At 43.5% G+C, this 144,179-nt stretch overlaps 2 protein-coding genes and 1 long non-coding RNA gene across 4 annotated transcripts in view; 2 read left to right on the top strand and 1 right to left on the bottom strand.

The window, feature by feature from the left end:
• Nucleotides 1-2,112, bottom strand: part of LOC118394577 (cytochrome P450 7A1-like) — a 4,062-nt gene extending 1,950 nt beyond the window's left edge. Inside the window, exons 1-3 of the mRNA XM_035787883.2 lie at nucleotides 1,860-2,112; nucleotides 913-1,153; nucleotides 181-785 (exon numbers count right to left, since the gene is read on the bottom strand). Of these exons, the coding sequence (XP_035643776.1) occupies nucleotides 181-785; nucleotides 913-1,153; nucleotides 1,860-1,942 (929 nt within the window). The 5' untranslated portion in view covers nucleotides 1,943-2,112. The remainder of the gene's footprint in view (nucleotides 1-180; nucleotides 786-912; nucleotides 1,154-1,859) is intronic.
• A 44,084-nt stretch (nucleotides 2,113-46,196) lies between these two features.
• On the top strand, nucleotides 46,197-106,055 carry LOC118394576 (protein FAM110B-like). Its single transcript, XM_035787882.2, has 2 exons — nucleotides 46,197-46,531; nucleotides 101,905-106,055. Exon 2 carries the CDS (start codon nucleotides 102,248-102,250, stop codon nucleotides 103,490-103,492), a length of 1,245 nt encoding a protein of 414 aa, XP_035643775.1. The 5' UTR covers nucleotides 46,197-46,531; nucleotides 101,905-102,247; the 3' UTR covers nucleotides 103,493-106,055.
• Nucleotides 106,056-107,862: 1,807 nt separating this feature from the next.
• On the top strand, nucleotides 107,863-123,507 carry LOC118395103 (uncharacterized). Of its 2 annotated transcripts, XR_004827889.2 has the most exons (4): nucleotides 107,863-108,604; nucleotides 108,755-108,876; nucleotides 121,012-121,170; nucleotides 121,433-123,507. It is a non-coding gene; the product is annotated as an uncharacterized LOC118395103 (long non-coding RNA). The 2 variants fall into 2 exon arrangements; XR_004827888.2 differs by having other exon boundaries at nucleotides 107,863-108,876.
• Nucleotides 123,508-144,179: the final 20,672 nt, after the last annotated feature.

Raw genomic sequence — 144,179 nt, 5'->3', positions numbered from 1 at the left:
GTGCACTGTTCTGTGTGTTCTCTTCGGGACTAAATGTTCTGTTCAGTTAAACTCTTTCCAATCTCCGGAAGGCTGAATGTGCGTGTAGACTAGTCTCACATGGAGTGAGCTTGGCCAAACGTACGACACAAGTCTGTAGAAGAGACCTTAAGGATGGGAATGAGACTAAGCCCTACATACCTGATCATGTAAAGCAGGCTCCAGAAAGTAGCAGGCAGTGTGTTGGCCTGTGAGGCCCACAGCAGTGCCACATGGGTGCGGGCCTTGCTCAGGTCATTGAAGGTGGACAGCGTGTCATTTAGAAGCATGCGCAATGAGATCAGGTCTGATATGTTCTGGCGTTTGCTTAAGTTCTCGGCCAGCATGGTCTTAGCCAGGTTCTCCCTGGCAGAGTGGGCGCTCTTGAACACGTGGATGGGCAAGCCAGCCACCAGAGCCGGGAAGATCTTGTCAAACTCCTTGAAGTTCTCTAGAGCGTTAAGCACCAACGCCTTCTGGGCCTCCTGGCGCGCAGCATTCTTGTTGTTTCCCAGATCCTTGCCAAAGAGCGTCAGGTAGCCTGACTCGAACATGACCTTGTAGCAGAAGGCAAAGATGCCGTCCACGTCCCAGCGGTCCTTGCTGGGGCTGAGGGTGTCGGATTGCAGCATGACCGACTGTAGGTTCTCCATCATGGTCTCGATGAGCGAGGGGAGAGCTTCGCCCTGCAGGGTCTTCAAAAATGTCTGGTGGAGGTTCTCTGTGGTGTAACCGTGTCTGGGGTCCATGCTGTCATGGCCGAACGCCTGGGGGGAGACAGAGAGAGGTTTAAAATGATACTCTTGAAAGTCTGCATTGACAGACATAGATATATGAACTCATTCTCACCAAATATTTAGTTGAACAACAATTCATAGGTAGGTTTGTCCTTACCTTGACCGAGGTAGAGAAGTGGAACTTCTTCCAGTCCAGATGCCTGCCTTGGCGGATGACGGCGTGGTAGGAGAAAGGGTCGCACAGAAAGTGAAAGTATTTTCCAGCAATCTTGCAAGTGAAGATGTGGCCATATTTTTTCTGTCGGCTCCGGAGAAACTCCAGGGGGTTGGCTCCAAACTGGAGGGCACAGCCGAGGTACGGGATCAAACCATTCTCCACCGGAGGCTCACCTGGTTGTCTGGAAGAGCAACAACACTCATGTAACATAATAACAACTAGAAAGCAATGCCCAAGCAAGCCAACAGAGAAAGCTGTACATATGAAACACAAAGGTAATGTTTAGACATACAGTAAGAGATGTTAAAACAGTTGACTTAAACAGCAACAAAGTAACCCAAACAACAACATAGTAATGCATAAATAAGTGTGTGCTAAAACATGATGCACTCAAACTACTAGGTCAATTCAAACAACATTGAAAGTAATGAATCATATCCAGCAGAGTGAAACCCAATGACACTGCAGCAATCTAAGAATAACAATACTACTTATACATAACCATCTGGTTTTAAAGCACAACATGTCAAATACGTTGAATTAGTTCCGACTGTTTTGAAATGTGAACAACACTAAAGTCTCAACAAAAATGAAGAACTTGCCAAAGTGAACAAAACTTTAAAACAATCTGAGTTTTAAGAGCAACGACAGATGACACAAATAACACCTCCAAGAAAGAAAACAATTCAGTCAGCTGCTCTTTAGTTTTATTAAAAGAAATAGAACTACATAACCCATATTCCACATCTCCCAAATCCTTCCATTACTATTATTACAATGAGTTCCATTACATGCTGTTATTGTCTACATTCCACATCTGATTTCTTATCTTTTAACATTTGACATGTAAAGGCATTTTACTATACAATGCACGTGTCTCTGCTTACCTCTTGCGGATCCCCAGAGCAAGCCACAGACAGCAGCAAAAACCAATCACCACTGCCCAAATCAAAGATATGGTGATAATCATGGTTGCTAAAGATGCTCCAGAAGGCTAGTGGTGGATGCCAGATCACAAGCTGCCTTAGAGAGGTCCAATGGTTAGGTTCAGTGTAGACTCCCTAGCAGAGACAACACAGCTAGCTGACAGTAGAGGTTCTGGAGACTGTGTTCGTGGCATCCTTAGGTCTGAGGGAGCTATTTATATGGTGCTCCACACACGCCACGGGATGACAGATGAAGCAATAAAGCAGTGGCGATGAATGATTAGCAGGTGCAGCCAAGACACCGCCTTCCTGTTTCTGTTACATGTATAACCTGTTACACTAGATGTCGCTAGGAAATCTATGGAAGTGTGTGTGTACAATGGCCTTGACTGTAGTCCATGGACAACACTACCTGAAGGACTGTACCTGATAGCACCACTGGGTTGGCAAATAGCTTTCAAGGTCTTTGACGCTTCTGTGTGTGTGTCTCTCTCTCTCTCTCTCTCTCTCTCTTTCTCTCTCTCTATGTGTGAATGCGTGTGGGCGCGCACAAGTGTTTGTGTGTCTTTGTGTGCATTTGTATGTGTGTACAGTGCATTCAGAATGTAATCAGACCCCTTGACATTTTCCACATTTTGTTACGTTACAGCCTTAATCTAAAATGTATTAAATCGTTTATTACCTCTCATCAATCTACACACAATACTCCTTAATTACAAAGCAAAAACAGGTTTTTAGAAATCTTTGCAAATATATACAAAATGAAATCACATTCACATAAGTATTCAGACCCTTTACTCAGTACTTTGACGAAGCACCTTTGGCATCGAAAACAGCCTCAAGTCTTCTTGGGTATTGTCACGTCCTGACCTGAGTTCCTTTTTTATGTCTCTATTTTAGTTTGGTCAGGGCGTGAGTTGGGGTGGGCATTCTATGTTTTGTTCTGTGTGTTATATGTCTAGGTGTTTGGCCTGATATGGTTCCCAATCCGAGGCAGCTGTCTATCGTTGTCTCTGATTGAGAACCATATTTAGGCAGCCTGTTCTCCCACTATGGATGTGGGTAGTTGTTTTCTGTTTTGTGTTGCTGCACCTTACAGGACTGTTTCATTTTCTTTTCACTCTCTTTGTTATTTTGTTTAGTGTTTCTGTTCCAATAAGTAACATGAACACTTACCACGCTGCACATTGGTCCGATCCTTCATACTCCTCGTCAGAAGAGGAACAAAATCGTTACAGGTATGACGCTACAAGCTTGGCACACTTGTATTTGCGGAGTTTCTCCCATTCTTCTCTGCAGATCCTCTCTAGCTCTGTTAGGTTGGATGGGGAGCGTCACTGCACAGCTATTATCAGGTCTCTCCAAAGATGTTTGATTGGGTTCAAGTCTGGGATCTGGCTGGGCCACTCAAGGACATTCAGAGACTTGTCCCGAAGCCACTCCTGCATTGTCTCGGCTGTGTGCTTAGGGTCATTGTCCTGCTGGAAGGTGGACCTTCACCCCAGTATGAGTTCCTGAGCGGTCTGGAGCAGGTTTTCATCAAGGATGTCTTTGTACGTTGCTCCGTTCATCTTTCCCTCAATCCTGACTAGTCTCCCATCCCTGACTCTGAAAAACATCCCACAGCATGATCCTGCCACCACCATGCTTCACCACCGGGATGGTGCCAGGTTTCCTCCAGACATGACGCTTGGCATTCAGGCCAAAGAGTTCAATTTTGGTTTCATCTGACCACAGAATCTTGTTTCTCATGGTCTGAGGGTCCTTTAGGTGCCTTTTGGCAAACTTAAAGTGGGCTGTCAAGTGCCTTTTATTGAGGAGTGGCTTCATTCTGGCCACTCATCCAAAAAGGCCTGATTGGTGGAGTGCTGCAGAGGAACTCTGGAGCTCTGTCAGAGTGACCATATGGGTTCTTGGTCACCTCCCTGAACAAGGCCCTTCTCCACCGATTGTTCAGTTTGGCCAGGCGGCCAGCTCTCGGAAGATTCTTGGTGGTTCCAAATTTCTTCCATTTAAGAAGGATGGAGGCCACTGTGTTCTTGGGGACCTTCAATGCTGCAGACATTTTTTGGTACCCTTCCCAAAATCATAATCCTGAACTACGGACAATTCCTTCGACCTCATGGCTTGGTTTTTGCTCTGACATGCACTGTCAACTGTGGAACTTTATATAGACAGGTGTGTGGGCCTTTCCAAATGATGTCCAATCAATTGAATTTACCACAGGTGGACTCTAATCAAGTTATAGAAACATCTCAAGTATGATCAGTGAAAACAGGATGCACCTGAGCTCAATTTCGAGTCTCATAGCAAAGGGTCTGAATACTTATGCAAATAAGCTATTTCTGTTTTACATTTTTTATACATTTTTAAAACCTGTTTTTGCTTTGTCATTATGGGGTATTATGTGTAGATTGATGAGGAAAATGTTTTATTTAGTCAATTTTAGAACAAGGCTGTAACATAACAAAAAGTGGAAAAAGTCAAGGGATCTGAATACTTTCCAAATGCACTGTATGTGAGTCTGTCTCGGTCTCTCTCGCCCTCGCTCTCGTGTTTGTGAGTGAGTGTGTGTGTATGCTTGTTGTGACCTGTTCTGACAAATTGTTGAGACTAGTAACTAGGTGGAGAATGTGAGGTTCTGCATTTCAGTTGCTCTTACAACATAAATATCAAAACAATACATTTGTTCAAGAGATAATTATCTTGAACAATTAATTTCAACAACAACAATTAACTCATCCATGATCTCATCCATGAACTCATCCATGAACTCTTCCATGAACCCTCAGGACAGAACATTAAAATGTATTATGGATGATGGAAGATTTTTGGAGAGAGCCTCTTCACAGGATTGTTTTGCTATAAATCAAATCAAATCAAATTGTATTAGTCACATGCGCCAAATACAACAGGACAGTGAACCTTACAGTGAAATGCTTACTTACGAGCCCCTAGCCAACAATGCAGTTAAAAAAGTAATTAATTAATGAATTAATATTAATAAGAATAAGAAATAAAAGTAACAAGTAATTAAAGAACAGCAGTAAAATAATAATAGCGAGACTATATACAGGGGGGTACCGGTACAGAGTCAATGTGCGGGGGCAACAGTTAATCGAGGTAATTTAGGTAATATGTACACGTAGGTAGAGTTATTAAAGTGACTATACATGGATGATAACAACAGAGAGTAGCAGTGGTGTAAAAGTGTGGGGGGGCCATAGTCTGGGAGTCTTATGGCTTGTGGGTAGAAGCTGTTTAGAAGCCTCTTGGACTTAGACTTGGCGCTCCGGTACCGCTTGCCGTGTGGTAGCAGAGAGAAAAGTCTATGACTAGGGTGGCTGGAGTCTTTGACAAATTTTAGCGCCTTTCTCTGACACCGCCTAGTATAAGGGTCCTAGGTGGCAGGAAGCTGTGCCCCAGTGATGTACTGGGCCGTACGCACAACCCTATGTAGTGCCTTGTGGTTGGAGGCCGAGCAGTTGCCATACCAGGCGGTGATGCAACCAATTCTTGCGATGGTGCAGCTGTAGAACTTTGGACAAGTGACATTAGTGTGAGTCAGACACACATACTTGAACAATGGGTGTCATGTTATGTGAACCTTTTTGTAGATGAACAATACGTGATATTTCATCAGCAAAGGTTATGTTGGGGTCACACTGAGAGACTCCTGCCCTAAAAAAAAAATCCAAAAGGGTTCTTCGGCTGTCCCCAAAGGAGAACCCTTTTTTGGTTCCAGAGACTGTAGATGATGACGCTGACAGACTTGGCAGCTCTGCTTCTAGCTCCTAAGCAACATAGCAGTGTTTAGATTTTTTGTTTGTTATTTCTTACACAAGCATTTTGCTAGACCCCAATATATAAGTGTATATGACCAATAACATTTGATTTGATTTGATCCTTTTTAGTTCAATGTAGAAAGAACTCTTTTGAGTTCCATTTGGTTTGCTTTCTCAATATGAATTCATATTTACTTTCAACAGAGAATGGCTATAATTGTTAATGGGAATATGGTGTGTGCATTTTCAGGACCTAAATAAACAATGTTGAACTTGTAAGCAGGATTGTTGCATCTTTACACATACATTTTTACTCAGATACATTTGCCCTATATTCTCCTAACCACACGATGAAGCTCTGATAAAAATAAGCAACTAAGATTTTCATCTATTTTCCTACATGTTTGCCTGACTACCTACCCATTTTCTTCTCATCTCACCAAATGTAGCACATAGGCATTCATCACATGCACAGCAGACAGCTAGCTGACAGTTGGACATTAAATAATGAGAATCATTCATTAAAGAGGAACAGTTTAAATTAACCCTGCGAAGAGGTGAAGATGTGGACAGGATGGAACATTGCAACACCTGTGATGGCATGTGTATGTTTATGATTTAACTTGAAGATATTAATTTATACATTTTTCAAAGAAAAACCCCCACAACTGACTGAAAAACAATTAATTGAAGAGACTTACTGGTTTTGTCTTTATTTGACCTTTATTTAACCAGGCAAGTCAGTTAAGAACACATCCTTATTTTCAATGACAGCCTAGGAACAGTGGGCAGAACGACAGGGGCAGAATGACAGATTTGTACCTTGTCAGCTCAGGGGTTTGAACTCACAACCTTCAGGTTACTAGTCCAACACTAGGCTACCCTGCCGCTCCTGGTGTCATGTCAACTCATAGTTTCAAGGTTAAGGTCTCGTTTATTCTTTGCATTTTATAACTTGTCGTCTTTCGGGTGAGAGGATTCTTTCAAAATTGTAGCGGTAAACTTTATATGTGAAACTTTGAAAACGTTCCTTATTAAATGCACAAAAAAATGATATTCAAATCAGTAAATCAGATAAATCCATGACAAATTCTGCCCTGGTGTTTAAACAAAATCATATCAAACCCTTTGTTTAGTTTTCAGCTTCTTTCTTTCTTCCTTTTTGTAACTAACTTCTTTATTTAAATAACTTCAGAGGTACAACAAAAGAGTTGTTAACCAAAAGCCCCTTGTGACCAGTGATGTGGTGACACTGCAACACCACTCTCCTTCCAGCCTGCCCTTTGAGTTTAGACTGTAGTAACCTTAATCCATCCACCTTCACACAGGTCACTCCTGGATAGAAGGTTACTCCTGTATCATGTGTGTGGTTGACAGTTGCTGGCTGTGCGGCTGATAGCTCTTATATCATTTACAGTCAAGACGTACAGCATTTCTTTATTTGAGCTATCCCCTAATGTATCATGAAAACAAAATGGATAATGCAGCTGGGGGAATGCAAGAGCAACGAATGTTGTTCAGAGAACCATGCTGCTGATGTGGGAGTCCTTTTACAGAATCACTGATGTGTCATGTTTGGCTTATGGTTGTGAATCCTGTTAATGTTCCTATGAGGTTTGGGAGTATGTTGTTTACCGTCTGCTGAAAAAGAGTTTTTGGCTAAAGCAGGCCCTTTTGACGGGATGTCTAGACCAGATGATCAGTGTGGCTCAGTTGGTATTGCATAGTCACAAAGTGTTGTGTGGTTTCGATTCCTACAGGGGACTAACTACTGTATGTTGCTCTGCTAAGGGTGTCTTCTAGTGATTAGCATGTCAGATGATGACATCAGTAATGGAAATGTGGAAGTGCCACAATTTATGTGGCAATAAAGCATTTATATACACTACTCTGTTGCATAACTGTGCAATTTTTACATTGATATGGTATTGTGTACAGTCAAAATAGTTTTCAATTGTTTGGCTTTAAAGATTGGGGCATGTTGAAGATGTCATAAAATATCACAAGATGTATGTCTTTGAGACTTTACAATAACTTCCACAAATAAGCATTAATAAACGATCAATAAACTATAACCAATGTGATTTATACAAATATACAATCATTTGAAAGCATTTAAAGCATACTCCATTTTCAAACTTTCACATACTATCAAACTTTCTATTTCTGCATTCCCAAAATACCAAATATTTTTTTAATATCAAATTGGGATAAAACTTTCATGTCCAGTTTAAACCAGTATCCCATTGACAGAATATCTTATCTGTGAATGGCACTTAAATCTGACTGTGTATGACGTTGCTTATGGTGAAATGAGCGAACTGCTGTGGTGATAAGAGAAGGGAACTGAAGGACAACTTCACTCGTTTGAATTATTAACACTTCCTTGGCAGGGCGTTAGCTTGACCTTTAATGCTAATTATGCAAACAAGTCTGAAGCAGAAGTCAATTAAAAATGACATCTTGTTTATAGAAAATGTATTATACTTAAGAAATCTACAAAGAATATCTTGTCTGGTAACTGAGCTAACCAGAAATATGTCTGGAACAGTGAGCATCACAGACATAACAATAAAAAAAAAATTAATCACAACACTAAATGTTAATTTAAATGTATAATTAATTTAGTGTATACATCAAATATGTTTTATGTATGATTGATAAAGTAGCAGAGCATGTCATGAAAATAATAATCTGCTGGCAGTTTCTTTGAATCAGTTTCAATGATTTATGTGTACAATTCTAAGATATTGTGCTGTATGTTATTAACCTTTTACTGTCGTGGGCTAAATCATGATCACACAGAGTGTTTCTTGGTAGTCTTAAACAAATTTACTTTGAAACAAAAGTCTACACCTCACATACATGTTATGGGCTTAAAAAAGAAGACACCTGTACCATGTCAGATATAGAGTTGAAATGTATTACATTTTGAGTTTGCATCACAACAGTACACTTTATATACATCACAGAAGACTGAAATAGAACAGAACCGGTTGATTTTCGCCGGCTTTTTAAAAATAAAGTTTATTAATTATGAAATTGTGAAAAATATGAATACCACGCTACCCATGAGGTCACTAGGTCATTTGACTGGAGGAAAGGGCTACGTCTCCTTCCTTTCAATTATTTACATTATAGGAAGAATTCTACCATCTTGACATTGAACATTCTATCAGCTGCTTTGCCCCTCTTTTCTTACCCATAATGCTCTACTCTGTCCACCATATCTGTGTAGACCTGTAAGCAATAGCACTGTCATGGTAGCAAGGTAATGTCTCGTCCTTGGCCTCACCTGTTTGACAACACGATAACCCTGAATGGGATATAGATTTTTCTCTTCTGAGGCTGATAAGAACCCAAATGAAACCTATGTTCAAGGCCAAGTACTATTGATATTTCTGGTACCAATAAATGTTACTTGGGAATTAAAATATGGCTAGATCTGAGGTCCATTTCTATTTACAAGGTTGCAGAGATTAGAGGACTGGCCACCCTTCGGAGCCTGGTTCCTCTCTAGGTTTCTTCCTAGGTTCCTGCCTTGTGAGTTTTTGCGTCTGCCTTTTCATTGCTTGCTCTTTGGGGGTTTAGACTGGGTATCTGTAAAGCACTCTGTGACAACTGCTGACATAAAAAGGACTTTATAAAATACATTTGATTGATAGATTTAGGGGGAACCAGTGTCAATCCAAAATCTATGTACTGTAACTGTCTCAACTGGTAGACATATTACCCAGGTCCCAACATGAGTCTGATCCAACAACGGTTTCCAAGAAGAGTGACTAAGCACACATTCAACAACCTCCACCCCGATCAATGGAACAAAAACTCTCAAGGCAGAACATGTATTATGTCTGTTAATCAAGATCCTCAGACAACTAGGTACAATTTCCAAATGGCTAGAAGCTTATTAGCTTTCTGATTACTGATTCGGCAGTTCGATATGATGTGTCCCTTGTCGGGCTGCTGGGAACTTTGGTTCTGGCTGCTGGTTGGATGGAGCGAGATAACCCTCTGCACTCTACGCCCCGATCAACAGTCACAGAGATAAGCAAGCAGCCAAGGGGGCTGTTATGGAACAATACACACCACTATGGGCCTAGTAACTGAGAAGAGCGACTGGAGATTACTCCTTCATTACCCTTGAGGGGAATATTTCAGTGGTATTATACTGTATTTTGTTTTACTAGAGAAGGATGATTTGAGACAGTATTGATGTGGATACTTCATATTGAAGTTATAGTTTACAGTAAATCATTACTACCTGTAGCTGGTATGTACAGTACTTAATATTTGTTAGGAAATTATTTGATAACGACATGATAGACTACTTATTTGAACTTCCCGTTAGTAAGTTAATAAGTACTGTAAGTACAGTCATAACTGAAATTATTGATGCCCTTGATAAAGATGAGCAAAAAATAGAATTTCTCAGAGAAAGAGATTTTCTTTAACAAGTAATAATATTTTTTTCTCAAAAAGAGAGGGGTGAAAATGATTGGCACCCTTGTTTTCAGTACACCTGCACCCTCCCCTTGTGTGGATAACGGCACTGAACCTTTTTCTCAAATATTTGATGAGATTGGAGAACACATTGGGACCGCACTTAGTCAGCTGAATAAGGAAATAAGCAAACAGGAAACCACTCACCCAGAGGCGGCACTCCTAGTGGCCGGAGACTTTAATGCAGGGAAACTGAAATCAGTTCTACCAAATCTCTATCAACATGTTAACTGTGCAACCAGAGGAAAAACAATTCTAGATCACCTGTACTCCACACACAGAGGCGCGTACAAAGCTCTCCCTCGCCCTCTATTTGGTAAATCCAACTCTATCCTCCTAATTCCTGTTTACAAGCAAAAATTAAAGCAGGAAGCACCAGTGACTCGGTCTATAAAAAATGGTCAGACAAAGAAGATGCTAAACTACAGGACTGCTTTGCTTTCACAGACTGGAACATGTTCCAGGATTCTTCCGATGACATTGAGGAATACACCACATCAGTCACTGGCTTTATGTAACGGCGTTCTTTGTTTGTCAAAAGAGAGTCGGACCGAAATGCAGCGTGGTGGTTACTCATGTCTTTTATGAAGGAAGAGCGATACATGAAAATAACTATACAAATGCAAAACAACAAAACGGAACGTGAAACCTAATTACAGCCTATCTGGTGAAACTACACAGAGACAGGAACAATCACCCACGAAATACACAGTGAAACCCCGGCAACCTAAATACGGTTCCCAATCAGAGACAACGAGAATCACCTGACTCTGATTGAGAACCGCCTCAGGCAGCCAAGCCTATACAACACCCCTACTCAGCCGCATTCCCAAATACTACAAACCCCAATACGAAAGTACAATATATAAACCCATGTCACACCCTGGCCTGACCAAATATATAACGAAAACACAAAATACAATGACCAAGGCAACATCCGCACTGAGCTAAAGGGTAGAGCTGCCGCTTTCAAGGTGCAGGACTCTAACCCGGAAGCTTAGAAGAAATCCCGCTATACCCTGCGACGAACCATCAAACAGGCAAAGCGTCAATACAGGGCTAAGATCGAATAATGCTACACCGGCTCCGACGCTCGTTGGATGTGGCAGGGTTGGAAACTATTACAGACTACAAAGGGAAGCACAGCCGCGAGCTGCCCAGTGACACGAGCCCACCAGACGAGCTAAATCACTTCTATGCTCGCTTCGAGGCAAGCAACACTGAGGCATGCATGAAAGCATCAGCTGTTCAGGACGACTGTGTGATCACGCTCTCCGTAGCCGACGTGAGTAAGACCTTTAAACAGGTCAACATACCCAAGGCTGCAGGGCTAGATGGATTACCAGGACGTGTGCTCCGGGCATGTGCTGACCAACTGGCAGGTGTCTTCACTGACATTTTCAACATGTCCCTGATTGAGTCTGTAATAACAACATGCTTCAAGTAGACCACCATAGTCCCTGTGCCCAAGAACACAAAGGCAACCTGCCTAAATGACTACTGACCCGGAGTGCTCACGTCCGTAGCCATGAAGTGCTTTGAAAGGCTGGTAATGGCTCACATCAACACCATTATCCCAAAAACCCTAGACCCACTCCAATTTGCATACCGCCCAAACAGATACACAGATGATGCAATCTCTATTGCACTCCACACTGCCCTTTCCCACCTGGACAAAAGGAACACCTATGTGAGAATGCTGTTTATTGACTACAGCTCAGCGTTCAACACCATAGTACCCTCAAAGCTCATCACCTAGCTAAGGATCCTGGGACTAAACACCTCCCTCTGCAACTGGATCCTGGACTTCCTGACAGGCCGCCCCTAGGTGGTGAGGGTAGGTAGCAACACATCTGCCACGCTGATCTTCAACACAGGAGCTCCCCAGGGGTGCGTGCTCAGTCCCCTCCTGTACTCCCTGTTCACCCACGACTGCATGGCCAGGCACGACTCCAACACCATCATTAAGTTTGCTGACGACACAACAGTGGTAGGCCTGATCACCGACAACGATGAGACAGCTATAGGGAGGAGGTCAGAGACCTGGCCGGGTGGTGCCAGAATAACAACCTATCCCTCAATGTAACCAAGACTAAGGAGATGGTTGTGGACTACAGGAAAAGGAGCACCGAGCACATCCCCATTCTCATCGACAGGGCTGTAGTGGAGCAGGTTGAGAGCTTCAAATTCCTTGGTGTCCACATCACCAACAAACTAGATTGGTCCAAACACACCAAGACAGTCGTGAAGAGGGCACAACAAAGCCTATTCCCCCTCGGGAAACTAAAAAGATTTGGCATGGGTCCTGAGATCCTCAAAAGATTCTACAGCTGCAACATCGAGAGCATCCTGACCGGTTGCATCACTGCCTGGTACGGCAATTGCTCGGCCTCCGACCGCAAGGCACTTCAGAGGGTAGTGCGTACGGCCTGCCATCCAGGACCTCTACACCAGGCGGTGTCAGGAAGGCCCTAAAAATTGTCAAAGATCCCAGCCACCCCAGTCATAGACTGTTCTCTCTACTACCGCATGGCAAGCGGTACCAGAGTGCCAAGTCTAGGACAAAAAGGCTTCTCAACAGTTTTTACCCCAAGCCATAAGACTCCTGAACAGGAGTCTATTTTGCATTGTGTGGCCCTCCCAACCCCTCTTTTACGCTGCTGCTACTCTCTATTTATCTTATATGCTTAGTCACTTTAACTATTCATTCATGTACATACTACCTAAATTGGCCCGACCAACCAGTGCTCCTGCATATTGGCTAACCGGGCAATCTGCATTGTGTCCCACCGCCCGCCAACCCCTCTTTTTACACTTCTGCTACTCTCTGTTCATCATATATGCATAGTCACTTTAACGATACCTACATGTACATACTACCTCAATAAGCCTGACTAACAGGTGTCTGTATATAGCCTTGCTACTCTTTTTTCAAATGTCTTTCTACTATTTGTTTTATTTCTTTACTTACCTACACACACACACACATATTTTTTTTTTTTTGGCACCATTGGTTAGAGCCTGTAAGTAAGTATTCGGCGCACGTGACAAATAAACTTTGATTTGATTTGAAGTTAGACTATTCCTCCTTACATTCCTCCATACATTCCTCCATACATAATCTTTCCAGATCTTTGATATATTTTGTCTGTGCTTATGGACTGCCCTCTTCAATTCAAACCACAGCTTTCCATTAGAGCTCAAGTCCGGAGACTGAGATGGCCATTGCAAAATGTTGATTTTATGGTCAGGCTACTTTATGGTAATTCTCTGAGATCAATTAACACCATTTGTAACTGTCTTGGGTAATAATCATGCAATTACTGTGTTGTTACCATTTTGATCTTGCTACGTGATAATTTATGATTACATAAGATAAGCATATTCATATTTTCAGGAAGTTTGATTGAAGGGAAGACCTATGAGTTGTTCTCTGTTCCATTGAACAACATCTATTTTGACCCGCCGACCCATGCAAAACCACCCCCCACCCACCAACGAAGACACACACCCACCCACCCGCCCACACACAAGGACACACATGCACACACATACACAAACACCTGTACCTTGACACATAGACCAGATTATAGCTGTTGCCGTGGAGGATAATTGACCTTGACGGTAATGCTGATTGATAGATTTGAAGCTGTTGAGTTCTGTCAACTACACCTTTAGATATAGTCCCTCTGGAATACAGTAGAACTGTTCCGCAGGCAAAGGTCTGGAGAAGAAGAAGACATTTCTTCATTGCCTCTTTCAGATATATTTTTGTGTTTCGCTATGACAAGGGAGTAGAAGTCAAAGTCAATTCCCGGAGGGCTCCAGTGTCTTAGGATTTTCATTCTTTTAGAGCAGGAAATCCAGGTGTGTAGACTTCCTAGCTAATCAATCACCTTGATCAGTTATGTGAAAACAAAGGAACAAATCAAATCAAATATTGCGCAGAATACAACCTTATAGTGAAAGGCTTTACTTACAGTGCCTTGCAAAGGTATTCGGCACCCTTGAACTTTGCGACCTTTTGCCACATTTCAGGCTTCAAACATAAAGATATAAAACTGTATTTTTTTGTGAAGAATCAAAAACAAGTGGGACACAATCATGAAGTGGAACTACATTTATTGGATATTTCAAACTTTTTTAACAAATCAAAAACTGAAAAATTGGGCGTGCAAAATTATTCAGCCCCTTTACTTTCAGTGCAGCAAACTCTCTCCAGAAGTTCAGTGAGGATCTCTGAATGATCCAATGTTGACCTAAATGACTAATGATGATAAATACAATCCACCTGTGTGTAATCAAGTCTCCGTATAAATGCACCTGCACTGTGATAGTCTCAGAGGTCCGTTAAAAGCGCAGAGAGCATCATGAAGAACAAGGAACACACCAGGCAGGTCCGAGATACTGTTGTGAAGAAGTTTAAAGCCGGATTTGGATACAAAAAGATTTCCCAAGCTTTAAACATCCCAAGGAGCACTGTGCAAGCGATAATATTGAAATGGAAGGAGTATCAAACCACTGCAAATCTAGCAAGACCTGGCCGTCCCTCTAAACTTTCAGCTCATACGAGGAGAAGACTGATCAGAGCCAAGAGGCCCATGATCACTCTGGATGAACTGCAGAGATCTACAGCTGAGGTGGGAGACTCTGTCCATAGGACAACAATCAGTCGTATATTGCACAAATCTGGCCTTTATGGAAGAGTGGCAAGAAGAAAGCCATTTCTTAAAGATATCCATAAAAAGTGTTGTTTAATGTTTGCCACAAGCCACCTGGGAGACACACCAAACATGTGGAAGAAGGTACTCTGGTCAGATGAAACCAAAATTGAACTTTTTGGCAACAATGCAAAACGTTATGTTTGGCGTAAAAGCAACACAGCTCATCACCCTGAACACACCATCCCCACTGTCAAACATGGTGATGGCAGCATCATGGTTTGGGACTGCTTTTCTTCAGCAGGGACAGGGAAGATGGTTAAAATTGATGGGAAGATGGATGGAGCCAAATACAGGACCATTCTGGAAGAAAACCTGATGGAGTCTGCAAAAGACCTGAGACTGGGACGGAGATTTGTCTTCCAACAAGACAATGATCCAAAACATAAAGCAAAATCTACAATGGAATGGTTCAAAAATAAACATATCCAGGTGTTAGAATGGCCAAGTCAAAGTCCAGACCTGAATCCAATCGAGAATCTGTGGAAAGAACTGAAAACTGCTGTTCACAAATGCTCTCCATCCAACCTCACTGAGCTCGAGCTGTTTTGCAGGGAGGAATGGGAAAAAATGTCAGTCTCTCGATGTGAAAAACTGATAGAGACATACGCCAAGCGACTTACAGCTGTAATCGCAGCAAAAGGTGGCGCTACAAAGTATTAACTTAAGGGGGCTGAATAATTTTGCACGCCCAATTTTTCAGTTTTTGATTTGTTAAAAAAGTTTGAAATATCCAATAAATGTCGTTCCACTTCATGATTGTGTCCCACTTGTTGTTGATTCTTCACAAAAAAAATACAGTTTTATATCTTTATGTTTGAAGCCTGAAATGTGGCAAAAGGTCGCAAAGTTCAAGGGGGCCGAATACTTTCGCAAGGCACTGTATAAGCCCTTAACCAACAAGGCAGTTCAAGAAATAGAGCTAAGAAAATATTTACTAAATAAAATATAGTACATTTTTAAAATAAAAAAATAAAATAACACAATAAAATAACTCATAACAAGGCTATTTACAGGGGGTACCGATACCGAGTCAATGTGCGGGGGCACAGGTTAGTCGAGGTAATTTGCACATGTAGGTAGGGGTAAAGTGACTGCATAGGTAATAAGTAGCAGCAGTGTAAAAATAAAAAGGGGGAGGTCAATGTAAATTGTTTGAGGTAGAAGCTGTAAAGGAGCCTTTTGGTCCTAGACTTGGCGCTCCGGTACCGCTTGCCGTTCAGTAACAGAGAGAACCGTCTATGACTTGGGTGACTGGAGTCTTTGACAATTGTTTGGGCCTTACTCTAACACCGCCTAGTATGTAGGTCCTGGATGGCAGGAAGCTTGGCCCCAATGATGTACTGGGCTGTACACACTACCCTCTGAAGCGCCTTACGGTCAGATACAGAGCAGTTGGCATACCAGGCGGTGATGCAACCGGTCAGAATGCTCTCGATGGTGCAGCTGTAGAACTTTTTGAGGATCTGGGGACCCATGCCAAATCTATTCATTCTCCTGAGGGGGCAAAGGTGTTGTCATGCCCTCTTCACAACTGTCTTGGTGTGTTTGGACCATGATAGTTCGTTGGTGATGTGGACACCAAGGAACTTGAAACTCTCGACCCGCTCCACTACAGACCCGTCGATGTTAATGGGGACTGTTCGGCCTGCTTTTTCCTGTAGTCCACGATCAGCTCCTTTGTCTTGCTCATATTGAGGGAGAGGTTGTTGTCCTGGCAAAACACCTCCCTATAGGCTATCTGATTATTGTCGGTGATCATGCCTACCACTATTGTGTCGTCAACAAACATAATGATGGTGTTGGAGTCGTGTTTGGCCACGCAGTCGTGGGTGAACAGGGAGTATAGGAGGGGACTAAGCACCCACAACTGAGGGGTCCAGTGTTGAGGATCAACGTGGCAGATGTGTTGTTGCCTACCCTTACCACCTGTGGCGGACTGTCAGGAAGTACAGGATCCAGTTGCAGATGGAGGTGTTGAACGCTGTTGAACTCTGAGGTGTTGAAGGCTGAGCTGAAGTCAATGAACAGCATTCTCACATAGGTGTTCCATTTGTCCAGGTGGGAAAGGGCCGTGTGAAGTGCGATTGAGATTGCGTCATATGTGGATATTTTTCGGCGGTATGCGAATTGGAGTGGGTCTGGGGTTTCCGGGATGATGGTGTTGATGTGAGCCATGACCAGCCTTTCAAAGCACTTCATGGCTACCATCGTGAGTGCTACAGGGTGTTAATCATTTAGGCAGGTTACCTTCGCTTCCTTGGGCATAGGGACTATGGTGGTCTGCTTGAAACATGTAGGTATTACAGACTCGGTCAGGGGGAGAGGGTCAAAACAGCAGGTCCGGTACAAGGTAGCACATCTGGTGAACAGGATCCATAGCCGCAGGCTGAACAGCAGAAACTATCAGCAGCACTACCAGGTGGACTGGTGATGTGAACAGCCAGAAGTCGTCAGGCCAGGTAGTCTTGAGGCATGGTCCTAGGGCTCAGGCCTCCCTCTGGGAGGAGAGAGAGAGATGGGAGAATTAGAGGGAGCATACCTGAGATCACACAGGACACCATATAAGACAGGATAATTACACCAGATAGGAGACAGACTGACACTAGCCCCCCGGCACATAGACTATTGCAGCATAGGTACTGGAGATTGCGATGGGGGGGTATCGGGGGACACCATAGTTTCTCTATTGTCAGCCAGGTAGCGGAAAAGTCTTGTCTAAATCAGTTTAGAATTGGGCGAAATGCTAGTGCTTGGTTATACAATTTAAAGTTTGGAACGAATAGCTCTCCAAATCAAATCAAATCAAATCAAATTTATTTATATAGCCCTTCGTACATCAGCTGATATCTCAAAGTGCTGTACAGAAACCCAGCCTAAAACCCCAAACAGCAAACAATGCAGGTGTAAAAGCGTCTTTCCCTTTCTGTAAATGCCTTAATTTAATCCGGGAACTATTACCTTTCCAAATACATTTTTAAAACGCACTGTGGATTTTATTCTAATAGCCGGAAGGGACCAATTCAATTCAATTCTACTGAGGTCTGATAGAATTGACTTGAGCCTTCTGTGGAAGTTTTTGGCAATGGTTTTATCTCAAGAAGGAAATATATCTATTCCTAAATATTTCAAATAGGAAACGATTGAGATTCCATAAGTAGAGATGGGGTCCTCTGTCAGGTTTTTCAGGGGAGTAAGGCAGATTTGGTTTGATTTATTTTATAACGAGATGTAGCTGAATTTGTCTATGATCTTCAAAGTGTTTGGGGGAGATTGAGATGCATTGTCTAGATAAAGTAATCTATCGTCGGCATCTAATGAAATGTATAATGATAATGAGCCGTAGAATTGAGAGGTATTGGTGTAATTTCTTTGATTTTTGAATTGCCTGGTATAGGGACTCCATAGACAATAACAATAACAACAAGAGATGAGATGGGATCACCTTGCCTGCTACTTCTAATTATTCTGAAACGATCAGAGCAGGTATTGGCTGTTATTACTATTGCTGAGGGATTGGCATATAGTATTTGAATCATATTGATGAGTCCCATATGTTCCAAAACCGACCAAAGATATGATCATTGTAGTCTATCAAGTTTTCTCTGAGTTGAGAGATAGAACTGCCCAAGGAGCTTGGGTTTCTGATGAATCTTGTAAGATAGTATATTTAGACGACAGAGGTTATCTGAGGATAATAGTTTTTTAACAACCCCGCTTTGGTCTGAGTATACCAACTTGGGCAATTAAGATTCAAGATGGGACGAGAGAATTTTGGAAAATATATTTATATCTGTCTTTATCAAAGATAGGGGGCGACAGTGAGATCCCTGTATGGCATCCTTACCTTTTTTAATGTATTTATATCCCTTCCAAATAGAGTACCACAGTATGAGTCATAATACCCATAAATCTTAGTGGTCAAATAGGGAAATGTTTCCAATAGTTTTTCCACCATTCATTTCTCCCATCATTTTTTCCCCCGAAACACTTCAAATAAGGGCTGTGTTCTGTGTAGGCGTACCCTGGCACGAAGTTTTGATAACCGTGTATATCTCTCAAGGACAAGAGGACTTTTCTTAATATATTCGCCTGTATGTACCCCCCCCAAAAATGAAATGTTAATTGGCTGCTAATGTGGCTATCATAAAGAACTACAAATGCCATGACGATCTGGACGAGACTGTCAATTCGAGGTAAAGGTAAGAATCACAGAATAAACTATCTAATGTTATCTAAATGAAGTAATGAATAAATTGACAACATTTATTTAGATGGACAATTCTGTGAACATTCCTGTGCAAGTTTTAAATTGACACAATACCTGTTAGCAAAGGTGTCAGCTATAGATAACGTGCAGGAGCTTGCAGGGATTTGTAGTTTTGCATGGTCTATTTTTGATGCTAATTAGCGTTTCAAATCTGAGAGTAAATACGTAGAGGCGAATTTATTGATAAAAGTCACCTTGTCTGAGAGAGATTTACATGGTAATCAAAACGTCACGCCAGGGTGATCCTACATGAAATACAGCCCTTATTTTAAGTGTTTCTAAAGTCCCCGATTGGAACCATTTCCCTATTTGACCACTAGGTTTTATAGGTATTATGAAACCTTCACTGTGGGGCTCTATGAACCTTTGTGAAGGGCTGTGTTAATCATTTAGAGTAATAGTTTACCTAATTGGTTCCGGAATGTTAAATAGACCTCAGGAGGAATACTGTCCCTTTTACGTTATTGGAGAAAAACTTGGGCTCCTAGCAAACCGGCTTCCTCAGTTGATAGAAGAGGAGTTCTTAAATCTTTTTAAAAGGACTCAATCTTTCTTGGTGTGGATTTACAATCAGAGGTGTACAATTCTTTATAGAAACAGGAATCTTTGGTTGATAAATTTGGTTTCTGATAGTAATTCACCGGATTCATATTCAAGGGTTTCCATATGCGCTAATTGATCATTACTGCAAAGCTTGTTAGCCAGTAGATGATAGGCAGCTCAATTCTGATCTTTTTTTCACAAATTGGTGTTTTGACCAATCAGATCATCTTTGAAAATTAGGTTTTGTGAAAAGATATTGTGTGATTGGTCAAAAGACCAATTAATGTAAAAAAAAGTTAAGAATTGAGCTGCCTATATAAATGCAGCCCTCAAGGACATACAGTGCATTCAGAAACGATTCAGACCCCTTGACTTTTTTCACATTTTGTTACGTTACAGCCTTATTCTAAAATGGATTAAATTGTTGTTTTTTACAATCAATCTACACACAATACCCCATAATGACCAACAAAAAGTATCACATTTACATAAGTATTCATACCCTTTACTCAGTACTTTGTTGAAAAACCTTTGACAGTGATTACGGCTTCGAGTCTTCTTGGGTATGACACTACAAGCCTGAAACATATGTATTTGGGGAGTTTCTCCCATTCTTCTTTGCAGATCTTCTCAAGGTCTGTCAGGTTGGATGGGGAGCGTCACTGCGCAGCTATTTTCAGGTCTGTCCAGAGATGTTCGATCGGACTCTGTCTGGGTCCAGGCTCTGGCTGGGCCACTAAAGGACATTCAGAGACTTGTCCCAAAGCCACTTCTGCATTGTCTTTGCTGTGTGCGTAGGGTTGTTGTCCTGTTCACTCCCAGTCTGAGGTGTCCTGGAGAAGGTTTTCATCAAGGATCTCTCTGTACTTTTCTCCGTTCATCTTTCCCTCATCCTGACTAAACTCCTAGTTTCTGCTGCTGAAAAACATCCCCACAGCATGATGCTCCCACCACCATGAGTCACCGTAGGGATGGTACCAGGTTTCCACAAGTGATGCTTGGCATTCAAGCCAAAGAGTTCAATCTTGGTTTCATCAGACCAGAGAATCTTGATCCTCATTGTCTGAGAGTCCTTTAGGTTCCGTTTGTAAAACTCCAAGTGGGATGTCATGGGCCTTTTACTGTGGAGTGGCTTCCTGGCCTGATTCGTGGAGTGCTGCAGAGATGGTTGACGAAGAACCCCACCGGGTTCTTGGTCACCTACCTGACTAAGGCTTTTCTCCCTTGGTTGCTCAGTTTGGCCGGGCGGCTAGCTCTAGGAAGAGTCTTGGTGGTTCCAAACTGATTGCATTTAAGAATGATGGAAGCCACTGTGTTCTTGGGCACCTTCAATGCTGCAGACATTTTTTGGTACCCTTCCCCAGATCTGTGCCTCGACACAATCCTGTCTCGGAGCTCTATGGACAATTCCTTCGACCTCATGGCTTGGTTTTTGCCCTGACATGCACTGTCAACTGTGGGACCTTATATAGACATTTGTGTGCCTTTCCAAATCATGTCCAATCAATTGAATTTACCACAGGTGGACTCCAATCAATGTGTAGAAACAGCACAAGAATTATCAATGGAAACAGGATGCACCTGAGCTCAATTTCGAGTCTCATAGCAAAGGGTCTGAATACTTATGCAAATAAGCTATTTCTGTTTTACATTTTTAATACACTTGTAAAAATGTCTAAACCCGTTTTCACTTTGTCATTATGGGGTAGATTGATGAGGGAAACAATTAATTCAATACATTTTAGAACAAGGCTGTAACAAAATGTGGAAAGAGTCAAGGGTATAGTTTTCGAATGCACTGTATGTAAGCTATGAGATGCCAAATGAAGGTGATAAACCATTGTTCTTCAACCCTTCAACCCCACACCCATAAGGTGTGCAGGCTTTTGTTCTAGACACATTCTAACAGACCAACCATTAAGCCCTTCATTATTTGAATCAGGTATTTTACTACAATGTAATGTTTTGTTTTGTAATAACAGGCTTTGCACATACAGTTTCCTTATTATGTAATCAAATTAGATTATGGTTGTCCCTAGGACTAGTCTGGAGGAAAATAACAGTAAATATATGCATCCTTTCTTCATGAAACACAATTTTCCGCCACCATGCTAGAGTGGCTAAATGCTAATCCCGGATGTTGTGTATCGTATTAAACCAATCATATTGAAACTATCAGACCTGGGGTTCCGTTTCATCAACAATGCATTTGGACGGTAAGATAACACGACTCAATATTGCCAGCTGCCGGCTCTTGGGCTAAGAAGCATCAGAGGAGTCATTCACTGTAAAGATTTTACAAAAGTGAATAGTGTGCAGTATGAAAAGTGCAATAACCAAAGTCACTAAATATGAGTCTACAGTGTGAGTCTACAGTGTTTTATTATATCTCCTAGATATAGGACAGAAGCTTCAATTCCTTAAAATTCATGTTTTGACAGTCTGTTTTTCCATTTATGAATGTGTTATTCAGTGAGTTTCTATGGGCTACAGCAGTTGGGCTATAGCAGTAAAGGCCAACTTCTATATTTGATCAAATCATTTTTCAATATATTTTTTTTATACCATTGGGCAAAAAAAAGAGAGTTAACTAAAATATCTTATATACGGTATAACCGTCTTAAAACAATTCCATGTGTTAGCTTAGTAAATATCGCAAACCAAGGGCTTAGTTAGAACAGTTACAGTAACACAACGTGACCCTTTTCAAAATAAGCATACTCTCAAAATCTAAAATATGCACTTTTCTGATATTTGGGATTTGGGATTCGTACCAATGGTATTATCAAAAGCCTGGATTAGCACATTCATTCAATGTAATGGACCACCTGTTACAGAGGCAGCAGGATGACATTCCTTGTGGCTGTTGATCTGAAGTCAGTATCTCATTTCCTTCCCTAACGGTTATGGCTAGGATTTGGGGAAGGTTAGCTGACAGTGCTAAAAGCATCTTTAGCCGAGAGAGTGTCATTCAGGGCCTCTGGGTTGGATTGTCATGTTAGACTTGTTTTATCTTTGTGTGTGTGCTGCCCTCTTCTGGTGAAACAGTCCTGAACTTCACAAAGATACAGCACACAGAGAGCCGATCCATCCAGGTATCCCAGCAAGGACAGAGAAGAGCAGTGAAACCCCCTGAATTACGTTTCATTCTGTGTGCTGAAAGTCAACATCGCTGTACTCAATGTTGTTTATTTGTCCATCAGTGTAATGTCATACAGTCATCATGACCTTCGAGTTTAAAGAACATGTCCTTAAAGTCAGAATCAAAGTACTGTTGTCTGTATTTAAAAAATACTTACCAAATAAACAGTAGCTACAATGACTAAATTGCTTGTAGACGATTAATCTCTGATTAATTAATTAGTCTCAAATTAATTAATTTATTGCACTGATCCATTGCTCATAGCTATGATGCCCAAATTGGCAGTTAGTCAACACAATATGTTATCAAACTGAGGATGTCAAATTAATACACCATTTAGGTGCTTTTTGATACAGTCCAATGATATCTTGTTGCTATAAGCTTTGCAGAATATAGAGTTGGACTCTGGACAGAGATCAATGTAGATTTAGGCTTCTATTCTTGCCAACCAGTACACACCTGATTCAACTAATCAACAAATCATAGACTTCAATCAAGACATTATTAGTTGAATCAGGTGTATTATTGCTAGGTTAATAAAAATAAAAACCTGCACCCACATGGGCCCTCTGTGGATAAGAAGCCATGCACAAAGACCACAACACACACAACTTTCAATGAAAGCTGATAGACATTTGCCATACTGTTATTCTTTGCTAATTTGTTCAACTTGTCTTCCTAAAGCCTGTCTGACGACTTTCAAATCTCCCTCTACGGTTGCATTACAAATATACAGGTGGTGGACCAAAAAACACAATCACCTGGATGAATGATGGACAACAACAGGACAATTCCCCCACCTAAAAGTGCACGGGTAGTTGCCCAATAGTCATCTTCTTGTCCCTCATTTGTTTGCATTTTTGTCCACCACTTGCAGTACTTCTATCCCTGATATCTTATTCTTCTCTCTCTACATCAACGACTACTTGTCCACTCCAAACATCTTGGAGAGATTACCGAGGATTCTAATTGTTCCTAATTGTTTCTAATCTTGGTAAAGGCACCATGGCTAGAGACGTACTATGCTGTAGTTTTGTGTGTTATATAATCAACATAAATCTGAACAAAAAAACAATTTACACTCATGTTCATTGAATACTAGAGATATCAACACACTATCCCATGTGTCAATGCAAACCGGGCTTAAAAGGTGCATACTGGGCTTAATTGGAACAGTGATTTATGGTGAAAAAGACAGAATAACAAACTTTACTTATAAATTATTTGGAAAGCAATGGTTTAGGGCATGGTTTCCCAAACTCATTTCTCGCGCTTTCCAGCAGTAACCTCTGTGGGGACCAGTCCAGACAATATATGGGCGTGATTGCACTCTTTTTAGGCGCACATCATTTTAAAACAAGACAATGATTATTTAGTCTCTCGGTCAAGGTTTAGTTACAACTCTGGACTAATGCAAGACGAAAAGCAATGGATTGACATTGACTATTGATTTATATATTGAATTTAAAATGTTGATTAGCTGGGCATGCTGGGCAATATGGATGCACATCTATCAATAAATAATAACCAAGTATTCAGCCAAGCTATAGTATAAATAGTATTTTATATTTCAAAATGTATAAAAGGATATCTGGGGGAGCCAGTTTGATTGGGTCTGATGCAGCTGATAAAATGTATAATATTGTTATCTATCATTTACAGGTGCTAAGTCAGTAGAGTAGATGCTGGATCATCAGCCAGTACAAGCACAGACTCAGCTGATCCACATCCAACCTCAGCCAGTACTAACACAGACCCAGTAATGGCAGCTTCAGCAAGTACTAACACAGACCCAGTACAGGCAGCCTCAGCCAGTACTAACACAGACCCAGTACAGGCAGCCTCAGCCAGTACTAACACAGACCCAGTACAGGCAGCCTCAGCCAGTACTAACAAAGACCCAGTACAGGCAGCCTCAGCCAGTACTAACAAAGACCCAGTACAAGCAGCCTCAGCCAGTACTAACACAGACCCAGGTGAAGTACAGGCAGCCTCAGCCAGTACTAACACAAGACCCAGCCAGTACTAACACAGGCAGCCTCAGCCAGTACTAACACAGACCCAGTACAGGCAGCCTCAGCCAGTACTAACACAGACCCAGTACAGGCAGCCTCAGCCAGTACTAACACAGACCCAGTACAGGCAGCCTCAGCCAGTACTAACACAGACCCAGGTGAAGTACAGGCAGCCTCAGCCAGTACTAACACAGACCCAGTACAGGCAGCCTCAGCCAGTATTAACACAGACCCAGTAAAGGCAGCCTCAGCCAGTACTAACAAAGACCCAGTACAGGCAGCCTCAGCCAGTACTAACAAAGACCCAGTACAGGCATCATCAAATCAAATTAAATTTATTTATATAGCCCTTCGTACATCAGCTGATATCTCAATGTGTTGTACAGAAACCCAGCCTAAAACCCCAAACAGCAAGCAATGCAGGTGTAGAAGCACGGTGGCTAGGAAAAACTCCCTAGAAAGGCCAAAACCTAGGAAGAAACCGAGAGAGGAACCAGGCTATGTGGGGTGGCCAGTCCTCTTCTGGCTGTGCCGGGTGGAGATTATAACAGAACATGGCCAAGATGTTCAAATGTTCATAAATGACCAGCATGGTCGAATAATAATAAGGCAGAACAGTTGAAACTGGAGCAGCAGCACAGTCAGGTGGACTGGGGACAGCAAGGAGTCATCATGTCAGGTAGTCCTGGGGCACGGTCCTAGGGCTCAGGTCCTCCGAGAGAGAGAAAGAAAGAGAGAATTAGAGAGTGTAACGGCGTTCTTCGTTTGTAGAAAGAGAGTCGGACCGAAATGCTGCGTGGTGGTTACTCATGACTTTAATGAAAAAAGTGACACATGAAATAACTATACAAATACAAAAACAACAAACGGAACGTGAAACCTAATTACAGCCTATCTGGTGAAACTACACAGAGACAGGAACAATCACCCACGAAATACACAGTGAAACCCAGGCTACCTAAATACGGTTCCCCATCAGAGACAACAAGAATCACCTGACTCTGATTGAGAACCGCCTCAGGCAGCCAAGCCTATACTTGACACACCCCTAATCAACCACAATCCCAATGCCTACAAAAACCCCAATAAGACAATACAATAACCCCATGTCACACCCTGGCCTGAACAAATAATTAAAGAAAACACAAAATACTAAGACCAAGGCGTGACAGAACCCCCCCTAAGGTGCGGACTCCCGGACGCACCTCAAAACCATAGGGAGGGTCCGGGTGGGTGTCTGTCCATGGTGGCGGTTCCGGATCGGGACGTGGACCCCACTCCATTAAAGTCATAGTTCCTCCCCTTCGCGTCCTGGGATAATCCACCCCGCTGACCATGGCCTAATAGTCCTCACCCAGAACCCCACTGAACTGAGGAGCAGCTCGTGACTGAGGGGCAGCTCGTGACTGAGGGCAGCTCGGGACTGAGGGGCAGCTCGGGACTGGGGGCAGCTGAGGGGGCAGCCGGGACTGAGGGGCAGCCCGGGACTGAGGGGAAGCCCAGTACTGAGAGAAAGCCCAGTACTGAGAGGAAGCCCAGTACTGAGAGGAAGCCCAGTACTGAGATGAAGCTCAGGCAGGTAGTAGGCTCTGGTAGATCCTGGCTGGCTGGCGGATCTGGAAGATTCTGGTTGACTAGCAGATCTGGAAGAGACTGGTTGACTGGCAGATCTGGAAGAGACTGGTTGACTGGCAGATCTGGAAGAGACTGGTTGACTGGCAGATCTGGAAGAGACTGGTTGACTGGCAGATCTGGAAGAGACTGGTTGACTGGCAGATCTGGAAGAGACTGGTGACTGGCAGATCTGTAAGAATCTGGTTGACTGGCAGATCTAGAGATCATGGCTGACTGGCGGATCTAGCTGCTCTATGCAGGCTGACAGCTCCTTGCAGACTGACAGCTCTGAGACTGCTCCATGCAGACTGACAGCTCTGGCTGCTTCATACAGACTGACAGCTCTGACTGCTCCATGCAGGCTGACAGCACCCTGCAGACTGGCAGCTCCTTGCAGACTGACAGCTCCTTGCAGACTGACAGCTCCTTACAGACTGACAGCTCTGGCTGCTTCATGCAGACTGACAGCTCTGACTGCTCCATGCAGGCTGACAGCACCCTGCAGACTGGCAGCTCTGGTTGCTTCATGCAGACTGACAGCACCTTGCAGACTGACAGCTCCCTGCAGACTGGCAGCTCAGGCTGCTCCGAACAGGCAGGAGGCTCCGGCAGCGCTGTAGAGGAGGAAGGCTCTGATAGCGCTAAACAGGCGGGAGACTCCGACAGCGCAGGAGAGGAGAAAGGCTCTGATAGCGCTGAACAGGCGGGAGACTCCGACAGCGCAGGAGGGAAGGAAGGACAGGAGACTCCGGTAGCGCAGGAGAGGAGAAAGGCTCCGACAGCGCTGGAGAGGCGGGAGACTCCGACAGCACAGGAGAGGTGAGGCGCACTGTAGGCCTGATGCGTGGTGCTGGCACTGGTGATACTGGAGCGAGGACACGCACAGGAAGCCTGGTGCGGGGAGCTGCTACCGGAGGACTGGTGTGTGGAGGTGGCTGTGGATAGACCGGACCGTGCAGGCGCACTGGAGCTCTTGAGCACCGAGCCTGCCCAACCTTACCTGGCTCGATGCCCACTCTAGCCTGGCCAATAGGAAGGGCTGGTATGAACCGCACCGGGCTATGCACCCGCACTGGAAACACTGTGCGCTCCATAGCATAACACGGTGTCTGCCCGGTCTCTCTAGCCCACCGGTAAGCACAGGGAGTTTGCGCAGGTCTCCTACCTGGCATAGCCATACTCCCTTTAAGCCCCCCCCCCCCAATAATTTTTTGGGGCTGCTTTTCGGGCTTCCAACCGCGTCGCCATGCTGCCTCCTCATACCAGCGCCTCTCCGCTTTAGCCGCCTCTAGTTCTTCCTTGGGACGGCGATATTCTCCAGGCTGAGCCCAGGGTCCTCTTCCGTCTAATATCATCTCCCAAGACCAGAAGTCCTTATATCGCTGCTCCTCACGATTAACAGGGAGAGTAGGCTCAGGTCTGACTCCTGACTCTGCTACTCTCTCCCTGAGCTCTCCCCCAATAAATATTTGGGGGTGACTTTCGGGTTTTGCTCTGCGCCGCCGTGTCTTTCTTTTCGACTCCATTCTCCTATAGCCCTCTTCGCATTGCTCCAGCGAATCCCAGGCGGGCTCCGGCATTCTCTCTGGGTCGGCCGCCCACCTGTCTATTTCTTCCCACGTCGTATACTCCAAGCCTCTGCTGTCCATATAACGTCCTCCCTTCGCTGCTGCCTGTTAACACGCTGCTCGGTCCGAGTGTGGTGGGTGATTCTGTAACGGCGTTCTTCGTTTGTAGAAAGAGAGTCGGACCGAAATGCTGCGTGGTGGTTACTCATGACTTTAATGAAAAAAGTGACACATGAAATAACTATACAAATACAAAAACAACAAACGGAACGTGAAACCTAATTACAGCCTATCTGGTGAAACTACACAGAGACAGGAACAATCACCCACAAAATACACAGTGAAACCCAGGCTACCTAAATACGGTTCCCCATCAGAGTCAACAAGAATCACCTGACTCTGATTGAGAACCGCCTCAGGCAGCCAAGCCTATACTAGACACACCCCTAATCAACCACAATCCCAATGCCTACAAAACCCCCAATAACACAATACAATAACCCCATGTCACACCCTGGCCTGAACAAATAATTAAAGAAAACACAAAATACTAAGACCAAGGCGTGACAGAGAGAGCATATGTGGGGTGGCCAGTCCTCTTCTGGCTGTGCCGGGTGGAGATTATAACAGAACATGGCCAAGATGTTCAAATGTTCATAAATGACCAGCATGGTCGAATAATAGTAAGGCAGAACAGTTGAATCATCAGCCAGTACTAACACAGACCCAGTACAGGCAGCCTCAGCCAGTACTAACACAGACCCAGTACAGCCGTCTTCAGCCAGTACTAACACAGACCCAGTACAGGCAGCCTCAGCCAGTACTAACACAGTCCCAGGTGAAGTACAGGCAGTTTCAAACAGTACTAGCACAAATAGAGGTGTCCAGCCAGCATCAGATACAAGCAGCTCAGACCCTAATAGAACAGTTGCTGCTCCACCAAATGACCCAGATTGGCCCCCAGTCTTAACAGACTGTATGAGGACTGAGTTAGTGCGCAGAGATCCATTCAAACCAGGACTGGGTTTTTCTTACCCTAAAGACAATTCTAGAAACGGTTTCCATTCAGGCTAATTACAAAGACAGCTGTCAAACGGGGAAAAGATTACCAGGACCTGGCTTTCATATTCAATCAAAAACAACGCTGTGTATTGTTTTCGCTGTAAGCTCTTTTCTACTAAAGACTACAAAATAATAAAGGAAGGTATGAATGACTGGTCAAATATCAACAGCATTCTGAAACACCACGAGGATAGTCTTGAACACACAAACAATATGATTAAGTGGAGAGAACTTGATCTGTGCGTAAGTCGGGGACATACTCTTGACCAGATACAAATTACAATTTTGGAGGCTGAAAGAAAGAGATGGTGGGATGTCCTTACACGTTTAATAAGTATCACCCAGTCTCTGGCTGACAGAAACATAACATTAAGGGATTCATCAGATAAACTCTTCCAACCAGGTAATGGAAACCTCCTAAAAGAGGTTGAATTACTGGCAAAATTTTACTCCATTATGAAAAATAATCTCAGCAAAATTAAAGATGGAGAGATACATGCTCATTGCCTTGGGAAACGTACACAGAATGAGCTGATACAGATTGTGAGTGACAAGATTCTGGGAGCAATGGTGACTCAAGTAAGAGAGTCAAAGTATTTCTCCATTATCTTGGACTGTACACCTGACTTGAGTCACCAGGAGCAAATGTCCATTATTCTGAGAAGCGTGGCTTGAAAGGGAAAGTCAGAGATCAAGAAGCCCTTCCTCTGCTTTGTGAATGTTGAGGTTACAACAGGCTTGAATCTGTCATCTTAGATAAGCTGAACGAGCTGAAGATTCCATTTGAAGATTGCAGAGGGCAAGTTTATGATAATGGGGCCAACATGAAGGGCACGCACCAAGGAGTGAAGCCAGACTGCTCAAAAACAATCCCAGAGTCATGTTTGTCCCATGTGGAGCAGATACTCTAAATCTTGTCATTGCAGATGCTGCCAAATCTTCAAAAGATGCAGTTGGGTTTTTTGGGGATGTGCAAAAGCTCTTCACCTTCTTTTCAGTTGGCACACAAAGATGGAGTGTTTTGACGAAACACGTGAACATAACTATGAAGTCATGGAGTGACACTGGGAGAGTAGGCTCCGGAGTGACACTGGGAGAGTAGGCTCCAAAGTGTTCATGCAATCAGGTATCAGATTTCTGAGGTTCGGGAGGCATTACTGGAAGCCAGACAGACGATCAACGATCCTGTGGCCAAAGTGGAGGCACAAGCACTTGCAGAGGAAGTTGGGTCCTACCGCTTCTTGATTTGTTGTATGGTGTGAGATACTGACAATGACAAACAAGGTGAACAAGCTCCTCCAATCCGCCTCAATGCAGTTTGATATTGTAGTGAATTTAATCTCAAATGCAAAGGCCTCCCTCACTACATACTGGGAAACTGGATGCTCTGAGGCCCAAACAACAACCAAAGCATTTGTGAATCAATTAATGTGGAGGCTGTTCTGAAAGAGAAGAGATTGAGAAACAGCAATAAGCATTTCAGCTATGAGGCTCCTGATGAGCCAATGACTGATGCACTGAAAAACCTTGAAGTCAACTACTTCAACATTGTGGTTGACTCTGCTGTGACATTCATGGATGAGAGATTTGAAACAGTCAACCAGGTGAAAATCAAATATGGAGCACTGCCTCTCAAATGTCCAGTGAATCTTTAAAGGCTCACTGTATGGAAGTTGAAAACTCTCTAACCTTCAGAGACGACTGTGACATTAGTGGAATGGATCTGGCACATGAGATTCAGAATTTACCTGATCTGCCATCAGACAAGATAACTGACTGCCGTTGAGCTGCTTCCCTTTCTCTGTGAGAACAACCTGGAGGAACTCTATCCTAACCTTTGGACGACCCTAAGAACTGCAGTCCCCCTACCAGTAACAGTAGTATCGGCAGAGAGGAGCTTTTCAAAATGAAAGCTCATCAAAAGCTACCTGAGGTCTTCCATGTCACAGGAACGTTTGAGTGGTCTGGCCATCATGAGCATAAATCATGAGCATTTGAGTGGTCTGGCCATCATGAGCATAAATCATGAGCGTTTGAGTGGTCTGGCCATCATGAGCATAAATCATGAGCATTTGATTGGTCTGGCCATCATGAGCATAAATCATGAGCGTTTGAGTTCTGGCCATCATGAGCATAAATCATGAGCATTTGATTGGTCTGGCCATCATGAGCATAAATCATGAGCGTTTGAGTGGTCTGGCCATCATGAGCATAAATCATGAGCATTTGAGTGGTCTGGCCATCATGAGCATAAATCATGAGCATTTGAGTGGTCTGGCCATCATGAGCATAAATCATGAGCATTTGAGTGGTCTGGCCATCATGAGCATAAATCATGAGCATTTGAGTGGTCTGGCCATCATGAGCATAAATCATGAGCGTTTGAGTGGTCTGGCCATCATGAGCATAAATCATGAGCATTTGAGTGGTCTGGCCATCATGAGCATAAATCATGACGTGGGGAAACACATGTCCTATGATGACATCATTGATGATTTTGCCTCAAGAAAGTGCAGAAGAGGAATAATTTGATGGTAAGATTTTAATTTAAACATTCAAATGTTTACACATTTAGTAACATTTACAATTGTAAGGCAGAAGTACATTTGTGTAAATGACTGCTTAACTAACTATGTGACATACTTTCTCAATTTCTTCCAGACAGTCCAGATAGACTGGTGCCCATGCCGATGCTGAAAATGCCCAGGCTGTAGAGGGAACCAAAGTTAATCACACAGCTGTATAGGCTTTATTTGACTATTTTGAGACATATAGCTGCAGCCATAGACTATGGGTTTATGTTTACATTGTATAGACAAAGCTAATTGTATAATATTGTGAGGACTGGACTAATTACCAGGCAGAGCCAAAGTTCAGTGTTACATTTGATTATTTTCTATATTTGATATTTTCTACAATTTCTTATTTATGTTCATGTTAATATTCACTTATCTAAAGATCCTATAGAAAATATTCCATTCAATAAATATTGTTTGTATAAACCTCATTCTGTTCTGTATATGTCTACAAATTCTTAGACCGACAGATGGAGCAAACTGTTTTAAAGGAGGGAGGATTGTAGTGGGAGCACTGGGGTGTGACTGTGTGGCAATGGTAAATGGTTTACATGGCTCACGGGTCAGGTAGGAGGGCCCCTTAGCAGAATTTTGCTTAGGGCCCCAGGGAGGTCAGCACTGGCTCTGGGGGAAGGTTCTCCTTCCAACAGGACAACGACCCTAAGTACACAGCCAAGACAATGCAGGAGTGGCTTCGGGACAAGTTTCTGAATGTCCTTGAGTGGCTCAGCCAGAGCCTGGACTTGAACCCGATCTAACATCTCTGGAGAGACCTTAAAATTGCTGTGCAGCGACGCTCCCCATCCAGCCTGATAAAGCCTGAGAGGAGATGAATCTCTGCAGGGAAGAATGGGAGAAACTCCCAAAGTACAGTTGTGCCAAGCTTGTAGAGTCATACCCAAGAAGACTTGAGGCTGTAATCGCTGCCAAAGGTGCTTCAACAAAGTACTTATTTTTATATTTGTATTTTTTTATGAGTAAAGGTTCTGAATACATATGTAAATGTGATATTTCTGTTTTTTATTACTGGTCAAAAGTTTTAGAACACCTTCTCATTCAAGGGTTTTTCTACATTTTTACTATTTTCTACATTCTACATCAAAACTGGGAAATAACCAAGGGTGTACAAAGCGGTCATCAAGGCAAAGGGTGGCTATTTGAAGAATCTCAAATCTAAAATAATTTTTTTAACACTTTTTTGTTATTACATGATTCCATATGTGCTATTTTATAGTTGTGATGTCTTCACTATTATTCTGCAATGTAGAAAATAGTAAAAATAAAGAAAAACCCTTGAATGAGTAGGTGTTGTAAAACTTTTGACCGGTAGTGTACATTTGCAAAAATGTCTAGAAAACATTTTTTGCTTTGTCATTATGGGGTATTGAGAAAAAATACTATTTAATCCATTTTAGAATAAGGCTGTAACGTTTCAAAATGTGGAAAAAAGTCAAGGGTGTCTGACTACTTTCTGAATGCATTGTATAACAATGCAAAGTTCATTTAACAGTAAAAATAAGACAAAATGTATTAAAAAAAATATATGCATTGAATGCCTGAAATGTATTATCTTGTTGTAGTTCACCAGGTTATGTTACACCTGTGTGACTATGACATGTAGGCACAACTGTCAGCATGAAAAAACATATTTTCATTTACAAGAAATAGTCATTAATACCCATGAAATATGCCATCGTGCATATATCAGTTAATGAATATCTTAATTTTACATAAAGTATGATCACTTATCTGAGAAGCAACAAAACATTTCTGGAATATGTGTTTATCTGAGTGTCGCCTGAACACAAAGTTTTTTTGCAGCTTTGAAATTGGGCACTATTGGGAATTTACACATAATTTTTCAATAGCTTAATCTGATTGGTTTAGAATATAAACTGTTATGAATATAACAACCAGATGAATTGGTTGAGATATTAAACAACAGAAAATGTTTCTTTTTTTCTTTGAATCCAAAGATGGAAGTGGGCTTAGCTACGCTTACCCAATTTATTTATCTTGTTATTCCTCTTTTTTTCTCTCAGCATTGTTGGGAAGGGCCCATAAGGAAGCATTTCACTGTTAGTCTACACCTGTTGTTCACAAGCTTGTGTCAAATACATTTGATTTGATTTGGACTGTGGACTAGTAGGAAAACGTTTTAGGTCAATTATAGGTTGCATGACTGCCCCTCCAGGATTCAGCGACCGTGGACACACAACCGCATCAAATCCCAGTCTGTTTACATACTGTAAAATATGAATAAGACATGCATGTGTTAAAAATGTGTTAAACATCTAATGGATCTGACTTTTTGAGGTTCCTTTGAATTATACATTTCAGTTTGAATGTGAGGTATTGTTGAAAACAATCATGTAAACAATTAATTTTCACAAACTAATTCTGCATTGTTGGTGGTCCTGATCAAACATACCATGTTTGTATCCCAACCCAGATACACCAATTCCACTAGGGAATTACCAATCAAGCCATATCCTATCACCCACTGACATTCAAACAAGGCTGTCACATTCTCCTAACAGCCACTAAATAACAGCCACCTTATCTTTCAGTGGGTTTACAGATGGCATCTCCGACAGTGGCAATTGATTGTGTATCATCTAGTCATTTCAGAATGATCAGGCTATTTCCTAACAAACTGCATCTAACGACCTGTAATTCTGATGCACCTTCCTGTAGGATTCCAGAACATTATGGAAATTCTTTGGAATCCTTGGAAATTTGCGGGAATCCTGTTTCTGAGAAAGTATTTAGTCTCGGTAGTCTAGTCTGAAACCACATTGTATTGTTTCTTTATTTAACCTGATTGTGATATAGTCTGATAAAAACAGCGGGACATGAGCTTACATTCACCCACCAGTCATTAGATTTAAAGCCATTTATGATTTTACATAAAACATAATCATATCCCACTGGGCACACACTGGTTGAATCAACATTGTTTCCACATCGTTTAAATTAAATGACATTGAACCAACGTGGTATAGATGTTTAATTGACGTCTGCGCCCAGTGGGATACCAGCAGGCATAATGGAATTGCAACATCTGCATCCATCCTAAGTCTAGAAACAAACAACTTTCATATTATATAATAAGTATTCAAATGTATATCTAATCTATATACTGTATTTAATCATATATATATATATATATATATATATATATATATATATATATTTAAATCACATGGATTATCTCAACCATATAATGAGACCATCTAATATCATGGTAGCCTTAGCCATGCAGTTGTTATTGAGTGCTTCTCTCTCCATGTATTCCTTGCTGGGTAAAAGTGTGTCACGGTAACCATGGTTTTGTGAAATGCCCAAACGCAGCGACATCACATTAATCTTGTTTTTTTCCCTCTGGCGACAGAAACACTTACAATGGGAAACGACATGATACATGCGGCTGCCATCTCCACAGCTTCACCCTGCAACAGCATTGGAGCCAAATGGCTTTTGATGAATTCGATAGTTAATTCCCCTCCCAGCCATGTTTACAGTAACAGTTCAATACTTCACTCCATCAGGAAAGTTTCACACCATATTGGATCTGATAAACTGATTTAAATACCCACTGAGTGACATGGCATTGGTAGTGCTGAAGCCCACAAACCTGTCTGTCTGCCTGCCAGTCTGTCTGTCTGTACGCCCATTATTATTCCTTCCGTCTGTTTGCCTGTCTGTCTGCATTGTTTTTGATGTGTCTTCATGACTTCTCCTCAGACTATTTTTCGTAACAACACAGACATGACGTGGTGTTGAGTGAAATATCTGCTTAGGCTTTTGCATAGTAATAGAAGATCTATAGCACTCATCTGTTGAAGTAATTTTGCATTTTTGAGGTTAACCTTTTTGCTTCAGAATGGAGTTGTTGACGAGCAGCCGTTCACGAAACGAGCAGAAGTACAATATGTAATGCCTTTTTACTGAAAGTGAATGATACCATCAATTGATAAGATGACCAGATATGATTATCATACAAATCGGAACAAAAAACCTTCATTTTACAATGCAGAGGCAACGGCCTACATGTCAATTATTTTGCAAAATGGCTATGACTACTAAACAGCAAACACACATCTAAAAGGTTATGATACTTATGCAGACACACTGACAAAATACACAACCAGGACATACAAGAAGAAACCGTTGAATGATCATAACGATAACACTCAGATAAGGTATTGACCTCATACCAGATAGTAGCCCTAACTTCCTGCAGAATAAGGTCCTCCCCACTCTTCATAGCATTCCTGTGTTATCAGACTGGTGGTGCTTGGGCCTCTGTGGATCTGCCTGTCCCTGGACAAGCCCTGATCCTGGTGATACTGGCCAGGGAACAAGCTCGACTGTGAAGGGGAGAAGATTATAAAAGACTATAAGTTTGGGGAAGATTACATTAACAACTCATAGGAATCCAAGGCAGGCTGACTACACCCACACTGGCCCCCCCAAGCCAGTAGTGCATGACTCAGGGAAGAGTTGATCTAGATTAAAATAATGTTGTTTGACAGTACTCTTCTTTTTGGAATATATTTCTTTATGAAATACTCTCTGGTATTATTGTCTGACTTCTGGGAAAATTCAATTCCAGAAATTCTGCTTGGAGGATTCTGTATTTCCTTCTTATTCTCTCCTGATTCCAGGAATCGTTCAAATGGGATTTCAGGAAAACAAAGGAATTTATAGAAAACCCTTGTCTGACAATATTTTGTTATGTAAAGTAAAGTTATCTGGCAGTAATATATGCCATTTAGCAGACGGTTTTATCCAAAGCAACTTACAGTCATGTGTGCATACATTCTACGTATGGGTGGTCCTGGGAATCGAACCCACTACCCTGGCGTTACAAGCGCCATGCTCTACCAACTGAGCTACAGAAGGACCATGTACTCCTCATTCTGGAATTGTCTGACTAAACCATTACCTCTTGAAAGGGGTTTTATCTGTTAATCTCCCCAGAAGACAAGCTATCGACCTACAACTCCTACAACAGTTTTGTCATCCATTCTCTTCAACTGGCACTGATTGTCTGTACTGTACCATGCTCTTCTCCTTGGTGGAAAGTGCTGTGGAAGTCTTGGGTAAGGCAGAAATCTTGCCTTGCTCAGAGTCAGGGTCTCACCACTCATCATCCCTAATGATCTCCATATGGGCTGACTGCAGCTCAATGCCAGTGTACTCACTTCCTGTTCTGACTAACTATAGGGAGTCACACCAGTGGAAAATCCTGAACTCCTGGTATAGAAGAAACTAATACAGGGAGTTATTTCTGACCCTGTGACTTGACAAAGAGGAACTCCATGCCTTAAAGTCTATCACTAGCTTGGATTCAGTTTGAAGAACAGGTCCCAGTATACTGTAAGGCCAGGGTAAAGAATGATAATCCATGGACACTGTGACTTCAGATAAGACTCATGGTATAATTAGAGCAACACAACTTCAGCGACAAATAAAATACAATGAGAAATCATATGAGCAGAGAGCTGGCATCTGGCTTGGCACCAAACTCTAAACTGAACAACTATCCCAGAAACCTCTGCTCTTTATACCCAGAGCAACAGCATCCAGTATTAAAATAAAGATCATCCAATTACCGCCCCACATCACCCTCTGTCTCTCATAGAAGCATATTTCTACTTACCTTTTACCACAGTGCAAACATAAAAAACATACATTATGGAAGGGCAAGATAAATATCATGCGCTGAATAAAGGAGTGAAAAGGCCTGGAGTGTCACTGAAGCAAACCTTTACTGAGGTGGCTCATGCAATTTTCAGCCACAATACTGTTTTGATGTCAATCTTTCACAATTCAATACACTCTGTCTAGTCTCTCTCTGCCCAGAACGTCGTCTGGATGTCCTCTCTGACCCCTCTTTATAAACCCATCATCTCTGCTGAGCTGAGGGAGAAGGCACAGTTCCTTAGCTCGCTTGTAGTATTAAATAACTGCAGAGGGAAGCAGTGTGTCTATTGATGTTGGCCACGCAGCTTAGCACACCCCAACCATCCTTTTCCTTTGTTACTGTGATTCTAACCTTTAATCCAATATATGACCTTTCTCCTTGTTGTTTAAGTGATTTTAAACAGACTGAAAGACATACTTACCTTGTTAAAAGAACAAAAACCCTGTAAGAGGTTAATATAATGGTATTCAGACCTAAACAAACAGATTTTGACTATAATTTTTTCATTCCAAATGAGATTAACATGGTAGAATTTAGATTACATAGATAAGTCTTGTATATCGCTGTAAGTCTCTCTCTCTCTCTCTCTCTCTCTCTCTCTCTCTCTCTCTCTCTCTCTCTCTCTCTCTCTCTCTCTCTCTCTCTCTCTCTCTCTCTCTCTCTCTCTCTCTCTCTCTCTCTCTCTCTCTCTCTCTCTCTCTCTCTCCCTCTCTGTGCTGGTTCAGCAGACGCTTCTTTCCTGAATGAGCACTTCCTCGTCTGGGCTCTGTGATCAGTGGGGCGGCTGTTAAGAGGAATGTGGAATGGAGGAGAGCATCAGCACAATGATCCCCCTCTCCCTCTCTTTACCTTTCACTCTTTCTCGTTCGTGCTCCCTTTCACTCTCCCTCCTCTCGCTCCTTCCCGTCTCCTTTTCACCTCTATCGCTCTATATAATATCCTTGGCCCTCCTTTTCCTTCTTGTTCCCTCTCCTCTCTTGCATGGTCAGGACACTGGGAATATGAACATGGATTTGAACTACTTTAACTACCTGGTATTCCTGTATGCTGCGCTTACCATACGATACCACTATTCACCAACATCATACATGTATCTCTGTGTTGTGTATTTGTACTCTCTTACAATGAAGTAAGTGTTGGCAGCTTCCTCTAAAAACAACATCCATGCAGGAATATGAGGAAACACCTCAGATATTCTCCTCCAGTTTCAAGCATTAACCAAGGTTATGAAAAAGTGCTCCAGACTTACAAATCATTAGTTACCTTAGAGAACATCTCTACTATATGAATACCAGACAGAGCTCAGCCCCGGCCCTGATTGGCAGATCTGGGAGTCTCTGTGAGTGGGGTCCATTTGGGTCATGGCTACAGTTTTTGTCAAATGAACATTGAAAGTTAAAAAAAAAAAAAAAAATCCTAACCTTAACCTAATTCTCCTAACCTGCTACGTTAATTCTCATAACCTGCTGTGTAAGTTCTCCTAACCTGCTACGAAAAGTCAAATCTGACTGATGTTAATTTGACAAAAGCTGGATCCCTTCTAGCCATGACCGTCTGTACCATTGTCTTGCCAGTTCTCTGGGAGCAGAGAGTGTGGGAACATGACCTACATTATACTGGAGATTGGTTGCAGATGCAGCCTCGGTGCTGTTGTAGCAGGGAGCTGCTATTGAATCAGCAAAAACCCAGGCTTCCTCTGAGGTTTGCCCCCAAGCATGAGATTTCTCTCTCGGAGGAGGTCTGGAAGTTTCCTTACATGTCCTCTATCTTACTATGAGGAGAGAGACACACAGAGAGAGAGAAGGAGAGAGGGAGACAGAGAGATGAAAAGGAGAGACACGGAGAGAGAGGGAGACAGAGAGATGAAAAGGAGAGACACAGAGAGAGAGGGAGGAAGACGGAGAGATGAAAAAGAGAGAGACACACAAAGAGAGAGAGAGAGAGAGAGAGAGAGAGAGAGAGAGAGAGAGAGAGAGAGAGAGAGAGAGAGAGAGAGAGAGAGAGAGAGAGAGAGAGAGAGAGAGAGAGAGAGAGAGAGAGAGAGAGAGAGAGAGAGAGAGAGAGATGAAAAGGAGACAGAGAGAGAGAGAGAGAGAGAGAGAAAGAGAGAGAAAGAGATATTGAGCTTCCGTCATAAGATACATTTCACTGCGGTGCATAAAGTAGAAAGTGCTTTCTTGCATGAAATGCCATCACACTGATATCTGTGTAAGACACAAGACACTTGTAATTTCATCCATGTGATATGAGTTCATTCATTAAAACATAATCAGCCATTCTCAGGTTATGGGAATTTGTGGACATCTCTCATCAGGTAGCTTATTTTGATCAGTTGGTTTTTGTTAAGGCTACCACTTCTTCCAACCAACATAACATGTGGTCATAACACTTGTGTAAAAGTCTGCACAGTTTTTACAACAACATGAACAGTTTATTGTAGAGGTGACCGTGGTGACGGTGACATAATTTGTCATGTGCTACTTTCCAAGTTTTCTCGAGTATAACTACCCTCTGTTTGCAAAATGCATGACTCATATAACCAGTATCACCTTCTTTCCCAAGCACTCCCTTTTCCACAAGGTTTGCCGTTGAGTTCAATTCTCCGCTGGCAAAATGAACCACGGGCCGTTTTCCATGGAAAAGGATTTACCAGATTGGGAATGGGGCCCAGAATGTACCCCACACTGTCGTTACTGTACTGTATCACGGCTATTGACAGCTAATGATGATGCTGCTGTGACGGCTGTCTAATAGCTCCTTTAACCACACTCGTTTCAGGGATTTTAAACACATTCAGACTGCATTGATTAACTGCTTTGCCAGGGAAAACATGCCACAATGATGCTCACCAACGAGCAAGGATTCCTATGCTGCTCTACGACTTGTATAGCCAACCACAGCCCCTAAGGTCCTCTGCCAATGGCCATATCTGAAATTGGTCAATGACCCTGATAATAGCCTGTGTGATTAATCTATACATAATGTCACTGCCAAGTGAATTACATGATTATATGGTTATTAACATGGTTTATAGAATAACATGGTTGAGTGAGGTTTACCTGAACACTAAAGGATTACATTTCTTCCCAACATCTCACGTAAGGAGGAGACCATTCAAAACATACAGTAAACCCCACACACCTGGATGAAGTAATGTCACCTAATAACATTTCCAGATGTTTGTCAAATTGGATAGACTTTCCTAACTAACTAAGATTAATGGGCCTTTAAAGGGTTTCTGGGTTTCTGGTTTCTGGTGTTAAAAATGTGATATATATATCACTGCATTCCAGAACAATTTGGTCTCCATATCAGCATTCAATGAACCAACAACGTGCTTTGGGCCAATCGACATGGGAAAACACACTCAACCATGTTAAACCCATTGTAAACCCAATCCCTCCAGAACTTTCATTACACACACTTGGCCACTATTCCCAGTGATTAGTAATTGTATAAGTGTTTGGTTTACCATTGTTCTGTCAATTATTGTTCCCATGTGCGTTGGTGCAGCTGTTATGCTGCGTGTCTTATATATTGGGTATTATTGGGTATCGTCCCGTGTCGTTCAACAAGGTTTACCCTCGCTCTTTTGTTTGGGTACAGCCCAGTGTTTTTGTATATGTGTTTGTTTTGAGTGTATTAAAAACCCCTATTGTGTATTCCTGCGCCTGTCTCCAAATCCTTTATACCAGCGTGACACCCACTCAACCGTGCTAAACGCATTCAGCTGTGTTAGTCTACTTTCAACCCCTGATCTGTTTCACCTGTCTTTGTGATTGTCTCCACCCACCTCCAGGTGTCTCCTGTTTTCCCCATTAGTCCCTGGTGTATTTATCCCTGTGTTTCCTGTCTCTGTGCCAGTTCATCTTGTTTTGCCAAGTCAAAACAAGACGCCATATTTGCCTGCCTGACCGCTGCCTGTCCTGACCTCGAGCCTGCCTATCGCCTGGTACTGTTTGGACTCTGACCTGGTCTATGAACTCTCGCCAGTCCCCGACCTGCCTTTTGCCTACCCCTTTTGGTATAATAAATATAAATCAACCATCTGCTTCCTGTGTCTGCATTTGGGTCTCGCCTTGTGCCCTTTTACACCCCTCGGCTCTGACGTTTAGAATAGATTCATTATGATATCAATAGGGTCATTGACCAACTTCAATTATTTCAAATAATTATTTGTTGTATAATCCTCATTGGAGTATCATTGGAAGCGGATCATCTTCATTTGAACAGGTCAATTATCCTCAAGTGTAATTTGTCTCCCCATAACATCATGTTACAGCTTTCTAAATCATGTGACAAATGTTTTTGTTTTCTTGATCGACAAATAGTTTGGCCATTTTTGTGTGTATGTCTGTCATTACAAGAAGTCAGGTGTTCCGGCCTGGTTTTGTCATGGCTAAGTAACAGCATATAGGGTTTGCCCGAAACGGAGCCCTCAGAAGCAGGCGAGCTCAGTGGGAAACAGCCCTCCCTTTCAGCCCAGCGCGTGTACTTAATGAATTTCGACACGTTCCCCATTCCTTTCTATCTCCCCTACCAAAATGAATAGAAGCAGGGCTCTACACTGAAAGGCTACGAGGCGAAATCTAAATGAAAGGAGATATTGTGTTGACACTATGGGACTTCCAAAAAAAAACGTTTTAAAAAACTATGGGACTTCCTGTCTGTATATTGTCTGCTTTCACAATATCCAATAACAGTGGGTCATGTTACAAGATAAGGGATCTAGAGAGCTGCTACACTATGTCTGTTGTTTGAATAACAGGAATTTTATCAACTGTGATCTCTCTTTAGGCTCTGGGAGGAACATGATTTCTAAGCCCATGTGAGAGCCATACTATGTGATCATGACACCAAAACCACAAGCACGACGAGATCACACGATCAGAGTCCAAGACCACAACACCAATTCCTGCCACAACTAGTTTATAGCTTCAATTAGGCATTTCACTACATCTAATTCCTCTCAGTTTATGCAACATTTTCACAGAAGACCCTCTGTGATTTGTCTAAAAGAGATGAAAGCACTGGCCTTTTTCGAAATAACCTGCTGTCTAATTATGGCTGTAGACAGACAATAAGATGCCTCACTTGGCCAATTAGAGATAACAAACATTAAATCAAATATGTTGGGCTGTAACAGCATTAATCTCTCTCTCTCCATCCCTTTCTCTCTCTCTCTTCCATATATCCCTTTTTCCAACTCTCCCTCTTAATCTTTCATCCTTCCCTTTCTCTCCATCTCACTGTCCATCCCTCCCTTTCACGATCTATCTCTTTCTCATCTCTCTCTCTCTAATCACTGCACAGTCGTGGGCCAGGCATGGCAGCGTGCCATCAGGATTGATTTGAAGACCCTCCTCCTGAAAAGAGGACAATGAGGCCGAGGAGGTGGGTGCGCAGGGGCTCGCTTCTGATTAAATTCCACACAATCTTTTCCTCAGAGGGTTCCAACCCCTCAACACATACCCCTCCGCCCCCTCTGTATCCCACACAGCAGCTGGTCACAATGATTATAATAACACCCTGTACCTAGGTCAGAACTGGTAATGCCAGCAGCCACATGTGAGGGAGGTGATATAGTAGTGTTAGCATAGCAGGGGGTGATCTGATCTCACTGTCTGGTCTCTGAGGTGTTGTTTTATCTAATGGATGTGATGATATCAGACACACTGTCGATGCTTGACTGAAGGCCCTTTGACAGACGATTTATGATCTCTTCATTATTTATTTATGATTTATTTGAGTAGGGACCCTTGACATTACTGTGCTGTATGTCTGAGAGAAGCAGTTATTGTCCATTTTTTATTTAACCTTTATTTTGGCAAGTCAGTTAAGAACAACTTCTTATTTTACAATGACGGCCTCGCCCGGCCAAACCCTCCCCTAATAACCAGGATGACGCTGGACCAATTGTGTGTAACCCTATCGGACTCCCAATCACAGCCGGTTGTGATACAGCCCGGGATCGAACCAGGGTCTATAGTGACACCTCTAGCACTGAGATGCAGTGCCTTAGACCGCTGCGCCACTCGGGTCAATGCCCTGCTCTCTTGCTGTGTTCCATGGGAGAATCAGAGTTTTGTGCTGCCACCTTAAATTTTCTGACTTCTGTTCCATGCGCCACTAAATCATCAGAAGTGGTTGTCCTACTTCCTGTTGTTCTATTGTTCCCATTTCTCCAGATAGACATCAAATCTCCAATAACACCCTGTTGCCCATAGTGTATTGCAGAGCTCTAATGTGGCTCCGGTCAAAAGTAGTGCATTATAAGATACAGGATAGGTTGGGAAATGAGATGCATAATGAGCGAATGGTATCTGAAACCCTTCCCCATTATATTAGATATTCAATACCAAATGCCTCAATGTCTGTCCTGAGATGTCTTTTGCCTGAGAAGCATCTAAGGATATCCTCGAGACTCAGTGAGTCTGAATATCTAGTAAGATGCTTCATGGATTGCAGTACAAGCATTGTTTTATTGATTTAATTTTTCTTCATTCTGACAATCTCCCAACAGATTGTCTCTCATGCAGTCATGGAAACCCCTGGAGTGTCTGTGCCAATGGTGCCAATATCCATCCCCGTCAGCTCAGAGGGAGCTGATGGCATTGTAGGACAAGCCTGGCAATGGTAGGGTTCCAGCAGGCCTGGCATGGGACACACAAGGGAGGGCATCCTAAATTGTTATTTGTGTGACAGTGGAACAGAGTTTAGCGCCATGTGTTTCTGAAGGTCCTTTTGGTGAGAGGGGGAATGAAGGAGCTGTAATCCTGTGGTGAGAGGGGGAATGAAGGAGCTGTAATCCTTTGGTGAGAGGGGAATGAAGGAGCCGTAATCCTGTGGTGAGAGGGGGAATGAAGGAGCCGTAATCCTGTGGTGAGAGGGGGAATGAAGGAGCCGTAATCCTGTGGTGAGAGGGGGAATGAAGGAGCTGTAATCCTTTGGTGAGAAGGGGAATGAAGGAGCCGTAATCCTGTGGTGAGAGGGGGAATGAAGGAGCTGTAATCCTTTGGTGAGAGGGGGAATGAAGGAGCCGTAATCCTGTGGTGAGAGGGGGAATGAAGGAGCTGTAATCCTGTGGTGAGAGGGGGAATGAAGGAGCCGTAATCCTGTGGTGAGAGGGGGAATGAAGGAGCTGTAATCCTGTGGTGAGAGGGGGAATGAAGGAGCTGTAATCCTGTGGTGAGAGGGGGAATGAAGGAGCTGTAATCCTGTGGTGAGAGGGGGAATGAAGGAGCTGTAATCCTTTGGTGAGAGGGGAATGAAGGAGCCGTAATCCTGTGGTGAGAGGGGGAATGAAGGAGCCGTAATCCTGTGGTGAGAGGGGGAATGAAGGAGCTGTAATCCTGTGGTGAGAGGGGGAATGAAGGAGCTGTAATCCTTTGGTGAGAGGGGGAATGAAGGAGCCGTAATCCTGTGGTGAGAGGGGGAATGAAGGAGCTGTAATCCTTTGGTGAGAGGGGGAATGAAGGAGCTGTAATCCTGTGGTGAGAGGGGGAATGAAGGAGCTGTAATCCTGTGGTGAGAGGGGGAATGAAGGAGCCATAATCCTGTGGTGAGAGGGGAATGAAGGAGCTGTAATCCTGTGGTGAGAGGGGAATGAAGGAGCTGTAATCCTGTGGTGAGAGGGGAATGAAGGAGCTGTAATCCTGTGGTGAGAGGGGGAATGAAGGAGCTGTAATCCTGTGGTGAGAGGGGGAATGAAGGAGCTGTAATCCTGTGGTGAGAGGGGGAATGAAGGAGCTGTAATCCTGTGGTGAGAGGGGGAATGAAGGAGCTGTAATCCTGTGGTGAGATGGGGAATGAAGGAGCTGTAATCCTGTGGTGAGAGGGGGAATGAAGGAACCATAATCCTGTTGCATCTCCATAAATCCTGCAGCAATTAACATTAATGAGGCTGGTGAAAAGGCAGATGGGATGTTTACTGAGGGCTCTGAGACAAAAGAGGGTCATTTGTACCAATCTGTGACTGTTCTGTCTAAACTACGAGGAAACCAGAATCTTAAGAGTTCGCAAGTGTCTGCTTGTATTCACAGTGACATAATTTGAGGATTTTACTTTTCAAGGATAGTGTTGGTTTATTTCTGACTGTGTAAGCAAGCATGGGTTGATGGTGAGTATGGATGTGGTAGAGACTGGGAACAGCACAGCTGTGTGTGTGTGTATTCAAGTGTCTGTGTGTTTGTGTGGGTGTGCATTCAAGTGTGTGTGTGTGTGTGTGTGTGTGTGTGTGTGTGTGTGTGTGTGTGTGTGTGTGAGAGAGAGAGAGAGAGAGAGAGAGAGAGAGAGAGAGAGAGAGAGAGAGAGAGAGAGAGAGAGAGAGAGAGAGAGAGAGAGAGAGAGTCTGTGTGTGTTTTGGAGGTATTCCCTGTCTGTGTAGCCTACTTATAAGTGACCACTTCCATTCTTGCATAAAGAACAAAAAGAACTTTGAGGCACATGATCATATGTGCTTTTGTTAAAAAGTCACAAGGCGCATCTTTCATTTCAAGGCACAGATTGGATCATGCTCCCTAATTATTTAATTAGGCTGATTAAAGTGATATGAGATGGACAAAATGAATATTAATATATAAACGAATGTCTATGCCAATGCCTGAAGATCACCGGGTTATGGTTAGGGAAATGGTTATCATTAAATGATGTCACAGAAATATATCAAAACTGGAACATTTGCTCTGTTATTGCTTTGATGAAAGTGTATACCAGCCAGCATGATCCGTCTTCATAAAAAGGACGCATCTCCTTTAAGAGAAAATGGGGCGCAACATCTACAATGGTAGGGGTGCACAATCGACTGAGAATGAAAAATAGCATCATATCTCTAGCACCAATTATTTATCGTTAACAATTCATCAACAGTTATGTTATAATAATCAATCAATGTGAACTTAAATCATTATACGAAGATTCATATGCAAGAACATTTGGAATATGTCCCTTGTCACCCCTTTCCCTGGCGCCGTCATTGTATGGATACGGACTGTACAGTGCGCTGCAGATTGCGTTGAATTAGCTGTTTGGTGTTGCCCTACAGTTTGGAGGCCATCCCCACACGTTCCGTATAACGGAACGATATTGCAGTATCCTTTGTTTTCCTTCGCTGGGTATCAAGGTAAGGAATTGACCTACTGTTTACCATATGCTTGTCTAGTAGCCGATATATCATGCACAGACTGGCGTTGCCATGCATTCTTGACTTTTTTCGTCCGTTTCCCTCAATTCTTCATCACCGTAGGCTGAATGGATTGTTTGAATGATGTCAACTAGCTAGCTAGTTATTAAACACAAAATATGGAATAAAGTCAAGTCTGAGTAAAGTAAATTTCAGAATAAATTCGTGAACATGTGCGACGTCGTGTTTCAACCGGCATGCAAGCACCAGGCAACGTTCGTGCGTACTCACTCCACTGTTGTTTTTTTGGGCTCACAATGCTCCATACAGGTTGTTGGTGGCTGTAATTTAGTAGCTACACTAGTTCTACAACGTTGCGTCATTACACCAGCCTGAAGCAGCAGGTCACAACGAAACGATGCAACTAAACCTCAATGCTGCTCTCTTTTTTTTGCGGTTTTAACATTCTGTCATTATGATGTTTTGGGTGGCTCGAGCGCTGGGGGATTGCGTAGTCAGCATGGTTATTGTATGATTGTATGGGGTTATGAGATGTGACATAATTCGAGTAATTGCCCGCTAACAAGCAGGGAAACTTGGACTCGCCAGTCCACCGAGAACATGGCATACAGGACAATGTTATGGTTCTTCTGAGATATTGTGGTGTTTTTCTGTTTTGACTGACATTTTTAGGCTGAGACACTGTCTTTATTACATTAGTGGACATTAAGTGCAAGTGTATTGCATTGATTATATATTAGCATTAGGTCTGTTAGCATCGAGTGCCAATAGTTTAAAGCGGCAATCAGAAGTTGAAACATTAACTAAGTGGATTCACCCCCCCCTGTTTCTGGTAAAAAGCTGAAGGATGGTGCTGGAGAATTGTAACAACTCTCAAATTCATAGACAGAGCTATGGCTGCAAGTACTGACCGTCCATGATATCAACATTATAATTTTAACCATGTTTTGAGGCTCCTATATAGTGTTTGTTAACATTTACTTTGTTTACAAACATTGGATTGAAACAAGCTTATATTTTGGGTCTGATGGGGTACAACAGTTAAACTAAGTTGAACTAACTGGCTGAATCATTTGATCTACAGTGCCTGGTACACAGCTGCACACAACAGGTTTAGTGTCAAAAGCTAAATATTGGGATTAGAGTGTGTGTGTTCGTTGGTAGGCTGGCGTGGAAAATGCATTTGGGTATTTTATATCAGTGTGAACAGATTCTCAGGAGAATACGAGGGAAAAGCATTAGGCTTGGATGAATTTAGCAGAAACACTTTATTTGAATGTTCCGTCATACTGCCTGCATAAGTCATAAACATGACTTAGTTTAACATAATGTTTCCTATTGACAGTATGTTAAGCATGATATGCTTATATCAGGTTTATGACAGAGACCAACAGTGGGGTCATAAAGTAATGTCATGCCCCAAGTCCCTTTTATTACACATCAAATGTGTGCATTAAAAGTTAAGCTACCATTTAAAAAAAATATGCATTTGGCCCTGGCCTAAATCATTTTAAAGGGATACTGCGAGATTCTGTAAATGATCTCTACAGGTATGCTAGCGTAATGCTACTGTACTTGTAGACTTCCAGTCACTGCGCTACTGCTAGTTAGCTTTGGCTCGCAAAACTAACTTCCGTCGCACTGCCCGCAGAGACATTAAAATGGTATCCACGAGTTCTTCTGACTGTAGAAAAACAGCTTACTTGCCAGAATCTCACAGTATCCCATTAAAGCTTGACACTGTTGTGATGCATATTGCATAACAGCAGTAGCCAAACATTTTAGGCAAAAAACCTGACTGTGTGCGTCATAGGTTGCCGACTTGAAACAACACATAATGACACCGTTGACACATTCTGTCCCTGCTGTGTAATTGGACAATTTGAATTCCCCTCTTGATCACATGAATATTAAACACTAAACCGGCCCATTTGCTCACCAATAAACTCATCCCTTATCTGGCGTGGCCATGCACACCTGGGCTGGTACAGCCAAGACAACAGCAGCTGTTGATTCTAGTGTTCATCACTAAAACGTTTTATTTGTGAGGAATGCTGAACCTTCATGAATTCGAGAGACTGACATGTCTAACAAATGGGTCTCACAGTCAATGCCAGGTCAGTGTGATACATTTTATTAATTTCACTATTCCCAGTTATCTGGAGTATTAGGCTGTGCTATTATACACTACATGTTTGTTGCCCCTTGCAAAGGGATATCATTTTGGCTAGCCTACACTCTGCTATGGCAAGCAGCAAGGGATAATGTCAAGAGGAACACAGAAAGGCAGTAAATGCTAACTCTAAATTGTATTACCTTCACTAGGGAGTCATTAGCTTCACTCCTGAAAGTGTTGTGACTGCTGCTTGTACTGAATGTCCATAGTGCTGCTGCCTCTCTATGCCATAAACATGAACCAAAAGTACCCCCTTAACATCTGTTGGGTTTAGATTAAAACAAAACATGAAGATGATAAGCTAGCCTACACATTTTCTTGCACAGGGAAAACCAGTAAGTCACTTGAAAATATCACTTGTATGAAAATGTAGGCATGTTCCTAAAAACATTGAGGACATACAGGGCCTTCAGAAACTATTCATACCCCGTGGACTTATTCTACATTTTGTTGTTACCGCCTGAATTCAGAATGGATGAAATATATTTTTTTCTCTCACATGTCTACTCACAATACCCCTAATGATAGTGAAAACATGTTTTTAGAAATGTTAGCACATTTATTGAAAACGAAATATAGATATCGAATTTACATAAGTATTCACACCCATGAGTCAGTACCTTGTAGAAGCACCTTTGGCAGCGATTACAGAGTCTTTCTGGGTAAGTTTCTAAGAGCTTTCCACACCTGGGTTGTGGAACATTTGCCTATTATTATTTTCAAAGTTTTTCAAGCTCTGTCAAATTGGTTGTTGATCATTGCTGGACAACCATTTTCAGGTCAGGCCATAGGTTTTCAAGTAGATTTAATTCAAAACTGTAACTCAGCCAGTCAGGAACATTCACTGTGTTCTTGGTAAGCAACTAAAGTGTAGATTTGGCCTTGTGTTTGAGGTTATTTTAAGGTGAATTAAGGACGAGTCATGCGTCTTCCGAAACATGACCCGCCAAGCTGCACTTCTTAACACCCACCTGCTTAAGCTGGAAGCCAGCCGCACCAATGTGTTGGAGGAAACCATAAAGGAAAACATAAAGCCCCCCCCCCCCGGGTTTGGACCAATTGTGCGCCACCCTATGGGGCGATTAAACCCCAGGCTGTTGCGATGCAGTGCCTTAGACCTGCTTTTTCTATCCTAAAAAAACTCCCCAGTCCTTAGTGATTACAAACATATCCATAACATGATGCAGCCACCACTATGCTTTCAAATATGGAGTGGTACTCAGTAATGTGTTGTATTGAATTTGCCTCAAATATAACATTTTGTATTTAGGACAAAAAGTGAATTGCTTTGCCACGTTTTCCAGTATTACTTTAGTGCCTTGTTGCAAACAGGATGCATGTTTTGGAATATTTTATTCTGTACAGGCTTCCTGTAGTGACTGGGTGTATTGATAAACCATCCAAAGTGTAATTAATGACTTCACCACGCTCAAAGGGATATTCAATGTCTGCTGTTATTTTTACCCATTTACCAATAAGTGCCTTTTGCAAGGCATTGGAAAACAGCGTTGGTCTTTTTGGTTGGATATGTGTTTTGAAATTCACTGCTTGACTAAGGAACATTACAGATAATTAATTGTGTGTGGGGTACAGAGATGAGGTAGTCATTCAAATATCATGGTAAACACTTATTACAAAGTTATTACACACAGTGACTCCGTGCAACTTATTGTGACTTTTCTTGCAATTTTTTTTACTACTCCTGAACTTATTTAGGCTTAAAGGGGTTAAATACTTATCTTTAGAAGTGAAGCTCTAAGCTGCTGCAAATGCCTGACCTGGAACAATCTGCGAACACATGAGCATCCATATGAGCATCCATACATCATACACTGAGAATCATCAGACTACTAAAGCAGAGAGTATTAGCTGACGTAAAAGACCATCTTACACCTGTGTTTTTCAACCTTTTCTGTGCCAGGGACTAGCAAGCTGTGGTTCTCCGCCTTATAGCTGAGTTTAAAGCTATTAGTTGAGAACTGATGAAATGGTGAGTTGACACTATCTGACAGAGCAGACAAGTTAGCAACATCACATGGACCGGAGCTGGTCAACGGAACAGAGGGTTGAGAAACCTTATCCTACTCCTCCTCTGGTCCTCTGCTGATGTAGAGGTTAACCCAAGCCCTGCAGCCCCCAACATCACTCCCATTCCTCTCATTTGACTTTTGTAACCGTAAAAGCCTTGGTTTCATGCATGTTAACATCAGAAGCCTCCTCCCTAAGTTTTTTTTTTCACGGCTTTAGCACACTCCACCAACCCGGATGTCATAGCCGTGTCTGAATCCTGGCTTAGGAAGGGCACCAAAAATGCTGAAATTTTCATCCCTAACTATAACATTTTCCACCAAGATAGAACTGCCAAAGTGGGCGGAGTTGCAATCTACCGCAGAGATAGCCTGCATTGTTCTGTCATACTATCCAGGTCTGTGCCCAAACAATTTGAGCTTCCACCTTTCCAGAAACAAGTCTCTCACCATTGCCGCTTGTTATAGACCCCCTTCAGCCCCCAGCTGTGCCTTGGACACCATATGTAAATTGATTGCCCCTTATCTATCTTCAGAGTTCATATTGCCAGGTGACCTAAACTGGGACATGCTTAACACCCCGGCCGTCCTGCAATCTAAGCTAGATGCCCTCATTCTCACACAAATTATCAAGGAACCTACCAGGTACAACCCTAAATCCGTAACCATGGGCACGCTCTTAGATACAGTGGGGGAAAAAGTATTTAGTCAGCCACCAATTGTGCAAGTTCTCCCACTTAAAAATATGAGAGGCCTGTAATTTTCATCATAGGTACACTTCAACTATGACAGATAAAATGAGGGGGAAAAATCCAGAAAATCACATTGTAGGATTTTTTAATTAATTTATTTGCAAATTATTGTGGAAAATAAGTATTTGGTCAATAACAAAAGTTTATCTCAATACTTTGTCATATACCCTTTGTTGGCAATGACAGAGGTCAAACGTTTTCTGTAAGTCTTCACAAGGTTTTCACACACTGTTGCTGGTATTTTGGCCCATTCCTCCATGCAGATCTCCTCTAGAGCAGTGATGTTTTGGGGCTGTTGCTGGGCAACACGGACTTTCAACTCCCTCCAAAGATTTTCTATGGGGTTGAGATCTGGAGACTGGCTAGGCCATTCCAGGACCTTGAAATGCTTCTTACGAAACCACTCCTTCGTTGCCTGGGCGGTGTGTTTGGGATCATTGTCATACTGAAAGACCCAGCCACGTTTCATATTCCCTTGCTGATGGAAGGAGGTTTTCACTCAAAATCTCACGATACATGGCCCTATTCATTCTTTCCTTTACATGGATCAGTTGTCCTGGTTCCTTTACAGAAAATCTACAATATTATCTTCTGGGGATGAGTAGCAGGCAGTTGAATTTGGGCATGCTTTTCATCCAAAATTCCAAATACTGCCCCCTTTCCTAGAGAAGTTAAATAAAGGTGAAATAAATAAATAACCATTAGCCAAGGCACGACCCGTTACTTTCCCACTTTCATGGTTAGTGTTCCTCCTTGGAAGAGAGAGGCAGGTATTTTGGGATGCTGATGTTTTACGTCCAACATTCTGTTTTATTGCTTGGCGTCTTGTTGAACAGAAAGATCTTCTACAGCTGTGAGAGAGTGAGTTTCTGCTGTTTTCCAAAAGGCACGACCAGACAGTCAGGTCTTCTATCCCCCTCGTTCTTCTTGTCGGGCGCAGCATGGGGTGCATCGTAATAGTCTAGAAAGGGCTTCCTTTCCCTCTCACTCTCCTCTTCATCTGCACTGATCTGAAAAGAAAGGGTAGATGAATCGTGAAAGGAAGTCCCTGGATACCTGCTGGGAATGCATAGTAGCCATCTAATCCATCTAATAGACTTGCAATGTGGTGGTTTTAGTCATTATAATTTTTTTTATTGCAACACAATCACTTGCCAATCAATAAGGGGTATGCTTTGGCTTTATGAAATAGCAGAGGTAAATCTGCCATGTACATGGTGGTCAATTTAATCTACTTCTGATCTCAGAGGACACAAAGCAACTTATTGTGACTCTTACAAAGGTTAGTTAGGTCATTGAATTACACATCAAACAGCTAGTGATGTGCTATGTTCAGCAGGACCTGTACCACATGTCCTCTCTTCTATAATCTAGGCCGTTCATTTCTCAGCCCCAGGGCATGATGTGGTGGTCAGCGAGACGTCACACATTTTGATTAGGACATTTTAAGGCTGGCTATGTTTGTCTCGAACATTTGAAGTCAAAGAATTGTTGGCACTGGCAGTGACATTAAATATCCATGGTTCCTGAGATAACTATGACTGCATAGCTACTCTACCTGGGGTCCAGCAAACACTGCTAACCAGCAAACACTGCTAACCAACAACCTCAGTTTCTGTACTCAAACAATAGTGCACTCTTGTACATGAGTACGCTACAGTGTCTGAGGCATGTTAGCATGCCGTCTGAGGAGCAATAGAGAGAGACTGGGTCAGTCAGACAGCGTTCACTAGGACAGCTCCACTGATATGATCCTGGAGGGAGCAGAAAAATGGGGAGAGAGGGAGAAAGAGGGCAGAGGAAAGAGGGAGGAAGGGAAAGAGGGGTGTGAGGGGGGGGTTTAAAGTGGAGCAGTGGAGTTTTACTGAGACTGGTTATAAAGCTGGCACTCGGGAGGGAGGAGGAGAGGTAGAGGAGGGGTAGGAGGGAGAGTGAGTAGAGTACAAAGACTTTTGGGAGTGGGCATTTACTGTAGACTGTGGGAGTCTTGAAGGTTGACCATGGACATCTCTAACTGTAGTGTAGAAAATCATTGTACCATCTAAACCGCTGTGAAATATATTTTCCATTACCAAAAATATTGTATTTTCAGCTGTTTGAAGCTGGGGTACAAAACCGAAAATAAGACGCAAAAACTAAACTTTAAAACGGGAAGCATAGAAATAGCGTACATAACTGATCTATTGCTTCTTAAACTTGCTTTCAATGAGAATGACAATCTATAACTCACATATCTATTTTGAATTTTGTCTGGTCACCCAAAAAAGTTACATATTGCAGCTGTAATGCGCTTGAGTTAATTTACTGTTTACATTGTATGATAGTAGCATTTACTGGCTAGGTTGTATTGTGTCACTGTTATAGGCGTTTTTAAAGTGTGGCTGTAGTCTCAGCCAGGCTAGCTATTTTTATGTCTGGGCTGTTTGAGTTGGCTGGGCTAATTCAGAGATTGCTGTGGTGATAACATTGTGGCTCATTAGAATTCTCTGGAAGGTTAGGCTATGTGAAAATGTGGCTGTGCAGTGTCAATTTAGGATTGTGATAATGCGACTTGGTTGTGGTAATGTAGTTTGTCTGCATTTTGCTACAGATATTGTCTCTGTTGTGTCATATCGGAGATTAAAGTGTGGCCATTTTATTTATGGTTATGTGGCTGTCTCATGTTTCAGTTATGTTAGTGTGTACTACTTAGTCACTTTTGTGATTGTCTGGCCATCTAGGCTAGGTTGTGTTATTGTGTTGATGGTTGTGATAGTGTGGCCATCTAGGCTAGGTTGTGTTATTGTGTTGATGGTTGTGATTGATGGTTGTGTTATCTGTTGATGGTTGTGATAGTGTGGCCATCTAGGCTAGGTTGTGTTATTGTGTTGATGGTTTGATAGTGTGGCATCTTTTGTGTTGTGTGTTGATGGTTGTGATTGTCTGGCCATCTAGGCTAGGTTGTGTTATTGTGTTGATGGTTGTGATAGTGTGGCCATCTAGGCTAGGTTGTGTTATTGTGTTGATGGTTGTGATAGTGTGGCCATCTAGGCTAGGTTGTGTTATTGTGTTGATGGTTGTGATAGTGTGGCCATCTAGGCTAGGTTGTGTTATTGTGTTGATGGTTGTGATAGTGTGGCCATCTAGGCTAGGTTGTATTATTGTGTTGATGGTTGTGATAGTGTGGCCATCTAGGCTAGGTTGTGTTATTGTGTTGATGGTTGTGATAGTGTGGCCATCTAGGCTAGATTGTGTTATTGTGTTGATGGTTGTGATAGTGTGGCCCTGGTCTCATATTTCTCAGCTCATGTGAATCCTCTGGAGGCAATTTAGACCCATCTGTCTGATTCCTGACACATCAATGGAGACGCAGCTGTAAAAAAAACAGGGCCCCTTCAGGCCTTTTCCTGACAGAGTGAACACATCTCTGTGTGTGTGTGTGTTTTGCCTCCAGTCAACGGTTGCCCTACCTGCTGCTTGTTTTTTTAATGTCGATTGCATCTGCCTCTGGAGAGACAAGAGAATTAGCTGATCTGATCATGTGGCCTAACACTCACCAGTGTGAGGCCTCCCAGATGGTCTTTTGACTCCCAAAACCCTGATACCTCAACCATTCAACACATAACAGACCAATCAAACACTCCTGAGCCCTGGAAAATAGGCCTACCAATAATTTGCATACTGTACACATTTAGTGTAGAGCCCTGTGCAAGAACTCCTTGGCAGACACTGTGTATTTGCGCTTGATTGCGAGGAGAGCTACTTTCAGCGGCATTCAGGATAGAGGAACCTTTTTTTTCTGGGATGTGGGCCTAGGCCCAATGTGTGTACATCTAAGCTACTTGACTTCCTGCCGTGCTGTTATGTGAGGAGGGTGCACATCACGCCCCTTTGTGCACACTGACTGATTCTCAAAGGGCCGAAGCCTTGACAGTGAATCATCTCGTTTTAGGATTAGATCCAGAGTGACATTTCTGTCCTGCTGGGGTTGTGCTTATGCCTCACCTTTGGTCTGCTTGGCGTTAAGCCTTCCTGGGTCTCAGGCTGTTATGTTGTGGCTTCTAAAGGCCTCTCAGGCAGACCTGTTCATATGCATGTTCAAATGCAAATTTATTGTTTTCACCCTCCAAGAAACAACAAACATTGATAGGCCTGGCCTACATAGGGCTGGGTGATTTTGTTTGACATTCATGGCTATGTATTCATGGCTATGATTTTCAATGCATTCCTTGTCGATCACCAAACATTTCTGTAGAAAATCCAACGATAAAGGCCTGCACTCCATTTTGTTCCATTTTTATTCGTGTTGTGAATTTGGCGGTAGGTGCACTTGATTCATAAGCCCTGCGCAGCAGGTACTCAGTGTTCACATGCTTTATTATTTAATTTGTTACAGAAGATAAACTCTGCCTACCTGGCGGACCGGTGACTAAATCGAGTGCTGCGACTACTGCGCTGGCCAATTGCTGGCCAATCGGATAGCTCAAATCACCACGCCCACAGAACTCTCACGACCCACAGCAAAGTTTGATAGGCTACTAGCCTATGTAAGAGTTAATAACTTTTAAAACCATGACCACATAGAGACCGTCCAAATTATACAGCAAAGAGCTGCTGTTTTTATGAGTGAGTTCATGTTACATTTTTTATTCAGTTGTTCAGTTGTTCATTTTTTATTCAGTTTATTCAGACTGTCAACACTGTTTTTATTCAACACTATTACAAAACATAAAACGCACTTCTCCTTACTTCCACTAGCGCTGCAATGAGTAGCCAAGTGTAGGCCTATCAACGGCCCCGCATTTTAGTATTAGTAGCTTGTCGTGTCTATTGTAATATCGTGGAATATTTAACTTTCTCATATGAACAACATGAATTTGTGCATGAGGCAGATGCAATCCGACTCGAGTTTAGTCATCAGGTGGAAGACTGTTCCCCCTCTCTCTAGTCATCAGGTGGGAGACTGTTTGTCCTCTCTCTAGTCATCAGGTGGGAGACTGTTTGTCCTCTCTCTAGTCATCAGGTGGGAGACCTTTTCCCCCTCTCTCTAGTCATCAGGTGGGAGACCCCCTGTCATCAGGTGGAAGACCTTTTCCCCCTCTCTCTAGTCATCAGGTGGGAGACCTGTTCCCCCTCTCTCTAGTCATCAGGTGGGAGACCTGTTCCCCCTCTCTCTAGTCATCAGGTGGGAGACCTGTTCCCCCTCTCTCTAGTCATCAGGTGGGAGACTGTTTGTCCTCTCTCTAGTCATCAGGTGGAAGACCTGTTCCCCCTCTCTCTAGTCATCAGGTGGAAGACCTTTTCCCCCTCTCTCTAGTCATCAGGTGGGAGACTGTTTCCCCTCTCTCTAGTCATCAGGTGGAAGACCTTTCCCCCTCTCTCTAGTCATCAGGTGGAAGACCTTTTCCCCCCCCTCTCTCTAGTCATCAGGTGGGACCTTTTCCCCTCTCTCTACATCAGGTGTTTGTCCTCTCTCTAGTCATCAGGTGGGGTGGAGACCTTTTCCCCCTCTCTCTAGTCATCAGGTGGAAGACCTTTTCCCCATCAGGTCTCTCTAGTCATCAGGTGGGAGACATCAGGTGGAAGACCTTTGTCCTCTCTCTAGTCAGTCATCAGGTGGGAGACTGTTCCCCCTCTCTCTAGTCATCAGGTGGAAGACCTTTTCCCCCCCTCTCTCTAGTCATCAGGTGGGAGACTGTTCCCCCTCTCTAGTCATCAGGTGGAAGACCTGTTCCCCCTCTCTCTAGTCATCAGGTGGGAGACCTGTTTCCCCAGGTGGGAGACTGTTCTCTCTAGTCATCAGGTGGGAGACTGTTTGTCCTCTCTCTAGTCATCAGGTGGAAGACCTGTTCCCCCTCTCTCTAGTCATCAGGTGGGAGACCTGTTCCCCCTCTCTCATCAGGTAGTCATCAGGTGGGAGACTGTTTGTCCTCTCTCTAGTCATCAGGTGGGAGACTGTTCCCCCTCTCTCTAGTCATCAGGTGGAAGACCTGTTCCCCCTCTCTCTAGTCATCAGGTGGGAGACTGTTCCCCCTCTCTCTAGTCATCAGGTGGGAGACTGTTCCCCCTCTCTCTAGTCATCAGGTGGAAGACCTTTTCCCCCTCTCTCTAGTCATCAGGTGGGAGACTGTTCCCCCTCTCTCTAGTCATCAGGTGGAAGACCTTTTCCCCCTCTCTCTAGTCATCAGGTGGGAGACCTGTTTGTCCTCTCTCTAGTCATCAGGTGGAAGACCTTTTCCCCCTCTCTCTAGTCATCAGGTGGGAGACTGTTCCCCTCTCTCTAGTCATCAGGTGGGAGACCTGTTTGTCCTCTCTCTAGTCATCAGGTGGAAGACCTTTTCCCCCTCTCTCTAGTCATCAGGTGGGAGACCTTTTCCCCCTCTCTCTAGTCATCAGGTGGGAGACCTTTTCCCCCTCTCTCTAGTCATCAGGTGGAAGACCTGTTCCCCCTCTCTCTAGTCATCAGGTGGAAGACCTTTTCCCCCTCTCTCTAGTCATCAGGTGGAAGACCTTTTCCCCCTCTCTCTAGTCATCAGGTGGGAGACTGTTCCCCCTCTCTCTAGTCATCAGGTGGAAGACTGTTCCCCCTCTCTCTAGTCATCAGGTGGAAGACCTTTTCCCCCTCTCATCTGGGAGACTGTTCCCCCTCTCTCTAGTCATCAGGTGGGAGACCTGTTTTCCCCTCTCAGTCAGGTGGACCTGTTCCCCCTCTCTCTAGTCATCAGACCTTTCCCCCTCTCTCTAGTCATCAGGTGGAAGACCTTTTCCCCCTCTCTCTAGTCATCAGGTGGAAGACTTTTCCCCCTCTCTCTAGTCATCAGGTGGGAGACTGTTCCCCCTCTCTCTAGTCATCAGGTGGGAGACTGTTCGTCCTCTCTCTAGTCATCAGGTGGGAGACTGTTCGTCCTCTCTCTAGTCATCAGGTGGGAGACTGTTCGTCCTCTCTCTAGTCATCAGGTGGGAGACTGTTCCCCCTCTCTCTAGTCATCAGGTGGACCTGACCCCCTTCTAGTCATCCCCCCCTCTCTCTAGTCATCAGGTGGAAGACCTTTCTCTAGTCATCAGGTGGGAGACCCCCTCTCTAGTCATCAGGTGGGAGACTGTTCCCCCTCTCTCTAGTCATCAGGTGGGAGACCTTTTCCCCTCTCTCTAGTCATCAGGTGGAAGACCTGTTCCCCCTCTCTCTAGTCATCAGGTGGAAGACCTTTTCCCCCTCTCTCTAGTCATCAGGTGGAAGACCTTTTCCCCCTCTCTCTAGTCATCAGGTGGGAGACTGTTCCCCTCTCTAGTCATCAGGTGGGGAGACTCATCCTCTCTCTAGTCATCAGGTGGGAGACTGTTCCCCTCTCTCTAGTCATCAGGTGGTTCCCCCAGTCATCAGGTGGAGACTGTTCCCCCTCTCTCTAGTCATCAGGTGGGAGACTGTTCGTCTCCTCTCTAGTCATCAGGTTTTCCCCCTCTCTCTAGTCATCAGGTGGAGACCTGTTCCCCTCTCTCTAGTCATCAGGTGGGAGACTGTTCGTCCTCTCTCTAGTCATCAGGTGGGAGACTGTTTCCCCTCTCTCTAGTCATCAGGTGGGAGACTGTTCGTCCTCTCTCTAGTCATCAGGTGGGAGACTGTTCCCCCTCTCTCTAGTCATCAGGTGGGAGACTGTTCGTCCTCTCTCTAGTCATCAGGTAGGAGACCTGTTCCCCCTCTCTCTAGTCATCAGGTAGGAGACCTGTTCCCCCTCTCTCTAGTCATCAGGTGGGAGACCTGTTCCCCCTCTCTCTAGTCATCAGGTGGGAGACTGTTCGTCCTCTCTCTAGTCATCAGGTGGGAGACTGTTCCCTCTCTCTAGTCATCAGGTGGGAGACTGTTCGTCCTCTCTCTAGTCATCAGGTGGGAGACTGTTCGTCCTCTCTCTAGTCATCAGGTGGGAGACTGTTCGTCCTCTCTCTAGTCATCAGGTGGGAGACTGTTCGTCCTCTCTCTAGTCATCAGGTGGGAGACTGTTCGTCCTCTCTCTAGTCATCAGGTGGGAGACTGTTCGTCCTCTCTCTAGTCATCAGGTGGGAGACTGTTCGTCCCCTCTCTCTAGTCATCAGGTGGGAGACTGTTCGTCCTCTCTCTAGTCATCAGGTGGGAGAGACCTGTCATCAGGTGGGAGACCTGTTCTCTCTAGTCATCAGGTGGGAGACCTGTTCGTCCTCTCTCTAGTCATCAGGTGGAAGACCTGTTCTCTCTAGTCATCAGGTGGGAGACTGTTCTCTAGTCATCAGGTGGGAGACCTGTTCGTCCTCTCTCTAGTCATCAGGTGGGAGACCTGTTCCCCTCTCTCTAGTCCCTGTTTGTCCTCTCTCTAGTCATCAGGTGGGAGACCTGTTTCCCTCTCTCATCAGGTGGGAGACTCAGTCAGGTGGGAGACTGTTCGTCCTCTCTCTAGTCATCAGGTGGGAGACTGTTCGTCTCTAGTCATCAGGTCTGTTTAGTCATCAGGTGGGAGACTGTTCCCCCCTCTCTCTCAGGTGGGAGACTCATCAGGTGGTGGGAGACCTGTTCGTCCTCTCTCTAGTCATCAGGTGGGAGACTGTTCGTCCTCTCTCATCAGGTGGGAGACTCAGTCAGGTGGGAGACTGTTCTCCCTCTGTCATCAGGTGGGAGACGTCCTCTCTCTAGTCATCAGGTGGGAGACCTGTTCGTCCTCTCTCTAGTCATCAGGTGGGAGACTGTTTGTCCTCTCTCTAGTCATCAGGTGGGAGACTGTTCGTCCTCTCTCACCTCAGACTGACCATCAGCTGGAAGACTTTCTCCTTTTCTCAGTGGAGGAAGGGAGAGCGGAGGGACGGTGAGTCTGGTGAGAGGCAGCCTCACTGCTGCTCCCTCCCTCACCTCAGACTGACCATCAGCTGGAAGACTTTCTCCTTTTCTCAGTGGCGGAAGGGAGAGAGGAGGGACGGTGAGTCTGGTGAGAGGCAGCCTCATCACTGCTCCCTCCCTCACCTCAGACTGACCATCAGATGCAGGTCATCAGTCCAGTAAAAAAAGGAAATGATTATGCTCACTCAGCTGTGCCTCACAAGTAATACAACAAATGACCTATTACCAGTGTGATCATATACCTACAATTTTGAAATATCGTTTGAAAATGGTCTGAAAAGAACCACATTGGTAGGGAATTTCAAGCATAGCCAATATGCAGTGATAATGTATTGGGCATATAGCCTTCTGCACAAACAGAACTGTTTTTAAATGGTCAATGTTGCATAGGTTTACGTTTTTTATGTCACGTTTAAATCAAATCTGAGCGGTAGATCTCGGCCTGCATTTTGAATAAGAACGTGATCTTGACTCAGGAATTCTTGGTGACCACTGGTGTAGAGACTTATTTACAGATGGCTGGGCATGCTACCAGAGTCGTGAGATTATTCCAACATCAGTTCGAATGAAGGGGGATTATACGGCAGCACTGCTGTGAGTGTGAACGACCCACCAGAAGGTACTGATGAGACAGACCATATAGTACCCTGCCCGAGCAGATGGTCTCAACCAAAGGTCTCCACAGGAACAGTTGAAGGGTGCCAGGTAACGAGCAGTTCCATATTTCCCAAACACAAACAAGCGGTGCAGAGAGCCAGAGAAGAGCTGTGTCTGCAGTAGCACTGTGGACGATTGGGACATTGACAGTATTCGGATAAAGTCACTAACTCCTTTCTGCTTGTAAAGGCCAATTGATTTGGGTTTCAAATTACAGTACCAGTCAAAAGTTTGGACACACCTACTCATTCCAGTTTTTTTTTTTTTTTGTCAAATATTTTCTACATTGTAGAATAATAGTGAAGACATCAACACTATGAAATAACACATATGGAATCATGTAGTAACCAAAAAGTGTTAACCTGTTACTCCTACCCCCTACTTTTTCGAACATTCTGTTAAAAATCGCGCAACATTTCAGCGCCCTGCTACTCATGCCAGGAATATAGTATATGCATATGATTAGTATGTGTGGATAGAAAACACTCAGACGTTTATAAAACTGGTTAAATCACGGCTGTGACTATAACAGAACGTGCGTTTCATCGAAAAGTGCAGGAAAATCTGATCACTGAAAATGGGAAAATATATCCATGCGCCACTTCAACCAATTGTTAAACGTGAACCACATTAAATGGGGCCGAGGTTGCAATACCTACAGCTTCCACACGTTGATAACAGTCTTGTCATTTGCCTACGATTTGTTTCTTGGTCAAACAGACACAAGGCAGCGCAGTTCTTCCGGTCTCCGACCGGATATTTTGGTTGAGATTTACCCGGACATTATTTCCAGACGTACAGCTATAGAATATACATCGCCTCGTGATCAATTTGATCGCTTATTAACGTTTACTAATACCTAAAGTTGCATTACAAAAGTATTTCGAAGTGTTTTGTGAAAGTTTATCGTCAACTTTTTTAATTGAAAAAAATGACGTTACGTTATAAAACGCTATTTTTTTCGTTGATCACAGTCTTCATAGATCGATATCTAGGCTATATATGGACCGATTTAATTGAAAAAAAGACCCAATAGTGATGTTTATGGGACATCTAGGAGTGCCAACAAAGAAGATGGTCAAAGGTAATGAATGTTTTATATTTTATTTGTGCGTTTTGTGTAGCGCCGACTATGCTAATTATTTTGTTTACGTCCCCTGCGGGTCTTTTGGGGTGTTACATGCTATCAGATAATAGCTTCTCATGCTTTCGCCGAAAAGCATTTTAAAAATCTGACTTGTTGCCTTGATTCACAACGAGTGTAGCTTTAATTCAGTACCCTGCATGTGTATTTTAATGAACGTTTGAGTTTTTTAACGAGTGCTATTAGCATTTAGCGTAGTGCATTTGCATTTCCAGATGTCTAGATGGGACGCCTGCGTGTCAGGTAGGAGCAAGAGGTTAAACAAATCAAAATATATGAGATTCTTCAAAGTAGCCACCCTTTGCCTTGATGACAGCTTTGCACACTCTTGGCATTCTCTCAACCAGCTTCATGAGGTAGTCACCTGGAATGCATTTCAATTGACAGGTGTGCCTTGTTAAAAGTTATTTAGTGGAGTTTGAGCCAATCAGTTGTGTTGTGACAAGGTAGGGGTGGTATCAGTGGTGTAAAGTACTTAACTTCTCTAGGGTAGGGGGCAGCATTCGGAATTTTGCAATGAAAGCATGCCCAAATTACACGGCCTGCTACTCGGGGCCCAGAAGATATGATATGCGTATAACTAGATTTGGATAGGAAACACTCTAAAGTTTTCAAAACTGTTAACCTGTTAGGCCGCCCCATCCCGGATCCGGGATTGTGACTACAGCCTCAAGCTCATTACCATAACGCAACATTAGCGATTTCTGAAAATTGCAAAATAAATGAAATAAATATGCCTGTCCTCAAGCTTATCCTTTTCTTAACAATCCTGTCGTCTCAGATTTTCAAAATATGCTTTAGAACCAGAGAAAATCAATAATTTGTGTAAGAGTGGTGATAGCTAGCGTAGCATTTAGCGTTAGCATTTAGCACGCAACATTCACAAAAACCAGCAAAGGGATCAAATAAAATAATTTACCTTTGAAGAACTTCAGATGTTTCAATGAGGAGACTCTCAGTTACATAGCAGATGTCCAGTTTTTCCTGAAAGATGCTTGTGTAGGACACAACGTTCCGTTTTGTTACTATGCATTTGGCTACCGAAACTAACCGAAAATTCAGTCACCTAAACGTCGAACTTTTTTCCGAATTAACTCCATAATATCGACTGAAACATGGAAAACGTTGTTTGAATCAATCCTCAAGGTGTTTGGTCATATATCTCTTCATTGAAATGCCAGTCCTAGACACGTGCATTCTTCTCTGATTCGGATGGAAAAATACTGGGACCTGACTTTTGCGCACCAATTTCCACGCAGACACCATGCGGGACACTTGGTAATTGTAGGCTCTTATGGCCAATCTTCCAATGATATGCCTACAAATACGTCACAATGCTGCAGACACCTGGGGAAACGATAGGAAGTGTCCGTTGATTCCTGTGCCATTCACAGCCATATAAGGAGATCATGGAAAACGTGCCTTCAAAAATCCTGTTGATTTCCTGGTCACTCAAACATCTTGGTTTTGCCTGTAGATATTGTTCTATGGCACTCACAGTGAAAATCTTTGCAGTTCTGGAAACGTCAGAGTGTCTTCTTTCCAAAACTATCAATTCCAAGCATAGTCGAGCATCTTTTCGTGACAAAATATCGCGCTAAAAACGGGCACGTCTTTTTATCCAAAAATGAAATACTGCCCCTAGAGTTCTAACAGGTTAAAATAGTGTATGTGAGTATAACCGAACTGATTTGGCAGGCGAAAACCTGAGAGAAATCCATTCAGGAAGTAGTTTCTTTTTTGGTTTTGTAGTTTTCTATTCAATGCTATTACAGTATCCATCGACTTAGGACTCAAATTGCAGTTCCTATGCCTTCCACTAGATGTCAACAGTCCCATTGAAATATTATAGAACATTTAGGCTAAAAACAACCTGAGGATTGAATATAAACATCGTTTGACATGTTTCTATGAACTTTACGGATACAATTTGGATTTTTTTGTCTGCCTGTTTTGACTGCGTTTGAGCCTGTGGATTACAGAAGAAAACGCGCGAACAAAACAGAGGTTTTTGGATATAAAGAGACTTTATCGAACAAAAGGAACATTTATTGAGTAAATGAATGTCTTCCGAGTGCAACCATATGAAGATCATCAAAGGTAAGGGATTAATTTTCTCTATTACTGACTTGTGTAACTCTTCTACTTGGCTGGCTACTGTTTAATGATTTGTCTGCTGGGCTATTTTCTCAAATAATTGTAAGGTATGCTTTCGCCGTAAAGCATTTTAAAAATCTGACACCGTGGTTGGATTCACAAGAAGTTAATCTTTAAACCTATGTAAAATATGTTTTTGTTTTCTGAATTTTTACAATGACTATTTCTGTATTTGAATTTGGCGCTCTGCAATGTCACTGGATGTTGGCAAGATAGGACGCTAGTATCCCACATACCCTAGAGCGGTTAAAATATCTTAAGGCTCATTTTATCTCAATTTCCGAATGACGTGCCGAAAGTAAACTGCCTGTTGCTCAGGCCCTGAAGCCAGGGTATGCAGATAATTGGTACCATTGGATAGAAAACACAGAAGTTTGAAAATATTGTAGGACAATCAAACACAATAGATATGGTAGGAGAAAATCCAAAGAAAAACCAACTGTAATGTTGTTTCTTTTGAGAGACCATCCTCTTAGAATGGCCAGTATAAGGGCATACTGAGAATTAGCTACCTGGATGTGATTCCTATGGCTTCCACAGGGTGTTAGCAGTGTATGTTAAAGGTTTCAGGCTTGTAAGTTCAAAAACGAATAACAAATATCAGTTTTAGTACAGGGACACAGTCTTGGAAATTCGTGTTTGCGCGCTATGAAGACAGGACACACCTGCTAAAATCTGTTTCCTATTGAACATACTACTTTCCGTAAGAAATAATAGTTTTGATTACATTTTAGGGTATCTGAGGAGTAAATAGAAACGTATTTTGACTTGTTGAAACAAAGTTTAGGGGTAGATTTTCAGATTCCTTTCTCTCCATGTTGAACGAGTGGATTACGCAAATCGATGGCGCCAACTAAACAGACTTTTTGGGATATAAAGAAGGATTTCATCTAACATAACTACACTACATTGTATAGCTGGAACCCTTTGGATGACAAATCAGAGGAAGATTTTCAAAAAGTAAGTGAGTATTTAATCGCCATTTGTGAATTTATGAAACCTGTGCCGGTGGAAAAATATTTTGATGTGGGGCGCCGTCCTCAAACAATGACATGGCATGTTTTCACTGTAATAGCTACTGTAAATCAGACAGTGCAGTTAGATTAACAGGAATTTAAGCTTTCAACCAATATAAGACACATGTACCTAAATCCATAATATTTATGATTATTTATTTGAATTGCGAGTCCTCCAGTTTCACCGGAAGTTGTCCCGCTAGCGGGATGCCTAGGCTTAAGAATTAACTGACTTTGTCACGTTCTGTCAGAATCGAACCCAGAAGCAGACCAGGACAAGGAGAGTAGGAAGAAGGTGAGTATTTATTTACAAGTGAATGTGAATGGGTAGATATATCCAGGTGGCGTAGCAGGCAGCGGTGGTGAGTTGATGGGAGTAAATAGGTGGATCCAATGGGGTAGCGGAATCCTCCGACGACCAGGCGGGAATGAGGTAAATGATCCGGGTGAGTAATGTTCATGGCTAACGATCCGGCAGGGAATGGATGTCAGGTCCGGGCTTATGAAGAGGAGAGATGATGATCAGGACCAGGTGTGCAGATAGCTGATGGGATACAGGTGCGGGTAATCAGAACTCCCAACTAGCTACGTTGCCCGGCAACCAGACAGGGTGCGTTCCAGGGCGCCGGAAAAAAACACTCCAGGACAGAACACAGGCAAAAAACAGACTCAGGAAACGGGATTCGTGACAGTACCCCCCTCCGAACGCCACCGGGCGGACTACCCGGAGCGCCAGGGTGGAGGCGGTAAAAGTCACGAAGCAGGTCATCGTCAAGGATCTGACGCCGAGGAATCCAACTCCTCTCCTCAGGTCCATATCCTTCCCAATCCACTAAATACTGGAACCCTCGACCCAGCCGTCTGGAGTCCATGATGCGGCGCACCGTGTAGACAGGACCACCTCCGATCATCCGAGGAGGAGGGGGCAACAGAGGACTGAGGAGAACCGGCTTGAGGCAGGAGACATGAAAGGTGGGATGTACTCTTAGTGTAGCAGGCAACTTGAGTCGGACCACAACAGGATTAATGATCTTCTCCACTACAAAGGGACCAATGAACTTCGGTGACAGTTTCCTCGACTCAGTCCGTAGAGGAAGATCCTGTGTAGCCAACCAAACCCTATCTCTGACGGTATAAGCGGGGGCAGGAATACTGCGACGATTCGCCTGGATCTGATACCGGTCAGAAACCTTAAGGTGGGCCTCCCTGGCCCGATACCAGGTGCGGTGGCAACGACGAATGTGGGTCTGGACAGAAGGAACCGAGAGATCCCGCTCCTGAGAAGGAAACAAGGGAGGTTGGTAACCGTACAGGCACTGGAAGGGAGACATCCTAGTGGCAGATGAAGGGAGAGTATTATGAGCATACTCGACCCAGGGTAATTGAGAGGACCAAGAGGTGGGATCAGAGGAAACAAGACAGCGCAGCGTGGACTCCATCTTCTGGTTGGCTCTCTCCGCCTGACCATTAGATTGGGGTGAAATCCAGATGCGAGACTGACTGTCGCTCAATGGCCAAACAGAAGGATTTCCAGACAGCAGAGGTAAACTGAGGACCACGGTCAGAAACAATGTCACAGGGCAACCCGTGGACCCTGAACACCTCGCCAACCCGGATCTCGGACATCTCAGTGGCAGAAGGCAGCTTGGAGAGGGGAAGAAAGTGGGCAAACTTGCTGAATCTATCCACAATGGTCAGAATAACCGTGTTACCAACAGAAGAGGGCAACCCCGTGACAAAATCCAGGGCCAGATGCGACCAAGGTCGCCGGGGAATAGGTAGGGGGTGAAGAAGCCCAGAGCTGGCCCGATTGGTACTCTTATTCTGCACACAAACAGGACAAGCGGCAACAAACCTCCGGGTATCTTCTCCCATGGCAGGCCACCAAAATCGTCTGCGCAGTAGCGCCATAGTCCGAGCAACACCAGGGTGACAAGCTATCTTGCTGGCGTGGGACCACTGAAGGACAGCAGAACGAACCGACTCAGGCACGAACAACCGACCGGGTGGACCGTTACCGGGCCCGGGCTGTGTCCGAAGAGCCGCCATCACCTCCTCCTCAATCCTCCATGTAACGGCTCCCACGACAACGTTCTGGGGAAGAATCGTCTCAGTCTTGGCCCCACTCTCCTCCGTCCTGGAGAACATCCGGGACAGGGCGTCCGCCTTCCCGTTCTTGGACCCAGGTCGGAACATCAGGGAAAAATTGAAGCGTCCAAAAAACAAAGCCCACCGGGCCTGACGGGAGTTGAGACGTTTAGCCGATTGCACGTAAGCCAGGTTCTTTTGGTCAGTCCAGACCACAAACGGTTGCTCCGTTCCCTCCAACCAGTGACGCCACTCCTCCCAAGGCAAGCTTCACAGCGAGAAGCTCCCGGTTACCCACATCGTAGTTTCTTTCAGCTGGAGAAAGACGACGAGTAGAAGGCGCAGGGATGGAGTTTACCGTCAGTGGAGCTACGCTGGGACAGGATGGCGCCCACCCCCACATCAGACGCATCCACCTCCACAACGAACTGACGGGAAGTGTCAGGTTGAGAGAGAATCGGGGCGTTGGTGAATCGGCTCTTCAAATCTAGAAATGCTCGGTCTGCCTCAGGAGACCAACAGAACTTTCTGGTGCAAGACGTCAGTACAGTTAAAGGGGCGGCCACCCGGCTGTAATCACGGATAAACCTCCGATAAAAATGTGCAAACCCCAGGAATCTCTGGAGCTGCAATCTCGTACCGGGCTGGACCCAATCCCGAACCGCCCGAACCTTCTCTTGGTCCATCTTGATCTCTCCCCAGGAGATGATGTACCCGATGAAGGACATCATGTGGGTGTGAAAATCGCACTTCTCAGCCTTCACGAACAGACGGTTCTCCAATAACCGCTGCAGGACCTGCTTGACATGCTGAACGTGGCTAGAAAGCTCCTTCGAGAAGATGAGGATATCATCCAGGTAAACGAACACAAAAATACCAATCATATCTCTCTGAACGTCATTCACCATACTTTGGAACACAGCAGGAGCGTTGGTCAGTCCAAACGGCATCACCTGGTACTCGAAATGTCCCATCGGAGTATTGAACCCAGTCAACCACTCGTCCCCCTCTTTGATCCGAACCAAATGATAAGCATTACGTAAATCAAGCTTCGTAAAAACCGTAGCACCCTGTAAAGAATCGAAAGCCGAGCTCATCAAGGGCAGGGGATACTTGTTCTTGACCGTAATATCATTCACACGGTCGAAGAGAGCCATCCTTCTTGCTCACAAAAAAAAATCCTGCTCCCAGAGGTGATGACAAGGGCCGAATGAGACCTGCAGCTAGAGACTCCTTGATGTAGGTCTCCAAGGCCTCACGTTCAGGTCGAGAGGTACTGTATAACCGTCCCTTGGGAAAGGCAGCTCCAGGAAACAGATTAATCGCACAGTCATAAGGTCGGTGGGGAGGAAGGGACAGAGCCTTTTGTTTACTGAATACTTCACCCAACTCGTGATATGTTTCTGGAACCAGGGACAAATCAGGAGGAGCAGAGTCACTGACCTGACTGGAAACGGCAGGAGAACAGGCAGTCCTAAGGCAGTTAGCATAACAATCAATGCTCCAACTAGTTACCTTACCCGTCACCCAATCAAACGAGGGATTGTGTTCCTTCAGCCAGGGGAAACCAAGAACCAGAGGAACATGGGGCGAGGACAGAATGTATAAGGAGAAACTGAATGATTCCCCGACAACAACATCTTAACCGGTTCAGTCCTCATAGTGATCCGTGCCAGACTACTGCCGTTCAGAGTGGTTGCTTCAATGGCTTCCGGAAATTGCTCCTTGGAAAGCCCCAGCTGTTCCACCAAGTCGGCATCAATAAAGCTGCCATCGGCACCTGAATCGATAAAAGCGTTAATCTCTAAGCTCTGATCCTTATTCATAAGGGTCGCAGGAAAACGGGGTCTGACAGGATCTTTGATAGGTTGAAACTGGCTCGCTAAAATTCCTCCCAAAACTAGCGAGCCGGGCAGTTTAACGGGCGCTGTGGACAAGCGGAGATGTAATGTCCCGAGCTACCACAGTAGAGACAGCTGTTGGTCTCACGTCTACGTTGGCGCTCCTCCTTAGTTAGCCCGTGTCGCCCTACTTGCATTGGCTCAGGATCTGGTGGCAAGACCCCTCCACTAATCCCGTGTGGGGAATAACGATCAATACGTTCTGGTTCACTTCCTGAACCGAATGGTAACAGAGTTGCTGATTGATTGGATGGGCCCCACTGCTTCTCCCTCCTTCTCTCTCGGACTCTATTATCTACCCAAATAGATAAAGTGACCAAGCTGTCTAGGTCACTAGGCTCTGGATAGGATATCAGCTCGTCCTTGAGGTGCTCTGACAACCCCTGGTAAAAAGCCGCTTGTTGTGACTCCTCATTCCAACCACTCTCCACAGACAATGTCCTGAACTCGATCATAAAGTCTGCCACACTGCGAGCTCCTTGGCGAAGAGTGAACAAACGTTTAGCTGCGTCCTTACCTCGGACTGGATGGTCAAAAAGCTTTCTCATCTCTCCCGTGAACTCCTGGTATGAAGCCATGCAGGTCTCCTGTCGTTCCCAAACGGCTGAAGCCCATTCCAGAGCTCTTCCACGCAGCAGTTCAATAACAAAGGCTATCTTAGCCTTGTCAGTGGCGTAAGAATGGGGCTGCAGATCAAACACTAACCCACACTGCATAAGAAACGAACGGCATCTTCCCAAATCCCCTTCATATTTATCAGGCGTCGGTACCTTGGGTTCACGGAAGGAAATCGCACCAGACACGGCAGGTGAGATGGGTGAAACAGGTGGTGAATGAATCGCCGGCAAGCTGAGCTGATCCTGGATTTGTGTCAAGCTAGCAGATAAGTTCTGGATTGAACCCGCTATCTCCTGTAGCGCCGTCTTGTGTTGTCCCAATGTCTTCCCCTGCTGGGTAATGGCATGGCAAACGGAGTCCAGGTCCGCTGGGTTCATCCTTGGCCGGATCGTTCTGTCACGTTCTTTCAAAATCAAACCCAGAAGCAGACCAGGACAAGGAGAGTAGGAAGAAGGTGAGTATTTATTTACAAGTGAATGTGAATGGGTAGATATATCCAGGTGGCGTAGCGGGCAGCGGTGGTGAGTTGATGGGAGTAAATAGGTGGATCCAATGGGGTAGCGGAATCCTCCGACGACCAGGCGGGAATGGGGTAAATGATCCGGGTGAGTAATGTTCATGGCTAACGATCCGGCAGGGAATGGATGTCAGGTCCGGGCTTATGAAGAGGAGAGATGATGATCAGGACCAGGTGTGCAGATAGCTGATGGGATACAGGTGCGGGTAATCAGAACTCCCAACTGGCTACATTGCCCGGCAACCAGACGGGGTGCGTTCCAGGACGCCGGAAAAAACACTCCAGGACAGAACACAGGCAAAAAACAGACTCAGGAAACGGGATTCGTGACAGACTTGCCTAGTTAAATAAAGGTTAAATAAAAACATCTGTGAGATTGACTAACACAATCAATGGGGGGGCCCATTGATAATGTACTTTTTTACATTTTCCCTGACACCCAAAAGTACTTGTTACATTTTGACAGGAAAATGGTCCAATTCACACACTTATCAAGAGAACATCCCTTGTCATCCCTACTGCCTCTGATCTGAAGAACTCACAAAACACAAATGCTTAATTTGTAAATTGTCGTGAGTGTGCCCCTGGCTATCCGTCAATAAAAAAAACAAAATTTTGCCGTCTGGTTTGCTTAATATAAGGAATTTTAAATGGTTTAGATTTTTACCTTTACTTTAGGCACACTGCTTCAGTGTGTGCAAACCTGGTCAAGAACTACAGGAAACGTATGATCTCTGTAATTGCAAACAAAGGTTTCTGTATCAAATATTAGGTTCTGCTTTTCTGATGTATCAAATACTTATGTCATGCAATAAAATGCAAATTAATTACTTAAAAATCATACAATGTGATTTTCTGGATTTTTGTTTTAGATTCCGTCTCTCACAGTTGAAGTGTACCTATGATAACAATTACAGACTTCTACATGCTTTGTAAGTAGGAAAACCTGCAAAATCGGCAGTGTATCAAATACTTGTTCTCCCCACTGTAAGTACATTTTAGAAATTCAATTTACTTTTGATACTTAAGTATATTTAAAACCAAATACTTTTAGACTTTTGCTCAAGCAGTATTTTACTGGGTGACTTTTACTTGAGTCATTTTCTATTAAGGTATCTTTACTTGTACTCAAGTATGACAATTTAGTACTTTTTCCCACACAAGGTGGTATACAGAAGATAGCCCTATTTGGTAAAAGACCAAGTCTATATTATGGCAAGAACAGCTCAAATAAGCAAAGAGAAATGACAGTCCATTACTTTAAGACAAAGTCAGTCAATCTGGAACATTTCTGTTGGGTCTCAACTTACTGTTATAGAATAATACACAAGGTGCCATTTCGAAATTTGGTTGTGCATCAGCAGTTTTTCTCTTATGTCAAGTCACTAAATTATCCCAAGCCTGCTAACTTTAGATTGGTAAGTTATTCTAGCCAGCTATTTTATTTTTATTTAACCTTTTATTTATATTACAGGTCGAAGAAACATTTCAAACTGAGTATAGAATCAATCATTGGGATGTTTTTATCATAAATCTCCAATAAAGTTCCAACCGGAGAATTCCTTTGTCTAGAGGAGCAATGGAACGCAGGTTTTTATTTTATTTATTTCACCTTTATTTAACCAGGTAGGCTAGTTGAGAACAAGTTCTCATTTGCAACTGCGACCTGGCCAAGATAAAGCATAGCAGTGTGAACAGACAACACAGAGTTACACATGGAGTAAACAATTAACAAGTCAATAACACAGTAGAAAAAAAGGGGAGTCTATATACAATGTGTGCAAAAGGCATGAGGAGGTAGGGGAATAATTACAATATTGCAGATTAACACTGGAGTGATAAATGATCAGATGATCATGTACAGGTGGAGATATTGGTGTGCAAAAGAGCAGAAAAGTAAATAAATAAAAACGGTGGGGATGAGGTAGGTGAAAATGGGTGGGCTATTTACCAATAGATTATGTACAGCTGCAGCGATCGGTTAGCTGCTCAGATAGCTGATGTTTGAAGTTGGTGAGGGAGATAAAAGTCTCCAACTTCAGCGATTTTTGCAATTCGTTCCAGTCACAGGCAGCAGAGTACTGGAACGAAAGGCGGCCGAATGAGGTGTTGGCTTTAGGGATGATCAGTGAGATACACCTGCTGGAGCGCGTGCTACGGATGGGTGTTGCCATCGTGACCAGTGAACTGAGATAAGGCGGAGCTTTACCTAGCATGGCCTTGTAGATGACCTGGAGCCAGTGGGTCTGGCGACGAATATGTAGCGAGGGCCAGCCGACTAGAGCATACAAGTCGCAGTGGTGGGTAGTATAAGGTGCTTTTGTGACAAAACGGATGGCACTGTGATAAACTGCATCCAGTTTGCTGAGTAGAGTGTTGGAAGCGATTTTGTAGATGACATCGCCGAAGTCGAGGATCGGTAGGATAGTCAGTTTTACTAGGGTACGCTTGGCAGCGTGAGTGAAGGAGGCTTTGTTGCGGAATAGAAAGCCGACTCTTGATTTGATTTTCGATTGGAGATGTTTGATATGGGTCTGGAAGGAGAGTTTGCAGTCTAGCCAGACACCTAGGTACTTATAGGTGTCCACATATTCAAGGTCGGAACCATCCAGTGTGGTGATGCTAGTCGGGCATGCGGGTGCAGGCAGCGATCGGTTGAAAAGCATGCATTTGGTTTTACTAGCGTTTAAGAGCAGTTGGAGGCCACGGAAGGAGTGTTGTATGGCATTGAAGCTCGTTTGGAGGTTAGATAGCACAGTGTCCAATGACGGGCTGAAAGTATATAGAATGGTGTCGTCTGCGTAAAGGTGGATCAGGGAATCGCCCGCAGCAAGACCAACATCATTGATATATACAGAGAAAAGAGTCGGCCCGAGAATTGAACCCTGTGGCACCCCCATAGAGACTGCCAGAGGACCGGACAGCATGCCCTCCGATTTGACACACTGAACTCTGTCTGCAAAGTAATTGGTGAACCAGGCAAGGCAATCATCCGAAAACCGAGGCTACTGAGTCTGCCGATAAGAATCTGGTGATTGACAGAGTCGAAAGCCTTGGCAAGGTCGATGAAGACGGCTGCACAGTACTGTCTTTTATCGATGGCGGTTATGATGTCGTTTAGTACCTTGAGTGTGGCTGAGGTGCACCCGTGACCGGCTCGGAAACCAGATTGCATAGCGGAGAAGGTACGGTGGGATTCGAGATGGTCAGTGACCTGTTTGTTGACTTGGCTTTCGAAGACCTTAGATAGGCAGGGCAGAATGGATATAGGTCTGTAACAGTTTGGGTCCAGGGTGTCTCCCCCTTGAAGAGGGGATGACTGCAGCAGCTTTCAATCCTTGGGGATCTCAGACGATATGAAAGAGAGGTTGAACAGGCTGGTAATAGGGGTTGCGACAATGGCGGCGGATAGTTTCAGAAATAGAGGGTCCAGATTGTCATGCCCAGCTGATTTATACGGGTCCAGGTTTTGCAGCTCTTTCAGAACATCTGTTATCTGGATTTGGGTAAAGGAGAACCTGGAGAGGCTTGGGCGAGGAGCTGCGGGGGGCCGGGCTGTTGGCCCGAGGTAGGAGTGGCCAGGCGGAAGGCATGGCCAGCCGTTGAGAAATGCTTGTTGAAGTTTTCGATAATCATGGATTTGTCGGTGGTGACCGTGTTCCCTAGCCTCAGTGCAGTGGGCAGCTGGGAGGAGGTGCTCTTGTTCTCCATGGACTTCACAGTGTCCCAGAACTTTTTGGAGTTGGAGCTACAGGATGCAAACTTCTGCCTATTGGTTCCTGACTTCCCTGAACAGTTGCATATCGCGGGGACTGTTCGATGCTATTGCAGTCCGCCACAGGATGTTTTTGTGCTGGTCGAGGGCAGTCAGGTCTGGAGTGAACCAAGGGCTGTATCTGTTCTTAGTTCTGCATTTTTGAACGGAGCATGCTTATCTAAAATGGTGAGGAAGTTACTCTTAAAGAATGACCAGGCATCCTCAACTGACAGGATGAGGTCAATGTCCTTCCAGGATACCCGGGCCAGGTCGATTAGAAAGGCCTGCTCACAGAAGTGTTGTAGGGAACGTTTGACAGTGATGAGGGGTGGTTGTTTGACTGCGGCACCGTAGCGGATACATTGGCAATGAGGCAGTGGTCGCTGAGATCCTGGTTGAAGACAGCGGAGGTGTATTTGGAGGGCCAGTTGGTCAGGATGACGTCTATGAGGGTGCCCTTGCTTACAGAGTTAGGGTTGTACCTGGTGGGTTCCTTGATGATTTGTGTGAGATTGAGGGCATCTAGCTTAGATTGTAGGACTGCCGGGGTGTTAAGCATATCCCAGTTTAGGTCACCTAACAGAACAAACTCTGAAGCTAGATGGGGGGCAATCAATTCACAAATGGTGTCCAGGGCACAGCTGGGAGCTGAGGGGGGTCGGTAGCAGGCGGCAACAGTGAGAGACTTATTTCTGGAGAGAGTAATTTTCAGAATTAGTAGTTCGAACTGTTTGGGTATGGACCTGGAAAGTATGACATTACTTTGCAGGCTATCTCTGCAGTAGACTGCAACTCCTCCCCCTTTGGCAGTTCTATCTTGACGGAAGATGTTATAGTTGGGTATGGAAATCTCTGAATTTTTGGTGGCCTTCCTGAGCCAGGATTCAGACACGGCAAGGACATCAGGGTTAGCAGTGTGTGCTAAAGCAGTGAGTAAAACAAACTTAGGGAGGAGGCTTCTGATGTTGACATGCATGAAACCAAGGCTTTTCGATCACAGAAGTCAACAAATGAGGGTGCCTGGGGACATGCAGGGCCTGGGTTTACCTCCACATCACCCGCGGAACAGAGAAGGAGTAGTATGAGGGTGCGGCTAAAGGCTATCAAAACTGGTCGCCTAGAGCGTTGGGGGCAGAGAATAAGAGGAGCAGGTTTCTGGGCATGGTAGAATATATTCAGGGCATAATGCGCAGACAGGGGTATGGTGGGGTGCGGGTATGGCGGAGGTAAGCCCAGGCACTGGGTGATGGTGAGAGAGGTTTTATCTCTGGACATGCTGGTTGTAATGGGTGAGGTCACCGCATATGTGGGAGGTGGGACAAAGGAGGTATCAGGGGTATGGGGAGTGGGACTAGGGGCTCCACTGTGAACTAAAACAATGATAACTAACCTGAGCAACAGTATCCAAGGCATATTGACATTTGAGAGAGACATACAGCGAGGCATACAGTAATCACAGGTGTTGAATTGGGAAAGCTAGCTAAAACGGTGGGTGAGACAACAGCTAATCAGCTAGCATAACAACAGCAGGTAAAATGGCATTGACTAGGCAACTGGGCCGACAGAAATCAAACAAGCAGAATGGAGTACCGTGATTAATGGACAGTCCAGCGTGCATCAGCTATGTAGCCAAGTGATCAGAGTCCAGGGGCAGCGGTGGATGAGGCAGGGGGCTGGACTGGCGGGTGTTATCCAGGTAAAAAAAAAAAAAAAAAAAGTGACTAAGTAGCTTGTAGCTAGTTAGCTGATTCGCTTCTGGAGGTTCTTGAGTGTGTTCTAAAAATTAAAAATAATAGCGATTCCGTATCACATTGGGTGAGGCAGGTTTCCGGAAAGTATAAACAAATTTTAAAAATCAGGAAGAGATAGAAAGTACATATGGGCCACTGCGATGCAGACGGTTAGCAGGCCTGTGCTAACAAGCTAACAGATTAGCAGGCCGGGGTAAACAAGGTGGTAGTTAGCGGACCTGGGCTAAACAAGCTAGCAGTTAGCATGCCGAATTAGCAAGCAAGGAGATAGCGAGGGCTAGAGAGTTAGCCTTTGGAGGACGTCGCGATGGGGTGAGTCTGTTTATTCCTCTTCATGCAGTGACATCGATAGACCGGTCGTGGATCCGGGTATAGAAGCCCAGGAGTATGCTAGGAACACAGGAGCTCTGGCCGGGCTAGCTTCAAGCTACGTGGGTGGAAACGCTAGCCAGGAGTAAACAACCAGGGTTGCGGTTTAGCTCGATAGCTAGTTGTGAAGATCCAGCTGAAAAAAATGTTCCGTTTGCGGAGGGAATCCAGGGATAAAAAATAAATAGGTCCGTTATGCTCTGGTTAGTGTTGCGTTGTTCGAACTGGTGATAGATCTTTCCGAGCTAAAGGTTAGCTGATGACCGGTTAGCTGAAGACCGCTAGCATAGCTGGTGGTTAGCTGGCTAACTTCAGTTGAGGGGTTTCGGTTCCGAAGTAAATATAAATACTTTAGGAAAAGTAGCTACACTGGGTGAGGTGGATTGCAGGAGAGTATTTGGAAGCTTAGGTTTTGCAAAATGTTTTTAAAGATATGTGAAGAAAAATATCTAAAACGAAAAAGAGACTGTATTTACAGATATTTACAGAGAGACGATACGAGAGGACGACTTACTGCTACGCCATCTTGGATTTACAATACTACTACTAATATGCGCATATTAGCAACTGAAACTGAGGAGCAGGCCGTTTTACTCTGGGCACCTCTGGGCACATTGCATCCAAGCTACTCAATACTAGAGGTCAACCAATTAATCGGAATGGCCGATTTGAATTAGGGCCGATTTTCAAGTTTTCATAACAATCGGAAATCGGTATTTTTGGACACCGATTTGCCCGATGTAAAAAAATATGTATTTTTACATTTGTATTTTTTTTACACCTTTTTATTTAATATTTATTTAACTAGGCAAGTCAGTTAAGAACACATTCTTATTTTCAATGACTGCCTAGGAACGGTGGGTTAACTGCCTCGTTCAGGGACAGAAAGACAGATTTTCACCTTGTCAGCTCGGGGATCAATCTTGCAACCTTACAGTTAACTAGTCCAACGCTATAACCACCTGCCTCTCGTTGCACTCCACGAGGAGACTGCCTGTTACGCGAATGCAGTAAGCCAAGGTAAGTTGCTAGCTAGCATGAAACATATCTTTATAAAAACAATCAATCATAATCACTAGTTAACTACACATGGTTGATGATATTACTAGTTTATCTAGCATGTCCTGCGTTGCATATAATCTGACTGAGCATACAAGTATCTGACTGAGCGGTGGTAGGCAGCAGCAGGCTCGTAAGCATTCATTCAAACAGCACTTTTGTGTGTTTTGCCAGCAACTTTTCATTGTGCGTCAAGCATTGCGCTGTTTATAACGTCAAGCCTATCAACTCCCGAGATGAGGCTGGTGTAACCGAAGTGAAATGGCTAGCTAGTTAGCGGGGTGCGCGCTAATAGCGTTTCAAAGGTCACTCGCTCTGAGACTTGGAGTAGTTGTTCCCCTTGCTCTGCATGGGTAACGCTGCTTCGAGGGTGGCTGTTGATGTTGTGTTCCTGGTTCGAGCCCAGGGAGGAGCGAGGAGAGGGATGGAAGCTATACTGTTACACTGGCAATACTAAAGTGCCTATAAAAACATCCAATAGTCAAAGGTTAATGAAATACAAATGTTATGGAGGGAAATAGTCCTATAATTCCTATAATGACTACAACCTAAAATTTCTTATCTGGGAATATTGAAGACTCGTTTAAAGGAACCACCAGCTTTCATATGTTCTCATGTTTCATATGTTCCCAGGTTCTCCTTTACCCAGATCCAGATAGCAGATGTTCTGAAAGAGCTGCAAAACCTGGACCCGTACAAATCAGCTGGGCTTGACAATCTGGACCCGCTATTTCTGAAACTATCTGTCACCATTGTCGCAACCCCTATTACCAGCCTGTTCAACCTCTCTTTCATATCGTCTGAGATCCCCAAGGATTGAAAGCTGCCGCAGTCATCCCCCTCTTCAAAGGGGAGACACCCTGGACCCAAACTGCTATAGACCTATATCCATCCTGCCCTGCCTATCTAAGGTCTTCGAAAGCCAAGTCAACAAACAGGTCACTGACCATCTCGAATCCCACCGTACCTTCTCCGCTGTGCAATCTGGTTTCCGAGCCGGTCACGGGTGCACCTCAGCCACACTCAAGGTACTAAATGATATCATAACCGCCATCGATAAAAGACAGTACTGTGCAGCCGTCTTCATCGACCTCGCCAAGGCTTTCGACTCTGTCAATCACCAAATTCTTATCGGCAGACTCAACAGCCTCGGTTTTTCGGATGACTGCCTTGCCTGGTTCACCAATTACTTTGCAGACAGAGTTCAGTGTGTCAAATCAGAGGGCATGCTGTCCGGTCCTCTGGCAGTCTCTATGGGGGTGCCACAGGGTTCAATTCTCGGGCCGACTCTTTTCTCTGTATATATCAATGATGTTGCTCTTGCTGCGGGCGATTCCCTGATCCACCTCTACGCAGACGACACCATTCTATATACTTTCGGCCCGTCATTGGACACTGTGCTATCCAACCTCCAAACGAGCTTCAATGCCATACAGCACTCCTTCCGTGGCCTCCAACTGCTCTTAAACGCGAGTAAAACCAAATGCATGCTTTTCAACCGATCGCTGCCTGCACCCGCATGCCCGACTAGCATCACCACCCTGGATGGTTCCAACCTTGAATATGTGGACATCTATAAGTACCTAGGTGTCTGGCTAGACTGCAAACTCTCCTTCCAGACTCACATCAAACATCTCCAATCAAAAATCAAATCCAGAGTCGGCTTTCTATTCCGCAACAAAGCCTCCTTCACTCACGCTGCCAAGCTTACCCTAGTAAAACTGACTATCCTACCGATCCTCGACTTCGGCGATGTCATCTACAAAATGGCTTCCAACACTCTACTCAGCAAACTGGATGCAGTCTACCACAGTGCCATCCGTTTTGTCACTAAAGCACCTTATACCACCCACCACTGCGACTTGTATGCTCTAGTCGGCTGGCCCTCACTACATATTCGTCGCCAGACCCACTGGCTCCAGGTCATCTACAAGTCCATGCTAGGTAAAGCTCCGCCTTATCTCAGTTCACTGGTCACGATGGCAACACCCATCCGTAGCACGCGCTCCAGCAGGTGTATCTCACTGATCATCCCTAAAGCCAACACCTCATTTGGCCGCCTTTCGTTCCAGTACTCTGCTGCCTGTGACTGGAACGAATTGCAAAAATCGCTGAAGTTGGAGACTTTTATCTCCCTCTCCAACTTCAAACATCAGCTATCCGAGCAGCTAACCGATCGCTGCAGCTGTACATAGTCTATAGGTAAATAGCTCACCCTTTTTCACCTACCTCATTCCCATACTGTTTTTATACTGTTTTTATTTATTTACTTTTCTGCTCTTTTGCACACCAATATCTCTACCTGTACATGCCCATCTGATCATTTATCACTCCAGTGTTAATCTGCAAAATTGTATTATTCGCCTACCTCCTCATGCCTTTTGCACACATTGTATATAGACTGCCCATTTTTTTCTACTGTGTTATTGACTTGCTAATTGTTTACTCCATGTGTAACTCTGTGTTGTCTGTTCACACTGCTATGCTTTATCTTTGCCAGGTCGCAGTTGCAAATGAGAACTTGTTCTCAACTAGCCTACCTGGTTAAATAAAGGTGAAATAAAAAAAAATAAAAAAAAATAAAAAATGTTGTGAGCAAGGAACTTAAACTTTAGCTTTCTTACATGGCACATATTGTACTTTTACTTTCTTCTCCAACACTTTGTTTTTGCATTATGTAAACCAAATTGAACATGTTTCATTATTTATTTGAGGCTATATAGATTTTATTGATGTATTATATTAAGTTAAAATAAGTGTTCATTATTGTTGTAATTGTAATTATTTAAAAAATATAGAAAAATTGGCCGATTTTTAAATCGGTATCGTCTTTTTTTGGTCCTCCAATAATCGGTATCTGCGTTGAAAAATCATAATCGGTCGACCTCTACTCAATACTGCTCCTGCAGCCATAAGAAGTTAACTGCCTTGTTCAGGGGCTGAACGACAGATTTTTACCTTGTCAGCTCAGGGATTTGATCCAGCAACCTTTCGGTTACTGGCCCAACACTCTAACCACTAGGCTACCTCCCAGATTTCACATTAAAAACTGCAAACATTTCTCCCCACCCTATGAAAATAATGTGTAGAGTTGCAGGAAATTTGCTTTAAAACGGCTAATTCTTCTTTCCGCCCCATGGCAAAATGTGTGGAATTGCAGGAAATTAACTTAAAGCTAAAATGTTTAGCTTGCAAGATGGGGGGAAACACAATTTCACTTGGGACCCCAAAAGACTAGGGCCCATTCTGACTGTGGATGTGGGTACGCCGACCGGCGAGCCTCTGCAGCCCCTCATGATGAATTCAGATCCCCCTAGAAAACCTTTCTAGTGTTGTTATGTCAATGATTTGTGATCTCTGCAATACTAACAAGGGACATATGACAGTAATAGGACCAAAAACAGACACATTTCCACCTACAGTTGTGCATAGTAGTGAAAATATTTGACAGAACTTCCCTTAATGCAGACAGGTCTTCCTGGGACAAGGATTGGAGTCACTACCATTCTAACTCCGTTCAAAAGATTTGCATAGAAGGAAATGAGCTGTTTCTATTCAGTATCTGAACTGACTTGACCCCAACCCCGCCGGAGGGTTATTTTGAGGTCACTTCATGACCTAGTACACTACAGTATCCCTGGTTCACCCATAATGTTTATCTGTGCGGTATAACATCGTAAGCTCTTAAGACCTTTTGGGGCCATGATCCTTTTGGCTCTCTAAGACTTTTAGACTGAGACCACGGCTGTTTCAGAAGGCTCATCATTCTTTATGAGTGTGCGTGAGTTTGTTATTAGCCCTCTCTGATTTTGAGCCAGGGTTGTTTTGTTAGCCTATTATTTGTGGATGGGGCAATTTTGTCTGATCTTCCTCAGTGAACTCCGTAACCCGCTGTATTTGGACAATAGGCAGTGATTACTGTGCTGTACAGTCGATCTTTGTGAATTAACCTCAGGGCCAGTGAGATCAGTCTAACAGTCTGACAAGGGGATTAAAGGATGACCCAAATCCTCTGCATGGGGGGTGGGGTACTACTGTACCAGGCACTAGAACACATTTTTTGGGTTTCCACAGCTGACTTTTTTGTTTCTCTCATTCAATCACTCCTACATGGGTCATAACGAGGGCAGTTGTCTCTAAAGTCTACTTTTATTAGGTGGCATCTACTGGCCCTCAAGTATTTGGTATTCCTGGCGGTCAAGTATCTCAATATAACATAAAAAGCCTGTCTTCAGTTAATATATACACACACACACACGCACATGGACATGGACCTCCCCTTGGATACAGACTGACTGTCATCCAGACTAAGTAGTTTTCCGGCAAATCAAAAGAAGAGGATTAGTACTAGGCCTACTCAGGTTGGTGGATTCAGCTCCCCTCAGCCAAATAGGTTTCTCTGCCATAAAAAAACAGAACCTGGCCAAGTTAATATTCACCTAAATAACCAGAACCTGTCCAAGTTAATACTCACCTCAATAACCGGGTCCTGTCCACGTTAATACTCACCTCAATAACCAGGCCCTGTCCAAGTTAATCCTGTTGAAGTTAATATTTACTTATCATTTTTGTTAAACAACTCTGTAATGACAAGCTAGGGCTAAATAGTTTTTGAACTTTGGTCGATATGGTTGTCTCTCATAGTCAGTTAGTGTAGTAAGGCTTTAACCAATGTCTGTTAGAAGTAGGGTGCAGTTTCTCCTACAGACACTGAGTGTTAATCATTTACCCCCAAAATGTTTTAGGATAGGATTTAGGGAAGGCCAGCTGCTGCTAGATCTGTGCCTAGGTACAGCTTTTACCCTGAACGATGTGTGAAATGGCTCTGAAGGATAGGTCTATTAGCAGCTTTTACCCCGAGTGATGGGGTGAAATGGCTCTGAAGGATAGGTCCATTAGCTGCTTTTATCTCGAGTGATGGGGTGAAATGGCTCTGAAGGGTAGGTCTATTAGCTGCTTTTATCCTGAGTGATGGGGTGAAATGGCTCTGAAGGGTAGGTCTATTAGCTGCTTTTATCCTGAGTGATGGGGTGAAATGGCTCTGAAGGATAGGTCTATTAGCTGCTTTTATCCTGAGTGATGGGGTGAAATGGCTCTGAAGGATAGGTCTATTAGCTGCTTTTATCCTGAGTGATGGGGTGAAATGGCTCTGAAGGATAGGTCTATTAGCAGCTTTTATCCTGATCCTGAGTGATGGGGTGAAATGGCTCTGAAGGATAGGTCTATTAGCTGCTTTTATCCTGAGTGATGGGGTGAAATGGCTCTGAAGGATAGGTCTATTAGGCAGCTTTTATCCTGAGTGATGGGGTGAAATGGCTCTGAAGAATAGGTCCATTAGCTGCTTTTATCCTGAGTGATGGGGTGAAATGGCTCTGAAGGGTAGGTCTATTAGCTGCTTTTATCCTGAGTGATGGGGTGAAATGGCTCTGAAGGATAGGTCTATTAGCTGCTTTTATCCTGAGTGATGGGGTGAAATGGCTCTGAAGGATAGGTCCATTAGCTGCTTTTATCCTGAGTGATGGGGTGAAATGGCTCTGAAGGATAGGTCTATTAGCTGCTTTTATCCTGAGTGATGGGGTGAAATGGCTCTGAAGGATAGGTCTATTAGCTGCTTTTATCCTGAGTGATGGGGTGAAATGGCTCTGAAGGATAGGTCTATTAGCTGCTTTTATCCTGAGTGATGGGGTGAAATGGCTCTGAAGGATAGGTCCATTAGCTGCTTTTATCCTGAGTGATGGGGTGAAATGGCTCTGAAGGGTAGGTCTATTAGCTGCTTTTATCCTGAGTGATGGGGTGAAATGGCTCTGAAGGATAGGTCTATTAGCTGCTTTTATCCTGAGTGATGGGGTGAAATGGCTCTGAAGGATAGGTCCATTAGCTGCTTTTATCCTGAGTGATGGGGTGAAATGGCTCTGAAGGATAGGTCCATTAGCTGCTTTTATCCTGAGTGATGGGGTGAAATGGCTCTGAAGGGTAGGTCTATTAGCTGCTTTTATCCTGAGTGATGGGGTGAAATGGCTCTGAAGGATAGGTCTATTAGCTGCTTTTATCCTGAGTGATGGGGTGAAATGGCTCTGAAGGATAGGTCTATTAGCTGCTTTTATCCTGAGTGATGGGGTGAAATGGCTCTGAAGGATAGGTCTATTAGCTGCTTTTATCCTGAGTGATGGGGTGAAATGGCTCTGAAGGATAGGTCTATTAGCTGCTTTTAAATGGCCTGAAGTGATGCTGCTTTTATCCTGGGGGTGAAATGGCTCTGAAGGATAGGTCTATTAGCTGCTTTTATCCTGAGTGATGGGGTGAAATGGCTCTGAAGGATAGGTCTATTAGCTGCTTTTATCCTGAGTGATGGGGTGAAATGGCTCTGAAGGATAGGTCTATTAGCTGCTTTTATCCTGAGTGATGGGGTGAAATGGCTCTGAAGGATAGGTCTATTAGCTGCTTTTATCCTGAGTGATGGGGTGAAATGGCTCTGAAGGATAGGTCTATTAGCTGCTTTTATCCTGAGTGATGGGGTGAAATGGCTCTGAAGGATAGGTCTATTAGCTGCTTTTATCCTGAGTGATGGGGTGAAATGGCTCTGAAGGATAGGTCTATTAGCTGCTTTTATCCTGAGTGATGGGGTGAAATGGCTCTGAAGGATAGGTCTATTAGCTGCTTTTATCCTGAGTGATGGGGTGAAATGGCTCTGAAGGATAGGTCTATTAGCTGCTTTTATCCTGAGTGATGGGGTGAAATGGCTCTGAAGGATAGGTCTATTAGCTGCTTTTATCCTGAGTGATGGGGTGAAATGGCTCTGAAGGATAGGTCTATTAGCTGCTTTTATCCTGAGTGATGGGGTGAAATGGCTCTGAAGGATAGGTCTATTAGCTGCTTTTATCCTGAGTGATGGGGTGAAATGGCTCTGAAGGATAGGTCTATTAGCTGCTTTTATCCTGAGTGATGGGGTGAAATGGCTCTGAAGGATAGGTCTATTAGCTGCTTTTATCCTGAGTGATGGGGTGAAATGGCTCTGAAGGATAGGTCCATTAGCTGCTTTTATCCTGAGTGATGGGGTGAAATGGCTCTGAAGGGTAGGTCTATTAGCTGCTTTTATCCTGAGTGATGGGGTGAAATGGCTCTGAAGGATAGGTCTATTAGCTGCTTTTATCCTGAGTGATGGGGTGAAATGGCTCTGAAGGATAGGTCCATTAGCTGCTTTTACCCTGAGTGATGGGGTGAAATGGCTCTGAAGGGTAGGCCTATTAGGCTTTTACCCTGAGTGATGGTGAAATGGCTCTGATTCTATTAGCTGCTTTTATCCTGAGTGATGGGGTGAAATGGCTCTGAAGGATAGGTCCATTAGCTGCTTTTATCCTGAGTGATGGGGTGAAATGGCTCTGAAGGATAGGTCCATTAGCTGCTTTTATCCTGAGTGATGGGGTGAAATGGCTCTGAAGGATAGGTCTATTAGCTGCTTTTATCCTGAGTGATGGGGTGAAATGGCTCTGAAGGATAGGTCTATTAGCTGCTTTTATCCTGAGTGATGGGGTGAAATGGCTCTGAAGGGTAGGCCTATTAGCAGGGTCATGTTGTGCAAAAAGTGGATTGCTAAATTTGAAGAAGCAATTAGGCTAGTGAAATCAGGTACAGGGTGGCCTGACAGCTTTTTAAAGTTTCTCATCGATGACAGTCTTTGTTATTTCTGAAATATATTTGCCCACACCAGTTGGTTTCAGATGAACCATGCTTTCTTTGCCAGTATAAATAGAAAGTGTTTTGCATGGTGCTTCTTAGCTCGGTTGGCAACACCATTATCTGGTCTGAGTGTTCTCTAGTCTAGGTGTTAGCGAATTAGGTTGTGTTCCTCAGACTTTACCTGTGGACAGGGTCAAGCTTTTGCCTTTAATGTTGTTAACCCTTCATCATGCCACTTTGGAGAGATCATTACCCTGAGAGCCATTGGCCTAATCTGTGTTGAGGGAAGCACTGAGATTATTTCTCTCCTGTGCACATTTGCAGAATGTCCAAGTGATCTTATACTTTCCATACTGAAAATACAGAGTAAGTTACTTTTGCTTTTCTGTGTTGACTTGGTTAATGATGGAATCCGCAGTAGGTGGAAACATCGCCACTGTCACCCATTGTTTTTGCTTTGTTGACAAAGCATAGAAAAAGACTGGGAGCTCTGGGGAGCGTCAAGTTTTTAAAAAATGCAGTACATATTCTCCTGTTTTATCATGCGTGCAATGATGATCTTGAAGAACGATCTGGCCTTAATGGCCATGTATTCTTATCTCCACTGGGCAAAGCCAGAAGAGGACAGGCCTCCCCTCAGAACTTGTTCCTCTAGGTTTCTTCCTAGGTTCCTGCCTTTCTAGGGAGCTTTTCCTAGCCACCGTGCTTCTGCATGGTTTTAGGCTGAGTTTCTGTATAAGCACTTTGTGACATCTGCTGATGTAAAAAGGGCTTTATACATTTTAAAGAAACTGTTTGTTTGCAGTAACTTATTTGTTGTAATATCGCAAACGGTCAGTTTCACCATTAGGGAATCCAGCTTCAAGGTGTGGTTACAAGAGTCTTAGTCTTGCCGTAAGGGTCTTGCCACATGGTTTGGCTAGCAGTACTAGCATTTTCATTAGGCAGGATGTAGAGCTGTGATTAAGGCCCCAGGTAGATCACACTGTATTAGGCTAATGGGGTCTGAAAGCAGGTTAGCTCATGTCCTACTCAGTTATTTTCCTACGTGTGGTTATACTGTTAGGGTTGTAAAATGCTCCCATTCTGTACTGTGATTCTCTTTTTCCTGATACCGCAGCTCTGGAAAGTACTTCAACGTTTGAGCTGCTAGGAAGATCTGCTTAAGCAGGAAGTTTGTCTGCTAATTTGCTTGTTTCTTGTATCAGGCAAAGCGTTAGCAAAACAACCTGTTAGGGATGTTTAGTTTTTCCTAGTAAGATGTGGCACATAGTTTGACAGTGTTGAACGTTTTCATTTTGATAAAGGCTAGTAGAGCAGTTGTGATTATTTTGCAATTGGTCTATAGGCCCTACACAGGTCTGTCTTTCCCCTTTGACTAGTCTACCGTCCAATAGTATCTATGGCTACGCCTCAAGTTATTTTCCAAGTATGTCAGTGTCTCATGGCCCTGTTCAACTTACACAGAAAACCCCTGGTTTAAGGTAAAATAGCAATTCCTCCAACATTGCAAGAAAGTGCATGAAATTGACAATCATACAGTCAACTTATTTATTTTACTCCATAGCCTGTTGTTGAATTATGTATCCAAATGTAGTTTGCTGAAGTGAAGTGTTATTTTCTCATACCCTTTCAACTTCTAGATACCAGTTTGTTTGAATACTGTCTGCCAGTGTCTTGTCTATCTTGATTTCATTGTGTCTCAGTACAACTGTTGAAGGTCAGGAGACATCCCTCTATCCTTTAGTGTCCTTAGAAATAAAAGCAGACGAGGTAATACTAGCTGGTGGAATACAAACAGGGCATCATTGTCCTATTTTATTGCGTAGTGTCTGCGCTGGTTTAGATGATGGATTAATCATCATGCATTTGATTGATCAGACTAAACACATGTTTTATATGAGAAGATAATTGGCCTGCAAGGGCCCCCAGTTGAGGGCAGTAATTTAGGCCTACCTCACAAAGAGGTGGCTGTATTGGATCTTAATACACATGGTTCTTTTCCTGTGGTCCTGTAGGTCCTTTGTTGCAAAGAAGGTTACCCAGTACTTTATGCTAATAATGAACCAGCTATGGTTACGATTAGGGAGAGTCTAAGACAGATGTTCTGGGCATACTTGAACCAGTGCAATGACTGAGACCTTTTCATTTCGGTCACTGCAAAATTAAAATCTTAAAAGGAGAACAAATATTTTACATAGACAAATAGCCTACATTCAGTATCTTTCACGATCTCACTTCCATACACACACACACACACACACACTTAGGAGTGCTGTTACACTAGCATTCACTGCTTCATGAGGTCATGGCAGGCAGACACCGTATCCGTCGCCATTATGTCTGGGCTGGCTAGTCTAAACACACAGGCTCCCTGTCCACGGGGCTGGATCGACTTCATTGTGTCTGTCCTCTCGACAGCGTTATTAAGAATGGCTGCTTCACGTCGTCTCCTGAGGATTCCATTTATAAATGTATAGTACTGGTGCTGCACCGCCCTCACCCCACCACACTATCGAACGGTCCACTGAAGACCTGGAACTAAATGAGGAGAAGAGGAGAAAGCCAGGGGTGAGAGGGGGGGCTGTGCTGCAGCCTGTAGTCTTTTAGATCTCAGCGTCATGGGTCTGCCTGGTGCTGCAGGTGTCAGTGGCCAGCCGATGTCACAGTCTGACAGGTGGACCGCCCCCCCCAGTGCTCTAATCCTGACACTGCGGGTCCTCGCTGCTGTTGCAGGCGGTCCATCTTGATGCCTGCGGGGAAACAGTGGGCAGGAAAGGGGAGGAAGAGGGAGGTGAAGGGGGTGACTTTGTTTTAAAGGTCAGCATAAAGTATTCAGCAGCAAGCGGCGGTGGTAAGTGTGAGTGTGTGGTGGTCGGTAACTAGATACTGGGCCACAACCCTGAGTTAGGCAGATAGCCTAGTGGTTACGTGTGTTGGGCCACTAACCAAAAGGTTGCTGGTTCAAATCCCTGAGCTGACTAGCTGTTGATGCCCTTGAGCACGGAACTTAACCCTAATTGTTCTTGTAAATTACTCAAATTTAAATGGTATGGCTGTTTAAATTCAAGTGTGTGCTATCATGTCTGAGTGGGAGCCTGTTTCCAGGCCGTGTGTCAAGTGGCTGTTTGTGTGTATATTTCAGCACTGGAAGCTTGTAGATTCAGAACCCTAAGAGCTTTTCAGAGGGTGCTGCTATGTTTTAAGTACTGTGGTGTGTTTGTGTGTGTGGGATGGGGAGTATTGCTTAATACTGCTGCAGCACTTCTAAAGTGGCTGAGGCTGTGTAATGGAAATTCATTGAGGCTTTATCTTGGTTGTTTATTTTGGTATTATAAATGATGTAATGACTTGGCACCATTTCAGTAATTGTTTCTGGATTGAACCATTTGTTTTTACCTGCCGCCATTTCATTGTTGACTGAACTAAACCTAATATTTTGTTTAGCATGTTGTTCCTCTTTAAATGTCCTTAGACATGTGACTCTGACTGCGGTCTCATGTTAGAGGATACGCCACATCATGTATCAAGGTTTGGTTCAATAAGACCACTGTTTCCATGCCAGAGCTGTCTTATTTTGATGGCTTGTGTGTATTTATTCAGCTTAGCTAGCCCCTTCTCCAAGTGTGTGTGTGTGTGTCATGTTTGGGCCGGTCTTGTTGCACTGAAACGGGCAGCAAACAGAGCTACTCCTCTCTGCTCCAGATTTGTGAAAACAAACGAGAATATTTTGTGATTATAGAAAAAGGATGAAAGAATGATTATATGTTTGTCACAAGATTCTGATCAAGGCTGCATGAATTTCATGTTCATGCATGACGGTGTGATGTTTACTATTGAATACTGTAGTACAGCAGACCAAGCCTACCTTGATTTTTTTCACTTACTCAGTAAAAAGAGTCTCAAAGTCAGATGGACGTTTCCAGCTGAATGATGATGGGAGTTTAGTTCCTCCAACGGGAGTAGGCCTTACTCAGCACTACACACACACAGCACCTTCCCCTTTCTCTGCAGTCTAAACACTCCCCTGTCTGTTGTGTGGAGGACTCTATTCTGATGCTGCCAGTCTGTCTGACAGAGAGATCAGACACTGCTGCAGCGAGTTGCCAAGCTAATAGGAATATAAGCAACTTCACTTAGAAAAGCTTAGCTTAGAAGCGTCCAAGCCTAGGATAGGAAAGGAACTAATGGCTTTCGAGCTTATTCAGTGCAGTAGAATTACAATCTATTATAGATGACATGCAAAGAAAGCATTCCTTGACAGCAGGTCCAGTAGCCTTGATTCTATTCTACAGCCTGGTATTGTTGTATTCAAAACAATGTTAATGACTGGAGATTTGGTGCCTATTCAAAGTCAAATGTTCACCTCTGAAACATGACATTCTCCCCTTTTGATCAAAACCATTAAAAGGAACAAATCTACCAAATCCAACCACTAACTTACTCCACCTGTCTCCCTAACTAAAAATACAGGATCCAGGGATAAAGTTGTCCATCAGCTCTTAAACCGTATCTGTTCGCCTCTTCGTCTAAACACCTTCAAAGTAGTTGTGATTTACATTTCTTCAGAGATCCTGAACAGACCTCATTCCTTTCTCCCAGTACACACCCTATCCTGCCAATCCCTGAAGTACTGTAACTATCTAGGCCTCGCACTGCTGAACAGAGGAGCATCATCCCAAATGTTTTCATTACTTCAGTGCAACAGTGTTTTTCCACTCTAGCACCAAGGCCAACAAGCAGCTAAGCTAAGAGGCAGCAAGGTAGCAGCAGTCTTCTGCAGAAGAAGGAAGACAGACCCAAATGTTATTCCAATGTGTTCAAGATAATGTCAGGACAGAGGAAAACACAAGTGGACTAAGTTCATCACTCACTGGTGGTGATGATTTTCCACTGTTAGACACCGAGGCCGATTGGAACTTATGTTCTCCTTTTAGCCAGTTGAATTATCTTGCATTTGAGATGCATCTGCTTTCAGCTGAGACAGTGTTCTATCTATGGCTGGGACAGCTTCCCTGTCTATCTGTACTGTAAGCTAGTATCAGTACTGTAAGCTGGTATAGCTGATAGAGCAATATACTGATCCCCCACTGTGCCAAGAAGCAGGGACTCTCAAACACGCCCACCTCGCTCCTGCTTCTGCTGGTGTTAGTAAACAAACGACAGATAATGTATCACAACTGTGACTATCTCTGCTAAGAACAGGATGGATGTATTACAACTATGAGAAGGCAAGCTGTTAAGAACAGGGTAGGATGCTACTGATCTAAGTCAGTTCTGTGTTAGTAGGTCCACCTTCTCAAATCCTAACCTATCTGCAGCATTTAGAACAGGGAACAGAGGAAGTCAATGATTCTGGCCATATGTTGCATGTAGTGCAACATCCTTTGTTCCAGCCCACAACCCTAAACACCGAACTCAACTAATTGTGGTTTTGAACCAGTACTGTCAAGACAATGATTAGGTGCTGCGGTGGACCAAAAGCTTTACTCTGTACTAAACAGTAACCTTTAGTGGAGTCAGTGTGCTGAACAGTCATTTTGGCCTAGATCAGATCTATCCTAGATTAAGTGATCACAGTGGGCAGAGAGGCTGGTTAGTGTAACTACCTGAATGGCAGCATGTTATGTGTAGCTAAAGAGCAGAGGGTCAAAGTCGTTAAAAATTCAGCTCTAGCAGACGGCGTGCACGGAGTCCTGGTGCCAGTTTCATTATGCCCTCTAATGGTCATGGTCTTTTGTTAGTTTTGGTCTTGCCTCATCGCTCCAACTCCCGTATGGACTCGGGAGAGGCGAAGGTCGAGCTTCATGTGTCCTTCGAAACACAATCCAACCAAGCCGCACTAATTCTTGACACAATGCTCACTTAACCCAGAAGCCAGCCGCACCAATATGTCAGAGAAAACACCGTACACCTGGTGACCTTGTCAGCATGCATTGCGCCCTGTCCGCCACAGGAGTCTCTAATGCGCAACGGGACAAGGACATCCCTGCCGGCCAAACCCTCCTCTAACCCGAACGACGCTGGGCCAGTTGTGCCCTGCTCCATGGGTCTCCCGGCTGCGACAGAGCCTGGACTCGAACCCAGCATCTCTAGCGGCACAGCAAACACTGTCACTTGGGAGGCCATTGGTCATGGTCTTTATGGAATGTTTGGGAAACAGATCCTGAAACTGCTTTCCTACATCAAAGGATGTTATTCAGCCTCTTTATTTCTCCTATGACTCCAACTGTCCTACTTTTAAAGGACGGAGGCTGAGGAGCTGTTTTTGTGGAGGTGGTGCCAGGAAGAAGATGGGAGAACTACTCTCCTGTTTTTCCCCCTGTTCTCTGTGGCGTGACCATAATTAACACCACTGAAACGCACAGGAGGGGGAGAGAGGCGAAGTCAGGCGGGTTAGCGACTCAAGCAGGCGCACGTGTGTGCGTGGTCTGCCAGGAACCCTGTTTATAAATATCCCTGCCTACACTGCTGCATCGTGGGATGCTGAGGCTCATCGTGTGGCGGCTGTGCTCTCCGCAGTGTATGAGATAATCTGCTGTTTTTTATGAGGGAAGAAGAACCGATATTATGAGGCTATGCCCCCGTACTCTTACAAATTGAGAGAACAGATTTTAAAAAAGCTTTAACCTACTTCATTTGCAGCCAATTTGAAAAAGTGTTTCTTATTAGGCTTATTTGTCAACAAAATAGCCGATGCCACTTCTGTTAATTTAATTGTATTCTCTCAAAAGACTTCCATGTGAAACTAAAGTAAATGGGAGATTGCTATAGTGGAGCGCTTGTTCCACATTTTGTTACATTACATCTTTATTCTAAAATGTATTAAATAAATACAATTCTCAATCTACACACAATACCCCATAATGACAAAGCATTGTAGACATTTTTGCAAAAAAAAAAAAAAAAAAAAAAATAACTTATTTACATAAGTATTCAGACCCTTTGTTATGAGACTTGAAATTGAGCTCAGGTGCATCCTGTTTCCATTGATCATCCTTGATGTTTCTACAACTTGATTGGAGTCGACCTGTGGTAAATTCAATTGATTGGACGGGATTTGGAAAGGCACACATAAGGTCCCACAGTTGACAGAACATGTCAGAGCAAAAACCAGGCCATGCGGTCAAAGTAATTGTCCGTAGAGCTCCGAGACAGGATTGTGTCAAGCACAGATCTGGGCAAAAGTACCAAAAAATATTCTGCAGCATTGAAGGTCCCCAAGAACATAGTGGCCTCCATCATCCTTAAATGGAAGAAGTTTGGAACTACCAAGACTCTTGCTAGAGCTGGCTGCTCGGCCAAACTGTGCAATCGTGGGAGAAGGGCCTTGGTCAGGGAGGTGACCAAGAACCCGGTGGTCACTCTGACAGAGCTCCAGAGTTCCTCTGTGGAGATGGGAGAACCTTCCAGAAGGACAACCAGGAATGGCTTCCGGACAAGTCTCTAAATGTCCTTGAGTGGCCCAGGCAGAGCCCAATCGAACATCTCTGGAGAGACCTGAAAATAGCTGTGCAGCGACGCTCCCCATCCAACCAGACAGAGCTTGAGAGGATATGCAGAGAATAATGGGAGAAACTCCCCAAATACAGGTGCGCCAAGCTTGTAGCATCATACCCAAGAGGACTCGAGACTATAATTGCTGCCAAAGGTGCTTCAACAAAGTAATGAGTGGAGGGTCTGAATACTTGTGATATTTCAACAACTTAAAAAAAAAAACATTTGCTAAAGTTTCTAAAACTTGTTTTTGCTTTGCCATTATGGGTTATTGTGTGTAGATTGATAGGGGGGGGGGACAATTTAACACATTTTAGATTAAGGCTGTAACGTAACAAAGTGGAAAAAGTCAAGGGGTCTGAATACTTTCCAAATGCACTGTACCCCCCCCGCAGTTCTTCTTGTAAATAAACATAATTGCTTGCGTGAATAGAGCTGGATAAGGTGATGTGCTGGCAGGCACCAGCATTGTAAAGACGTGTCTGTGTTGAACAAACTGTCCCAAAACAGCCTCCCTCTCCAATTCCATTAGCAATATTTGTCGGCAGCCGTTAGGCCTGCTGATGGTGGGATCACATTTACGGAGTGTGTGTGTCCACCCACTGTGAATGTGTAAGTGTGTGGAGGGGATGGGAGGTTTGTGTGTGTGTGTGTGTGAGTGAGAAAAGATTGTCAGTATTCTTCAGGAGAGAATACTGACACTCTCTCACACAGTAGCATCTATGGTTGTAGCTCACCACAAACACATCTAGGCAAGGACTTGATCATCAGTTGAATCAGGTTGTTAAATATCTGTGGAGTTTAAATGAAGACTCTATGCATGCGATATAAAGCCTTTGTTTGTGGGACCAAGCCTGAGCACCACATGAGACTAAGTTTAAAATGGGTCTGAGTGTGTGTGTGTTTTTCTTGTACTAATAGAGACTATGGTGTGTGTGTGTTTCTATCTCTATAGGAAACCCTGCCTGTCTGTCCTGATTTCCTTTGCATCCGTTTGCCTGCGATCACAGATTAACACAGAGACTTCACTGACTAATTCCTGAATTGATCTTTGTACCATAAATATTGATTCTCACCATCCAAAATAAGTAACACAGGCCTGCTTGTACAGTCGTATTGGCGCAAATATGCTCTAATGGAAAAACTGGCAGTTTCGGACCAACAAACGCTTTTACAGTTTCTCTCTGTTCTTCCAAATAGTATAAAATTCAATAGACTTACACTCAGCCCAAAATACTTTTCCTATTGCGTAAAATTAATATTTTATTCTAATCAGTTTTCCGACTGAAAAATGTTAGGTTTATTTACACGGTGGGATGGTCAAGATGTAACGGGACAGCTGAAGTGTACAGGTACAGCAGACCTATTCTGTAACAGATCTATTGTAGTGTCTTTTGGCTGAAGACACAGCGCTGGCTGCCGTCAATATCTCCAGATCTCCTCAGAGTAACAGATCTTCCAAGCCTTGTATTGACATTGGAAAGTATTGGCAGTTGATAACTGTTGCTGCAATTCTTGAGTTTTTCACATGAAGACCGAGTTGGGAGTTTGTGGGCGACCCCTTGAGTCTGAACATCTTTTACTGTCACTTTGAGCTCAAGCTTTTTCCCATCTTGCTTTTGGAGAGAGTGCAGACCAACGTTGAAGCAGAAAGAAACCTAGAAAGTTGTAAAGTATATGTTTACTACTAAAGGAGAATCGAGTGCTTAGATGATCAGTGTGATGAACCAGAAGGGAATTGGAATGTCTTTTCCTTTGACATTTGTGAATGGAGAATCCTGACTGGTTTTGTGCTCCCCTGTGCACTGCATTCTGATTCTACGGCAACAGCGCCATCTACAGTCATTTTCTACAAACTACTTTGCCATCTAATAGAGCCTCATCTACAGCTTCTAGAATCATCATCGTCGCCTCATTTTAATAGAGGGACATTTGACTGGTACATCGTGGGAGGAACTGATCTGATATGAGTGCACTCACATTTTATTATTACTGTATTGAACAAAACTATTGTTGTGAATGAATGTGCATTGAAAACAAACTATTTAAACAGTAGATTAATTGAAACATTTGTCACTGAGTCCTTGCCATATTCTTCCTTCAGTAGATATTACATGTTTTCCCTTGCCTTTATGAGATAACATTGCTTTAGATCGCAGTCCCCCTTTGTACCGCAATAGACTGTATGCACATTGTACATAGTAACTCTAAAGTAGTTCCTACAGTGTGTTGCACATTGTTTTTGGGGAAATAAAGGTATTATTTTATATTCTCTGCTACCCCAAAATCTACCAAAGACTTTCTGGCCTAAAATCTTACCCACTCTTCTACACTCCTTCATGGAAAAGGGGTGAGCCCATCCCTCTATCCAAAAGCACCTCTCTGGGCCTGCAGCCGTCCCCAAACTACCATCCCCAAAGACCAGCCCCCTTCAATCCCCCTGAGAGGAGAAACCTGGGAGTGTCGTGTTGTGGTAACAACATGCAGATAGAGATGGTTTTAACCATGTTCAGAGAACCACACACAGAGATGAGGGAATGGGCTCCATCCCCCCAGGGAGATGTGGTGCAAGCACATATTCAGTCCCAGCCAATATCTGGAAGGAAGGATGGAGTAAATCTGTAAACACATGGAACCATTTGGGGGAAATTAGGAGACATGCTATGGGTATGTTTTCATTATAGTGAATGTACCATGAGTTTACAATGACAACCTGACATATTGTGGCTCTGAATCTTCTCCTGTCTGTTGCAGATTTGTGTACAAGACCTTGGCAGATGGTAGATTTGCAAACCCTATTAAAGTCAACCGCCAGTTGAATGACTCAACACTCAGACTGTCGTTATTTGGGGGTTTGCAAACATCTAAGTCTTGAGAATTAGCGATGGCTCCAAGCTGATCTAACCCCCGTTGTGCGGCTCAAAGCTGATCCAACCCCCGTTGTGTAGCTCAAAGCTGATCCAACCCCCGTTGTGTAGCTCAAAGCTGATCTAACCCCCGTTGTGCGGCTCAAAGCTGATCCAACCCCCGTTGTGCGGCTCAAAGCTGATCCAACCCCCGTTTTGCGGCTCAAAGCTGATCCAACCCCCGTTTTGCGGCTCAAAGCTGATCCAACCCCCGTTGTGCGGCTCAAAGCTGATCCAACCCCCGTTGTGCGGCTCAAAGCTGATCCAACCCCCGTTGTGCGGCTCAAAGCTGACTGTCATTTTTTATTGTCAAAACATTTGTGGTCTTCATCCACTCTCAATCAGTTTAGATCCAACAAAGTGATTGAGGAAGATGCTTTACATCACCACAGTTTAAGTAGTAGTAGTAACATTTGTGGACTTCATTGTAGTTTGTAATGAGTTTTGATTTTGCATGTGCAGTACTTCTCTCTCTACATGCTGCATTGGTCATTCAGCTATACTGTATGTAGTTCTTATTCTGTCTCAATTTGTCGCAACAATACCATTATTTAACTGAACATGGGCCCCTAGCCATGTCAGTGCAGTCATCACCAAATGTCTGGGTGGCTACTTACTGCCTAGTATGTAACACACCGACCATCATGTGTTTGGGGCCTGGGGGTGAGAAAACAAAAGGATTGTCTGCCTCTCCCAGACCCAGCAATGAATTTGAGCTCTTAGCTGATGTGGGGTTTTTCTGTTGGCCTTTGATTTATTTTTAAGGAAGAGAATGGAATGTTAGGCTAATGCGGTTATGAGAATGAAGGATTCTGTTGGGTCGAACATTCCAAACATACGCCGCTGTTATGGATGTGCTCATTCTGGTCAAAGGACACTATGCATCTCCTGTGTTGATCAACCCCGGCCAACGGCTCTGCACCCCCCCTCTTCTCCTTCATCCAAATGCAGACAGCTGATGTTCTGAAAAGAGCTGCAAAATCTGGATCCTTACTAATCAGCTGGGCTAGACAATCTGGACCCTCTCTTCCTAAAATGATCTGCCTCCATTGTTGCAACCCCTATGACTAGTCTGTTCAACCTCTCTTTCCTATCGTCTGAGATTCCTAAAGATTGGAAAGCGGCCGCGGTCATCCCCCTTTTCGAAGGGGGCGACACTCTAGACCCAAACTGTTACAGACCTATATCCATCCTGCCCTGCCTTTTTAAGTCTTCGAAAGCCAAGTGAGCAAACAGATTTCGAAACCCACCGTACCTTCTCCGCTATGCAATCTGGTTTCCGAGCTGGTCACGGGTGCACCTCAGCCACACTCAAGGTCCTAAACGATATCATAACCGCCATCGATAAAAGACAATACTGTGCAGCTGTCTTCATCGACATGGCCACGGCTCTCGACTCTGTCAATCACCGTATTCTTATCAGCAGACTCGACAGCTTTGGTTTCTCTAATGACTGCCTCGCCTGGTTCACCAACTACTTCTCAGACAGAGTTCAGTGTGTCAAATCGGAGGGCCTGTTGTCCGGACCTCTGGCAGTCTCTATGAGGGTGCTCAGGGTTCAATTTCTCTTTACATATCAACGATGTCGCTCTTGCAGCTGGCGAATCTCTGATCTACCTCTACGCAGACGACACCATTCTGTATACATCTGGCCCTTCTTTGGACACTGTGTTAACTTCTTGGATATAGGGGCGCTCTTTTAATTTATGGATAAAAAAACGTTCCCGTGTTAAACAAGATATTTTGTCATGAAAAGATGCTCGACTATGCATATAATTGACAGCTTTGGAAAGAAAACACTCTGACGTTTCCAAAACTGCAAAGATATTGTCTGTGAGTGCCACAGAACTAATGCTACAGGCGAAACCAAGATGAAATTTCATACAGGAAGTGCCCCAGATTTTGAATGCGCTGTGTTCCAATATCTCCTTATATGGCTGTGTATGGGTCACGAATGAGCTTAGACTTTCTGTCGTTTCCCCAAGGTGTCGACAGCATTGTGACGTATTTGTAGGCAAATCATTGGAAGATTGACCTTAAGAGACTACATCTACCAGGTGGCCGCTTGGTGTCCTCCGTTGCAATTATTGCGTAATCTCCAGCTGCGTGTATTTTTCGTTTTGCTTCGAGGAGAAACACAGCTGCCACAAATTATTTATCACCGAATAGATATGTGAAAAACACCTTGAGGATTGATTCTAAACAATGTTTGCCATGTTTCTGTCGATATTATGGAGTTAATTTAGATTTTTTTCTTAGCCAAACGTGATGAACAAAATGGAGCGATTTCTCCTACACAAATAATATTTTTGGAAAAAATGAACATTTGCTATCTAACTGAGTCTCCTCATTGAAAACATCCGAAGTTCTTGAAAGGTAAATTATTTATTTGAATGCTTTTCTTGTTTTTGTGAAAATGTTGCCTGCTGAATGCTAGGCTTAATGCTATATGCTAGCTATCAATACTCTTACACAAATGCTTGTGTAGTTATGGTTGAAAAGCATATTTTGAAAATCTGAGATGACAGTGTTGTTAACAAAAGGCTAAGCTTGTGAGTGAATATATTTCTTTCATTTCATTTGCCATTTTCATGAATAGTTAACGTTGCGTTATGGTAATGAGCTTGAGGCTATAATTACGCTCCCGGATACGGGATTGCTCGACGCTAGAGGTTAACAAACCTCCAAACGAGCTTCAGCTTCATACAACTATCCTTCCGTGGATTCCAACTGCTCTTAAATGCAAGTCAAATGAAATGCATGCTCTTCAACTAATCGCTGCCCGCTCCCACCCACCCCACCAGCATCACTACTCTGGACAGTTCTGACTTAGAATATGTGAACAACTAAAAATACCTAGGTGTCTGGCTAGACTGTAAAATCTCCTTCAAGACTCACATTAAGCATCTTCAATCCAAGGTTAAATCTAGAATCAGCTTCTTATTTCGCAACAAAGCATTGTTTGTTGCGATGTTTTAAATATTTATTTTTTAGTTATTTCACCTTTATTTAACCAGGTAAGCTAGTTGAGAACAAGTTCTCATTTACAACTGCGACCTGGCCAAGATAAAGCAAACCAGTGCGACACAAACAACAACAGTTACACATGGAATAAACAAGCGTACAGTCAATAACACAATAGAAAAAAAAGAAAGTATGCTGCCAAACATACCCTCTTAAAACTGACTATCCTACCGATCCTTGACTTCGGTGATGTCATTTACAAAATAGCCTCCAACCCTCTACTTAGCAAATTGGATGCTGTCTATCACAGTGCCATCCGTTTTGTCACCAAAGCCCCATATACTACCCACCACTGCGACTTGTATGCTCTCGTTGGCTGGCCCTCAATTCATATTCGTCGCCAAACCCACTGGCTCCAGGTCATCTAGAAGTCTTTGCTAGGTAAAGCTCTGCCTTATCTTAGCTCACTGGTCACCATAGCAACACCCACCCGTAGCACGTGCTCCAGACGGTATATTTCACTGGTCATCCCCAAAGCCAACACCTCCTTTGACCGCCTTTCCTTCCAGTTCTCTGCTTCCAATGACTGGAACGATTTGCAAAAATCACTGAAGTTGGAGACTTATCTCCCTCACTAACTTTAAGCATCAGCTTAAAGCAGCTCACCGATCGCTGCAGCTGTACACAGCCCATCTGTAAATAGCCCATCCAACGATCTACCTCATCCCCATATAGTTTTCATTTACTTTTTTTGCTCTTTTGCACACCAGTATTTCTACTTGCACAGCATCATCTGCACATCGATCACTCCAGTGTTAATTTGCTAAATCGTAATTACTTCGCTACTATTGTCTATTTATTGCCTTCATTTGCGCACACTGTATACACATTTGTCTATTGTTTGTTTATTCCATGTGTAACTCTTGTTGTTTGTGTCGCACTACTTTGCTTTATCTTGGCCAGGTCGCAGTTGTAACTGAGAACTGGTTCTCAACTGGCCTACCTGGTTAAATAAAGGTGAAATAAAAAATCTTGATAAGATCCATGGAGACATGATATCATCCATTCTCTGGTTGAATGTCAGGTGAAAAACTACTGAACTCTGTGCTGACATCATATACGTACACTACAAACTCACTCTACAACCCCCCACCAAACAACCCTGCACCAAACAACGAGCCCCCACAGCTGGTTGGTTGGCATAGCCCTGTTGAGAGGGGTGGGTAAGGGTATTGTGAGGGGGGGTTAAGACTGTAGCTTAGTAGTCCAGGGGGTGATTATAGTCATTTGTATTGGCTTGAGGAGAGTCTGGTATTTACTGGTATTACTGTGTATAGTACTGGCTCTGACCCCTCCTGCTCCTTAATTACTGTGTGTGTGTGTGTGTGTGTGTGTGTGTGTGTGGACTGCAGACAGTGTGGTGGCAGACTGCGGCCTCATATGTATGGGCCCTGACACTGACCCACCCACTTCTAATGAGAGTTTCCTTTTGTCATGCTGTTTTACACAGTCCTCTGTCTCCCATAACATTCATAGTCATAGTCATATAATCCTCTCATGTTTACATTATAATATAGGCGATCTACAGGGTCCTTTAGCTCTAAGGTCTATCCGTGACCATATCTATGGAGGAAATGGGGCCTGGGAGAGTTTCTGTTCATTCAGACGTCCTTCTGTGGATGACCCTGCAGTGTTTCCCCTATGTATTTTCATGTAGGCGTGTTGCAGAGGCCCCCGAATCTGCATCCAGGGCTAACCAAACAAATGTATTCCATTGAAGAAAAATGTAAGTGGGGTCAATGGGCAAGGTAGCCCTCCTAATTTATAATAAGGGGAAACACTGTCCCTCCGTATTAACCACTAGGGACTACAATGGTTTGGTTTATTCTCCTGGAGTGTCTTACCTTTAGATGATGAAATGGGTCCCCACGGTTACCCCGCGGCCACTGCTGTGTTTCGGCTGGAGCTGGGAGTCTGTCATTGCATGAATTATGTAAATATTCCTTTGCAGATTGCTGTGGGAGTCCCCAGACCCCTAATGTGATTATATTACTAAATAGAGGGAAGCAGGCTCGCCTCGGGTCTTTTTGTGTGTGGGTCAGGATATAAACTAGTAGTGTGTTTCTATGCTGTACGACAGGGGGGATTGGGAGTGAGGCTTTGGATCTCAATCTAGTCTGGACTATAGTCCCCTCTCACCCCATCTCGTTTGTATAATTAGTGATTCGGGTGGATAAAGTTGGAGATATTGGATTCAGGCATGTGTATATGAAACAATTATTTCTGATATGATGAGGACTGTGGGTGTGGAGAAAGTCACATGTTTGCAGATTGTGATTACATTTTTTTGTAGTAACAACCCTCCTAATTTCAGTGATTGAGGGGATTCACAAATTAAAAACAGTAGCATCCAAAGCTGCCTCTGATAATTACATTTCCATAGTAGCAAATTGAGGTACCATAACCCCGTTCAATCCATAAACAAACCCACAACAAAATGGTTAGATTTGCCCTGATCCATGACCCCATCACACTCTCCGTCCAGGCAGTGCCACCACTTGAAAATGACAAAGTAAACTACAAATTGTCCCTTTTAAAAGGAACTCATTAGTCTACTCTTATCTGTAGTAAGCCAGACATCAGGATGTGTTTTTGGTTTGACTGAGGCAGTCCAGGTGTCTGCTCCGCATCGCTCCCCCAGACTCCCCCAGCGCTGCCTCAAGATCAAAGCAGACACACATACACAATACGGTGGGGCTATAAAACTGGTTTGCAATTTCCCTGTCTATCAGCGGGCACACAAACAGCCCTCTCCCTGATGCCACTGTAATGATTTTTTATTTATGACAGCCCAAAATTCCACTTCATTATTTTTTCTGTGAAGTTCCCTGAGGTTCTGGTCAAGGCTGAGTGCTTCAGTCTATACTTCACTGCACTCTCTATTTCACTCTACACTCTCGCTCTCCTTCTCTGTCATTCCCTTTCTGTCTTTCTGGCCGTGTGTGTGTGTGTGTGTGTGTGTGTGTGTGTGTGTGTGTGTGTGTGTGTGTGTGTGTGTGTGTGTGTGTGTGTGTGTGTGTGTGTGTGTGTGTGTGTGTGTGTGTGTGTGTGGTGAAAAAAAGCACACCACTGGTGGCAGTGTCAGCACTTTCTTGTGTGTCTGAGGGAGAGGAGGAGAGAGAGTGAGTTGGAATAGTCTGACTCCTCTCACTGACAGACATCTTATCCTTCATAACTCTTCTGATGTTAGAGCAAAATGTACTGTGTGCTTTTCTAGTCAGTCTTTCTTCCTTTGACTAACACCATATTTGTGTGTGTGTGTGTGTGTGTGTGTTTGCATCTGCATGTATTCCTTTGTGTGTGTTTTATATAGTGTTCCCCTCAGCAGACAAGTACATGCATGTCTCCCAGCTCTTCATATTGTTGTTATGACCTGATGTCACCTGATCTCCTAACGCAATTGTTCCGTCTGTGTTTCAGATCTGCTGCCTCCAGTCGGGCGAACAAAGGAGGGGAGAAGAGGCTGATCCTTCCCACAATCCTTTAGTCACTGGGCCTACTGATCCGGACCACTGCTCTGCCTTCTCACTTCCCTCTCCCCCCCACCCTAAGGCAGGCAAGCTGTGGGGCAGTAGGATCAGGGCAGCAGTAAGGACTGATTGATGCTCTGTGGGGATGAGACCTGGCTGCTGAAGGCCAGTGGAGACTGCTCCCATTCTCCGCTCGCCTGGCTTTATGTGCGTGTCTGCAGGCTGCCCTACGCGCAGCAGCAGCAGAGCCACCCCCCACGTCAGCCACGGTGGCCACCCCGAGCCATCCAGACATGCCCACCGAGACCCTGCCGTCGCTGGCAGATAGCAAACCCACCGGCCCTGGGGCAGCCTTTGTCTCCACTGTCCCCCTGCGCATACTCAACAAGGGACCCGAGTACTTCCGGCGCCAGGTGGAAACCAACCCTAAGCGGCTGAGCGCCGTGGAGCGGTTGGAGGCGGACAAGTCCAAGTACGTGAAGAGCCAGGAGGTCATCAACGCCAAGCAGGAGCCTGTCAAGCTCCAGCTGCTGGCCAAGCCACCTGTCTGCCCCGCCGTGGCCAAGAGAGGGGCGAATGGTGGCGGTTGTGGTGGGGTGGCCCTCAAGACATTCAATAACAACTCCAAGTCGGACACGTGCGCCACCACCAGCAAACGGGAGAACCTTAACCTGGAGATCCTCAAGAACCTCCTGAACAGCTCCGGCTCGGTCTCTGAGGGCCACGCTAAAAGCGCTACTTTAAAACCTGGGGCCAGGACCTTGGCCCCACACCGCTCCACCCCCACACCCACCACAGACTGCACTGAGCCCACCAGCCTCCGTTCCGTCGCCAAGTCCCTCAAGGTGCCTCCGCCTGCACCTGGCCGACAGAGCCCCCAGGGGGGGAACCTGAACCTCAGCCGCCGGCTGCTGGAGGAGCGGGGCGAGGGCAATCACTCACCCCTCCATGCCTCCCACAGCTCCTCCGACATCCGCAGGCTGTGCAACGGTAAGCCTCTAAGGGCGGCCCGAAGCAGCAGCAGCTCCGCACCTCCCTTACCCCCCAAGCCCAGTACCAAAGTCCTGGCCCCCCTCTGCGACAATGCCCCTCAGTCCCCTGAGAGGGAGCCTCTGCCGCCCTCCTCTGCCACCCCAGATGAGCAGTTGGAGCTAGAGTTGGGGAGCTCGTTGGCCCGCCGGCCCTCTCTGCACCGCTCCAAGTCGGACCTGAGCGACCGGTATGCGCGGGCAGGCGCCGACGTGGAACGCTTCTTTAACTACTGTGGGCTGGACCCTGAGGAGCTGGAGAGCGTGGGCGTGGAGAGCTTTGCCCGCGCCAACTCCGACATAATCTCCCTCAACTTCCGCAGCGCTAGCATGATCAGCTCGGACTGTGACCAATCACGGCATAGCAACGAGGACATGACGGACGAGGAGGAAGACGTGAGCGAACGCGTGCCGTACGGAATCTCGGCCGTGGAACGAAACGCCCGCGTCATCAAATGGCTGTACAGCATCAAACAGGCGCGCGAGTCGCAGAAAGTGTCTCATGTCTAAAAGAGAAGGAAGAAACAAACTATTAGATGGTCCTTGCAACAAAACAAAACAAAAAAGACTTCCGATGGAATGAAGGTCTTTGGACACTCTGAATCTCTGAATGTCAAAGTATTGACTGGCAAGACGCCCTTGGATGGATCTTGCGGTCGCTATTGCGTTCAGTGTTTGTTGTCCTCTGAATCTGCATGGCTCCTCCCACCCACCCGTCACTGCGGCCTCCAGCAACAGGTTTAGGAAAATATTGCCTTTTTCAAGATGGCAGCAGTTCAGTTCCGTCTCTTCGAGCAGTACAGCTCTCTCTCATTGTTATGCTTTCTGTCTGTTTAGACCAGCACAATGACGCCAGCTCTTTTTAGATGTCTTCTTAATGTCCTTTCTTTCTGAACAACACTGAGCCTGGAAGCCATACGGGTGTGAATGCAGCGCTTCAGTGTGTAACCAGTCTTTAGTCTGATAATTCTGAGCTTTGAGTGTCTATAGAAAAAAACTTCCTTGAAAAAAGGGCTGTGAAAGCATGGTACAGTCCAAACCTGCTTCACCCCTTTGGTACCAGGAGAGTTTGTTTGGTACATTCCAGACCCTGCCCCCTTCCCGGGGAAACCCCATATTTATCCCCTTTTTCAGTGTTACTATGGTGATAGCATTCAGGCAGCATCATGAAATAATTCAGCATTACGTGGTTTTTGCTTCTGTTTAGTTTGTTGTCCATAACATTCTCATTGGCAGTTTGATTTTGTGGTACTTGCTTTTTTTAAAGATATGTGTAAATGCTGTAAGAAAATGTATATAATTTCAAAACTGTTAGATGTTTGTCAGAGGGCGCCTATTAAGCTAACTTACTACATTGTTCAGTCTTCTCTCTTGGCTTGACTGTGAGACTGCGTCAAACCCAGTTCATGATCAAATTTTTACGACGTTATGATGACATACACTACTGTTCAAAAGTTTGGGGTCACTTAGAAATGTCCTGGTTTTTGAAAGAAAAGCTTATTTTTTTTGTACATTAAAATAACATACAATTGATCAGAAATACAGTGTAGACATGGTTAATGTTGTAAATTACTATTGTAGCTGGAAACGGCAGATTTTGAATGGAATATCTACATAGGCGTACAGAGGCCCATTATCAGAAACCATCACTCCTGTGTTCCAATGGCACGTTGTGTTAGCTAATCTAAGTTTCTAATTTGAAAAGGCTAATTGATCATTAGAAAATTGCAATTGTTAGCACAGCTGAAAACTGTTGTGTTGATTAAAGAAGCAATACAACTGGCCATTTAGACTAGTTGAGTATCTGGAGCATCAGCATTTGTGGGTTCGATTACAGGCTCAAAATGGCCAGAAACAAATCACTTTCTTCTGAAACTCATCAGTCTATTCTTGTTCTGAGAAATGAAGGCTATTTCATGCGAGAAATTGCCAAGCAACTGAAGATCTCTTACTACTCCCTTCACAGAACAGCACAAACTGGTTCTAACCAGAATAGAAAGGAGTGGGAGGCCCCGGTGCACAACTAAGCAAGAGGACAAGTACATTAGTGTCTAGTTTGAGAAACAGAAGCCTCACCTAGCCTCTTCATTAAATAGTACCCAGAAAACACCAGTCAACAGTGAAGAGGCGACTCCGGGATGCTGGCCTCGCAATGACAAAGCCATATCTCAGACTGGCCAATAAAAAGAAAAGATTAAGATGGGCAAAAGAACACAGAGATTGGACAGAGGAATTCTGCCTAGATGACCAGCATCCCGGAATCGCCTCTTCGCTGTTGACGTTGAGACTGGTGTTTTGCAGGTACTATTTGATGAAGCTGCCTGTTGAGGACTTTTGAGGCGTCTGTTTCTCAAACTAGACACTAATGTACTTGTCCTCTTGCTCAGTTGTGCACCGGGGCCTCCCACTCTTTTTGTTCTGGTTAGAGCCCGTTTGTGCTGTTCTGTGAAGGGAGTAGTACACAGCATTGTACAAGATCTTCAGTTTCTTGGCAATTTTTCGCATGAAATAGCCTTCATTTCTCAGAACAAGAATAGACTGATGAGTTTCAGAAGAAAGTTCTTTGTTTCTAGCCATTTTGAGCCTGTAATCAAACCCACAAAGGCTGATGCTCCAGATAATCAACTAGTCTAAAGAAGGCCAGTTTTAATGCTTCTTTAAATTAACACAACAGTTTTCAAAGGAGTTTTCTAGTGATCAATTAGCCTTTTGATAATGATGATAAATGATAAATGATAAACTAACACAACGTGCCATTGGAACACAGGAGTGATGGTTGCTGATAATGGGCCTCTGTACGCCTATGTAGATATTCCATTAAAAATCAGTCTTTTCCAGCTACAATAGTCATTTACAACATTAACAATGTCTACACTGTATCCCTGATAAATTTGATGTTATTTTAATGGACAAGTGACCCCAAACTTTTTAACTGTAGTGTACATGTTCAGTATATTGGAGTTGGAACTGTTTTGGTACTCAGTACTTCAAAATGAAGGCAATTAATTGTGTTCACTTTCATTTATTTTGCATTATTTCAATAAATGGCTTGTTTTGCCGTCTACTTCGGAAAGTTTTGTGAGTATTATTTCATAAAAATGTGTATGTGGACACCCATTCAAATGAGTGGATTCGGCATTTTCAGCCACACCCGTTGCTGACAGGTGTATAAAATCAAGCACACAGACATGTGATCTCCATACACAAACATTGGCAGTAGAATGGCCTTACTGAAGAGCTCAGTGACTTTCAACATGACACTGTCATAGAATGCCACCTTTCCAAGTCAGTTCGTCAAATGTCTAGAGCTGCCCCAGTCAACTGTAAGTGCTGTTATTGTGAAGTGGAAACACCTAGGCACAACAACTGCTCAGCCGTGAAGTGGTAGGCCACACAAGCTCACAGAACGGAACTGCCGAGTGCTGAAGCGCATAGAGTGTAAAATCATCTGTCCTCTGTTTCAACACTCACTACCGAGTTCCAAATTGTCTCTGGAAGCAACATCGGTACAAGAACTGTTCGTTGGGACCTTCAGTGGAAATGCGTTCTCTGGAGTGATGAATCACGTTTTACCATCTGGCAAATCTGTGTTTGGCGGATGCCAGGAGAACGCTACCTGCCGCAATGCATAGTGCCAACTAAAGTTTGGTGGAGGAATAATGGTCTGGGGCTGTTTTTCATGGTTCAGGCTAGACTTCTTAGTACCAATGAAGGGAAATCTTAACACTACAGCATACCATGACATTCTGTGCTTCCAACTTTGTGGCAGCAGTTTGGGAAAGGCTCTTTCCTATTTCAGCATGACAGTGCACAAAGACAGTGCACAAAGTGAGGTCCATACAAAGTGAGGCACAGACAGAGCCCTGACCTCAACCCCATCTAACGCCGACTGCGAGCCAGGCCTAATCGCCCAACGTCAGTGCCCAACCTCACTAATGCTTTTGTGGCTAAATGGAAGCATGTTCCTACATGTAGTGGAAAGCCTTCCCAGAAGAGTGGAGGCTGTTATAGCAGCAAATCGGGGCCAACTCCATATTAAGGCCCATGACTTTTGGTCTTGTAGTTTATTTGATGATAAAACGGTGCGCTTTGTTCATTTTCTGTACTACATTATGTATGGTTACTGCAGGGCATTGCATTTAAGGGTTACCATTACGCCATCCATCTAACTGCTCTACAGTGCATCAATTTGACTTGCATATGCACCTAATATTTTGCTGTGCGACTTGTAATTTTTATTTAGGAACACAGTGCACCTAGAAAAATGAAGGATTCTAGCTTTATTACCTTAATTATTTTGCATTATGCTCCTAAATGTATTTTTGTGCGCCTACACTTTTCAACGTAGATGCACACGTGCTCATTGCAAAAAAGGGTCCGTGTACAGCACTGGCCATGTGAGTGGAGTCTGTTCAGAGGATACCAATATCACCTTCCTTGGGTGATCCTGGAAAGAGAGAACCTGCCATTTTCCATGCTTCTGTGTATCGCTTCACTGGCTGTACAAGAAACCTGAGCTAGTGTGTAAAACTGTATGGCACTTGCAACGCCAGGATTGTAGGTTTGATTCCCGGGGCTATCCATATATAAAAATGTATGCAGTGCACGCATGACTGTATGTCGCTTTGGAATAAAGCGTCTGCTCAATGGCAAATTATCATCTCCACTCTCCATGTTCCAGGTTTACCAGGCTGTGGGAAATGTTACGTCTGGGTAATGCAGCAGTTTCTTTACATAATTGTCTGTCTCCGGCTCAGAGAAGAAGTGACCTAATCAGTGGCGACCCATCATTCAGCGCCACAAACAAATCCCGTTATATCTAATGTAGCTTTGACTGGACTGATCATCTAAACATCATAGTTTTGAAATCTTAGTGTCAGGGTTTTCCTGTGGTGAAGTAGAGGAGGACCAAAACGCAGCGTGGTTATATTGACTCATGTTTAATCAAAAACGGATAAACATGAACACTACAAAACAATGAACGTGGAAAACCAAAAACAGCCCTATCTGGTGCAACACACAGAGACAGGAACAATCACCCACAAAACCCAACACAAAACAGGCTACCTAAATATGGTTCCCAATCAGAGACAATGACTAACACCTGCCTCTGATTGAGAACCATATCAGGCCAAACATAGAAATAGACAAACCAGACACACAAAATAGAATGCCCACCCAGCTCACGTCCTGACCAACACTAAAACAAGGAAAACACATACGAACGATGGACAGAACATGACACTTAGCATGCAGTCATTATCATGAATCAAGTCGGCAATCTACTGGCAAATCCCTTTTAATCCTTGTCATATGAAGAGAAATTATAGATAATATATCGGTGCTCATCAGCTATTGGACATAAACATTACACAACAAGTTTGAAATCGCATATTCAACATTGAGTGGTTTGGAAGGAATCAATGGCTCACTGCAAGCATTGCAAAGCAATCACTAGCCGACTATTCAGTGGAGTGACTGTGTGGTCCTAAGTCTGGGTTTAAGGGTCTCCTTTGCAAACTTAAAATGATAAACATTCAACATTGGCCATGCTGTCAATCCAGCATGATTTCTGCAGTGCTCAAAACGACTCTTAATTCAGATCTGGGAAATCTGACTTCGGTGAGTTGAAGACAACTGGGAACGGGGAAAAAATAGCTCTGACTGGGAAGATACGTTTTGAACGGTCATCCAACTCAGAATTGGGTGTCTTTCTAGAGCCACGACCTGAAGATCACCGATGTCATCATGATTCCACATTGTTTTTTTCAGTTGTCTTGAAAGCACCATATATCCAGACAATGCCATTCTTTGTTGACAAAGTTTGATGACAAAATTTGCCCACAAATGACTGCCGCGCCACCTTCCTGTTCAAGTGAGCACAGCACAACAAGGTGAGTCCAAAAATCTCTTGTATGCTGCTGCATAAATTATGAAATATGCTAGGGAGATATGTATACTGTAGCTAAGAAAGTAATACTAATTGTATGTTGTGTAGTATGGTGTTAGTAGCCCATGTGCCTCACCCAAATAATTTAGTCTATTTTCCCCTCTTAATTTTGCCTACTGTTCTGACTTGGTGGTGCACATGTAGCCTATAACCTGTTTTAGAGAAATGTAATCATCGAATATTGTAAGAACTTTCATTGTCTGCTTATATGCTCCATTTATTTATCACACGGTTCTGACTTGGTGAATTCTGTCGCTATACATTTAAGAAGTGCTGAGCAAATAGTTGTATTGACTACGTCCGTCCTAGCTCGTTCGTTAACGTTTTAATTGAAATTACGGATTGCCTCTTATCCGCTTGTGCCATAGTTTGTACATCTCAATCGTCAGTAAAACCACATTTGTTTAAGCAAATCAGCCATATCAGCTATGTTTTTTTATAAAAGCCAGTAAATGAGACTGAATGAATTGTTTTGCTGCCAGACAAGGCTCTGCTGATAGCCAGGTGTAGCAGTGATGGAACAGCTTTATGTAGGCCCTAACAGTTTGTTGGCGCTGTTTGTCACCGTTATAGTGCAATGAATGTATTGTTTAGTGTTGTGTTGTGCAGTGGCTTTGCTGCATCCCACATTATTTTGTTTTTGTTTGCCCCACCAAGATTTACATGCTAAAATCACCACTGGACCTAATCCAAAACCAATGTGATAAGACTAAGATTCACTCATCTATCAAGCACAGTTTACTCAACCCATGAAGCACAAGGTCCCATGTTAGGCTACACTGTGAAACATTACTGATGGAAGCACCTCACTCATTGAATGAAAGATAACATGCTCACCCTCAGATTATTTCTCAAATGTAATTGGTCCAGTCACCACATCCTAAGGTGTTTCACCAAGGGCACATCAATTGACCTCACATACCCATACTATACTGTAAAACTACAACTGCTAGAGGGACAATGACCACGTTTACATGCACACCAATATCCGGTTATTATTCGGAATACTCAAGTATTCTGTTTTTGAGTTGATGCATATAAACATAATTTCCTGTTTAAAATGACCTGAATAAGTTTGTATCCCGGTTTTTAGAAGTCTGAATAAGATGCCTGGGATATGCTGATATTAGATGAGATACTGTGGCATGTAAACATATTATCCCATTTACTGTTGTTTTTGCAGTTGCGAAGGCTGTTTCAAATAGTATCACTTTTGAAGGTCAGATGGAAACGATTCTAGTTGGAATACTGACCGTAGTCTGGACATTGATTGTAGGCCTCACGTAGCCTATTATAATATTAATTCCTGCAGAATTAAGTGTTGTAAAATTATAGACCAAATGTTAATTTTGTCTCGGGAACAGGAATGGAGAAATGAGATTAATTTCTTTCATCTTTAAAAAATGTGAACATGCGATTAGGGACCGTGTTGTGTATCCTAAACGTGCAATTTTTTTCAGCAACATAAAAGCTGAAAGTATTTCACATTTAACCACAAAATATGCATTCAAGATTAAAAGTGAAATACTATCAGAAACATGTTGGATCGTTTTCACTGATTTTCATTTCCTTAAAACCGGTCAACAAACTGATATCGTTTGGAAATGTTGCACTGAAGATCTCCCTGGTCCCTAACTGTCTTTTGCTCCAGGAGAGAAGCAGAAATGAAAGAGAGAACTTTACCGATGTTAATTAGGTTGTTGATAATGCATTCATTTATCGATTTATGACATCATTCTAGTGAGCAAGGCTTTATTTAGTATTCTAGAGCATTGTTCCCCAATTGGTGGGCCACGGAACAAATTTGGTCCTCTGGTGATTTTTATTTGGCCTCCCCAAGTTTTCTGAGAAAAAAATGTATATTATTAAATGTAAATGTTATTTGACATAAGACAAATCAGCTCCCACAGATTCTTTATTTGGAAATCTGTTCCAAAGTATTCCCACACATAATAGAGAGATATGTGATCGTATAAAGCAAGGTTTGAAATGATTATGTTTTAGTCAAATATTATATATGTTTAGGCTTCCTTCAGTCAATTTGCAGTCTACAAATGATTTGTAATTATGTTCTGGCCCCATGACCATCCGCTCAAGAAAAAATTGTCCCGTGACTGAATCTAGTTGATGATCCCTGTTGTAGAGCATCAAGTAATGACAGCAGATAAACTGCATGTACTGTATCTAATTATAGACAAGTTGACTAACAAATAGCCTACATAATTTCAGAAATTATAAGCAGAAAAATAGAGGCTTAACTTTTTTCCCCCGCACCCCATGTCAAAAAAATTGTACTGCTGTCCCTGGGCTAATTAGGAATATGTTTATTCATGGGTACAGGGATACTTGTGAGCGGGATATCAAAGGTGCATTTAAACAGTTTATCCTGAATTAGACCTTAAAGCTGCAATATGTAACTTTTTGGGAGACCTGACCAAATTCACATAAATGTGAGTTATAGATCTGTCATTCTCATTGACAAAGTCTAAAAAGCAGAAGATTTGTTCTATGTGCGCAATTTCTATGATTCCCATTTTTAAGTTTTGCTTTTGTAAACCAGTTTAAAACAGCTGAAAATACAATATTTTTGATAAAGTATTCCACAGCGGTTTAGATGGTACAATGATTCTCTACACTGCTGGCTTGTTTTGCCACATAAACTGAAATTAGGCAAACTATTTGCATTTTAGCAACCAGGAAATGGCAGAGATGTCTGCATATTACATCTTTAACAGGAATAAGAGCTATTATCCGGAATACTCTGCGGATGTAAACGTAGTCAATGTGGTTATAGCTTCTACAGTATTCTCGGGAGAGACATTCCCGGTCTTCATCTACTCACAATCCAGAGTCGGCTTTCTATTCCGCAACAAAGCCTCCTTCACTCACGCTGCCAAGCTTACCCTAGTAAAACTGACTATCCTACCGATCCTCGACTTCGGCGATGTCATCTACAAAATGGCTTCCAACACTCTACTCAGCAAACTGGATGCAGTCTATCACAGTGCCATCCGTTTTGTCACTAAAGCACCTTATACCACCCACCACTGCGACTTGTATGCTCTAGTCGGCTGGCCCTCACTACATATTCGTCGCCAGACCCACTGGCTCCAGGTCATTTAGAAGTCCATGCTAGGTAAAGCTCCGCCTTATCTCAGTTCACTGGTCACGATGGCAACACCCATCCGTAGCACGCGCTCCAGCAGGTGTATCTCACTGATCATCCCTAATGCCAACACCTCATTTGGCCGCCTTTCGTTCCAGTACTCTGCTGCCTGTGACTGGAACGAATTGCAAAAATCGCTGAAGTTGGAGACTTTTATCTCCCTCACCAACTTCAAACATCAGCTATCCGAGCAGCTAACCGATCGCTGCAGCTGTACATAGTCTATAGGTAAATAGCTCACCCTTTTTCACCTACCTCATTCCCATACTGTTTTTATACTGTTTTTATTTATTTACTTTTCTGCTCTTTTGCACACCAATATCTCTACCTGTACATGCCCATCTGATCATTTATCACTCCAGTGTTAATCTGCAAAATTGTATTATTCGCCTACCTCCTCATGCCTTTTGCACACATTGTATATAGACTGTCCATTTTTTTCTACTGTGTTATTGACTTGCTAATTGTTTACTCCATGTGTAACTCTGTGTTGTCTGTTCACACTGCTATGCTTTATCTTGGCCAGGTCGCAGTTGCAAATGAGAACTTGTTCTCAACTAGCCTACCTGGTTAAATAAAGGTGAAATAAATAAAAAAAATTAAAAAATTAAGAACAGCATGACCTCACCGTGACCTCAGCCTCACCCTGGAGTCTCAAATGGTAGCTTCTGTTTCCTGGTGTGCTGCCAGGAGAGTAAATATGAGTGTTTGACAGCCCTCTTAGCTTGGCTGCCCTGAAAATTAACTATAGCCTACATTCAGCTAAAGTACGGCCTGTTTCAATGTCATAGGATCAAACAACAACATCACAGACTCAAAACAAACAGCTTCTGTTTGGTTAGTTGGACATTAAAATTAAGTGAAATGACACCTGACGAGGCTGTAGCTCTAATAATCACAGAAAGTTGAATATAATATACTGAACAAAACTATAAATGCAACATGTAAAGTGTTGGTCGCATGTTTCATGAGCTGAAATAAAAGATCCCAGAAATGTTCCATAAGCACAAAAAGCTTATTTCTCTCAAATATGCACCAATTTGTTTACATCCCTGTTAGTGAGCATTTATCCTTCGCCAAGGTAATCCATTCATCTGACAGGTGTGGTATATCCAGAAGCTCATTCAACAGCATGATCGTTACTCATGGCTCCCGAGTGGCACAGTGGTTGAAGGCACTGCATCTCAGTGCAAGAGGCGTCACTACAGTCCCTGGGTCGAATCCAGGCTGTATCACATCCGGACATGATTGGGAGTCCCATCGGGTGACGCACAATTGGCCCAGCTTCGTCCGGGTTTAGCCGGAGTAGGCTGTCATTGTATAAGAATTTGTTCTTCACTGACTTGCATAGTTAAATACATTTTTATTTTATATTACACAGGTGCACCTTGTGCTGGGGGACAATAAAAGGCCACTCTAAAAGGGGCAGTTTTGTTATACAACACAATGCCACAGATATCTCAAGTTTTAAAGGAGTGTGCAACTGGCATTCTGATTGCAGGAATGTCCACCAGAGCTGTTGCCAGAGAATTGAAAGTACATTTCTCTACCATAAGCCGCCTCCGTCATTTTCGAGAATTTGCCTGTATGTCCAACCGGCATCACAACCGCAGACCATGTGTAACCACGCCAGCCCAGGACCTCCACATCCGGCTTCTTCACTGCTGGATCGTCGGACCAGCCCACCGGACATCTGATGAAACTGTGGGTTTTCACAACCTGAAGATTTTCTGCACAAACTGTCAGAAACCGTCTCAGGGAAGCTCATCTGCATGCTTATCGTCCTCACCAGGGTCTTGACCTGACTTCAGTTTGACATCGTAACCGACTTCAGTGGGCAAATTGCTCACCTTCGATGGCCAAGTGTGCTCGATGGAGAAGTGTGCTCTTCACAGATGAATCTCGGTTTCAACTGTATTGGGGAGATGGCAACTGTATATATGTGTGGGTGAGCGGTTTGCTAATATCAACGTTGTGAACAGAGTGCCCCATGGTGGCGGTGGGGTTATGGTATGGGCAGGCATAAGCTACAAACAACGAACACAATTGCATTTTATCGATGGCAATTTGAATGTGTAACCGATGCGAAATGGCTAGCTAGTTAGCGGTGGTGCGCGCTAATAGCGTTTCGATCGATGACGTCACTTGCTCTGAGACCTTGAAGTTGTGGTTCCCCTTGCTCTTCAAGGGCCGCAGCTTTTGTGGAGTGATAGGTAACGATGCTACGTGGGTGTCAGTTATTGATGTGTGCAGAGGGTCCCTGGTTCTAGCCCGGGTATGTGCGAGGGGACGGACTAAAGTTATACTGTTGCAAATGCATAGAGATACCGTGACGAGATCCTGAGGCCCATTGTCGTACCATTCATCTGCTGCCATCACCTCATGTTTCAGCATGATATTGTTGCAAGGATCTGTTCACAGTTCCTGGAAGCTGAAAATGGCCCAGTTCTTCCATGGCCTGCATACTCACCAGACATGTCACCCATTGAGCATGTTTGAGATGCTCTGGATCGATGTGTATGACAGCATGTTCCAGTTCCTGCCTATATCCAGCAACTTCGCACAGCCATTCAGGAGGAGTGGGACAACATTCCACAGACCACAATCAACAGCCTAATCAACTCTATGCAAAGGAGATGTGTCACGCTGCATGATGCAAATGGTGGTCCCACCAGATACTGACTGGTTTTCTGATCCACGCCCCTAATCTTGTTTTTTTAAAGGTATCTGTGACCAAGAGATGCATATCTGTATTTCCAGTCGTGAAATCCATAGACTAGGGCCTAATTAATGTATTTAAATTGACTGATTTCCTTATATGTAACTGTAACTCAGTCAAATCCTTGAAATTGTTGCATGTTGTTTTTATTTTATTTTAAATGTTGTTTAAAATCCCACTCTCTGTGCTGAGGTCCCGCTCTAGTATCTCTGTCAGGCTATTGGATTCGTCAGCTTCTTTCCTCCCACACCTGCACACACAGTAGAAAGACAGACGCTGCTTTTTAAGCCTTCTGAGACATTCTACTCAACTGCAGCAGCTTAGCCTAAGTCCATCCGCTGTGCGAAATAGAGAGGAGACGTTTAGCTCTGAGTAAACAGCTGACAGGCTCCTTATCTCCTTAACTCAGAAACGTGCTGTCACCACCACCATCATGGAGTCTCCTCCACTGAGCTCCATGGAGTTGTGTTTTAAGTGGTGGGAATAATCAATCTTTCAGTGAGGAGCCGCTTAACTGGAGGGGAAAAGAGCCTAGAAGGCCACTCTACTGTACTCCCTGTGCAAAAGTAACTGTCCAGTGAAAATCTCACTTTTAAAGGTTCACATTCTGTTAACTCATACCCAAATCATTTTGTTGATTTCCTATGCTCGTATTTGTGGCCAAAGCATAAATCAGAGAAAAACACATTCAAAATACCTCAAATTTTAAAAAATGCTTGCAATTTCCTCAGAGGATGATGTCATCTTCCTGAGAAGAATGAGCTGGCCAATCAGCAGTCTACTCGCATGAATATTTTTTTACATTATTATTATTATTTTTTTAATTTTACCCCTTTTTCTCCCCAATTTCGTGGTATCCAATTGTTTAGTAGCTACTGTCTTGTTGTTACAACTCCCATATGGACTCGGGAGAGACGAAGGTTGAAAGTCATGCGTCCTCCGATACACAACACAACCAAGCCGCACTGCTTCTTAACACAGCACCATCCAACCCGGAAGCCAGCCGCACCAATGTGTCGGAGGAAACACAGTGCACCTGGCAACCTTGGTTAGTGTGCACTGCACCCGGCCCGCCACAGGAGTCGCTGGTGCGCGATGAGACAAGGATTTCCCTACCGGCCAAACCCTCCTTAACCCGGACGAGGCTAGGACCTCCCGGTCATGGCCAGCTACGACAGAGCCTGGGCGCAAACCCAGAGTCTCTGGTGGCACAGCTGGTGCTGCAGTACAGCGCCCTTAACCACTGCGCCACCCGGGAGGCCCATCACATTAATATTTTTAATGACTGGTATAGGCCCACGCCATTCTGTCGTTAGAGTATACCATTCCAACACAGAAAAGCTGCTTTTTAACATACTTAATCTGCCTGGTTATATAAGGGTATAAAATGTACAGTTGAAGTCGGAAGTTTACAAACACCTTAGCCAAATACATTTAACCTCAGTTTTTCACAATGCCTGACATTTAATCCTAGTAAAAATTCCCTGTCTTAGGTCAGTTAGGATCACCACTTTATTTTAAGAATGTGAAATGTCAGAATAATAGTAGAGAGTGATTTATTTCAGATTTTATTTCTTTCATCACATTCCCAGTGGGTCAACGTTTACTTACACTCAATTAGTATTTGGTAGCATTGCCTTTAAATTGTTTAAGTTGGGTCAAATGTTCTGGGTAGCCTTCCACAAGCTTCCCACAATAAGTTGGGTGAATTTTGGCCCATTCCTCCTGACAGAGCTGGTGTAACTGAGTCGGGTTTGTAGGCCTCCTTGCTCGCACAGGCTTTTTCAGTTCTGCCCACAAATGTTCTATAGGATTGAGGTCAGGGCTTTGTGATGGACACTCCAATACCTTGACTTTGTTGTCCTTAAGCCATTTTGCCACAACTTTGGAAGTATGCTTGGGGCCATTGTTCATTTGGAAGACCCATTTGCAACCAAGCTTTAACTTCATGACTGATGTCTTGAGATGTTGCTTCAATATATCCACATAATTTTCCCACCTCATGATGCCATCTATTTTGTGAAGCGCAACAGTCCCTCCTGCAACAAAGCATCCCCACAATATAATGCTGCCAACCCCGTGCTTCATGGTTGGGATGGTGTTCTTCGGCTTGCAAGCATCCCCCTTTTTCCTCCAAACATAACAATGGTCATTATGGACAAACAGTTCTATTTTTGTTTAATCAGAGAAGAGGACATTTCTCCAAAAAGTACGATCTTTGTCCCCATGTGCAGTTGCAAACCGTAGTCTGGCTTTTTTATGCCGGTTTTGGAGCAGTGGCTTCTTCCTTGCTGAGCGGCCTTTCAGGTTATGTCAATTTAGGACTTGTTTTACTGTGGATATAGATACTTTTGTACCTGTTCCCTCCAGCATCTTCACAAGGTCCTTTGCTGTTGATCTGGGACTGATTTGCACTTTTCACACCAAAGTACATTCATCTCTAGGACACAGAACACGTCTCCTTCCTGAGCGGTAGGACGGCTCTGTGGTCCCATGGTGTTCATACTTGCGTACTATTATTTGTACAGATGAACGTGGTACCTTCAGGTGTTTGGAAATTTCTCCCAAGGATGAACCAGACTTGTGGAGGTCTACAATTATTTTTCTGAGGTCTTGGCTGATTTATTTGGATTTTCCCAGGATGTCAAGCAAAGAGGCACCAAGGTTGAAGGTAGGCCTTGAAATACATCCACAGGTACACCTCCAATTGACTCAAAGGATGTCAATAGCCTATCAGAAGCTTCTAAAGCCATGACATAATTTTCTGGAATTTTCCAAGCTGTTTAAAGGCACGGTCAACTTACTGTATGTAAACTTCTGACCCACTGGAATTGTGATACAGTGAATTATAAGTGAAATATTCTGTCTGTAAACAATTGTTGGACAAATTACTTGTCATGCAGAAAGTAGATGTTGTCACAGGCCGGCTCATAGCCTGTGGCAAAAATAAGGGGACACGAACAACAGGCCAATCAAAAAGGTTCTTTATTATAAACCAAAAACTATTAACTTTAAACAAAGAAAAAGGTATGAGGTGTGAAAGTATCATAATGTAGGGTGTATGTAAAGTGCAGGGATGCATGAATCTGTGTGTGTGAATATGACTGAGTGAAAACTATGCAAAACTACAAAGGAACAAACAAAACAGGATCAGAGAAAAGATACAAACTAGGTTAAAGGAGCATGGGACAGAGCATCAGCAATGATATTATCCTTACCACTAATGTGTCTAATATCAAGGTTGAATGGTTGCAAGAACAAAGCCCAAACGCATCAGGCGCTGGTTGGGATTTTGCAGGGATTGTTGTTTGTGTCCCCTCATTTTGCAGGGATTGTTGTTTGTGTCCCCTCATTTTGCAGGGATTGTTGTTTGTGTCCCCTCATTTTGCAGGGATTGTTGTTTGTGTCCCCTCATTTTGCAGGGATTGTTGTTTGTGTCCCCTCATTTTGCAGGGATTGTTGTTTGTGTCCCCTCATTTTGCAGGGATTGTTGTTTGTGTCCCCTCATTTTGCAGGGATTGTTGTTTGTGTCCCCTCATTTTGCAGGGATTGTTGTTTGTGTCCCCTCATTTTGCAGGGATTGTTGTTTGTGTCCCCTCATTTTTGCCACAGGCTATGAGCCGGCCTGTGATAAGTGGGGGCTCATCCGTAAGTTAAAGTTAATTGTACTTTAGTCTTACTTTAGTATTTCTAGTTCTATTTCTATTTTTTAGACTTCTGCCTGACCAAATGAACTGACCAGGAATAACTCTAGGTCCTAGTTATGGGGTATTTTGCCATCAGGTGAGCAGGTCAAGTGGACCATGGGAGGGTAGGCAATACCAGTGTTCAGATGATACTTTATGATCCCTGTTACACCCAAATGTGTGTTATTTCGATGTAAAACATGAAGAAATTGAAGGTCTCAGGTTCAGAAGTTGAATCTGTGAGGATTTATCTTAAATAACATTCCTGTGTGTAATGGATAGAACAGCAGTTCCCAACATTTTCTGTTCCGTGGTCACCAAATCACAGTCAAAAGCTCTTGAGAACCACTATCGTGGCTTCGCAGAATTTGTTAACATTGAATATCTTGGCAAATTTAGACTACATTTTATCAGGGAATGTAACGGATTAAAGACCTATTAGTGTTATTATAAACCATTTGTATTGTGAAATGTAATGTAAAATTCCTTCTAATACCATTAATACTCCCAACTTTTATTATTGGAAGAAGAAAAATAATAAAATCACACACAAAAATAGTCATTCTATAAAATAATCTTGAAAGAAATGTGTAGACCACAGGTTGAAAACCACTGGGATAGAGGAATGTCTTGTTGTCCTTGGTAGTTGATTTAGTGTAAAAATGTAGCTATTGTAGAGATGACATGATGCTGTAAGGTTGAGTACAACATGATTTTGACATTCGTGTGTCAACGAAGTGAGTAGAGCGTCCTTTTCAGCAAGAGCATTTCACATAGCAATGATTGAGGCAGGAATGAGGTGAAATATGCATTCCTGCACCCATAGAAGGGTGTATGGGTTTTTGACTTATGGCTCTTTTACATCACCTGAAAGGATTGTAAGTCAAAACCCCATACACATTTCTATGGGTACAGGGATGCATATTTCACCTCATTCCTGCCTCAATCATTTCTATGTGAAGTCATTGCTATGTGAAATGATCTTACTGAAAAGGGGGCTCTACTCAATTCGTTGACACACGGATGTCAAAATCATGTTGTACTCATCATTGCTATGAAATCCTGATGGCTACACTTCTTCAATGACGACTGTTCTTTGCTCACACCAGCAAACATGTGGTCCCCCCTCTCTCTATCACACACACACACATCAAATCCCCTCTCCACACAGCACCCTCCTGGGGAGGACATGTCTGGGGCTGGCAGACAGGAGGCCAGGAAGAGGCTGAGACAGACAAATGACTGTTACCACAGACACAGTACAACATGCCCCCATCCCCATGGGGTAACCTATTTCACATCATTATAGAGATGCCCACATAGGCTGGCATGTGTGCTTGGCATACAGATGAAATACTGTGGAAGAAAATGTAAAGTTTTTTTTTTTTTTTTAAGTTTACAATTGAGCTACACAGGCTCAGACCAGATAGGGGATTGTCTTAGGCCATGATCAATTTGTTTTCCTTCCTTCCTAATCACTATGTGCTAAGAAACAAATTAACCCATTCTGGGAGTCACATTCCCAGCCTTGTTGAAATTGTATGTATCCTAATAGACATGAGGGGTATATATTTAACCTTTTTTGTACAGGGATGATTTATTGAAGGTATTGCTGAATCAATCAAGCCTGCATATGGATCATGGTAACTCGATATAGTTTTGCTCTCCGCTATATTTTTTTTAACAAATCATGTAAAATAAGTAGACGCTGGTGATAGACCTTGTAGTATTTGCTGGCATCTAGTGGTTGGAAGCACGGTTAAATAAAATTCAATCATTTGTATAGCTAATAATTACGAATTCACTGCATAAATGTCACGTGTGTTAATGTGTTATGTACGTTAAAATACGGAGTGATTGTTAAAAAAGGCTTTGCACTAACACTAGTCTTACTAGTACTAGCAGGAACATTTTTACTAGCAATGATTGTGTTGTTGTCTTACCTACCTTAGTTGAATGCACTGACCTTCTGGATAAGACTGTTAGCTAAATGTAAACTGTTATTTGCTGAAAACAAATACATTTCGAAAGGCTATGGGATATGCATGACCCGAAAAATAAACAATTTACCTTTGAACTCTGGCCCTGCCGACAGTGCGTGATTCATATACCGTTGCCGTGTTTATGTGCTAGTCGGAACTAGAACGTTGAAAATGTCAGAATTCGGCTCAAAATTCTTGAGTTGTTCACCACTAGTGACATCAGAGGCTAAGTCAGTCCTTTGAGGAATCACCCAGGAGGGGAGCTCACTGTAAGATGGCTGCATTGAGTCCCGATGGTACAGGAGGCATAGGCTCGGGTGTCCAGTCCAGGCCCAAAGCTAATTATTTCATAACCTCTAATCAGGGACTGATTTAGACCTGGGATACTTACACAGGCAGTCTAAAAAAAAAATCTCACTAATTGGTCTTGACTAATGACATCAGATTTTTTTCAGAGCTGATCTGATTGCGCAAAAGAAGATTTGAATACCCTTGCTCTACACAATACATATGTTCCTGTCCACAGCCTGAGCCTTAGTTGGTGACGGGTCTAATTTGAAGCCTCGCACCAGCTACACCATGAACTCCCCCAAGGTCATTGTGTCCAAGTCCCACGCTGGGAAGGTGAAGGGTTTCATCGAGGCCTTCGGGACCACAACAGTCATCCTCCCAGCAGAGGGCGCAGGTACTGCACTTTTGTTTGTGTGAAGTTTGTTCACCCAAATGTATAATTTCTTAATCATTATCTGGCCATAGAAGTAGTCTTGGGTGAGCTGTGAATGTGTCATACGATTAGGCATTCATTTGCCATTTTTATAAGTATACATATTTCTGTGGGCTTCAGTTTTTTAATAGGTGTTATGATTGGAATAACACCCTGTCAGGTATTTACATCATTTATTTCACTGTTTTATGGATGTTGATCTGGTAATTTCTACTCTCCATAGGCTATAAGGTGCTTGCTCTGCTGGACCCCAGTGATGAGGACATTGAGAAGGCAGACATGTACATCCTCGTGACCTTCATCAAGAAGTGAGACATCTGTGCCGGCAATGGCCTGCTCACAGCCCTGGGAGGTCACATGATCACACTGAAGGGCGAGGATATAGCCTATTCTGGAGTGACTGGCAACAATGGTGGTCTGCTAGCCAGTGTCAAGGTGGACCACCAAGCCCTGGTGGCGAAACTGCCTGCATGGGACTCTGCTGACAAACACTGAAAAACACACACAGATATTTATACTCACTCCATTATGTTCATACACAGATGATCAAGGACAAACAGACAAGATGACCACAAGCTTTGAAGACCAAACAAACACAGATGAGAGGACCGCACAATCTGGGACAAGACAATATTACAAAGCCCACCAGTTTCTTCTTCAAACTCCTTTCACCATTTAAAAAAAAAAGTATTTGTAAAAAGATAAGTCAGTCCTTGCATTTTCTATCATAGAAAGTGCTAACAAGTTGGACAAGGAAAAGCCATGTGCCCAGCTTCAGTTTGTTGCTAAGAGATGGGTGCCTTTGATTGGCATGGAAACTTAGTCAATGCCTGGTGTGGAAAGGAACAAATGTGTTGGAACACTCTGTAGTTGTCGTTCTTCTTGACACCTGTGGGATATGATTGCTGGTGAAGGTACAGGGATGAATGAAGAGCGTTTTCTTCATAGAAGTCATTTTCATTGTAGCACAATAACCTTGATCCTGTGAGGTTTCTTCTTTTAGTTGCTCATTCCTACAGAACATTTACATTATGCTAGACAGGGTAACTATGAGGGGATCATTTATTTAACTATAGCTTAACACATGATGCAGCGGTGGGATTTGGGCTGCTACAATGTGAATGGAGTTTGAGGGTTGTTTTTAAAAGCATGATACTTCCTAAATATGCACATTAGTTTTAGTGTACTACTGTGTGTGTATGTATGTGAAAGTGCAATTTCCACTTATTTTTTATGAATAGCATGTGTGAATTCACTAGGTACTGCAGCTTTCCTGACTCCTCCTCTGGGGCAAGGCTATACAGTGTGTTACATCTATATGTAGCTAGTGTAGTTGCTACATTTGCAAATAAGAAACCATTCTGTTGCAAATAATCTTATTAGTTAAACATGCTAATTTGTCAGCAACAGTTTTTTTTTAGATGTTTGTTGATGATTTTTCCCATATACAGTAGGGATGTTCAGATTCACAATAGACCATTAAGACATGGATATCCCTGCTCTAGCACTGTGAATACTAAGGCTGGATATCAAACCGAGCACTCGGATCGCACTTGATCACTCCGGAGTCAAACGCTGATTGTCGAGTCATCGAGGGCTCCACTGCTCCCTTCGGAAGCCTCACTGTCAAGTAGTAAACCTGTTGCCGACTAGGTGGAATTGGCATGGGATTCTTCCCATGACTCTGTCACCTAGGAACCACTGTCATTACTACTTTGCCCTCAAGAATAGTCTGAATAAGTCAACATAAATTGGAAAAAAATCTGTAATTTTGAAATATTGCTAAGTGGCAGTTGGGATGTTGAGTGCGAATCGTCTCAATGCTCATTTTGGCCAAAACACATTTTTATTGTCCAACTGTGCTTTCTCAAAATTACTTTTTGTACAGCATGAGCGTATGTTGTATGTCTGAACTGGCTGTGTATGCTAAGCCTGTACATATAGCTGTTATAATGTGACTGTGTTTCTCCAACTTCCCTCTGTGTTTTAAATGAAATGGTGCTGTGCATGAGATCACTGACTGGGTTATGACTACTTCCTACGTGATCTAGATCGTTTGATGTGTGGTGTTACTACTGCTGCATGCCCTCATGGTTATGTTGTACTGTTGATGAGAAATACATGTTCAAAGCTATCACTGTCTGTAAATTTAACCCATTGCTATAAGTGCTGGTAATGTTTTGAAAGGAGAATGTATTTTTGTGAAGGGATAACAGCAGAATATTTTTAGTTTTTTACCAACATGTCTTACATTGAGTGGAACTACTGTGAATAAAAACCCAGTGTAAAACCACTGAAAAGGCCAAAATACAGTAGAATGGGTACTGTGAGTAAAACCTTTAAACAGGTCAACATTCACAAGGCCGCAGGGCCAGACGGATTACCAGGACGTGTACTCCGAGCTTGCGATGACCAACTGGCAAGTGTCTTCACTGACATTTTCAACCTCTCTGTCTGAGACTGTAATACCAACACGTTTTAGCAGACCACCATAGTCCCTGTGCCCAAGAACACTAGTACCAACCCGTAGCAGTCACATCCGTAGCCATGAAGTGCTTTGAAAGGCTGGTAATGGCTCACATCAACACCATTATCCCAGAAACCCTAGACCCACTCCAATTTGCATACCGCCCTAACAGATCCACAGATTCTTCATTGTAATCAGAGTGCTAATATTAATACTATGCATGACAGTCTCTTGGCTAAGTGTTGAAGACAGACGGACTGCATCACTTCTTTTTATAAGAAACAATTTGTTGAAAATCCCAAATTGTTTGAATAGTCAACTTACACACAGCTCTGACACACACACTTATCCCACCAGACATGCCACCAGGGGTCTTTTCATAGTCCCCAAATCCAAAACAAATTCAAGAAAACAATTATTATTATATAGAGCCCTTATTGCATGGAACTTCCTAACATCTCATATTGCTCAAATAAACAGCAAACCTGGTTCAGATAAAGCAACACCTCCCGGCACAATGCCACTCCCCTATTTGACCTAGATAGTTTGTGTGTATGTATTGACATGTAGGCTGTGTGTGCCTTTTAAAAAATGTATGTAGTTCTGTCCTTGAAATGTTCTTGTCTAATGACATTCTCTATTATGTTTCATGTTTTGTGTGAACCCCAGGAAGAGGAGCTGCTGCTTTTGCAACAGCTAATGGGGATCCTAATAAAATACCAAAAATATGCAATCTCTATTGCACTCCCCACTGCCCTTTTCCACCTGGACAAAAGGAACACCTATGTGAGAATGCTGTTCATTGACTACAGCTCAGCGTTCAACACCATAGTGCCCTCAAAGCTCATCACTAAGTTAAGGACCCTGGGACTAAACACCTGCCTCTGCAGCTGGATCCTGGACTTCCAGACGCGCCCCCAGGTGGTAAGGGTAGGTAACAACACATCTACTACGCTGATCCTCAACACGGGGGCCCCTCGGGTGCGTCCTCAGTCCCCTCTTGTACTCCCTGTTCACTCATGACTGCACGGCCAGGCATGACTCCAACACCATCATTAAGTTTGCCGATGATACAACAGTGGTAGGCCTGATCACCGACAACGACGAGACCTGGCCGTCTGATCTCCTACCTAGGCTGTCTCGTTGTTGTCGGTGATTAGGCACTGTTGTGTCATCGGCAAACATTCCTTGGTGTTCACATCACCAACAAAAAACATGGTCCAAGCACACCAAGACAGAGGACACGACAAAACCTATTCCCCCTCAGGAGACTGAAAAGATTTGGCATGGGCCCTCAGATCCTCAAAAGGTTCTACAGCTGCACCATCGAGAGCACTGGTTGCATCATGGCCTGGTATGTCAACTGCTCGGCCTCCGACCGCAAGGCACTACAGAGGGTAGTGCGTACGGCCCAGTACATCACTGGGGCCAAGCTTCCTGCCATCCAGGACCTCTATACCAGGCGGTGTCAGAGGAAGACCCTAAAAATTGTCAAAAACTCCAGCCACCCTAGTCATAGACTGTTCTCTCTGCTATCGCCTGGCAAGCGGTACGCCAAGTCTAGGCCCAAGAGGCTTCTAAACAGCTTCTACCTCCAAGCCATAAGACTCCTGAACATTTAATAAAATGGCTACCCAGACTATTTGCCACCTTGATGCCCCTCTACCTACATGTACAATGGCAAGAAAAAGTATGTGAACCCTTTGGAAGTACCTGGATTTCTGCATAAATTGGTCATCAAATTTGATCTGATCTTCATCTGAGTCACAACAATAGACAAACATAGTGTGCTTAAACTAATAACACACAAATTATTGTATTTGTCTTGTCTATATTGAATACATAATTGAAACATTCACGGTGTAGGTTGGAAAAAGTATGTGAACCGCTAGGCTAATGAATTCTCCAAAAGCTAATTGGAGTCAGGAGTCAGCTAACCTGGAGTCCAATCAATGAGATGAGCTTGGAGATGTTGGTTAGAGCTGCCTTGCCCTACAAAAAACACTCACAAAATTTGAGTTTGCTATTCACAAGATGCATTGCCTGATGTGAATCATGTCTAGAACAAAAGAGATCTCAGAAGACCTAAGATTAAGAATAGTTGACTTGCATAAAGGTGGAAAGGGTTACAAAAGTATCTCTAAAAGCCTTGATGTTCATCAGTCCATGGCAAGACAAATTGGCTATCAATGGAGAAAGTTCTGCACAGTTGCTACTCTCTCTAGGAGTGGCCATCCTGCAAAGATGACTGCAAGAGCACAGTGCAGAATGCTCAATGAGGTTAAGAAGAATCCTAGAGTGTCAGCTAAAGATTTACAGAAATCTCTGGAACATGCTAACATCTCTGTTGACTAGTCTATGATACACTAAAACACTAAACAAGAATGGTGTTCATGGGAGGACACCATGGAAGAAGGCACTGCTGTCCAAAAAAACATTGCTGCACGTCTGAAGTTTGCAAAAGTGTTACTGGCAAAATATTCTGTGAACAGATGAAACTAAAGTTGAGTTGTTTGGAAGGAACACACACCACTATGTGTGGAAGGGAAAAAAGGTGCAGCACACCAACATCAAAACCGCATCCCAACTTTAAATGATGGTGCAGGGAGGATCATGGTTTGGGGCTGCTTCGCTGCCTCAGGGCCTGGACAGCTTGCTATCATCGATGGAAAAATGAATTCCCAAGTTTATCAAGACATTTTGCAGGAGAATATAAGGCTATCTGTCCGCCAATTGAAGCTCAACAGAAGTTGGGTGATGCAACAGTACAATGACCCAAAACACAGAAGTAAATAAACAACAGAATGGCTTCAACACAAGAAAATAAACCTTCTGGAGTGGCCCAGTCCTGACCTCCACCCAATTGAGATGCTGTGGCATGACCTCAAGAGAGTGGCTCACACCAGACATCCCAAGAATATTGCTGAACTGAAACAGTTTTGTAAAGAGGAATGGTCCAAAATCCTCTTGACTGTTGTGCAGATCTGATTCATAACTACAGAAAATGTTTGTTTGAGGTTATTGCTGCCAAAGGAGGGTCAAAGGAGGGTCAACCAGTTATTAAATTAAATTCACATACTTTTCCCACCCTTCACTGTGAATGTTTACACGGTGTGTTCAATAAAGACATGAAAATGTATAATTGTTTGTGTGTTATTAGTTTAAGCAGACTGTGCTTGTCTATTGTTGTGACCTAGATGAAGATCAGATCAAATTGTATGACTAATTTTTGCAGAAATCCAGGGATTTGGATTCACATACTTTTTCTTGCCACTGTACATATTACCTCGACTAACCGGTACCCCCGCACATTAACTCTGTACCGGTACCCCCGCACATTAACTCTGTACCGGTACCCCCGCACATTAACTCTGTACCGGCACCCCCTGTATATAGTCTGCACATTAACTCTGTACCGGCACCCCCTGTATATAGTCTGCACATTAACTCTGTACCGGCACCCCCTGTATATAGTCTGCACATTAACTCTGTACCGGCACCCCCTGTATATAGTCTGCACATTAACTCTGTACCGGCACCCCCTGTATATAGTCTGCACATTAACTCTGTACCGGCACCCCCTGTATATAGTCTGCACATTAACCTGTACCGGCACCCCTGTATATAGTCTGCACATTAACTCTGCACCCCCTGTATATAGTCTGCACATTAACTCTGTACCGGCACCCCTGTATATAGTCTGCACATTAACTCTGTACCGGCACCCCCTGTATATAGTCTGCACATTAACTCTGTACCGGCACCCCCTGTATATAGTCTGCACATTGACTCTGTACCGGCACCCCCTGTATATAGCCTTGCTATTGTTATTTTACTGCTGCTCATTCATTATTTGTTACTTTTATTTCTTATTCATATTGTTTTATTTTTAGGCGTTTTTAAATGTTTATACTGCATTGTTGGTTGAATCTTGTAAGTAATCTTTTCACTGTAAGTTCTACTACACCTGTTGTATTCGGCGGATGTGACATACAATTTTACCAGAAGATGGAGACATTTGCATGGCCATTCCGTTTATCAAACAACATTGTTTTAGCTGAGTTCTCCGACTGGAGTCCATCTATTTTACGACCCTATTGTGTTTCAAGGTTGAACTCTGTATTTAAATAGCAGATTTACCATAACCCTGTATAGGCACACAATCACATGATGTGCCATGGTAAAACTAAACTCATGAATGACCCAAACAACAGCTATTCACTTACAAAGTCCTACCTTCCAGCACCCATCTCTAGCTTATGAGGCACAGACAACCATTTTTCAATAATGTATTCTCTCATTTCAATTTTACACACCAAACTCCAACCCACACATGCCCTCTGAATCCTCGCTCGCTTTTAATTGCTTTCATTCTGTTTCCAAAATAGCCCTTGAAGTGAATTAGAAACTGCTGTGATGACAGGTTGTCTTCTTAAAATGTGCCCAAAAGTATGAATAGCGTGGATTTGCATGCAATGGATTGACTGTGAATGTCAGAAGCACTCTGTTTTCTTCCTGCCATGTCTGAAATTGAGCAAGATTAATGTTCTTTTATATAAATGATTTCCTTTAATTAAATTGCCTGGTTTTTCACAACTTTTTTGGACTGAAAGAGTGGTTTACCAACTGTGATTTTGTTCACACAGTGATGGTAAGTTTTTTGGGGGGATAAAAGGTGCAATTTTCATTAAAATGTAATCAAAAGAAATTCCTTTCTATTTGATTCCTGTAAAGGTAAAAGGCTTCTTTCTAGCTTGGTCGGTCTCTCTCTCTCTCTGTCCAGCTATATCTGTCTCTCTTGTCTATGTCCCTGTCTCTATCTCTGGTCTCTCTGTCTATGTCTCTCTGTGTCTAGTTTTCGCCCTCTCATTACAGCTATATGTTGTACCCCGTGCTCTTTAATTCAGAGGTTCAGTGTTTCAACACTGAATACCTTTTTATAACACTAATAGCGAGAAACCAGCTAACAATGGTCAGGTCTGGCGGGACAATCGACCGGTCTACATATGTCAGAGTGTATGTCTGTTGCCTGGCAACAAAACCCAGGTCACCGTCAGTGGTGTAAAGTACTTAAAAATACTTTAAAGTACTACTTAAGCAGTTTTTGGGGGGGGGGGGTATCTGTACTTTACCATTTACATTTTTACTTTAACTTCAGTACATTCCTAAAGAAAGTGTACTTTTTCCTCCATACATTTTCCCTGACATCCAAAAGTACTCGTTATGTTTTGACAGGAAAATGGTCCAATTCACACCCTTATCAAGAGAACATCCCTCGTCATCCTTAATGCCTCTGATATGGCGGACTCACTAAAGACAAATGCTTGATTTGTAAATTATGTCTGAGTGTTGGAGTGTGCCCATGGCTATCCGTCAATAAAAAATAAAATAAATGTGCCTTCTGGTTTGCTTAATATAAGGAATTTTAAATGGTTTAAAATTTAACTTTTAATACTTAAGTACATTTTAGCAATTCCATTTACTTTTGATACTTGTATATTTTAGATCAGATACTTTTAGACTTTTACTCAAGTAGTATTTTACTGGGTGACTTTCACTTTTACTTGAGTCATTTTAAAATCATTACTTTTACTCAAGTTGGACAATTGAGTACTTTTTCCACCACTGGTCACTGTGTCAAGAAATGCTTAAATCTATCCAATTTAGAGTGTTCGTAAATTCAATCTGGAGTGCCAGAGTGTGCTCAGAGTGCGTGCAGGCCATTCGTAAATTCAATCTGGAGTGCCAGTGTAAGGGTTTTCTTCTGGTGAAAGAGAGGCGGACCAAAATGCAGCGTGGTGGTTATTCATGTTTAATTTATAAAGACACTATACATGAATAAACAAACAAAAACAATAAATGTGCGAAAACCTAAACAGCCCTATCTGGTGCAAACACAGAGACAGGAACAATCACCCACAAAACCCAACACAAAACAGGCTACCTAAATATGGTTCCCAATCATAGACAATGACTAACACCTGTCTCTGAGAACCATATCAGGCCAAACATAGAAATAGACAAACCAGACACACAACATAGAATGCCCACCCAGCTCACGTCCTGACCAACACTAAAACAAGGAAAACACATACAAACGATGGTCAGAACGAGACAGAACCCCCCTATAATTGTCTTAGTCCACCTCCTTAGCGTCCCTTGAGTGGCGACCCTCGCCGCTAACCTTGGCCTAGGAAACCTAACAACGGGCAGCTCGGGACTGAGGGCAAGCTCGGGACTGAGGACAAGCTCGGGACTGAGGACAAGCTCGGGACTGAGGACAAGCTCAGGCAGGTTGATGGATCTAGCAGATCCTGACTGGCTGGTGGTCCCGGCATATCCTGGCTGACTGGCAGATCCTGGCTGACTGGCAGATCCTGGCTGACTGGCGGCGCTGGGCAGACTGGCGGCACTGGCGGCGCTGGGCAGACTGGCGGCACTGGCGGCGCTGGGCAGACTGTCGGCACTGGCGGCGCTGGGCAGACTGGCGGCACTGGCGGCGCTGGGCAGACGGGTAGCTCCGGCAACGCTGGAGAAGAAGGCTCTGGCAGCGCTGGACTGAGGAGCACAGGCGCCTCTGGAATGAGGGGCTCTGGCGCCTCTGGAATGAGGGTCGGGAGCTCTGACAGTGCCGGACAGGCGGGAGACTCTGGCTACGCTGGAGAGGAGGAAGGCTCCGGCAGCGCTGGACAGGCGGGACGCACTGTAGGCCTGATGCGTGGTGCTGGCACTGGTGGTACTGGGCCGAGGACACGCACAGGAAGCCTGGTGCGGGGAGCTGCCACCGGAGGGCTAGTGTGTGGAGATGGCACTGGATGGACCGGACAGTGAAAGCGTACTGGAGATCTTGAGAGCAGGGCTGGCACTAACCACCCTGGCTGGATCTTCACCCTAGCCCGGCAGATGTGGGAAGCTGGGATGTAGCGCACCGGACTAAGCACGCGTACTGGGGACACCATGCGAACCACCGCATAACACGGTGCCTGACCAGCACCACGCTCGCCACGGTTAGCACTGCTAAGAGCACTGTAGTGCTGAGATGGCACAGGACGTGCAAGGCTAGGGAGATGCACAGGAGGCCTGGTGCGTGAGGCTGGCACAGTCTTCACCAGACAACTAGCACGCACCTCAGGACGAGTATGGAGAGCTGACCCAGGTGTCATCAAATCCTCAACACGCTCCGTCGGGCGAATTCCGTGTCTCATGCACCAACTCCCTCATATCTCTCTCATCCAATCTCCCCATTAACTCCTTCACCGTCTCTGCTTCGCTCACCTCCAACACTGGCTCTGGTTTCCTCCTTGGCTCTTTACGATAAACAGGGAGAGTTGGCTCAGGTCTGACTCCTGACTCTGCCACACTCTCCCTGTGCCCCCTCCAAGAAATTTTTGGGGCTGACTCTCGGGCTTCCATCCGCTCTGCCGTGCTAGCTCCTCATAATGCCGCCTCTCTGCTTTTGCTGCCTCCAGCTCGGCTTTGGGGCGGCAATATTCCCCTGGGCAGAGGGTCCTTTCCCCGTCTAGAATCTCCTCCCAAGTCCATTTCTCCAAGTAGTGCAACCTCTCCCACTGCTGCTGTTGTTCCTGCTGCTGCTGCCTCTGTTGCCTCTCCTGCTGCTGCTTTTGCTGTTGCCCATCACCACACCGCTTGGTCCTGTTGTGGTGGGTGATTCTGTAAGGGTTTTCCTGTGTTGAAGGAGAAGCGGACCAAAATGCAGCGTGGTGGTTATTCATGTTCATTAATAAAGGAACTAGACATGAAATAACTAACAAAACAATAAATGTGTGAAAACCTAAACAGTCCTATCTGGTGCAAACACAGAGACAGGAACAATCACCCAACAAAACCCAACACAAAACAGACTACCTAAATATGGTTCCCAATCAGAGACAATGACTAACACCTGCCTCTGATTGAGAACCATATCAGGCCAAACATAGAAATAGACAAACCAGACACACAACATAGAATGCCCACCCAGCTCACGTCCTGACCAACACTAAAACAAGGAAAACACATATGAACGATGGTCAAAACGTGACAGCCAGAGTGTGCTCAGAGCATTGTCAGATTGTCCTTCGTAAATTCAGGAGGAGTAGGGTTGATCCGAGTGTTCTGACCTCACAACGGCAGTCAAGCACCCAAGCTAACTGGCTAACATTGGCTAGCTACTTCCACACACAAATAAGAGAGCACCTCACTCTGACCATTTTACTCTCCCTAGCAGAGCTGGTTAGGCTGTTTTCATGTTATCTAGAGCGTTGGTGACTGTAACTGTGCTGTGGGCAAAAATATTATTATGCTTTTTTGCAGATGTTTACTGACACCGGCCATATTCAACTGGTGTTGAGGTTTGGTAAATTCATCAGTTATTCTGCACTCTGGTACACTCAGACAAGAGTGCTCAGAAATCGGAGTAGATAGCTAGAGTGAATTTACGAAAGCACCCTTTGTCTAGAGAAGGCTTCATATAGATGTTTCAGTCATTGAACATGCCCTGTCTATCATTGACGTGTTGTTGTTGTCATTGATTTCAGCACACAGGTTTTATACTTTCATTAATGGCTGCTGAAATTATCCATCAACAAACATTGTTCGATTCTGTGAGGAGTTTTTGTTGTGATTGCTGTCCATTTTATTATTATTGCCCTTAATGTCACAGATTGCACACAGTGCAATAAAATGGCTACATGCTGCACAAATATGTATCTACTTAATCTGAGATGATTGACAGGCTCTTAATCTGAGATTATCTGCCCTGGTAGAGCTTTCCCGGTCAACTGTATGTGCTGTTATTGTGAAGTGGAAACATCTAGGAGCAACAATGGCTCAGCCCCGAAGTGGGAGGCCACACAAACTCACAGAACGGGACCTCCGAGTGCTGAAGCACGTAGTGTGCAAAAATCGTCTGTTCTCGGTTGCAACACTCACTACCGAGTTCCAAACTGCCTCTGGAAGCAACATCAGCCCAATAACTGTTTGTCGGGAGCTTCATGAAATGGGTTTCCATGGCTGAGCAGCCACACACAAGCCTTACATCACCATGCGAAATGCCAAGCGTCGTACAGAGTGGTGTAAAACTGACCGTCATTGGACTCTGGAGCAGTGGAAATGCGTCCTCTGGAGTAATGAATCACGTTTCACCATCTGGCAGTCCGGCGGACGAATCTGGGTTTGGCGGATGCCAGGAGAACACTACCTGCCTGAATGCATAGTGACAACTGTAAAGTTTGGTGGAGGAGGAATAATGGTCTGGGGCTGTTTTCACTGTTCGGACTAAGCCCCTTTTAGTTCCAGTGAAGGGAATTCTTAACACTGCAGCATACAATGACATTCTAGCGTACTTTAGTGCACAAATAAAACCCCACAATTTATATACGATTATGTACATTTGGGAGTAACTCCATTCCTAGCACTACTGTCTTTCAGTAATAATAACTGATGTAAAATCTGACTTGATCTCATATTGGGAGGGATTGTTTTTGTATTCTGTGATTTAAAATAAGTGTCAATTTGATATACCCCCCACCCCCCCAAAAAAATGGTTGCAATTTGGCCCCAAGGTGTTGTGACAGTTTGGGATATTATTTATTGATCTTATCTTATTCATCCTTCATTCATAAGTGGCTATTATCAGTGATTCCATTGAGTACAACCATTTTTCCAGGGGGCATTTCCCAAGGAAACAAATTCCAATTTTCAAGTGCAGAGCGTAGCTGAAGAGGGATTGTAATCATAGGTCATTGGTCTTCTTGAGATGGAGAATTCGATGGATGAGGAGGGTGGAGGAGCTCTCTGTGGCCTGAGGGGGAGAGGGGTGTAGCAGCGGGGGTGAGCCCTCCTTCACCCTCCACTATAACCCCCTGCTTCAAGGAGTGAAAAGCTCAGGTCCCTAAGGGCCATGAGTCACCCCCCATTCCACCATCAAAACCTTGTTGACCTGTTCACGCTGTGGTGATTTGTTTTTTAAACCCATGAAGGCAACCGACTGTATGTGTTAACCTTTATTCACCTGTTTAGGCTGTTTCCTAGCTTTGTTTCAGTGGATGTGTTCTTTTTGAATTGCTGGGATTCACATAAACAACATGAACAATGATCCTCTCAAGTCAAAATACAATCAGGTAAGTCTATTTTTCACTTATTTTGTTGTATCCAACAGTATGGCTCTCTGAGCAACAGAGTCACCCAGAGAGATTTGGTGGGTGACTGTATTTGATAGCCTACACCAAAGTGGAAATACTTTACTTAACACTATTATCTTTTATTACACTCCAGGCATTTAAGTTCATTAGAACTACATTACAATACTGCCTCCATTCCAGGGCCTTGAGCACTGAGCAGTGACACTGTCCTATCTGTCCAGAGACTTGCTTTTTAATACACCAGTATGGCAGTTTTGAAGCGCTGATATATTACAGTTTTTCTCAGTCGCTTTGGTGCATTTTTCACATCATCCCTAACATGTGCAAAATAATAAGTGCATTTCTCAGAACAATTTGTACAAACTGCAATATACAATAGATATGTTTCTAAAGCTAGTCAGTCACTAAAAATCCTTAGTACATCTCTCAAAAGTAAATATTCATGCCAATGATCATGTCAGTGTCATCAGAATGATAAGTCATTGAGTCATTGTTCACGAACAAGGTCATCAAAATGTTTAGGCATGTTGTCAATGTAACTGTGTACTTTGACAGTATTACCTGATGTAAACTTAGGCTACAGATTGGATGACAGTTACTGTATTGAAAATGCACGAGGCTGCACTTCTATGGCATATATCAATTTCAACAGTACTATTTACACATTACTGTATGTGGGTTATTGATTGAAAGAGACTGGACAACCCAAGGGGCACAAAGGGAAAAAAACTAAATTAGAAAGAATATTATATATACATATATTGCATGTTCCTTCCACAGCAATGGAAATGTGTTTGCAGTCCATGCTTACTGTACTATGTATCACTATAAAATGTTGCTGTAAAGTAGTTACATAGATATATGTTTTACCTGTACATACTGGTACCGTAGCTCCTTAAACAGACCCCTCTGTCCTCATTCCTTTGGAATGGTACACCATGCTCCCGTACAGCACGTTTCATACTCATCTGGTTTCTATGCAGCACCCTGTCGATGGTTGAGATGCTAAACGTATGGATGTTTTCAAAGACATCGTTGTCTTCTATAATGGTCCTTTGTATTTCCCTGAGTCTCATGGCATTCTTTGCTAGGACCATGGTGCAAATAGCCTCCTCTTGTTGAGGTGTGAAAAGGCATCCTCTGCCACCGGTTTGAGGTAATCTTGCAGTCCTATGTGGGGAATAAATGCAGTGATGCATCGCACACTTTCACATAGACAAAAACTATACGAACACACATTTTACTGTAAAACATACAGGTGGGTGCATGTAAGGTGCAGTATGTATCTGTATAGAGTATATTTCTGTATGCTGTGAAATACAAGTGGACTACTGTAATATGAAGCATTGTAGGAAGTATACAGTATACTGCTTATATACAGTAAACGAAACGTTTGAACTATTGAGGACACGGTTGATCTCCCAATATTCGGCTGCACCCTTCGACCCGCCTCAGCCATTGTAAGGCCATGATTGACAACATGGTCTACAATAGTGGCCCTTATGTCATCAGATATGCGCCTATGTCCTCTTCTGCCTCTTCCTCTGTTTTGCCTTCCACCACGCATCCTTGCTCCTCTTCTTCCTCCTCTTGGCTGTTGACCCTGTTTGTTTCCTGGTCCATCCATTATTGGAAAATTGCAACTCTGTGTTGTGGTCTGTCTATATATGCTTGCCAATTGATTCTTCATGAGATGCACCTTTGAGCAATTTAGGCAACTGGTTGATTGTTGGTTGAACTAACACTTTACATTCCTTCATGAGTGAGGGTCAATTTCACCTGCACGATTCATCAATTCACGTTTTTGTACAAAAGGTCTAATAGAAATGTGTAAAACTATGCTTGACAGTTTATGACAAATAGTTCAATCATTTTGCATGTAATGGCTTATGCAAGGAACTAATGCCTAGATGTTTTGAGGGGTAAGACTATTCAACAGAGAACCATCTACTATATTTTGATCAACATGACATGAGCAATTGATAATGTGGAAAAAAGCTGACACTTGTACATTATCAAATGCAATTTGTTCAAAGGAATAAAAAATTGCTTTAATGATGTGCACAAGTGACTAGATGATTTGGAATTTGTACAAGTAGTATCAAGAATTACACTTTTGATCTAAGGAATGCACCAAAGCGACTGAGAAAAACTGTAACCGTGCTTAATTGAATATTGTCCCGGCCTGATAGTTGAGATGATGTCATCCTTTCTTTAAATTAACATTTACACATCCTCACAGGCTAAGCAAAGGTGGAGGCCACCCAGATAGTGACAAAACACACATTTGAATGTGCCTGGCTACACGTTTGGAGATGATAATCGGACAGGTGACACTGCCGGTTCTTCACTTTATTGGTCCCTCACTGTAGCTGTTAATTAACTTCCTCCTGTGCTGCTGTTTGCTTTTCATAGGGAGTAACCATAAAGAGATATTGGTCAATCTAGTTTTAGATTGTGTGGTCGATCTAGTTTTAGATTGTGTAAATGAGAGAGAGACACATACACATGGAGATAAAGAAACAAGAAAGACAGATAGTACAGAATGATAGATAGAACGACAGATAGACAGAATGACAGATAGAACGACAGATAGACAGAAATACAGATAGACAGAAAGACAGATAGACAGAATGACAGATAGAAGGACAGATAGACAGAATGACAGATAGACAGAAAGACAGCTAGAACGACAGATAGACAGAAAGACAGAAATACAGATAGACAGAAAGACAGACAGACAGAAATACAGATAGACAGAAAGACAGATAGACAGAAATACAGATAGACAGAAAGACAGAAATACAGATAGGCAGAAAGACAGTAAGAAAGAGGTTGGCGTAGAATATATGCGTCAATGAGTAGTATTCCTCAGGCATATAGTGTAGTAATTATCCAAACCATCTGCATGTGCTGTGAAGCAGATGGGAGTTCATGCCTGAAAGGTACAAGGCAAAGGATTCTGGAGAAGTTGAGTGAACTCATGTATTTTACGAGACCAAAGTAAGTGGACTCACAAGATATAGGAAACAGGGTTTCCAGCAGGATTTTAATGTACATTATGGTCAAAGCCATTTGTACTAGTTGTGCTATGCTACAGTACATCCTTAACAGTTGTTTTACAGTATATAGAATTATTCACCTCATCTGCTTGGGGATTTAAATCTGCAACCTTTCTGCGAGGCTACCTGCTGCCCACTTAAAAGATAATTTGATTTTTTATTTAACTAGGCAAGTCAGTTAAGAACAAATTCTTATTTTCAATGATGGCCTAGGAACAGTGGGTTAACTGCCTGTTCAGGGGCAGAACGACAGATTTGTACCTTGTCAGCTCGGGGGTTTGAACTTGCAACCTTCCGGTTACTAGTCCAACACTCTAACCACTAGGCTACCCTGTCCATTGTCTGCCTATTGTCTCTCGCAAGTACCATCCTTCTTCATACGTAATAGGATCACTTGTTCACATGTGTCGGGTATAATCTAGTTGGAGATACAATATTTTGAGATATACACTATATGTACGAGAGTTTGTGGACACATCTTCAAATTAGTGGATTCGGCTATTTCAGCTACACCCATTGCTGACAGGTGTATAGATTTGAGCACACAGACATGCAATCTCCATAGACCAACATTGGCAGTAGAATGGCCTTACTGAAGAGCTCAGTGACTTTCAAAGTGGCACCGTCATAGGATGCCACCTTTCCAATAAGTCAGTTTGTCAAATCTCTGTTCTGCTAAAGCTGCCCCGGTCAACTGTAAGTGCTGCTATTGTGAAGTGGGAATGTCTAGGAGCAACAACAGCTCAGCTGCGAAGTGGTAGGCCACACAAACTCACAGAACAGGACCTTTGAGTGCTGAAGCACATAGTGTGTACAAATCGTTTGTCCTCAGTTGCAACACTCACTACTGAGTTCCAAACTGCCCTTGGAAGGAACCTCAGCACATTAACTGTTCGTCGGGAGCATCATGGAATGGGTTTTCATGGTTCGGGCCCCTTAGATCCAGTGAAGGGAAATCATAATTCTACAGTATACAATGACATTCTAGATTATTCTGTGCTTCCAACTTTGTGGCAACAGTTTGGGGAAGGCCCTTTCCCTGTTTCAGCATGACAATGCCCCTGTGCACAAAGCAAGGTCCATACAGAAATAGTTGTCAAGATCGGTGTGGAGAACTTGACTGGCATGCACAGAGACCTGACCTCAACCACATCAAACACCTTTGGGATAAATTGGAACGCCAGCTGTGAGCCATGCCAAATCGCCCAACACCAGTGCCCATCCTCACTAATGCTCTTGTGGCTGAATGGATGCAAGTCCCCGCAGCAATGTTCCAACATCTAGTGGAAAGCCTTCCCAGAAGAGTGGAGGCTGTTTTGGCATCAAAGGGGGGCCAACACCATATTAATGCCCATGATTTTGGAATGAGATGTTTGACAAGCAAGTGTCCACATACTTTTGGTCATGTAGTGTATATGATGTGTAATGTTGTTGCAAATATGGATCTCTCAATGTAAATTGGACCTATGACCAGTGATACTTATGTTATATTATGTTTCAATATTTTTACTTACATTTGGGTGTTCTTTGTTGGTAAGTGTTTTGTCGTTGGCAATGCCAATCATTATCACTAGTCTAGAACATTCCACCATCTCACTAAGACCGCAAACGGACAGTGATAAGCCTACTTTCCTTTGTTAATCTCTGGTCTGTGTGTGGAAGTATCCAGGGTGGGTGTTTTGTACAAACTCCTGTTAGTTGACTCAGTGTTGTCTGAGCCAGATTACCACTCTGCTTAATTACCTTCCTCTTCTCAGTGGAACCCCAGAGTTTCCTGTAGCAAATTGTCTCCCCATAGTCCCATAGCGTGAATAGTTATGCACGCTCAATTATTATTATTATTTTTTGTCTTATTTCTTGTTTGTTTCACAGTAAAACATATTTTTCATCTTCAAAGTGGTAGGCATGTTGTATAAATCTAAAGATACAAAACCCCCCAAAAATCCATTTGAATTCCAGGTTGTAAGATAACAAAATAGGAAAAATGCCAAAGGGGTGAATACTTTTGCAAGGCACTGTACGTTATATTTTACTCGTGTCATTAATCATTGTCTGAAAATGCATGTGTTTTCTCTGGAGAGGATTAGTATGGCTCCTCAGTGCATCACAGATCAGGTCCTTTTGACCTACTGGCCAAACCAAAGACCCTCTCCAGAATGCACTTTGCACTCTGCCTTGTAGATGGGCTTGGAAGTGTTTTCTACCATTATCTACACTCTGGAAAAATGGTTCTCAAAGGGTTCTTTGGCTGTCCCCGTGGGGGAATCCTTTAAAGAATGCTTTTGGGTTCCAGGAAGAACATTTTTGGTTCCATTTAGAACCATCTGTGGAAAGGTTCTAGATATAACCTTTTTTTTTAAGAGTTCACCCTCCACCTCTTGAATTTGTTGTGTCCGGTCAAAAGATGTTAACAATACGCAGAATGATGTTCTCTGCCCTATGTTCCATTTCAAATAAGAAATCAGACTCTAGCCATAATCACTGTTATTCAAACACAATTCTTTTTTTTGCGTGTGTTAAATTTATAGTGGAATGCGTTATCAAGAACCCTTCAGTCTTGGTACATATGTAAGTTGTCTTTGTCGATGTTCAAACTGGGAAATAAATGGATGGTGGCTGTGCTTAAGCCATCAAGTCTTGTCTTGGGGTTTCAGTAATTGGACCTATTTGAGGGACAGAAAGCAGTGACAGATTGTCCTCTTCATATATATTCAAACAGTGGGTGAAAAGATGGAGAAGATTGAGAAACGTAGTCATCTGAGTCTGCAGAAAGCAAACCCAGCAATTACATGTGTATAAATGAATAGAGAAATGTTCTGTGAAGTTTTTTAGCCCAATCACTCTTGATAGAAGATTTATTCAAATCCATAGTTCCGTTTGACAGGTCTCATTCCGAGATGAGGATGACTGTCATTACTCATAGCTCATTTACCCATTCACAGATGTAGGATATTCATTTGATCAATCTTTTGTATCTGAGAATTTTGCAAACTTGCTGTGTATTTGAGTTTTAAAAAGCTTCCAAAATTTGACATTTCAGACCTGATAGGCCCTGACGTAAAATCTATCAACCCCTACAAAAAGGTCCACGAATTATAACCCACAAAAATAAATCACATTTCCTGTTGCTGCAGGATTATTTTCCTGCTGTAGCAAACTGGCTCAAATTAAGATCCCACATCTATACCTGTTTGCCTTGGTCAGTTGAGAACAACATTCATCTGTACCTTTCAGGTAAATTGCTCTAAAACAAAAACACTTAGGCAACAATGTTGTTTGTCGTTATTCATCTTTGAAAAACAATTTTATTATTGGATCCCTAATGATTAGACACTGTTGATATCAAGCAAGGTTAGATTTCTGAGTTGGTTCACATATTTCAGGAGCAATTATATATATTTTTTACACTCAGACCTAATGAATACTTACAATTAGCGCTCAATATATTTACGAAAAGTATCTAAACAAATATTTATTTTACACTTAACAGTTATGCAAACAATTAGGCTGCACGGCTTGGCTTGATGATAATTACATCCATATGATGACTGACCGGTGCTTTTGTTAATTTCATTTAGTGTAATTGCTCATTATGCAGTGTGGTAATTATCCGGCAGCCATAGCTCAGTGGACAGTCTCTGGCTCAGACTGACACTTAACCTTACCAAAGGTCAAAGTGGCTAATATAGGAGGGTTCCCATTTAACCAAAGGTTGTAGCCCCATGCTATTCCAATTCATCTCATAAAGGTCACCCTATTTGGATTTACCTTGACAGAAGTTTACTTTTGTTTCTGAGAAAACGTGGAGCCTTCTGCTAATTTAGTGTTGCATGTAAATATAGATTTAAAGACATGTTAGTGGTTCAAGTCCATGTTTTAATGTTTTATCCACTCAGAGGTGTACGGACCCCTGCGTCTTTGATGCATTATGGGCAATTCTGTTTTTAAGACAAGGCAAAGAGCTCACACGTCTGATTTCTTAGGTCTAAATCAACCACTTTTAAAGAGGAAAGAGCTGAAAGCAGCAGATATTGTGAGCTCTGGGGACCCCTTATCTACTCTATAAATACAGTGCATTCGGAAAGTATTCAGACTCCTTGACTTTTTCCACATTTTGTTAAGTTACAGCCTTATTCTGAAATTCCTCATCAATCTACACACAATACTCCATAATGACAAACCAAAAACAGTATTGTTTTTGTGCAAATGTGTTAAAAAAACAACAACTGAAATATCACATTTACATAAGTATTCAGACCCTTACTCAGTACTTGGTTGAAGCACCTTTAGCAGCAATTACAGCCTTGAATCTTCTTGGGTATGACGCTACAAGCTTGGCACCCCTGTATTTGGGTAGTTTCTCCCACTTTTCTCTGCAGATCCTCTCAAGCTCTGTCAGGTTGGATGTGGAGCATCGCTGCACAGCTATCATCAGGTCTCTCCAGAGGTGTTCGATTGGGTTGAAATCAGGGCTCTGGCTGGGCCCCTCAAGGACATTCATATACTTGTTCTGAAGCCGCTCCAGCATTGTCTTGGCTGTGTGCTTAAGGTCGTTGTCCTGTTGGAAGGTGAACCAAGTTGAGGTCCTGAGCGCTCTGGAGCAGGTTTTCATAAAGGTCTCTCTGTACTTTGCTCCGTTAATCTTTTCCTCGATCTTGACTAGTCTCCTAGTCCCTGCTGCTGAAAAACATCCCAACAGCATGATGCTGCCACCACCATGCTTCACTGGACTCACCATACTGAGGAGTAGCTTCCATCTGGCCACTCTACCATAAAGGCCTGATTGGTGGAGTGTTGTAGAGATGGTTGTCCTTCTGGATGGTTCTCCCATCTCCACAGAGGAACTCTGGAGCTCTGTCAGAGTGACAATTGGGTTCTTGGTCACCTCCCTGACCAAGGCGCTTCTCCCCCGATTGCTTAGTTTGCCTGGGCGGCCAGCTCTAGGAAGAGTCTTGATGGTTCCAAACTTCTTCCATTTAAGAATGATGGAGGCCACTGTGTTCTTGGGGACCTTCAATGCTGAAGATGTTTTTTGGTACCCTTCCCCAGATCTGTGCCTTGACATAATCCTGTCTCGGAGTTCTACAGACAATTCCTTCGACCTCATGGCTTGGTTTTTGCTCTGACATGCACTGGCAACTGTGGAACTTTATATGCCTTTCCGAATCATGTCCAATCAATTGAATTTACCACAGGTGGACTCCAATCAAGAAACATCTCAAGTATCATCAATGGAAACAGGATGCACCTGGGCTCAATTTCGAGTCTCATAGCAAAGGGTCTGAATACTTATGTAAATAAGGTGTTTCTGTTTTTTATTTTTAATACATTTGCAAACATTTTTTTTGCTTTGTCATTATGGGGTATTGTGTGTACATTTATGAGGATTTAAATTGTTTATTTCATCAATTTTAGAATAAGGCTGTAACGTAACCAAATATGGAAAAAGTCAAGGGATCTGAATACTTTCCGATTGCACTGTAGTTTCTCCCTGAACCAATCGCCATGGCAATGCATTTAGCATAAAACATGGGTAGAGTGTAATGCTACACTGACAATCATCCCTTAGTTAGCCTATATGTATAGCAGATAATGTGCAGCAGAAACAAGAGAGATGACACAATGGGTGTAATGTGTGCGTGCTGGTGGCAGGGAAGTCAGACGCAGGACAACGAACTTAGTCGTTTAATAAGTGCTCACAAACTCCGAAAACCAACATATACAAAAAGAATGAATGTGGGTACAAAGCACGGCGCACACCAGAAAATAATAGCACCAATACATACAACAAACAATCACCGACAAGGACATGAGGGGAAACAGAGGGTTAAATACACAACATGTAATTGATGGGATTGGAACCAGGTGTGATGGAAGACAAGACAAAACCAATGGAAAATGAAAAATGGATCAGTGATGGCTAGAAGGTCGGTGACGTCGACCGCCAAACACCGCCCGAACAAGGAGAGGGACCGACTTTGGCGGAAGTCGTGACAATGGGTAACATCTACTACAGTTTGACATCAAATGACCCAACAAAACCATTTCATATCAAAGTACTATTGTGGCTATTGTGCCTGATGAAAGTAGCTGGGATATTACTGATGGATCCCAACAAACAACATGCTTCTGTGCTTTTATTGATTTGTCGAATGTTTATTCAGTGAAACAGATTTGTTTCTTTGATGGTTTGTCCTTATAAAGCTTGAGTGGGAGTGCATTTTGAGTCTTCTAGATTGTGTGTAATTGTAAAAGAAATGTATGTTAGCCATCCATACCTATGTATTTCGGTGTCCATGACCCTCCTGAACTTGAAAAAATGATTGAATGTCCCAACATTGAATAATACATGAGTGAGATGTGTGTCTGAAAAACCTTCAGCAAAGCCACAGACTTTCCCGAAGTGTGGCTGACCCCAAATAGATTTTCAGGATTTAAAAAACAAAGCCAAAAATCGAATCCTTCCCTTCTCACTCAAATGGCATCTTGGTTTCACATTCTGTTAGAGTGGGGGAGTTGAATCAGTCAGTGTCACAGTAAGTCACGTTGACATTCCTTCATTACTGAGTGGGTTATTGCTGAATATATCTCTTCAAACTAGGACAAAGCTCTGGAGTCTAGACTCTAAATCAACGTCTGAATTTCAACAGGCAGTTAGATTAAAAACATACAGGACGTGGTGCTGACTCTGTTTAAGCATCCCCCTTAACCATGTTCTTCCTGTTAATGAAGTGTTTCACTTTCCCTTTCGCAGACAATCTTCTGCGGTGACCCAAACGTAAAGCCCACACAGTTGTGTCCTGTACGCATGCAGATTTGTTATTGTCCCCTCTTTTATGTAAATGTTGAACTTTGAATTAGTACATTAAGATATAACTAAATAAAGTTCCTATTAAGACTGCAATTGAGGTTACTGCAATTATACAAATCATACGCCTTAGATAGAAATGGATTTACATTTAAAAGGGGCAATCAGCAGTTGCTACATTCATTTTTGGATTTAGAAATTCATGATATGTACACATTTATGTACTGAGTTTTGAAGAATATAACGTATTAAAAAATGCCGCATGAGTTTACGTTCAACTGTTGTACCCTATCAGAACTCAAAATATAAGCATGTTTTACTCCAATTTCTATAAACAAAGTAAATGTAAACGAACACCATATAGCCTCAAAACATGATTCAAACTCTAATGTTGATATCATGGGTGGTTAGTGCTTACATCCATAACTCCGTCTATGATTTGAGTGGTTAAATTTCTCCAGCCCCATCCCTCAGTTTTTTAACGAAATATG

Source organism: Oncorhynchus keta, chromosome 15 (assembly GCF_023373465.1).
Source record: "Oncorhynchus keta strain PuntledgeMale-10-30-2019 chromosome 15, Oket_V2, whole genome shotgun sequence".
NCBI lineage: Eukaryota > Metazoa > Chordata > Actinopteri > Salmoniformes > Salmonidae > Oncorhynchus > Oncorhynchus keta.
Note: the sequence above shows the minus strand (reverse complement) of the source record. Positions and strands in the feature narration are given on the sequence as shown.

Coding starts and splice junctions, on each gene's coding strand:
- LOC118394576 (XM_035787882.2), top strand. CDS start 102,248: ATGCCCACCGAGACCCTGCCGTCGCTGGCAGATAGCAAACCCACCGGC.